Consider the following 110,027-nt stretch of genomic DNA (forward strand, 5'->3'; position numbering starts at 1 on the left):
AAAGAATATGACAACAGCCATTGAGTTATGACTAGCTATTCCATCAGCATCAACATAATTGGCGTCCAATGTCTGTTGTCATATTCTTTGCATTTATACAAATACGGATTTCAGAGGACTTTATTCAGATGTTTCATACTGCAAATAGGTCAATGGACTGCATTTATATAGAGGCTTTCTAGTCTTCCAACCACTTAAAGCGCTTTACACTGCATGCTGACATTCACCCATTCACACACACATTCATACACTGATGGTAGAGGCTGTCAGGCAAGATGCCAACATGCTCATCAAGAGGAGTTTATAGTGCTCATTCACATGCACACACTGATGGCACAGCCTTTGGGAGTTGTTTGGGGTTCAGTATCTTGCCCAAGGACACTTCGACATGTGGACTGGAGGAGCCTGGGATCGAACCGCCAACCGTCCAATTAGTGGACCTCTGAGCCACAGCCACCCCGTTTCAGGTGAATGTGCATCTTCTGTGTTTTGAAAATGTATTCATTACATGTATTATCAGTGCTTCCCAAAGCCCAAAGGGACATCCTCGAAAGTCTTTTGTCCCAACAAACAGTCAACAATCCAAAGATATTCGGTTTACTATATAGAAGAATAAATAAACCAGAAAACATTCACATTTGAGGGGCTGGAATCAGAGAATTTGAACTCTAAACAATTAATCAATTATCATTCAATTTATGCCAGGGTCATTGCTAACAGAAAAGTGTGCAGCTAAAAACAGGTGCTTCATGTTGTAAGAGAATTCAGAATCAGAATAAACCTTTAACTCTAAAGTCCAGTCAGAATAAAACATCTCACTGGAGGAAGAAGAAGATAAATTCATTCAGGTGGTTTGGGCCTAAATCAGACAGGCTTATTCACGAAGGGATTCAAATAGTTTAATTGTCTGTCAGAGTAAAATTTTGTGCTTAAATTCTGAACCTCAAACATGGAGAGTAGAAACTTTTCTATGATATTTGTTGAAATATATAAAATGTTATGATTTATTGTGATGGCAGTGATGATGACAGTGATTATGATTTCCAAGGAGATATCATCCCATGAGAAAGATACACATCTGGTACATTTATCTTGTGTGTGCGTGCAGGTTTGTGAGCTCCAGTTGCAATTATGAGTGCACTCATGTCTGCGTCTACTCTCATTCCTCAGCGGGGCAGCTCACGTGCCTCAAGGACCGGTTGAGCCACCTGGAAGGCTTTTCAGGGAGTTGTCATATCAATCCCTCCATCCATCTTCAACCAGTGCACTCTAGCTTTACAGAATTGGTAAACACTTGACAGGTCTTGCCTTCTGATAGCCCCCCAATAGCCCCTTCTTTCATCACTCCATCAACACTCTGACTGCTCCAGAAATTAGATATTGGCGTTTCACCAATGATGGTGACCCATAAAAAAGTCTCAACACTATGGATTCATGATTTTTTACAGTCGATCATTTCAGATAAGTAAAAAATGGGTTGATCCAGGTTAGAAAATACTTTTGACTGAGACAAAGGTTATATTTAGTGACAAACGGCTGAAAACGTGACAGCTTTATGATCTACAATCATCCTTTAGTTTGTTTAAGAGGTTTCTCCTGATGAGATCCTCTCCAGAGGGTTTTCCTCTAATGAGATACGTCAATGAGAGACTGAGATGCCTAAGGGAGTGATTGATGCAACAGATAAGGGTTGTATCTGTGTGCGTGTGCGTGTGTACAAAAATGATGAGTGACACATAGTCATCTGTGAGCATGTATCTCATTGTGTAAGAGCCCGCTTCCTTGTTAATGCATCCATTAATATATGAGCGTCAGCTTGTGTTTGTTTGTGTATGAGCGAGTTAGCATTCACTGTTTAAATGTGAGTGTTTATGACAGACAGTCTGGTGTGTGACTGTGCATATGTGAGTATTTGCGCCTCAGTGAGTGTGTAATGTGTGTGTATTTCTGGCAGAGAGGGTGTTTTAGCCCACCTACTGTACTGTGTGTTCAAGCCTCTAATGATATAAGAAGAAAAAGGGTAAGCTTCTGTGTATGTTTATGTTTACACAAGCATGTAGCATATTTTCTATATATGTGTGCATGCTGCTATGTTTGTCTCCTGAGGGGGCTTCCAGGCAGTAGGCGAGAGGCACATTGGAGAGGGAGTACAATCTCTCCTCCAAATCCTTGGAATCCCTGTATTTTAGAGGCAGGGGGTCACATCGCTCACTGCTCTGCCAGGAGAGACAGAAACAGAGAGAGACAGATGGAGGAGGAGGCGAGATGGATGTAGAAAGAGGGAGGATGAAGAGGAAGAGAAAGAGTAGAGAGGGAGGGCTGGAAACACTTCCTTGCCTTGGGCCTCTGGGACAAATTACGCCAGAGAGGGGATGTCAGTTATACTGTGTTGTTCTAAGACACACACTTTCTCTCTCTCTCTCTCTCTCTCTCTCCCTCACACACACACACACACACACACACACACACACACACACACACACACACACACACACACACACACACACACCACACACACAGAAAAGTCTTCAAGGTCCTCTATGTGAGCACACAGGCTGAAGTCTCCTCAAAGGTCACACACAACCGTGCACGAACAGATACACTTAACACATAGTCTTGTGATTAAAACAAAAACAAACACATGTCCAACACACACAGACACACAAATACACACCTACACTGACAGAGTGTGTTACTCAGTAACGCCCTTAAGGCTAAAACTCATATCAAAAGTCTGACAGAGAGCACTGAAATCAGATAATAGAATTTCCTGTGAACTTCCAAAAGCACATCTCCCTCGGACTGACTTTGTTGCTATGGAGATAGTCCAGGGTCTCGGCTGCTGTTTATGTGTGTGTATGTATGTGTGTGTGCGTGTGCGCGTGCTGTACAGCATTTCGCGGTTTGAATTAAGTCTTCTTTTCTTTGAGACATTGTTTTGGCATATCTGTTTTATTTGGCCTTAGTGCAGTGGTGAATGATGGGAAGGAGAGAAGAAGAGTGGAGGAAACAGAAAGAGAGAGAGAGAGAGATCGTGACAAAGGTTATAAACCAGACAGCAAGAGGAAAGGATGCTCCACTGAGTGTACCCAAGCTTGTAATTGAGATTATTGTAGAGTTTTTCCTGAATGTTTAAAGTTGTTAGGCAACATTTTATCTAAAAATATATAACACATCGTACAACCTTTATCAGTAGGTGAAGCTACAAAAGATTTATTTAGAGATTCGCTTAATCAGATGGCTCCAGTTTATGCTTTGTTTGGTTGATTGTATGGTCATTGTTGAGAAATCTTCTAAAGTGAAACTTTAAGCGAAGGTTTTTACAGTTTAAAAGTTTGCATCACATGATTTGTGGGCCTTGAAGTCCTCAAGACAAAAAACAAAAAACCTGCCTGTAGCTGTCATTTGTGAACTTGCCTTTTGTGGTTTCAACACATAAAAAGGCACAATTAGTGGAAAACAGTTTTAAATCAAAATATTTCTGCCCTTGAAATGACACTTCCTGCATAAACCAATGATGTCTGAACCAAAAAGAAATCTCATTAGAAAAAAAGAACACCCAAATCTGTTGAGCCTTGTCATATCAAGTATAAAAGATGACCATTTAAGGCAAGTTTTAGTGACAGCTTAACAGGGTTCGTTGGCCTTTGTGCAATGGTAGACTAGACAATAAAAGGAAGTCTTTCAGTGACAGCCTGAAACAATGCAGAGAGTGCTCGGTGAGAGTGTTGAATGAATGGTATGGTGTAACTGAGGTCTGATAAACATCTGGACACATGTTGGAGTAGTGTTTACAGTGCTGCTTTAGAGGGCAGCGTATATACATATACATATATATACATATACATACATACATGTATATGTGTGTGTGTGTTTTGTGTCTTTTTTGCATATAGTTGTTAAGAATCTGCTTTGGCTCTTCTATTTGTACCCATCTCATTACATTTTTTGCAGCTTTTTAAATAAATCTAGGGGGCTAGCAGCAATTAGACTTGTCTGGCTGCCCTAAAGCATTCAGACAGACTGGAAGCAAGCACTTAAACCATTGCATAAACATGAAAAATTCAAGTATTATATTGGTCTATATTTATTTTTTAATTATGTGCACAGAGTCAGGAACAGTTTCTGTTGTAGGCCTGTAAATCCCACTGAGACATTATATGTGAAATTAGGCTATACAAATAAACTTGATTTGATACAGACTAAATGATACATCTACCTATTAAGAGGTTTTTTTTAGGCCAGATTCTTATGAGTAATGAAATGTTTTTTGTTGGGACAGAACTTTTGCATGTGTTAAATGTGTAAAGATGTGTGTGAAGAACTTTGAGATGCTGAGAGAAATGTGAACCAGACATAGAGGCTCTCGGTGTATGTATGTATATGAATTCAGCATTGTGTACTATGGACGTGTATTCTTGTGTGAGTGTACATTTAAGCAGTTTGAGTACTCCAGGCTGCTCAAATGGTTTGTATTCAGAGCATTTAATCTGAATATGTGAATCTGTGTGCATGTGCATTCTCCTGTCTGCCAGTGTGCAGAGCACGTCTGTCTTCCACTGAGGGCTGCCGGTGGGAATAAACACTGATATTTAGACTCAATAGATTTAATCAAACTCCATATATCAGCACAAACATAAAAAGTACTGCAATGATGAACCAACCAGTTTAGAGCTTACTCTGTTTAATTCAAGGATCAAAAATATGACAATATACAGTACAAGATTTTACTTTAATCAATATTTCTTGCATACAAGTTAAAAATACAGTATTTCAGGTAATTTTGTCTTTCTGGCTGTGGGAATCACCTCTGGATATCATAAGACATTCTCAGGGAGTCTTTTTATGATTGGCCTGGTTCTGCACACATAAAACAGTTAGCTGCTCTTTCATTCTGTGAAACATACAAATAAATAAAGACACAAGTTTAAGCCCGTCTACTTGTTTAAATGAAAGCTTGATTTAAACAACATTTCTGTATCTGAAACTAAATTCTGTCTCTAAAGTCAACCTTGTTAACCTTTTTTGAAAGCTTAACAAGGCTAGGTCAAAACGTAGTATATGGCTGGACCGTGTATGAAAGGCTAGAGGGCTTTTAATTTGAAACAGATACAGGAAGTAGTGGCATTCGGCCAACCAATGGTGTAACTTCATCACTCAGTCAGTCAGTCAGTCACTTATGCATTTATAGGCCTGGCCCTGCCGTTGCAGTCCAGCCAAAAATGATCACTAAACTATATCTGAGCCATGATGTGTGGGGCCTTTTACATCTACTAGTGCATTTTGGATTTAAACCTCAATAGCTCCAAAAACTACCGTCAAGGATTCAAATACAGTTGTTTTATGACAGTCTTGAAAGTTGAAATTTCATTGTAATGATTAATGATGTTACGATGACAAAGATTTGCTTCGTTTATCCCACTAAAACAAATGATGTGTAATGGCAGTGCTCCAAATGCTCCTCAGTGCTCCTCGCAAGCACTGACCTCCTGCGTTTTACAGCTGTAAAGAGAACTTCTTGAGGACACGTCGCTTTTCGGCTGCTACTTAAGAAAGCAAGTCACACAGAGCCACTTACTGCTGCAAAGACACAATGTAGAGGAGAATATAGTACCTGCATCAATTATCTAGGTTATATGTCGATACATTTATTGGCTCAAAGTTGTTCATATATGCACAAGACCTAAAGTGATAATGGTTTCATGTGAAATTATCTTGTTTGTATTATCGTACCCACACTTACAACAACCTGGCAGCATGTTGCACATTGTATATGAAATCATTCTGAATGAGGTCTGAAGTAGCCTAATTTTATTATCACTTTTGCACAGTTCACATGGTGCTGCACTACTACTGTGTTTGATGTGGACATACAAATGTCCTGACTGTGTTAGGATGAAAATTTAATGTTTCATTATCTTAATGACTTTTAAACAAGTGCATAAATCCTACATTGTCTCCTGCTATTCTCTCAATTGCTCTTACTTCCGATCACAAGTTGTGCACTGTGGATGGAAATGCATTAATTAGATTGCCTGGTGTATAAAGGGGTGTACAGTATCTTGACAGGCATCACTATGCTTGTCATCACAAAGAAAACACACACATGGAAAGCCAGTCTCTCTGGTGTGAATAACAGTGGCAGTTTCTTTCAGATATCTTTCTCTCTTGTCCCACCTCTCCCTCCAGCACTCTCTGCATCATCTTTTCTCTGGGTTTCCCTTTCCTCCACGTTGGTGATATCTCTTGGCAGCGGATGTGGGGGCCCTCACGGCGCTGCGCTGCCTCAGTCTTCTGCCCTGTGGGTGCCTCTTCATATCCCCCGGTGCTTGTGTTCTCCTCCTCCTATGTATCCCTCTATCTCACACCTAGCCTACAAGCCTCTGACTTCCTCTCCTCTCTCACTTCCTTAAGATGTTTAATTAGAATTCAACTGTCAACACAAACCGCCCCGACCGAGTTGACTTCACCTCTGACCCTCTGACCTCATGCTCACTTGCAGCCACAACTATTGTCTTTCACATTCCTTCCTAATTAGTCATTACGTATACAAAACACTGCTTTTTGCCTTAAGTTAGCAAATTTCAATTCCAGTTTGTTTCTCTCATGCCTTTCTCCCACTTTCTTCCTTGTCTATTGCATAAACATCCTGCTTCCCCTGTCCCTTTTCTCTCCCTCTTCCATTATCAACATCTTAAAAATACCTACCCTGCCCCTGGTTTTTGCCCCCACCTCCTCCTTATTTCACCTACTTTCGCACTCCCATCTTCCTCCCCCCTTCCCAATCCTCCCCTTTTGCAAGTCCTGTCAATGTCTCATGGTGTTCTTGCCAAACTTGTCGCTAAGTTGCTGGATGAGCAGAGCCAGCTCCCCGGCGGCCTGGGACTTCTCCTCCAGCAGCTCATAACGGAGGCTGGAAATGTCTTGCTTGATCTCCTTCAGCTCGCCTACGAGACAGTCACGCACAAACACAAAAGAGCAAGTGACTGAATACACAACAATCAGAACATGTGAGCATAAGCGAATACAGACATGTGTGCAGGTAAGCACAGATCCACAAGGTCAAGAAACTGTGCTGTTCTGAACATGTGTGAGTGTATTAAGGCTTACAGCACATTTAATCTTCACAATGATATCCAGTATTTACCTATGCAGTATGACCTAATTTTAGGGACTTTATCTCACAGTTATAGAAATATGCCCTAAGAAAATAATGACACAATGAAAGTGGACATGAACAGGAAATTTTACCTTCATTGACTTCGTCGTTCTCTCTGTCCACTTGGGCCTTTAGCACATACCGCTTAATCAGGCGCTTCATTATTTTCTGCGAGGACAGGAGGATTAAATAGAGAGGAGGTGACAAGTTGATATCTCAGTGTTCTTAGCCAGTAAACAAACTTCTCTAATTACATTTCTGCAAACCGCATACATATCGGCACACACACACACACACACACAAAGTCATGCAGACAGTGGTAGAGAAGAGCACTGTGTCTCTGAGGTGTGTCTCAAACGTAAAGACTATTGATCCTGCAGCTGCTTCCAAGGCTCAAGCAGTCAATCCCTGTATGAAGGCACTCTGGATATGGGTCGATAACTGTCACCACACATTCGGCACACATACAAATGTCTAATCAAGTGATATCTCAATGCTTGGTGTGTACAAGCTCATGTGTGTTTGTGTGCAAACCAGTGAAGGAACTCAGATTTCCCTTATGGCGAATTTGAAGGGCAGAGTACGAGTGCGTCTTTTCCATCCTCAGTGCTCATTTAACAAGCGCCTGTTTTCAATCTCCCTCAAACTGCTCATTAGAGGCATATTCATCCTTATTCTGTTGCTCTTTCTGTTTTTGCAACTCCACCTTTCCCTTTTTTTTACTCACACTTTTTCAATCAATTCAATGCCCTTTCATCAAAACCCCCTTACAATTCTTCCTTCTTACCTCCATCACTCTTCTTTACCTCTATCTCTCATATTTTTCTTTATCCCTGTCCTTTTCTCTCTCAATCTCTCTTCCTGCCATCCTTTATCACCCTCCAGCCACTCCCATTCTCTTCTTCTGTTCCTCTGCACTTTTGTTTTATATTCCTCAGACTATCTCTCATTTCATTTTTCCTTTTGCCTCCATCCACTCGCTCTCTGACTCCTCTGCTTTCTTCTCATCTTTGCTCTTGCCATCCTTCGCTCTCTGCTTCTGATCCTGCCTCTGTCTTACCTGGTATCTGGTCGGATGTTTTCTAGATTTTCTGGGCATGAACTCTTCTCCCGGTCGTGGATAAGACCTGAAGCGTTCATCCTGTTGCAACAGTAAGATACAGACAACAGTCTGATGTTAAAGTCACATTTCAGGGTTGAGTGATCTTTCATGGTGGAAGAATTTGAAAAGGGTGTTAGAGGCAACATGCTGCCAAAACAAAACAACAATGAATTGCAAGGCTTAGTGTTTGTATCTAGTGCTCAGACATTTAAAGCTGTGTTCCTATCTTCAAAGAGGAGGCCAAGAGTATTGACAGCATCCCTTGACTAGAGTGAATCTCTATTAACTGACTTCTAGATGCCTTCTACGTCCATGACCTTACTTTGTAGCTTGTGTGTCATTCCAACACTGTAGTGTCAAAAGAAGTTTTAACTTAAGTGTGGACACATGCAATGAGCTGCTACCCTATACTGTATGGACTAAAGCTGAGAAGCCCTGGATGGAGCTATACATAATAACCAAATGATATAAAGGTTAAGCAATAAAAAAGATTAATAGTAAACGACACGCTTTTTCTGAAGGGCAACTTATGAAGCTTTAAAGTTTAAACCAAAACGCTTTAAGCTTTGACCCCTGACAAAACTAAATCAAATTGGTTTTAAATATTAAAGAGCTGATTTTTCTCTAAGAGCAGTTGAATTTTTCAAAATCATTAATATACTATATCTACATGTACATGTTGCTCTCATAGATTTTATGATCAAATTCTTGAATGATGGTTTTTAATTTTGCAAGAAAACCATCTCATGTCCTCCTCTTTTTAAGACTTTGTAGAACAGAGAACACCCACTGAAAAGACTGTTTTTTTTAATCTATTCACTGCTTTATTAAACCGCACAACCAGATGGCAACTACTGTTTCAGCTTCGTGTGAGTGTGAGGACATCTTTTATGCAGAGGTTTGTTTTTCCAAAGCACAGTTGACAAAGCCTCTTTGTTTTGTACTCTGTGATCTAGTTAATGACCTGCTTTGTTGGCCTCTGCTGGCTCCATTCAAATGATATTCAGTTTATTTGCTTTTTGCCAAAGGGAGAGAATCACCAACTTAGAAATCATTTGTCCTACATATGGAAAGCTTCTGTGACTATATGAAAGACATTGATCAAAGGGCACGAGAATGAACTGTTGCGTGCAAGCAGACATACACATACAGAACAAATAATTACTGAAAGAACTACTTACTAGAAGAATTATATCAAATCCATATGTGTATATTCACTAACAACATTAATAGAGGCTCCAGAGGATCAGTCATTCTCTCTAAAACATATGTGATCCAGTCATTATTATATATCAAACCCATATATGTATATTCACTATGAAATAAATACTACTAGAGGCTCCAGAGGATCAGTCATTTCCTCTACAACATATGAGATCCAGTCATTATTATATATTATATATAATTATTATACCACCAACTACTAACTTGGTTATTTTTCTGAACATATGCAGCTTTGAAACTAATTAACTTTAGTGTTTCACTTTTCTCAAATGGTGGATATCCCACATGAGAGATATAGACCAAAAGTGTAAGAGGAAAAAATGACTAACTCAGAAAGATCACGCCGTCTTCTCTAAATCTCGATTGACATTTCCGAGGCTGCACCGTGGTCGAGTGTGAGCTTATGTATCGATCGCTTGCTGCACCTGCTCGGCTCTCCAGTTGTTCAAACTGTCAGGGCTGCATAGAACTTTAGGATCTCATGGAAGCAGCAGGGTGTAACCCATCTTGTCCCCATCCAAAACCTGCCCAGGCATTTGAGCAGACGCAGGCAGATCCAATGGCCCGACTAATAGCTTAGCCGAGGCACCGAGGTGAGACATTTGAGCAAAGGATTCAGACGGAGCACAGCGGACAAGGCCAGCGCTAAGATTGATTCTGTGTTAAATGGCCTATGCTATTTTTTTTCACGCAACACTTTCTTTTCATTACACTGATTTTATTTAGATGGACAATCCTTGAGAGGGCGAAAGGGTGAAAATGAACGAAACTGAAGTTGCATCCCAGGGTTGCAGTGGAAATATCATGTACTGCCTGGGTCTTAACCACAAGGTCACCTGAGCACACTGCGTACTATATATGCTGAAGATGCAGTAACTGACAGTCATGATGGAAACAGTTAAGCCAGACTTACGCATACAAGCAGCAAGTCCACCACAGATTGTTTTCGGTGGAATAATAAGCATGTCCTTTGCCCCTTTTCCAATTTCAACAATTAGTCGTTAACTAAAGCCACATGGGAACATAAATTAACTTGGATAGAGCCTGCAAAACAAGAATATCTAGATGGAAATTGCACCACTGGCAGAAAAAAAAAGTAATTAGTATTTTGGCCATTGCAGCAAACTTTTCTTTTAAAAAGAAAAAGGGACAGCTTCGCAGAGGCAAATAGAGTGCTAAATCAAGTTTTGCTGAGCAAAGTTATTCATGCATGACTGTCACTTCATAATATTGTTTTCCTGTTGTCTGAGAATAATGGGCTGAAGGGGAGTCAAGAAAAACAAGAAGCATGTTGTCAGTAATTAGCGTGTAATTGCTGGCTCCCACCACAGTTTCTACAAAATGTGAGAATAGTTGAATCAAAGCACTTAGAAAAGATAAGAAAACTGAGATAAAGGGAAACACAGCCTTTAATTTAGTGGCTACAACCTTTGCAAATAACTTTTTAACCAGCCTCCATGATGTCACAAATAATGTAAGCCTGTTAATTGTTACTATGGGATCATGCATGCATAATGCTTTTCTTTCCTTCAAGTAATAAAATATTTTTTTGTTGAGTTTGTGACTATAATTTGTTATGACATAGGCATTAGGCATGAAGAAGTTCCTGAGACTTACCTTGGCTTGTGAGTTGAGCATGCCCAACTCCAGCTCGTTGTTATGCCGACGGCCATTGGCCTTGCAGAGACGTATCAGGCAGGACTTGATGCGGAGGACCAGGTAGTAGAAAGACTTTGGGCTGGGAACCAGGTTGAAGGGGGCAGGCAAGGTACGGCCCTCGTCAAAGTAGGAGAGCCACAACTTGGCTCGAGCAAACTTCCACTCCACGTCAGCATCCTCCTACAGAGGCAAACAGACAAAGGGTGTATTTGACATATGAGAGGCTGGTGCTAAATGCTTGCTAGCATGCTAACATTAGCTAATTACAGTAGCAACAAGAAGAGTGCACTCAGTAGAGTGCAGATCTCCGCTAGGTGTGTCTGGGGGTATGTATAGTCTCAGTTTTCTTTAAGATGCATAGAATAGTGTAATGGTATTTTAACCGGGCACCTAACTGTATAAACTTAATAAGGAAACAATAACGGGACGATTAAACATCGCTATTTATTTAGAACATTTTGTTGTAACACAGCACACAAAATAAAACCCCTCCCTACATCCCTCTCCCCTCCCACACAAAAGAGTTGAATCTCACTCAATTGTCCCTCTCGGCTCCCTTATAGTCAAGATGGCGGCGAAGCTAACAAACCCAAGGATTTATTTATCCTCTATCGTGCCATACTTTGTTGGATCATAACATATCAGGTATGGAATTAATCTGCAGATGCACCAAAGTCATTAGTATACTGTACATAAGCTCAGAACCATGAAGAAATTTGGAGCCAAACAATCAAAGTCTATGCAATAAAAGTTACTTTAGGACAAATTAACCAAACGTTAACTACTTGTAAAGGTAAATATTTGATGTTCTTTAATTACCATAATTACAAAATTAGGCATGATTGTAATGAGATCATGTCATGACATTGAGTCCAGTTAAGAATCACCTTCTGAACACTAAAGAACAGTAATGTTATAACAAAGAGAAGTGAAGATGTTAAATACAGTTTGTTTTTATTTTTCCACTTATCTATCTGTCTAACTAACTATCATCTATTCTCAGCAGTGGTCTTTTTGTCTTAGCGGGATGTAAAAAGAGCGAGGAAAATCAAATCTCATCAAATCATGTCTCAAATTCACAGCATAAAAAGAGGAACTCTCAGGTGTCTTAATATGTTTGAAGAAATCAATATGATGAAAATGCTACTTTTATTGGTTTTATTTCAGTTTTTTGAGAACTTCCCAGTGCGACTCCTGCTCTTATTTTGGATTCTGTGTTTTTGTTTTGCTGCCGCTGCATTGATCTTTGACAGCTCTTGATACTTTTCAACTCGCTCTCTGATTCTCCTACAGGCACAGTGGTGATCAAACACTGATCCTTATTGACAATATTTGTATTGACTGACGCTCTTATTTATGTACCTCTATCTCTTGGTACGAGCTGTTGATCATGGCAATGAGCATGTTGAGAAGGACGACCACCATGGTGACGTTATAGACCCCGTATAGCACGTAGCCAATGTTCTCTATGAACTTATGGTCGTACTTCAACACCACTGAGATCACTTCAGACAGCCCAAATATCGACCAGAAAAGTGTCTTAAAACTCTCCTCCACCCTGCAAAGAGAAAGAAAACACGGCAGTAAGAAAAGCGTACATGACAGTAAGCAGTTAAATGCTCTTTCTCTCACACACATGCACACACACAAAATACATTTTAATGGCACGGGGGTTTATGAGGTGGCACTGATGAAATACCTGATGAGTCATGTTCAAATCGAACACATTGTCTCATGTCCCACAGACACACACACCTACATACGCAAATACACACATACTGCACTGAACATACTGTAGACGTGTGTAAAAACATGCTTGACTTCTGCAAAACTGAAAAAGTAGGAAATGAATCAACTCCAGCATTTGAGAGATCGTTTGGTTTATGGCACTCAGTTCATTAAGGTTGTAGCCTGGTACTGTGTCGACCTTTACACAGAATGGATACTGGAACGTCACTGCAGTCAATCAGAAAACAATAAAAGTCCACTCCACTTTCCACTCCATAACTTAAAATGAATTTCTATGTTGTCTTTTTTGGGTGCCATGGCTGCTACAAAAAAGTTAAATGAAGAAAAACTTCAACCAAGGTTTCATGAAATCTCATTAAAAACACACTGGACATTTTTTAAAAATAATTGTGGTCAAATGTTTTCTCTTTTCTTCACTTTAATTTGAACATTTTAACTTCTTGAGTGAGCTCAACTTGCCTTTTCTCACCCTGGCATTTAGATATGATTAAATTAAGCACTGCTAATGTTATTTCAGTTAAAAATGTTCTGTACTTCTCGCTGAAGTCCAGAGTTAAACCTCTGTTCAGCCTGAGGGATCAGATTCTCTGACTCTGACCCAGTCTGTGTTAGTGTGTGTGCTACAGGAGTGAGAAAGAGAAAGAACAGATGAGTTAAAACAGCACAAAGCTGCAAGACTAGCGAACATTGACATTCAGGTACGTGTCTGTCATTAAATATTCCATGGGCATGGGCTTGAGATGACTGAGGGGGGGCTCAGTAGGGAGGACGAAGCCGCCTGGTTGGATAGCTGGAGGGGGGCTGGAGGTGGGAGGAGGCTTGGGGAGAGAAGATCTGTAGACTCCTGGTCTGGAGCTGTGGGCATCTTCCAAATTGACTTCTTTCAAAGAGACACAGTTTCATGGGCACAAAGAGAGCTAGGTGAAGGCACAGAGAAACACACTCTCATATGCATAAAGAGAATGGCGCAAAAACACACGTACTGTAGATCCCTCTCCTTTCTCTTGCACACATGAAAACAGAGACTCATCTGAATACTTTAGCTTTAACCTTTCAGGAGGAGATCAAACCACACTCTTTCCTTTTCTTAGAAAATACGTGGCCTTCTATGCAAATATTTACAAACCACTGCAAGGGGTCAGCACAGTATTAACATCTTGCTAGCGAAGTGGAATGAAACTAAGTAACGACAGTTAAGGCATCAGAGTGCTGTGTTGGGTAGGGAGGCAATCTTTTATCCAGGGGACACAAGGTCCAGCCTTGGCACGTCTTCTCAAAGCTGAACTCTCTTTGTGGTAATCCCTACTGACCTCAGACCCCTGACCTCTGACCTCTCTGAAGAGCTCAAGACACAAAGCAATTACCCAAAGGCAAGCAATTATCCCATAAATAATGTATGAATCAATTGTTGTCGAAAAAAAGAAAACTGCAGAAAAAATCACTGTGTGAAACAAAGCAGTGATTTATTCAGCTACTTCAACACAAGTGTTTTATATTACTAATGAGACTAATCAAAGCATTTGCGATAGTAAAATTAATCTGCTTCTGACCAGAAACTAATGCACAACTTGCAACCCTAGAGACATTTCTTTCCTGAATCAGTGATATTTGGTTGACACTGCTTCATCAAATCAGTTGGAAGCCTTTTTGTCACTATGAAGCATGGGCTATCAGCACATAAGCACCAACACATTACAGTGACATCAGGCACTGGAGGCAAATGTAAACAGAAACACTCTCACAAACATTAATAGTGATTCTCAGATGGTTTTCTTTGTGTTGCTGTGATAGATGGCCTCGACATCAGGCGGGCTATTGCTGTGAGACTACGGCGACTGAGGGGTGTTATCAACAATAACATCTTCTCACTCACTATTCACATCACACACATCCAGCAGCCTATCGTGCAAGAGAGCTGAGGAAGGCGATTTAGGTGGACTTGCCTTAAGAGCCTGATATTTTGAGCTTTCTTTCTTTAAATAATGTCTCATCACTTATCTCAAATGTATTTTACAAGATAAAAAATTTTAAAAAATAGGACAATTAAGTCTCAATTATGTTATATCCCAATGATCTTTTTTAATCAAATTATTCTGTCTTCCAGCTCTCCATCCCACCCGTGTGAAATGCTTGCTCAATTTAAATTTCATGTTCCCGCTGTACGGAAACAAAAGTGTGGATAATGATGACGGGCTTTGTTCCAGGCAACATTAATGTGCCATTAAACCCAATGCTCTCAGGAACAAATATACACAATTATAAAACTACACTCCCCACATAGCAGCCTATTATACACTGTTCATCTGTTCACCTCAGCAGATTGTGTTGTTTTTTTTTTATAAAGCTTGTAGAGGAAGTGAACCCCCTTCTTCTCACAGAACCATTCAAGTCGAACATGTTTAAATATAAATGGAAACATATATTACACCTCCTCACTTCTATTCATAATACAGTAATATTGATAGAAGTACACATGAGAATAACGGGTCTTCTTCCATAATAGTGATGCATGGCCGTTCGGTGCTGCTGTGCATCATCGTTTGTTTTGATCGCCTTGTTTGCTGCTTATTTAATGCGCTGAAATGTGTGTAAGACGCCTCTCAAGCAGAAACTAGTTATACAAAATCGAAAATGTATCCTTAGAGACCAAACAACATTGAAAAATTTGAATTTGTCTTTTGCTAATGTCAGCTAAGGCATGTACGCATCACGCGACGGCCTGTTACTGAGATGGACGAGATGCTTCGGATAATGGAAGGGTTTTTTAACAACCTTAGTATGAGATTATTTCCTTTCATCAACTTGGGTGTGTTCGTGCGTGCGTGTGTTTTATAATATCATTGTACGATGGGCAGTGAATCAGCAGGGATAGTGGGCATCTGGAGACAGAGATGGACAGTGTGTTATTATCTCTTATTAAGAGTGGCAGCTCCCAATAGGCTGCACCCAGCATGATGGCTTCTCACACACACATACACATCCTTCTTACCTCTGCAGGACACTTGCAGTAAATAACTGACTCTGTTGCTCACCCTCTCTTTCTACCACACACACACACACACACACACACACTCATGCCACATATAGCATGGTGTGTGTCTGTGCGGGAGAATGGTGAGTCACCTCAGCTCTGTGGGAGCAGTCTAAACCCAATCACCAACAGGCCCAAATCAGCCCCCCCAGCCCCCCCCCCCAGAGACATGCTCTCAGTCTCACTTGCTCTTCGCTTAATGTTTGTCTCCGTCGTTGTCTTAGCTCTTAGCTCCTCTCTCGCTCTCTCGATATCATCTCTGCCTCTCTTTCGTTTTCTCTATCTCAGTTACTCATTTTCTCATTATATTCTCATTGCCATTGCTCTTATATCTTTCTCCCAATCACCCTCCCTCCACCTCTCACACGCTCTCCATCATTCTTACCAACAGCTTTTTTAGCCATCTCTGTCCCTCAATCTATTATTTTGATTTATAGTTGTTTTTTCATTATTTTTTCCCTCTTATATATTCTCGTATTTGTTTAATCTGCTGCAATATTCTCACACCGACCGAAGGTATACAAATATCTTGGGTTCTGGATTGATGATAGTTTGTGCTTAAAAAAGCACATTAATGAACTAACAAAATCAATAAAAGCAAAACTAGCATTCTTTTACAGAAATAAGACTTGTTTTTACTCAGAACTGCAGAAAACAAATTGTTCAATCAACCTTTTTTATCTGTTTTGGACTATGGCGATACAATTTATATGCACACTTCTGCCGCTACTCTTAAATCTCTTGATTCAGTACATCATTCAGCTCTTAGATTCATAACTGGAGATGGCTTTCAAACACATAATTGTATATTATCAGAAAGTTGGGTGGCAATCATTGGCTGTGAGAAGTGCACAAAACTGTATTCTATTTATTTGCGAAGCATTACTGGGCAAACTTCCTACATATATCTCTTGTCATCTTAATTACAGATCACTTTCTCACTACACTAGATCCCATGACTATTTGCTTCTTGAAGAACATCGTGTGAATGAAATTGGAAAACTGGCTTTTAAATACTTCGCTCCACACAAGTGGGACAACTGGCAAAAGCGTGCAAAAATGGAAGAGCTGATCCCTTATACTCATTTCAAACATCTATTGGCAGATTTGGTGCAGTGTGAATGTGAGTGCTTTCTATGAATGATGCTGATGTCTCTGATCGAATGTCTTTGAATGTTGTCTCTGTTCATATACTTGCTGTAAATCTTGTTGTTTGTTACTTCTAATATGTACATTGTAAACTTTGTTTTTATTTTTCTGTATGTTCTGTAGTCAGGGAGACCTGAGCATGCTCTCAGTGGCCCCTCCCTGCAGAAATAAAGGTTGATAAATGTAAATGTAGACTTTGTGAAAGGCTGGTCCAGCTTTCTCTTCTCTCTCACTGTTTCTGCCCTTCAGTCATTAGCAAGATATTAAATTTCTCCTCCTCTCCTCTCCTCTCCTCTCCTCTCCTCTCATCTCCTGTCTCCTGCACACAGACAAGTAGTCAGACAGACAGGCAAATATAGATGAAACATCTTTAAATATTAAATGGAGTTTAACTTTCTATCTGTTGCGCCAAAGGAGCAGTCACCATGGCGACAGCAGGGGTGGGGCCTTAACCACTTCTGCTTTAAATTAATTAATGAATGCCGCTCTCGAAAGATGCTTGCTTGCCTTCCTGTCTCTGCATGTGTGTATGTATGTGTGTGTGTGTGTGTGTGTGTGTTTCATAGTGAGACAAAAAGAGGGAGAGAAAAAGTAGAACTGAACAAAAACGGATGTGTGTGTCTTGTGACTGTGTGTGTATTTGTGTGACAGTGGGATTGAAGAAGAGTCAGAAAGAGAGCGATGCAAAATGAGGCTGTTTTGGTGTGTGTCTTCAGGCAAGCTGTGAGAGAATCTTATTAAGCGGGGAATACAACACCACAAGAAAAAACAATTAAGAGTGTTTTGATAGTGAATCAAGCACAACATCGACTATTTTTCAGTTATCTGCCTGCTTCCTCGCTGTTCGTCTGTTATTCTGTCTCTCTGTTAGTCTGTGTTGTCTTTATCTTTCCATGATACAAGGAACAGACTAATGTGTTGGACTGATTTTGGCTACTATTATGTGTGATATCAGCCAGCCACATTGAAGGTTCTTCCAGAAAAACAGCAGGGAAATTACTTTTTCCTCAGTGCTTGTCATTTACCAATTGAACTGTTGATGTTATTAATGTCTCTGCTGTTAATTAATTTTTCAAGTGGTGGACCTATATACAGCATAGCATTATTTCTCCAGCCATATGAGGGGTTATCTCCCTATCCTTCAGCTTCTTAACTCAACTATAGGAATAAATTTCAATACAAAGATTTAGTGTCAAATGATGGTCATGCTGCTATTTCAGACTACATCTTATCAAGAGTGAAATTGAATGCTTGACATCATTTGGCATGATAATAGAAACATTTATTGAAAAATACCTTGACATTTAAAAGCCCGTATTGGTCAAACAACCTGTGTGCATTCTTTTTCTCATATTTCTGTCTGCCTTCTTTCCATCTCTCTCGCCTTAATTGTAATTGTGTCTCCTGTCCTCGTTCTGACGTTCAGATGTGCTTGACTGGTAATGGCTGAACACGACACCTCTGCCTCGCTTTCAGAGCTAATAATTTCTCTCTTTTGCTCGCCCCGATTCTGCCTCAACCATCTCTTTCAGTTTCAGCTCTCTCAGCCACCTCTTATCCTCCTTTCAGACCCTACCTCTATCTCTCGCCAAGATCCCTGTCTCTCCACCACCTTCATACTCTATCTGTCACTCTAGACTCTTTCACGCTTCCTTTGCTTTTTTCTTCTTCATCCCTACACTTCCTCTCAGTCTTCACGACAGCTTCAACTTCATATTCCAGCCCGCATCTTCATCTCTGCATTTCATGCCGTCTTTTTATCCACTGCATTCTGCTATCTCTGGTTACATTTTCCCCTCTCTCTCTCCTTTTCTCCCTCCCTTCACATCGCATTATATGCCTTTGTCCTTGGCTTTAATCTGATATACCTTGTGTCTTTCCCGTACTGTCTCAGCACTCATTGTATGTTTCAGTTTCATTCAAATACATGCAGGTTTCACTGGTATAAAAAGAAGGCCCATGTTGCCAAAGCAACTTCATGACGACGACATGACATAACATAGCACATTATGGTACACAAACAGCAGTTAAGTGAACAAATGATAATCATAACCTGCTGGAAGAAAGAACAGCTGACAAAATCTGTGGACTGTGCATACTACACAAGCTATTTTTCTGATTTCTTCCCACTGTTTCAAATGGTTAGCGGTACGATGTCTGCAATCTAAATCTGTGTGTCAATGCTTCTGTCTGTTGGTCAGTCTGCTTGACCTTCTCTCTTCCTCTCTCATTCACTATCCCTTTTTTTCCCTCCTTTGTCTTTCCATCCTGGCTGGTCTCCCACATTTACCTGAACAAACAGCTGAGCCAAAAACACTCTCCTCAGCATTTGCATCTCTCCCTGTGGTTCACTTTTCATCCTTCATTCCCTCCATCTCCCTCTGTCCTTGTCCTCTTCCCAATGGACTTTATCTCCTTACTTTTGTTGCACCACTGCTGTTCACTGTCCCTGAGATTGCACTTCATTTATTCACTTTTATTCTGACTGTTTCACTTCAGTGTCAGTATATATATATTCTGATTTTTTTGAAGGTTCCCTGATACCCTGCTGTCACTTTCTCTTACTCTTCCACAAAATATGCTCAGCTTCAACCTCTGACTATTCTAAAATGATTTCCTTTCATCCGTCTCTCCTTTTTTCTGCCTTTACGGCTGCTGTCCTCTCCCTCTCTGTCTCTCTCTCTCTCTGTGCAGTATTGTCATGCATGGCTGACTAGAACATCGAGACAGGTCCACTGTCCACCAGCTCTGTCCAAATCAGAATCCTGATAAGCGAGTGTGTGTGTGTGTGTGTGTGACTTAAACTGTACATACATATTTGTTTGAACACCTAAGCACCTGTTATATTATGCAAAAATAAACTGTGTGAGAGAGGATGTGTGTGTCTCTGCTTAAGTGTATTTGCACATGTGAGAACATAATTGCGTGGGCACTCAACGACGAGCATGTGGTATGTGTGTTTTTTTAAGCGTGTGACTCAGATAGCCGTCTGAGTCTTCACGCCTCTGGGGATCGGGTATGTGTGGCTATTACTGCTCAGTCTTCATTAAGCCCTATCCAGCTGTGCATTTATGTGTATATGTGTGTGTGAATTTCAGCCTATGTGAGTGTGAGTATACGAGAGAGTGATATAATCCGCCACACTCCTCCACCATCTCCCAGCCCTCCTTCCCCTCACACCCCTCCCTCCATTCCCCAGCTCAAGTGGCCCCTCCTGGGGTATCATTACTATGTCCACCTGACTTCTTCCTCATCTTCCTGTATCAGAGCTATCAGACCAGCCTTTTCTTCTGCCAGCCATCAAACATGTTTTGTCGGATGCTTTTGTCAGATAGCTAAAGTCACACAGCCCACACACACACACACAAGTGAGCATGAGTACACACACTCACACCCGTACAGGCATACGTTCATTGCTGGGTGACAGAGAGAAAAGAAACAGACGAGGGATTGTTCTTTTGAGAATTCATAATGTGCGCACAGCATAGGCCAGACTATTATTATAAGTCATAGCAAACATATCGCAGTCGCTAGTTATTGAATTAAATGTGACAGAAGAGTAAACATGCAAAGACACACAAGAGACACACAAAAATGTATCACAGTGCATAGACTGCAAATTCTATGAGAAATTTATGGAAGAAATACTGAACAAAAGCACTGATTAGATTTACACCACAAAAAATTAGACACAGTACAAAAATAAATGCCTGACTGTCTTTCTGTATAGTTCAGTCCAGGCGTTTGCTCTGATAAATGCTACTGTGACAGCATGAGACTTGAAGCCAGACTGACCCCTGGTGGCGAGAGTGACAACAGCAACTGCATTCAAGAGGTTCTGTCATATTAAAATCATCTCTATGCAGCTCCCACTGCCAGAGCAATTGAAAGACTGTCAGAGGAACATCAGTGCGGCTCATTCAGAAGCATCAATTCAGGGACATTTCCATGCAGGAAAAAAAAAGACAGGAAATGTCAGAGGTTGTAAAGACGAGCATAAGTGGTTTCTATTTTTAACATGGCTGTGCTAATGCTGATTTCTGAAATCAGCCTTGATGCTGATCTCTAAAGGAGAGAGGAGAATGATAAGAGGACAATGTACAGAGCTGGATCCTACACTCATGATGGAAATGACTGTGTAATGGTGATGAGAAGGCACTTCCATGTATAGGGCCTGGGGTCTTTCTTGTACTTGTCATTCGCTAGTTGAGTCTTAATTTCATCTGACTGTTGGGGTGTGACCACACTCTTTCTGACGATCCGTTTCAACTCTATTAGACTCTGTTTCTACCTGTCTATCCGCCTTTCTGTCAGGTCTGTCTGCTGATCTCATTGCCTGGATCTGTAGTTCTATGTGGGTAGCCAAGCAGAACTCGCAGCCTCCTGCGCTGCGGCTCAGCAGAGGAGCCACTCTATATGCACAGCACAGAGGTACAGGGTAAGTCAGCATGGAAAAGTCGAGCCCTCACACTTTAAGTCAAATCACACACTTTTTATCATCATTGATTCTCTCTGGGGTGTATGTTCATCAGGTCAGAAAGTTTGAAATTGCTCCCACTCCACGCATACCTCACAGCTAATTGGGATGTGTGAGGATAATGGCTGTCAAACCCCCTTGTGCATTTAAACAAACAAGTGAGGCTGCACAAATGTGACATGGAGCCAATACAATAAAAATGAAGACACATAATAGTTTTTGTGCCTGGTATTTGACCAGGCACAGCTTATCAGTTGTATGTATGTGACAGTTACTATCTGTTTGGCAGCACCTGGAAGTTGCTTGACATCCTCCTGGTCATATTCTTCATATATGCTATAAGTCTATCTAGAATTGTGTCATTCTGATGTTCCATTTTTTCCAGTCAAAGGGGTTTTTGGGGAACTTTTCCTTTTACTAAATGAGGGTACAAGGATAGGGAGTTGTACAGTTTGTAAAACCCCTGGAGGCAATTTTGTGATTTGTCATATTGGGCTATAGAAATAAAATTGACTTCACTTGACACCTATACTATCTATGAAACTATACAACCTGAAAGGGGTGGCCACAATTTTATAAGTTTCTGACCAAACAAACGTGTGTAAATGGACATAATTTGTAGGCTAAGCTAAGTCACACACATACTAAAGAGAAATGCTCCGGTATCAAGTGTACATATAGGCCCAAGCCCAGGCAGGGGCACAGACAGGTGTATAACCAGATAAGAACCAGCAGGCAGACAGATGGATAGGCAAGTACTTTGGCACACTGGACTGCCAGGAAAACTGAATCACAATTACTGCACAGCTTGCCAAAACAAGTAGAAACAACAAAGTGGTGGCAACATGCCAAGGTCATTCTAACATTATCATGTTTAATCATACAGTTTGATTCTATTGTGGAGTTGAAACTTCGGTGCAAGGCAATATCTGCACCAAATAATCTGAAAATGCAGGTCTTAGTCCTCATGCAAGCAAACTGTGGTGCATCACTGTGGTTTATTGCGAGTATTCAGAGCAACAGCAAACAAACCCACAGCAGCAAGTTTAATGCTTTTGAGGAGACAGATGCTGACATTTCCTTGCAATGGTCTTAGAAAAATCATAGCAGAACAGATCATTTCTTTCATGAAAGGTAATGGCCTATTTGAGAAATTTCAGTTGGGTTTTGGGGCAGGTAATAGCACAGAAAGTACAGTCCTAATGGTCTTAAATGATCTTCTCTTAACATACCGTATTACCCCATTTTGGATCTGTCTGCAGCTATAGACGCTGTTGATCGTAGTATTTTCATTGAGTGTCTTAAAAAATAGGGTGGGCGGCTCAGGTTTGGTTTTAGATTAGTTCTGTTATTATCTTTCATACCATTTCATTTCATTTCAGTATTGTTATTGTCATTCTGTGTTGCAATTTGGAATTATCAGCTTCAGTACTGCTGAAATATGTAGTTTGACAGGGATCTGTTCTTGGGCCCTTACTATTTTCCATTTACATGGTACCCCTTGGTCATATTATTAAAAAAAACAATATCAGTTACCATTTCTGTGCTGATGAAACACAATTATATCTCCCCTTTGACACTAATGACACCAATCAATTAAACAAACCTCCACATGTGCACTGCAGATATCAATAACTGGATGGTGTCATATTTTCTACAGTTAAACTCACAAAAATCAGTTAATTTTAAATTTTAATCATCACTTTTAAGGCTCATAGAGGGTCAGCTCCAGGATATAAAGCTGACCTTCTGACCTCCAACAAGCCTGAATGCAACCTGAGATCCTCTGGTAGGTCATTCCTGGCCATTCTGCGGTCAAACCTTAAAACTAAAGGTGACCGGGCCTTGTCTGTTAGGGCCCCTCAGTTGTAGAATGACCTGCTGGAGGAGATCAGGGAAGTTAACACATAGTCTTCTTTTAAGTCACTTTTAAAAACTCACTATTTTAGACTATTATTGATTTTACTATATAAATAAAGGTATTATTATTATTATAGAAAATCAACTGTCAGTAATTCAAGTCACACTCTGGATTGATGTTCATGTGTTTTTATCTGATATGAAAACCTGGAAGTTAAATGATGCAAAAGATCATAGACAAGACCATCATGCTTACTGTAGCTAAATGTACAGATTGGTTTTTAATTTATCTAACCAGGTAGGATGACCAGTTACCAAAACTCTGCAAACAGATGAGCTACTTGTGATTCCTTTATGAGTCCAGGTTCTTTTGAAATTAAGCAGTGAAGACCTAAACAAACCAGACAAAATACTGCAACATATTGACTTTTCCATTCTCCGATGGTTAGTCTAGACAAATACAGCATGTAACAATGTAATTAAAAAACAACTTGTAAAGTATGTTTTGCTCCTGTGGGTTGAGCAGAAATAGTGTATTTTTATCTGTTTAAATCCAAGGATGTCTTCCTTTGACAAAATAAAGGATGATATGTGACAGAGAGAGACCTCAGAGAGAGTTTTCATTTTGAGATGGATGATAATAAACAGACTTGATGAAAGATTCTGTCAGCAGCCCAAGATGGATAACTTTCCTACGAATAGCAGACAATGACAGTGAAGGACTCACCGTCACTCAGGCTGAAGCAGATGTGAAATGATGGGCAGGAAGAGATATGGTCGAGGTAAATTGAGGGAGGGAGACAGCAGCGTTGTGGTTCAGATTGATGTGTTGTAGGACTGGTTGATTGCGCTTAAAGTAGGTAGCTATATGACACAACATTCTGTCTGTATACATAGATACTACATTGAAAGTGACAAACTAAACTTTGCATCACTTGTTGCTGATGTGGACAATGTTTGAAAACCAAGTGAAAGAAATATTGAAGGAATACCGTGGTTGCTTTTATGCACTACAGCCCTTTAGTGAAAACTGACTCTTCAGTTTGAAGTGTGCACTTGATCATTTGAGATAGATGACCCTGATAATTGAGTTGAACACAGTCTTCTAGCAGGTAAAGAGCATTTAAAATGCTGAGAGTTGTTATCACCCATTTTGTAATTTCAGTTGGATGATTTTCAATTATCAATTACAACAGTAGTTTGTCCTGCTTGATTTGGCAAACTCAGACTAGTGTAACCAGAACAAGGACTCTGGATTTTGCTTCCCGTCTTTCCCAATAGTCATGCTAGGAGGAGATTGCTTCATGGCTAATATGGAGAGGATATGTACTCAATCAATAAAATCACCCTGGTCTTTTATTAAGTGACGAGCAAGGTCTTGTACCTCCAGAAATCTTAACCAAATAGTTATGGAATGGCATCATGAAATAAACACAAATCATATTGATTTAAAATTAAATTGATGAAAAAACAACATGCTGATATGTTTTGGCTCATTATTCACCATGTCATGTCAAGGTTTTATTGGCATTTTGAATTAACAAACATTACAATGCATGCATGTGACAGCTATCTTGTGATAGGGCAACCAGCAGTATTAATGTTGGTGCTTGTACATGAAAAGTAAAAAAAAAAAAAAAAGACAGTGCTTAAAACAGATAAACAACCGATAAATTACACAAATAAATAAAGACACACAGGATATTACCAGACAATAATATACTTCCACACTCAGCGATGTTAATTGCAGCGATAATGATAATGAGATGTAGTGCAGGCCAATCCCCTGCCACAGAAATAAAAGTGAGGGGGAGCACAGGAAATGTATCTAAGACTTGAATCCTCAAACCCCTCCCAGTCCTACACCCTGATCTGGCCCTCTAATGTCTCCCATTTCAAATGGAAATACATACAGCCTTTGGGAAAAAGGCACATTGTGTCCTATGATTTGTGTAACATTTTTGTGAATCTCTGACCAGAAGTCTTGTATTTTGGGGCAGCTCCACAACATATGAGTCAACGTACCTTCCCCATTCTGGCATCTCCAGCATTCTGGGGTTTGTATTAGCTTGACTCTATGTAGGTCCAGTAGACTCTATTCAGGGTCTTGAATTGGATGAGCCTGGTTTTATGTTCCTTGGACAACTTTTTAAGTTTTGTAAAATCCTGTTCCATTCCCTCCCCATGAATGACACATTGAGATCCACCTCCCAAGTCAGTCTGAGGTTTGATGCACCTTTGTCTGAGGATTTTAGAAACACTGAATAATAGAGCGATGCCTTGTACCCTTTACCAAATACCCCCATTATTTGTGGAAGGAGATCCCAAGTTATGGATTGATAGGCGTATGAGTTGTAAATATTTACAGAACTGATGCTGGGGTAGTTGAAATTGTGCCTTCAGATCATTAAAGGACTTAAGCATGCTCCTCTCATAGATCCCCCAGAGCCAAGATTCCCCTGTCAGCCCATGGCCTCCAGAGAAATGGTGATTTTCCAATGTAAAATTCACAGTTGAGCCATCTGGAGGCTGCATTGTGGACGTGGGGGTTGAAATTGAACATGAGAGCCATCCTCTTCCACACCCATCGTATGTGTGAGAGGATATAATGGGTTTGTGCCCCAGGTGAAAGCTTAGCGGTGATGTAATGCATAGGGGGGAGTGGGCTGCACAGAGGGGGGGGGGGGCTCTCTCAGGTGGTAGTGCCCAGTTCACCATATGTCTAAGGCTGAATGCATAGTGACAGAATAACAAGTTTGGGACCCTCTGTCCACCTTGATCTCCTGGCTTCTGCAGCTTTCTCAAGTTTAATCTAGGGCATTTATCATTCACACATTAGAAATTTGTTGCATCTATCAAACTGCTTGAAAAATTTGAGGGGAATCTTCATCGGGAGAGCCTGTAATGGGGGGGCACAATTCATTTTATTACATTGACCTTTCCCCAGAGGGAGAGGAATAGGGATGACCACCAGTCTACATCAGTCTTAATTTATCTCGGAGGGGTTCAAAATAAACATGGATTAGGTCAGACAACAATGGGGGAAATGTGATGCCCAGGTATCTAATACCTGACCTATGGTCAGGTTAAATATCTGAGGATCACATTTACAAGTGAAGTCACCAGGTTGAAATAAGGTCTTGGGACTATAGGGTGTCAGAGGAAGTGCCTCTGATTTGGCTCATTCACTTTTTATCCAGATAATTTAGAAAACAGATTAATGGTTTTAAACAGGGAGGGGAGAGAGTGCCCTGGTTCTGTTACAAAAATTAAAGCATTGTCTGCATAGAGAATCAGCCTGTGACTACCACTGCCTGTTTTGACACCTGGGAAATCAGGGTCTCTGCCACTAGCCGCTGCCAGAGGCTCCAGGAGAAACACAATGTCACATCTCCTAGATTTAATCAATGTCATATTTTTTTTCTTTTTGATTGGGTGGTTGAGACCCTGGACATTCCATGTCAGTGGGTGTAAGGCCCTTCCCTGATCAGTCTGCATCATGGGATTTGTATGGCTCAAATGACTGGTGTGTATTGACAGTGTGGTGCTGAGCAACCAACAGTAAGCAAGCAGGTAATGAAAGAAAAAAAAGCAAACCTCAAAATAAACACAATCTGGGTGACTGTGAACCACCGTCACCCACAGGCACTCTGAAAGTACCAAACCCAACACATGAAGATCTTGGTCCGTGACTTTGAACAATATAACAGCCCATAAAGAGGGCAGTCATGCAGCTACAGCTATGCAGCATAAAAGTAGTGAGATAGAGCTATAATATATATAGTGTATAATAAAAACAGTACAAAGGTCATTGATGGTGAACAGTTTATAAGATAATAATCACTGAAACACAGTAGATTAGTGTGCCCCTCCCCTCATTCAGAAAAACCTGCATTAAGTGGTTACATTGAAATGCCCATTATACATGACAATATTAGGCCCTCATTAAAATACAAACAAAATACCCCTCCATTCAGAGAGAGATGGAAAAATACTGTAAGTCATAATTTAGACTGAAAAAATAAATAAAGAGGGAAGGTTGCATTACAATTTTCTTGGCCACATTACAATTACAGTGACTATAATACTAACATTATTAGGCCATTACCAATTTTGGATGAATATGCAACCTTTTAGATGATAAGTATCTATTGAGAATAATACTGCCTCCCTCCAGAGAATGAAATGAAACAAGAATATTATCTCGGTTTAAAATGCCAGTCATTTTAAAATGTATTTAATGGTGGTAAGGCTGAATCTCTTTATCCCAGTAGAATAGGCAGTGTATGCTCTACAAGTCCTTGGACAAGAGTAGTAAAATAGATTAGTTTATAAAAGTGCAAAATATGAGGCTTACTTCCATTAATGGAGCTTTTGAATGTTTCTAGTCTTGCACTTGAGGGGCTTCCCAATGACTCCATTCCTTTGTGTAATACATGTACAGGTAACCTGGACAGATCTCCTCCGGTAGAGAGCATATTTAGTCCAGTGCTTTCTTAGGGTCAGTGAACTCACATCTGCCCTCCGCCATTTTCATAGTGAGCACAGCTGGATACTGTCATGGAGACTTTGACTCGTCGCTCATGCAGCAGGTGTTTGCATTGGTTAAACACTGCCTGCTTCTTCGTGATAGGTTTGGAATAATCTGGGAAGACCATGATGCCTGTCCCAGATCACCTTTCCCGTCTTCTGTGCCACTTCAGAAATGTGTTCCCTGTCCTGGAGTCTCAGAAACTGGGCAAGGATTGCTCTAGGCGGCTGGCCATCAGGTCTGCGTCTGGCTAGGGACCGGTGCACATTTTGAGATCCCTCGGGAAGTTGATATTCAGGAGCTGGAGCTGGAAGGCTGGTGCGTCCCAACCCTCGCAACCCTCGGAATCCAACAAAGCTTAAGTTATTCCACCGGCTCCTGTTGTCCAAGTCATCCACTTTTTGCTGATTGAATGAACTTGCTCTCTTGAGTCTCAGATGTTTCCTTTCATAGCACATAGATGCTTGATATGTCCTTGGCCATCTGGTCAGTGGGGGTTTTGCTGGAGCTGGGCTCCTGGGGTAAGGGCTCGTAATCATTGTCCACTGTGTTGCTAACGTTGGCTTCAGCTGTGCTTTCTTTGTTAGCCTTGCCATGTTTGCTAGCAGTGTATTGGCGTTGTGTCGCAGGCTTTTTCTGTTGGCTGGGCATCTGGACTGTACACCTGTAGCCTATAAATCCTCCACTATAAATCATGTCACTTGAACATGTAGGAGGACAACAGCTTGTTCTTTAATTCTGTTAACTAATCTTTGATTCTTAAGGAAAATAAGAGACAGACTCCCTGGATTCCTAAGTTTGTAAGAGCAGACCCCCGGCCTGCAGAACTGACCTTTGTAACCCTCCAAGTGGGGGTTCGATCAGTGATGCTCAACAGACTCAGAAAAACCTCCTAGAAACCATTTCGATAAGGTGAATTACGACACGAACTAAAAGCATGAAATGACCCTAAAGGCCACTTGGACCGGAGGAAAACAACTCCCACCTTATAGATGGAAGACAGGCTGTTATCACCAAAGCCATAAACTAATCCACATTCGTGTATGACTATCTACTAAAGAGATATAAGACTTAGATTGTATTATCCTTTTATACTAACAGGTAACAATACTGCTCCTCTATTGACAAGAGTTAAATTCCCTTATGTGAAGAGTTAATGAATGTTTAATAACTACGTATTTGTATTTTAAGTGTTTAACTTGTGATCCATTAACTTCATAAACAATCATATTTTAGTAGTTAAATTAGACAAGTAGTTTGGTTGAAAGAATGAAGTTTCTAAAATAATAGGAATGTAAAGATAATATTTGAAGGATTTTAGTTTAAAGTTTCTTTTATTGATAAACAATAGTCACATTGAATGCTTTTATATTATGAAGAAAGTTATGTCAACTTATATTTAAATATGTTTGTGAAAGTAATCTAATCACATAAGTGTTGCCTTACTTTATTTCTTTCAGTATAGTATTAAACTTTATTTCAGAAAATGGTTTAAGATGTGTAAATAGTTTGAGAAAGTTGAACTAATGAAGGTTGTATGCTTAGACATCATGAAGTGTTAATATGAAGGTTAATGTTTGTTATTAGATGAACTGACTTATCATGAATCATGTAAATTGCTTAACTGTTTTTGAATGGTTTTACAAATATGATGCAATCTGACAGGACTGTTATTAATCAGAAATATCATGAATGCTTGGACACTATGAAATTCATTTCACCTAATTCCTTTACTTCAGGAGACGCAGGCTGCAAAGCACCAGCCACACCTAAAGCCCCTAGAACAAAGAAATTGAATATTCATCAATAATTTGGCGCAAAACCCTTTAGAACACACCCAAACTCCTCCCTCGTTTATTCTAACTTATAAAAACAGCCTCAAAGAGATTCGTCTTTGAGCTGGCCTCCAAGAACTCAAGAAAACTCTTAAGACGTCTCTTTTATTTGTTTTTCACCCAAATATATCCATATTTAACCTTTTATTGCAACAAGTTAATTTGTTTTGTTTCATTAGTAACATTAAGTCTCGTATTTCCACGTACAGTAATTTAATTCGAAGTAAACATGTACAGTATTTTATTTTGAAGTAGACGCCGCTGAAGACTTGAGCGTAGTCAGACTAAACTTTGTTCGACACTAAACTTAAATTACTACAAGCCAACCAAAAGCCTGAATCTGCAACTTAAACCCTTGAAGAAGAAAAAAGAAGAAGAAGAAGAAAAAGAAGAACGCTTGAAACTGCTCTCTGAGAGCAAGACTGCAACCCAGAAGTGAAGCCGGCCTAAAAACTCTGCCAGAGCAGCCTGAAACGGCTTGATTCTTTACCGGCATTCAACGCCTCTGCATCCACTGAGATGCGCCACAGCCCACAGCTGATAAGGAATAAGCTGCATTGAGTGTGGAGCCTCTTGACTAAGCTGCCATCTCCACTGCCTGCATCACGTGACTCAATGTCAAGGTTATTTCTTATCAAACACTTGGCATCAGAATTATTCCAATATTGTCACACTTTTCTCGCAACTTAGATGTCAACTCTGTATGTTGACCGAGAGTCTCACCACCACTGACACACCTCACTGACACTTGGCACCTAACTTCCACTTCAATTTTAATTTCAGTCAGAGTGGTCATTGTGTGAGACATACAGAGGAGACAGAGTAAAGCTCACACAGAAAGTGCTGGGAAAAAGGCCAAGTTCCCTTACCCACAATTTTGTTAACGTTGTGAAATAAAATGGTAGTTTATCTGACCACAATTTACCACTCTCTGTTTTAGATTTCAGTGAGTGAACCATCCCATTCGCCATTCTCCTTATTAAATTTTACCAAATAGCCTGATTGCCAGTATTAGGCCTGATGGAAGATTAAAATTTGATCTCTGCCACTGATAAAGCACCATGGATTTTATGAACCCAGCTAACAGTCTCATGAAGGAGGACATGTGACTATTTAAACTGTCCTGGGGATTTCCTTGTTTTATAGCCTTGTCTAGCAATAATACTGCCACGGGACACAAAAAGGATACTTTCAACATGAATGCATTTTTTCTTTTTTGCAATCAATTCTAATATAAAATGACCAGTTTAGGGCATATAGCATATTGCTACACTGTTGTGAGAAAGATGCAGACACATACTGTAGATATAAACACACACATAATGTATGTTCAGACATAACTACTGATCATATACAGTCACACACATTCACACTGTACATAACAAAACATTCTTGCAGTCAGGGATAACTCACGTGGTGAAGGCTGGATTGTACTTGGCTCCCAGGTAGTAAGAGTACAGATTGAACATGCCAATCATGAAGGCCACAAACACCATGATGAAGATGACCATGAACTTGAAGATGTCTTTGACCGTGCGTCCCAGCGAGATCTGCAGTGGGCCGAAGCTCTCGTTGGCTGGAAGGATGTAGGCGATGCGTGAGAAACTCAGCACCACAGCAATGGCATACAGGCCCTCTGAGATGATCTGGGGGTCTGACGGGCGCCACTTGTTTCTGGCTGGAGGAGGAGGAGAAAGAAAAAAGAAAGGTGGCTGAGTAAGTTGTTAATGTATTGTCAGAATAAACAACTGCAGAGTCACACCAGAGATTGTTGCGTTTGATTTCGAAGGAAACTGGTTCACATTTGACCCTGCTAGCATTTTCACACTGAATAAAATCAGATGCATCAGGTATGCACATATACAGTAGCTCTAAAATGAATATTGAAATGGCATTTATAGTCTTTCATAGCTGCCTCTGTTGAAATTAAATGGCTTCCTGATCAAAGTGAAACAATTGGCCCAAAGCTGGTTAAATATTTCTTTCTACTGTGCACAAAATTTCCTTTTATGGAAATTCGTTCATATAGCTTGAAGCTTAACACCGTTGTCAGCTTTACATTACTCTCATTCAAATTCCTGCTGAGTATTTATAGAGCAAACTTTTGGTTAGTGTTGGCAAGAAATGTTCCTCAAGAGTATAATCTTGGCTTTTAGAAACATGTGCTTTGATGGAGGAGAAGGTGCAGCAAGAAGATGGATTAAGTGAGGATGGTAAGAGGAAAGTTGGAGAGAAGAGGGAGAAGGAGGAGGGAAAGCAGCAAGTATGAGACTGGCGGACAGCAAAGAGAAGGGATAAAAGGATAGTGTGTCCAAGAAGAAGTAAGGGCAGAAACAGAGGACAAGGAGGAGGGGCAGGAAAAGAGAAGTAGAAGCAAAGGATAATTGAGTGAGATTGAAAAATGGGATACAAGAGGAATCAATAAAGCAAGACCAAAAACAGAAAAAAAAGAAAGCAAATGAAAGACAGACTCCATTTCACTGATTTGCTGTTAAACTAGAATAGCACATATCATGCACAGTATGTGCACATTTTAATGTAGATATGGAGATATATGGAGAGAAGCTTATAGGTATAATGACTGACAATGCAGTACTCTACTGTACATCTTCATCTGTTTAGTGATGTGTCATGACAGAGTCAGACCACCAGATGACAGCACTGATGAAGGTTCTCTTAGTAGGCCACTAAGAAGTGTACAGACCAATAGCCTGCAGCCTGAAGCAAGTTTATATGTTGTGTGATCTTCATGTTTTTCTGAAATGTATTATATTCTGACTGCATATTTCCTAGAAAGGTTGAGTAGAGGAGGTAGGTTTTAGTAAATGTCTGAGTTGGGTTTTGAATCTACAGTATACCCCCCTCCTGTTATTCTAAGATGAAATATATTGTACATTTTTTAATTTACAAACAATTGTTGGCTATGTTCGCTGTGTCTGTGGAATGTATGCATGCTTGCATATACTGTGTATCTGTGCTTGCTTACTTATGAGTATACAGCATTCATTTAAACTGGTGAATACGTATATGTATGCATGTATTTGTGTTTATGCACAGTATGTAAAGCATAAACAATAAACAATATAACAATAAACAACAGTATCAAACAGGAGGATGTGTGCACAACTATGTACAGTACCAGTCAATAGTTTGGACAGGTTCTCTCATTCAAGTGAATGGGAAGGTGTGTCCAAACTTTTGACTGGTACTGTATGTGTATCTTATGTCCATGCACAAATAACATTTTTATCTAGATGACAAATACTTTCCCATCTTCTAATGATGTTATTTGTTATTCATGTTCTTAAGATGAATTTTTTTCGACATTTTGGCCTTTATTTATTCATGACATTTTTACACACATACACATCTGATTTGCTACTCCTTATCAGTGAACAGCAGAACAACAATGACTCAAGTACCTCATGGAAGCATTTTACATTTTATCATGTGCTATCAAACTGGCCTCTTCTGGGAAAATTTGTCCAATAGAAAAGACGTGAGGCAGTTTAACATTTTGTGCAGCAGAAACAAACAATATTTTCAGATTAAACATCAGAAGAATGGAATAGTTATCATGAACAGCGATATCCACAATGGCTATACGAGCAAAAAAAAGAGTTTAACGTGCAGGAACTCAGACTGCCCAAGTAATTTGTGGAAAAGAAAACACTAAAGTACTGTAATGAGTAAACAAAACAAACATGGAACTCTTAGATATCTTCAAAACTTTTTATTAAAGGTAATAACAATAATTATAGATTCATATTTTTGGAGTAACTGCTTACCGAATGTAAAGTAGGCCACTTCATCAGGCAGTGAGGCGTTGCTGAGGTCTTCATCTGGTACGTGCATGTCAACATACTGCTGTGCTTTGGATGCCTTGAGGAATGCCATGAAGCGTGCTGTGAAGGATGCCACAAAGATGGACAGCATGCCGAAGTCCAGAACATTCCAGAGGTGCATGATGTACTCTCTGGGCCCGTCAGTCCAGATCTCCTTACATTCTGACCAAATCATACCTAAAGAAGGACACACACACACACACACACACACACACACACACATAAACACATAGTATATGATATATTATTGAAATGTGGGAAATAAGATGAATATAAATATACATAAATAAAGAGGCTCTCACAGGAACTTACAGATGCAAGCATAAACCTAAACATGCACGTTAAACAGATAATAGATAAGCTTATAATTTATTCTGAACCACTCACAAATTCCCATTTATGGCTCAGGTGTATACAAACACACAAACACGTACACACTCAGTGAAAATCCTAATCCCTCCAACGCAACCATTCTGTCATTCTCTATTTGGAGCCAAAACAAGAAGAAAATTGCTTACTGAAAAGATGCACTGATCAGTATCATCTCTATAACAATTACTGGGCCTTCAAAGCATGCTGCTGGAATTACAATGACCCTACCTAAACCACCAGTCACTGCACACATACGCGGACACACACTCACATGAGCACCTGCTGCCAAAAATTACCACTCATGGGAAAAGAATGGTGCCATTACAAGCAAACAAATAAAAATAGAGCCATATGTGCACAAACACACACAAACTACACACACGATGTTTTTATGTGTGTTTGTCTAGAATCTAGATGAAAGAAAGAACATCAGCAGATGGGCCGCAGCTGAGGTCTGACAGAAATTGCTTTTGCCTCTGTTGAGTTTGTCTTTCTGTCACTTTCTTCTATCTCCCTGTTTCTTCACGCCTGCCTTCTTGCATGCCAAACACTCCACCCTTTGTTTTACTTTCATCCATCCCTGCCCACCGTTACCATCTTTCCTGTATTGCTTTCTCACTATCCCCCCCTCTAATGTTTCCTCAGCGCCACTGCTCAGGTCAACCTCCAAATTTCCCTCCAGCTTATCGTTAGGACTCAGCATGGCCACCGCTCATGCTGCATCCAACCAAGAAACTTCTATTTGATCTTTGGAAGATAAAAGAGAATGACTTGTTTTGCCATAACATTGGCTTTAATCCACTTGGTTGGTACGGAGCTGCATTAGTCTTTAATTCTACCTCATATCAAAGTTTGTTCACTAAGTCTTCCAGGAACTTCACTTGTTTAAACCTTAGTACTAAAAAACCTTAATACTACTGGATTAGCATCAAAAACTTATAAAACCTTGGTAAAAACATTGCCCGCTCTTCCTGCTTGCATGTTGATAAAGTGCATTCATATTGATTCAAATAAAAAATGAAAAGAAAATCCACTAGAAAAGATTAGACTAGACTTAAAGTCAATGAAAATGCATCAAAGTAGTGTGTTAAATGATGTAGAATCTGCCTTGACAGCGACTATTAAACATTTATTCGTATATTAACTGGCTGTAACTGAGCAGATTTCCAAACACTTCCACAGTGTGTGTGCGCCATGTGTGAGACAGGTCGACTCACCCAACACCCACTTCATGATCAACATCTCTGTCCAAGAGAACTGGGTGGTCTTGACCCTGAACACCTGTCGCGGGTGGTCTGTGATGGTCTCATTGGGCAGGTTCTTGACGCCTTCGAAGCGGTCAGAGGCATTGACAACCAGCAGACCCAGGAAGATGGTGAAGGAGACAGCGTGAGCAACAAACTTCATGAAAGGGCTTCGCAGGATCTGACCGAGCTGGAAGTAGAAGGATTGAAGAAATAATAGGAATGTTGGATTATGTATCTATGGTTTACAAATGCGACACTACATAGGGAACAATTGATGAGTGAAAGTTAAAAAAAAGGCTCCAATCTAACAAATAAAAAGTTAGACATTTTCACTAGTCATTTATGGATATTTGATACTATGTAGAAAGTGACAAAAAGCAACTGTGAAACTGCAGGGAAATAAAGCATCTGTTTTTGTTTTCTGAGATAACTCTTGATAACTCGAGTTTCTGAGATTTTGGTCCTTGGAGATGAAAATATGAAAAGCACCACTACCCAACCGTCTTTGCAGACAAACAGCAGCTGTTGCATTTCATGGGTAAGCTTAACCACTGATCACTTTCACAGCAACATAATGCCAGCGTAACTAGATGCCAGACAATCAACAGAGTTTGTAGAAATACACCATATGGGGAGAACCCTGTGCAAGGTGATGCTGCCCAAGGAGCTTAAAAAATGCCATCACACAGAGGGACGTTCTTATAATTGCACAAAAATATGCCAAGACACACAAATGCACACACACATAAACACACATGCACACTTCCAACCCCATACAGATATTTGAGATCCCAACATTTGCCACTCTCTAAACCTGCTGTGTTCAATATTAACTACCCACAGGATATCTCTACTCACTGCATGCACAGTAACACATTAGATCCAATAGCTCTTCCCATGCCACACACACTACTAAACCATGTGGGAAGAGGTTGTCTGGTGAATCTTAACCCTGCAAAACCTCCTCTAAACCTCCCCCTGCCACTGGGACAGCTCTGCCTGCATTCATTTCTCTGCACTGATAAGGCTGATCCATTTCACCCCTCAGCTTAAATGAGATGGTCATCCTAGATCAAGCGTACTACTGTGTGAGGACTGCAAACCCCATGGGTTTCTATTTTATCAGTGTGATGGTGACAAGAGTTGATCTTCTCTCTTCCAACAAAATGGTGGCTGGTGGCTGCTTGCAGCTGGCGCATGCAGACAAAATAAAATGGGTTTTGGTGTGAAATGGAAATCACTGAAGGCCAGAATGGAGCTGCTGTATGCTCTATTATTCTCTAATATTTTTCATCTGGGAGAATCAAGCCTGAAGTACAATGTGTGAGGGCAGGCATCGACTGAAAATGATCATATATCTACAGAAAGTATGAGCAAATACTTTTTGTGCTCATTAAACTGTACTCTATGTACACCATTTAAATGATTGGATTTTGGAGGGACTCTTACAAATGTGTACATTTTAGAGTTTCTGTACACACTGTTCCTTCTCTACACTTCTTCCTCTCTAGCTCACACACAGATACACAATCCCATTTAAAGATATAGATTATTTAATTAATAAGCCTCCTATGTGACTACAATTGCAGCAACAACTCTACCCCCACCAAGACTTTGCTTTTAAGTCTAATATTTTGTAGTTGATACCATTTTTGCATCCTTTGTGAGAGAGGTTACGATACCATGGGACAATTAAATGATGCCCAGTCATTCCATCGATGATTAATGGATTGTGACCCTGTCCTGTGTGTATCGATTGGGCTTTTTTTTCATGCGGTGACCTGAGTTTGAATCCCCCAAGAGACTACGGAGTAAAGATGAAGAAAAGGGATGCAGGAGGAGGAGAACCTTGAGATGTAAATAAGATAATCAAAAACCCAAACACTGGGGTCAGAGCTTGCATGCAAAGTGATATTAGAGCAAATTAAATGGATGACAGACTGCAGGAAAGTAATTAAAGAAAAAATGATTAGCTAATATGGGAGTGTGGGAGCAACATATGGCATTTATAAATGTCGGCATATCATTGTCAAATTGATTGTGATAGCTAGTGTAATTACCATAAATAAAAATCCTCTATTTTGTGCCAGTAGGATTGCTGGTGTGTCTCAAAAGCACTATATTTACCATCATTTCTGTATGATGTACTTGGTATGTATAGTTGTCTTCCCTCAAACATATCTGCAATTTCACTGTGCATTTGAACAGGGGAATAAACAGCAAGTATTATATTAAACAAATATGGATGCATATTTACTCTCTATCAATGTGCTAACATACAAAGGAAGTTGAGTAGTAATTTCTAGAGGTTGCATTGGCCTGATTTTGAAGGAAATTGTGTTAGTTAACTATTAAAAATGTTGAATCACTAATTAATGCAGCAATAGTTCATCAACAATAAACTGCTACAAGCAGAGCCTACTGGGGGAAGCTGTATGCTGTTATGTATATCTTTAATCAAACATAGGGAGTCTTGTTCCTTGACTAAGGCATGAAGTTTGCCCCAGCAGGACAATAACCTGATGGCAATTCCTTTTCTATCGCTTTTTTCTTTTATGCCACGTTTCATCTCTTTCCTGTCACTCAGGGAAGGCTGAAACTATTCCTGTGTGCACCAACAAATACATGCTCCATCACTAAAGTTCAAGTTTTCCTCCCATTTTTCACCCTCTTCAACCAATAAGAAAGATTCTATATCTAAATAAACATCTGTTTTTCATCACTTCCAAAGAATATCTCATATTTTTATCTTGAAGGAAATTTCTTAAGTAATTATATCCATGTTTACTGTCTGACTTACATAAGATTTATTTTTGAGCAACAAAAATAACAATATCTTCTTCATCTATTCTGGCTGATATGAAATGTAATATGGTTTGGGGTTCTGATATCCGTGTTTTTTTGTGGTGTCGTAAATGAAGAGTATTATGAGCTGTGAGAGATGAGCAGTTGATGAGATGAGGCGAATAAAATTGAGTGATTAGCTCCAGGTGTAGGTGGGTACTGGGTACACTACACACAATCAACCAAAACACATCAAAGCTTTCTCACTGCAACTGTATTTCTTTGATTCCTTCTGTCTTTATTTCACTATCAAATCCATTTAATATAACTTTATGTCTCTATTGAGCTGCCATCACATTGTTATTAAGCATGCCTAAACATCCATTTTATCCCTCAGTTATTAGTTTACTTATTTTTAATATCCCACCCTCTGTAGTTTTGCCTTTTCAACATCTTAAATGTCTATTTTTAGTATTTAACTGATCTTTAAAACTCACTTGTTACATAATAATAATACATTACAAGGTGCCTTGTGTCCTATAATAATTTATTATTTTTACTCGCTGCTACCTCTGTACTGCTCTCTCAGCTGTGTCAGAAAATGACAGACTGTGACACGCAGGCTCATTGGTTGGTTGATTCGTAATTAAATATAATCATAAACGCATGCACGTGCATACATGTGCATGCAAAAACACACACTCGCACACACATTAACATGCACAGGTGTTTTCGTGACACAGTGAGATTAGAAGCAGCTAGTGTCTCATGATTGAATCCATGTCTCTCTCGCTGAGATGCTGCTCTGCTCTCCATCCTCTCACACACACTTGACATCAGCCGTTCTCTCTTTCTACAAAATGACTAATTCATCAGTCACACCTAAAATCAACCACTCAAAGGTCCTCAACATGGTATCTGAAGCTTAGCACACACACACCAACACACACACACACACACACACACACACACGCACGCACACACCACTTGATGATGAGGTAGAGGATTATCCATGTTGATGAGCAGATTTACATAACTGCTAGCTCAGCTCCTGTGTGTGTGTGTGTGTGTGTGTGTGTGTGTGTGTGTGTGTGTGTGTAGGGGGGGGTCTGTCATATTGTGTCACTTTACAGATTATAATTTGGTTGATGGAGTATTAACAAAATGTTATAGAGTGCCTCAAGACCCTATAAGCAAATAGTGATTATTCAGAGCTCTTTAGATCTAAAATCTGTAATGTTTTTAGCCACACTAGTCATTTGGTCTGTCCAACACTTTGTCCTTGACATCTTGCATGCACTTTGACTATGATGAAGATACAGTAATGTAGTAGTGTTGAAACGGTTTTTTTTGCACAACTAAACACTGTGAATTAATTGGTGTGCTCCAGTCCCTATTGTTCTCTGGAAGTTTGCTGTCCTTGAACTGAGAAGCACCTGATTTAGCTGCATTTTGCTGGAAGATGTGCAGACAACTCTGTTTCAACAAGATATCTAGACATCTATTGGGTGGGCTACCATTAAATTTGGCACAGACATTCATGGTCATCAGAGAATGAATCCTAATGACTTTGGTGATGCTTGACTTTTCCCAACCAACAGGTCAATATTTCCATTTGTCCAGCAATGCACAACAGAAGTCAAGAGCAGGAGCTCCAGCACTTGTAAAGTATAGCTTTAACATCAATAAGCATGTTAGTATGCTGATGTACCTGAATGGGAAGGACAAAGTAAAGCTTATACTCTAAGCCTAAGATATCCTCTTCTCATGGCAGGGATCCACTCTCCATTTCTCATCAATCCAACAGTTTTTTTCCTACTATGTAATGAGCATTAGAGTCTTAAGATAGGCTGCTCGTGTGGCTTTAGACATTTGATATTGTTGCAACAGCAACATTCAGAGTGTTATGAAAACAATACATTGAACAAGATTAATGAAAAAAATGAGAACAGTCCTTTTAGAAGTCATATTATATAGTAATTTCTTTGACTTTGTGTATGTGTGTTTTTGTGTTGAGGGCTACTCAGGTTTTGGTCAAAGGTGATGGAGGAGCAGAGAGGTGGAGGTCAGGGAACAAAGTGGAGTTTGAAGAGAATAATTGTGTGTTGTGTGTGTTCTTGTGTGTTCATACCTTGCTACATGGCATGATCCAGTAGGCGATAGCCAAGAAGGGCAGGCCGACGGTGACCCCCAGCACTGTCCAGCACTTTACCCCGACAGACTGCTGCCTCAGACCAGGAAGGTTCTCGTACCAGATAGTTAGCAGTTGCTGCTGACAGTTAGGATGGGCAACAAACTGCAGAGAGAAGGGAACAAGAGAATCAGACAAATGGAGAATAAAGGGAGAGGAGATGGGGACAGAGAGCAACAAAGATGAGTGAGGAGAAAGAAAGAGAAGGGAAGACGAGAGTGAGAGGGCAGCAATTAGCGGCAGCCATCAATAAAGGCACTTTCAGAGAAGCAATAATGATTTGCTTTACTCAGCCTAAGACATTCAGAAATATTTCTGACACCATAGAGTGGTCTCAGCAGCAGAACATTTAGCAAACAATGTGCCACTATATCTCTGGCAGCTACACTGAAATAGCCCAGTGTTCACAAAAAAGGAAGAGGGTGGCTTATTTAACAAGCTTTCAAGGTTCAATACTGACCAGTACTGACCAGACCAATACTGTGCATAAAAATCTGACCTAACAAACTGTCTTGGAGTCTTTTTACTGAATGCTCTAAATACAACATTTAAATACATTTGTAGTATTTCAACTTTTATTAGAGCAATAAAGAGCAAACTGACATTTATTTCTTCTATTTTTGTTGCTCTTTTGGTCCAAAAAATCTTCAGGTTTCTTATAGTAATATCTTTATTATAATAGTATGCACGGAACATATTGTACTTTTATGAATTATTGCAAGAGTGTAAAATTAATCTATAGTCCAAGAACATGCTGTGTTCATGTCGAGGGCTCCTGATTCTTCACTTTATGCAAATATTCAAGGTACTGTATCCCCAGCTGAGTGTGCAGGCTACTATTCTATTGAGAGCAGGTCTTTTGTGTGCTCATTACAATCAAAATATATTATTCACAACACGTTTGCAGTCATGGCTGCCACTTGGCTTAATTTGGAAATAAAAAATGCCAACAGCCAGGTTGGGAAATCAATTTAATATACAATATGCAAAAGAGAGCAGGCTGCAAATATGAGTGTGAGTGAATGTTAACATTCATTACTGAAGCATGTTTGCTTTATGAGACAAGGCTTGCCTGGTATTTCAGCATCTGTTGATGACTTTACTCTAAGAGAGGAAGTGATAAATGAAAACCACTACTGGTCTGGTGAGGCTACACAGGAGACAAGGGATGAGGATGGAGATGATGGATGTTTTTGTTCCAGCTGGAGGAAGGATGTGGACAACAGAGGAATCGATGCTCAGTAGGCAATCAACTAGTGTAAGAATCGAACTCTGTGTTTGTGTGTTGCTTTTCTCTTTAAATCCATGATTTGAGCAACAGGTCACCTCTGCTCCAATCTGCCCTCTCTTCCTTGATTTTCAGTTACATCAATCATTTCCACCCCTTAACCAATCAGCCTCACTCATCACATTTAGAGAGCATTTATCTGAGCTGACAATTGATATCTTCCCATCTATCGATTGAAACAGACATACACAATGTGCATATGTTCACTATCATTTTTACATTGGGAGGGAAACCAAGCACAACCATACACACCCCTCCCACACACATAACTGTAGTTAACATAGTTTCCTACTGGTGTCCAGTGACCAGTTTATCAAATCACTGACCCATGACATGACCCCTCCCTGCAACCAGCAACGTGCACTACGTGCAGTCATGCTCCACCTGGTTTCCATGGCAATCTATCTCTCCCTCTCTCCTGGCCTCCTGTGTAATTAGCTCCCCAAGTATTGGTCACGCTCTCTTGTACAGGATGCTGGCTCGAACAGGCTGTTCACTGCCCAGCACACACATAAACACACACACACACACGCACATTACACTTACACACCAGCATTTACACACCCACAAACATACATTTGGGATTTACCTGATTAGAGAAAACAGGCAGCATATGAAGGAGAGATAGAGAGAGAGAGAGAGTATGTGGTAGAAGTGGTGGGGGGAAAAGGGATTTGGTTTGACATTTAGTAAGAACACCTCTGCTCAGCAGGGATTAACTCTCTGACATTTGTTGTTTACATATGGCCCTCTGAGGCCACATGCACGAAAATACACAAACATGCACATGTTCACACATATATACATATATATAAATTAATTACAAACACGCAAGTTAAATGTAAAAAAAAAAACTGCTGTAAAACTGTTACTGTTAATCCTCTTCAAGATATATTATCAAATTAAGGCACATATTGTATGTGTATTGCTTTCACATTCTGTGTGGTAAGATTTCAATCCAACATTTAAAAATTTGTTCAGGTTGTAGATTATCATTATGAACATCTGCGGATTATAATAAATCCAAATAATAAGACAATTGTAAACTAAACAGGCTGAGGATGGTGACGTCATACTTTATTGATCTACTTATGAGGACAGGTTGAACTTAGTTCTTTGGACAAGTACTTGTTCCAAATCAACATGATTAAAGGAATAGTTTGACATATTGGGGAAGTTAGCTTATTCGCGTTCTTCCCACAAGTTAGATCAGAAGATCAATACCAATCTCATGTCTGTCCATTAAGTATAAAACTATTGCCAGGAGGCAATCGGTGTTGGTAGGTGGATTTTTAAGATTGGACTGCTTGCAGTTGCAATGCTAAGATAAGTTAATTACCTACTGGCTCTATGTTCATTGTCACTCTCTGCAACAAAGCAAATAGCAATTCCTTTAAGATATGGTTACATTTAGGAAAGATTGCCGTGTGGGCTGCAGGAGTGTAACATTGACTGCAGGTAGGAGACAGGAATAACATGAATCCTTTTTTCAGGTGTCAAAGTTGAACACTGCTGCAGTTGCACCCATCCACTAACCTGCCTTCCTCACCTGTATTATATGCTTCACTATAAAATGTCATACCACTTCCTGCTTTGGCACTGTAACTTAGGTTGCTTTAAGCAGTTTGAACAGACAACTACCACTGTTGTTTTTCAAAGTCGTCCATACCATCCTCCTGTTTTGTGTTATTGTTATTTACAGTATATTATTGCATGAAGATGAACAAAATTTCATCCCATGGAAAAGACATATATATATAGGTGAGTGGACATTCAAAATTTACTGACATGTGAATAAAATGCAACTATTCCTTTTTGGTTCATCTCACCTTCTTGACTTCATACTTGATGGCCAGTATGACACGGCTGAGGCAGGGTCGGTTGTAGGGGCTTGGAGGACACTGATCCACATCGCCATTCAGTATGGCCTCCACTTCTTCTGTGTCCCGACAAAGGTCCAACACACCCACCACAAAGTCCTTACACTGCATGGACAACTTACGGTAGTCATTCTGCAACGAGGGGAGAAGCATAGAAAAGAAAAGAGAAGCTTGAGTTAAAAGGGAATCTAAACTTTGAGTCAACCATGTCATCAACCTGTTGCGGACAATGTGCCATTCGTCAGATGCATGAATCTGCCTTGTGTCTTTTTCTAGGTTCATAGCCTTATTTTTGTGTTTCCCATTTTACAGGTCTTACTGGTCCTTCATATGTTCTCACTAAGTACAGTATAGTCAGTCATCTCCACAGTCTTTTGTGTCTTTTTAAAAATCTTTTGACATTGACGATAAAGGCTTGAAAATCCTTCCATGTCTTTTGTACCTGTGTGGCATGTGGGTCCTCACCTGTATTCTTGAGCTCAGACATCACACTTTTTTTTAATGATTTGAGAAATGTCAACCTGTCAGATACATTTATTCCCATTTGCAATTATAATATGGCTTGAGTGTAAAAAGAATTGAAAGGGTGATACAGTGATTTGGTTCATGACCTTTCCGTCTTGAAACATCAGTTTGTCTTTGCAAAATAATAGCTGAACAGCTGAAAGAAGGGATCTACTTGGCTTTTGTTACACTCATTTCAAATACTTATTTACTGCATTCCCCTCCCCCAGATTTTATGCAGAGTTTGACTTTCCACTTAAAAATTTGATTGGAAATGCCTGAAATTTGAAAAAAGGTCAATTTTTTGAAAGATATTCCCTCCACCAGAAAGACAAAAAGCATGAAAAATAAAAAGGGTGTCTAACAAAAACACCACACCTTCTCCTGAGAAGAAGGAGAAAGAGGAGAGTGTGAACACAGGAGATCAATACATTCATTCAATAACCATTAATTGTCTTCTTAGCTGGTAAGTAACAAAGGAATGCAGAGTAAAAGTTACTGGTGCAGTCTTGTAATGCCATCTTAAGAACATTCACAGAACAATAGTTGATGGAAACACTGAATTGCAATTTATTTTGACAACATATTGAAAATTTGCTTCCAAGTTGTGTATCAATTAGGTCAAATATAGACATTGCTATTGATAACTTGAGCCTTTCTTTTGGCAGTCTTGGTGGATCAAAGTTATTATTGAAACTACAATCCATAAGATATGAAGAAGATGTGTTTGTTCTTCAACATAATTCCATTGATGCCACCCTAATTCATGATAATTTTACTCATCCAAGTGTTTGAAATGCCCTTTAAGACAGTCGTCTATCTAATGCAAACAGTTGAGCTTCTACTTCTGGAACCCTGCAGGTTATAACTGTTCCCACTTCACTACTCCATTACTGTCAGGCCTTTCTCTTTCTCCAATAATTGTTCAAGTTTCCCCTCTCTATCATGGCCCCTGCAGTTCACTTATCACCCTTCTTTCATATACCTTTCCCCCTCAACCTCCTGCCTTGTTGTGTCAACAGTTGGCCAAACACAGAAGCAGTCAGCTGATTGGTTCTTCTGGTAAGTTCAAGAAACAAGCTTCAAAGATTTCTTGGTCACATACTCATATTATCTACATGTGCAGTGAAATGCAGGGATTGCAGATATGCTAAAAGATTAATGTGCAGTAAAAGTAAAAAAATAAAAATGAGAAAAGAGAACCTGTAATGCATACGCAAGAAAAATGTAAAATGTGCATATTTGTAGGTGGACTAAAATTTGTCACGCTCAGAGACAGATGCTCTACATCATCCTGATGGTCTGAAGGAAGATGTTTTTTCTCTGTGTTGGACTTGTAGCTACAGAGGCAATTCCCTGAGTGTAGAAGCTGGTCATGAGGATCCTTCATAATCCTACTAGCTCTGGTTCTGCACCCTCTGGTGTATAAATCCTGCGGTGTGGGGAGCGAAGATCCAATGGTATACTATAGTGCACAACTCTAGACTGTGGGGCATTCCAGTCCTGAGCTGAGCAATTCCCATATCAGTTGGTGATGCTCCTCTTTAGGGCAGCACCAGAGTAGAGGGTCTGTACATGCGGACCATGTCAGATTAGTTCAACACTTGTCTCAGCCTGTTTTTGTTTATTTATTTGGATTACCATAAGCTGTAACCATCCATCATCCCTCTGTAGGACTTGTATTCCTTCATATCTCTGGTTGTAAGCAACAGAATTGTATTCAATAGATCCATCAAGCCTTTGTTTCTGGTTTGGATATGACTGTACAGTCGCTGTAGGGATAATATAATTGATTGGAATATATTCCAGTCGACATCATTCTGCATGTCCTAGGCAGTCCAACACCTGACCTCTCTCGTCACCACGGCTTCCCATACCATTCCTTTTTTGTATTCTGGTATGAGCAAGATGAATTGAAATAATGTTATTAGTTTTCTGGAGTCACAGTGAGTTTGTATTTTTAAAAACCAAAAAGCTAAAGGCATTCAATTTTAGAATTTGGCCCCTCAGGCATGGATTTATGATATAAGAAAAAAAAAAAGTCCCACTAGATCATAAAGTTGATCAAAGGGCTCATCACCATCGGCAAAAAAAAAAAAAAGTAAATTCTGGGCATCAAGCAATGACAGCATCTACTGGCTCTTTGGGGACATGAAGGAATAGACGCTGTTTGGTGCATTTTTCCTTTAGGCTGGTAAGTTAAAGAAATCAATAACAATTTCACATTTTTGTTTTTTTACATTGATGTAAAGGCAAGGCTTCAGGGTAGTTCATACACAAGAACACTTTCTTAATCAGTGATATTTACATTGTAAGACACACATCAGGAATACACAAGCACAGCTATATACACATATATGTGAAATTGCAATCAGAATTCAAGGCATGGGGTTTGTGCCTCAGAGGCTGAGATAAAGGACAAGGAACGATGTTGTGAGATTGAAAATGGAGACAGAGTAGTGTGAAGCAGAGTGAGAATGGTTACAGATGAGTGAACTGAGGGGGACAAGAGCCAAGCCTCGAACACGAAGGGAGGGAGGCGGGGATATGTAAGATGGAGGGATGAGGAAAAAAAGAGGGATAGAGTTTCTACTACTGCACTTCAGCGGACATTCACCACTCAGTCCACCTCTTTTTCACTTAATCTCGTGTTGTCTGTCTCATATTGTATCTGTCTCAATTCAAACTAAATTAAACGAAAACTGGCACAATACAGAACAAAGTAAAATTTAATTAAAGAAATTTAAAAACACCCTCCTCTGCCTTACTTCTCTCTCTCTTTCTCTCTCTCTCACTCTCGCTCTCTCTCTCTCTCTGTCTCTCCCAAGGATATTTGGAGGGTGTCTGTATATGTCTGTGTGTGTCCAGAGGCTCTTATGAGAAATTGATAGGCTGTCTTGGAAAGTAAGATGTTTATGAGATAAATATTCTGCTGTTTGGGAGGTCCTGACATGCCTTTAGCAGCCCCCTCATAAACATCCAGCATACACCACTAACAGCACTCTCATCTCAGCACTGTGACAGGTTGTGTGTCAGTGTGTGTAAGTTGTCGGCACATGACTGTGTGTGCGTATGTATAAATATTTTATTTTCTGTAAGCACAAATGGATACATAAGCTGTGTCCCACACTACATTCTAATTCTATGCATACAATTAGTAAGTTAACATGGTAACATTAAGCATGTAACCTTTATCGTGTTAGCATGTTAATATGTACAGTATATATAGTATACAGCTGAGGCAGATTTAATTAATTGAAGTGCTGAACAAATGGAAATTATGTCCCTTTGGTGGTTAGGGGCTAAACAAAATCATTAGGGTTTATCTTCCGAGGGACAGTCAATGTCTGTACTAAATTTAATGGCAATCTGTCCAAGGTAGTTGCCAAGACAATTCACTCTGAACCAAACTGAGTTAAATTTGCGACTATGTCTTGAAGTCAAACCAAGCAGCACACGTCATCTTACATAACCACAGAGAAGCGTCTTAGTGGTCTTAAGCTGGAATTATGCTTTTCCGAAGACACACGAAGACGACTCTGCGAGCATACTGTATGCAGTGAAGGGTGTAATGGGTAACTGTGGGTCTCAGCAACCAACACACACACCCTCTAAATCTTAACAATGTGTCATGCGGAACTGTGCCTCAATCAAGTTGATTCAATTCCTGTCGGGAGGCGGGTCTGAAGTGAAGACGAAAACAAACACAAACGTATTACATACAAGAATAAAAGAAACAGCCACGGTTTTAAAGTGCTTTAGATAAAGGTGTCATCAGTGACATAAAGTACTGTTTTATTCTTTTACATGTCACATTTATTCTCAGTGACATGATGCTTTAATCTAAGCCTTAACTTGTATTCCCCATGCTTGATTTCCCCATATACCACATGACTGTCTAAACATTATTTGATATTTTAATGTAATTGAGAATATGACGTAGAGGAGGGCCAGGGAGACAAATACAGAGAGAAGACAGAGGGGTGATAATGAGTTGGTAATGAGACAGATGAGCTCCAACACAACTCGAGTCCCTCAGGTGAGCCCTTCTCATTAAGTTGTCTGGAGACGGGGAATTGAATGACAAGCAGAAAGGCTGAATGATAAACACAAAGGTGGGCAGAAAGACAGAGGAAGGGATGAATAAGGAGAAACAGAAATTAACAGCCACACAGGGATGGCCAAAGCAGAGAGACGGATATTGTAATGTTATCAGACCATTGTTATCTGATTGGAAATTATCATCTTGCTTTCTACATTAATGACATCAAATACAAATATAATTCAGTATGAACCAATTGGAGGTCAGCAGTATTTGCCACTTGGCTTGAGGAAGAAAAAGTGGGCCAATAATACTAGAATTTTCTGCTGGCATTAGACATATGAGATGATTCACAGAAAAGGGCACTTTTCTCACACCATGCAGTGTAAAACTGTCAAAGATGACCATGCAACAGAGCCACAGAAGTGGCTTTTCAAAGGTCTGCTTGGCACACAGACAAAGGGAGACTATTGCTGACACATTTTAGACCATTATTACCACTCCAAAAACATAAAATAAAGTAGAGTGAACAGCTGTGAACAGTGCAAACTCATCCAGTAAGTCTCAGTATTTTGGTATGTTATCTTTCACATTGGATTTTCTTGTCACTTGCCCTGGTACCAACTGTTGAACAACTCCATCTACTATATTGTTTGTTTTGTATTGTTGTTCAAATTAGTGATTTTAAGCAAGCTGTAACTTAAAACTAGTTATTACAATTTTTGTTTTAAACTTATAAAGAACCTGTATGGCATTGTTGCCTTTATTTGATAGTATTACAGTGTAGAGAGACAGGAAAGACGGGGAGAGAGAGGGAGAGAGTGATGACAAGGTGTGAATCTTAATTACCAGGATGCCCCAGTTTAATTTTTCAATGCGCTTTTACAAACCATTTTGAGATGCACATTGATAACAGAAAATATAGTCATAAAGGTTTCAATTGTAACAGCTAGCCCTACTGGTCAGTTAGCAACACTACACTTTGTACATTCACAATATAGTTCTCCCTCTTTCTCCGTGTGACTCATTTGTCAGTGAGTGTAGTGGCCTTAATATCCCAAGCCAAATGATTTGGGGCAGGTGTACCAGCTGGCACAGTGGGAGGGAATCAAGTCCCTCTCCACCTCCAACTGGCCCTTAAAGCTTGCCCAAACCTGCTGCACACCATATGCATGTTTTACCCTGGCCTCAAGCCAATCAACCTGCCTCAGGACAGATGCCTGCAAACAAAGCTGGCACGGTGGGTTTGATTCCTGGTTTCTGTGGGTATATGTGGGTGTGTGTGGGGCTGCTATGAATCAAAGATGTAAAGACCTAAAATCCAGGAAACTCAAACAACATCATTCTATTACACACGAGCAACTTAATTTTCTCCAACACACACACACACACACACACATACACACACACACACATACACACATACACAGATTACAGTATATATAGCATGCAATCCTTTTTCACAGTAAGAGCATCATCTCTTATATTTTCCATCAAACAATAAAATGTTCCACTTTACAATTCTTATTTCACCACAACCTGAGGAAAGATTGCATTGGTAATAGGTAGTTCAGAAGCTGGGAGCGCACTGGGAAATCCATTCAAGATGAGAGTCTAGTGATTTAGCTGTATCATTGGCAGGAATGGCTTGAAACATTGGCAGAGATAGATCTTCAAATTTTCATTCAGCACTTTAACTTGTACCTATCCTGCCTACACTGAAAAAAATGAATGAGAATGTGAGGACCATAATAATATCTAAAGTGATTAAATACACTCATTTACATTACCATTACTGCTGTTCTATCATTCCAAAATAATTTAAAAAATGTATTGTGTGTGTCTCCAGAACAGGATAATCCCTCTTTTTTTTTTTACCTCATATCCCCTTGCCAGCCAGAAAAATGTTCTGTCACCCCTTTGCCAACTCATAAAAAATAGTTTGTTGGAGTGAACTGTGGCATTAAGAAAGTGAGGGAGCAGAAAAAAATACTGATAAACAGACAAAAATGCAAATATGCAAAGATGTCAAGAGAGACACAGACCAACTCACCTTAAACTCTGTCTCAATGTTGGCCAGTCTTGCCAGTTCGTTGCTGAGCTCCAGCGCGGTCAGCACAGGATCCTCACTGCTGAGTGACAGGTACGCTGCACTGGCCAGGCCCTTATATGCATTCATCCTGGAGCGTGAGTGACTGAACGAGTCCTTCTTCTGTTTATCCAGGCATTCTGAACACTTACAGAAGTAGTCATGCGGCCTTTCGATGCGGGCCCCCTTGGACAATAGGATGTGGACAATTTCATACTCCATGCAGTGTGCAGCCAGGATGATGGGTGTGACGTCATGTGAGAAACGTGTTCCATCCTCATCATAAGCGTAGAAGACGTCATCTCGCATCTCCTGCTCTAGAGGGCTCAAAGCCAGCCGAAGACCCCCGCCAAAAGCAGGATGGGCGAGTATGGCTTCTACGATGCGAACATAACCCTTAGAAATAGCCAAAAGCAAGCCATCTCCAATCCTAGCCAACCCATCCTTCTTTAGCAGCAGCTCAGTCACTTCTAGGTGCTCATTGCCCACTGCCAGCTGCAATGCATTCTGGCCCATGTAGTCCACGCAGTTGAAGTTGAGGGTTTTAGACTCTTCCAGCATTTTACGGACTACAGGAATGTTTCCATATTCAGCAGCATCTAGAAAACGCTCCTCCTCTGCAGTGAGGGGTGAGCCACGCTCATTGAACATGTAGGCTGGACCTCGCACTGCCTGGCGACGCCCCTTCTCCCTCAATGTGGTGTGGCGGCGATGCATGGCCTCCACCCTGTACACAGCAGAGAGAGGAGGAAACAGTGAGGCAAAGCAAAATAACAAGGATTAAGATGATGGAGGTGTAGGTAGGAGAAAAAAATTCTTTCACATTCAGAGAGAGGAGTGATGACGTGATAGAAGGAAAAGTGGAGAGAAAAAGAGCAAATGATGGAGGCAAGAGGACAAGACAGTATCATTAGATACATCAAACTGACTATGGTGTAACAAGGCAAACAAAGTCATTACTGTCTCTCAATGTGGATGTCCTTCGTGGACAGGCACTGGTCAAACACAATCAGCAGTGCTTAACACAGACCTCTCCTCTGACCTGAGAGAAAGCTTCACCAAGACATCTGTGATATATCTGTCATCAGCCAGATCAATGAACCCCTACCAGGGTCAGGGCTCATTGCAGGGTCATCTCAGGTCAACAGCTCTGATTGGCAAAAGAGAGATGAAGCTGTCACTTTAATTGGCTCTGGCATGACAAATTCACACAACGAGTCAGTGGTCATCCACAGTGACTCTTTGGGCCACTTGTGAATCTGTCTTTCTCAACATATGCACACACACACAGACATGAACATGTACCTCCTGCTATCCACAATATGTCTTTAATTGTCTTTCTTCCGTAATTATTTCTAGTGGCACAGTGTCACATCTCAGTGGGTAAAAATCTCCTTCACCAATAGTTATTTGTCAACCATAACTAGCAGTAGCTTGCACAGAACCCCTGGTAATCACCCCTTTTACTGCAAAACACATTTCATTGGGACTATTGCACTCCTATTATATTTTAGAAACACAAAGATCTGTCATAATGCCTACATTTGCTGTGTGGCCTGACACTCTGACCCATACAGTGGAAAAAAAACCTTGATGTTTTCCAAAGCTGCATAGGAAAAAATGAGAGGGAGAAAATGAGTTGCAGAGCAGTGCAAGAGATATTGTTACGGTACCAGAAGATTCCCTAGTGTTTCTTTGTGTTTCCCCTTCCCTATGTTCCCAGTGTTCCCCTGTCTCTCTCTGTATTTATGTTTAATTTGTGTGTGTGTTGGCATGGACATGGTTCCCCTTCCTCGTTCTTCTGGCTTGTGGCTCTGCTCATCCTGCACACCTGTCTGCAATCGTCTCATCACTTCTCCCAGTCTGCTCACCTGCCTCTCATCAATTGATCGGCTCCAGACATGCTCCTGGAAAACAAACTCTTTATGAAAGCAGAAAAATGTGAGTTCCTTGTCAGTTCAGTTTCCCTCTTGGGGTACATCATTGAAAGCGGGCAAAGGAGGACAGACCCGGAAAAGATCCAGGCGGTGGCAAATTGGGCCAAACTCACACCCGTTAAGCAGCTCCAGCAGTTGGCTTTGCCAACTTTTACCACTGCTTTATCAGGGACTACAGTTGAGTGGCAGCACTCCTAACCCAACTCACCTCCACTGCAACCCCCTTCTCTTGGACCCCTGAGACAGACACAACCTTCCCTGAATTGAAAAGACGCTTCACATCCGCACCTGTGCTCATCCATCCTGATCCCTCACATCAGTTTATTGTGGAAGTTGATGCATCCAACTCTGGAGTAGGGGAGGTTCTCTTCCAGCACTCTGCCAATGACCAGAAGCTCCATCCTTGTGCTTTCTTCCCCCACCAGTTGTCACCAGTCGAAAAGAATTATGATGTTGGGAACCAGGAACTGCTTGCCATCAAGCTCGCCTTGGAGGAGCGTAGGCACTGGCTGGAGGGGGTTGAACACTCGTTCATTGTATGGACAGACCACAAGAACCTAGCTTACATCCAGACAGCTAAACGCCTTAACTCCTGTCAAGCTCACTGGGTGTTGTTCTGCGGTTGTTTGTCCTTCACACTCACCTATCCTCCAGGCTCCCAGAATCTCAAGCCAAATGCTCTCTCCCACCAGTTCGCCTCAGAGGGGCGTCCTCCAACCCAGACACAATCCTCACTGCTTTCTCTGTGGTGGCCACCGTGATATGGGAGATTGAGTCTGTAGTCAGGGATGCCCAACAGTGTCAGCAGGACCCAGGTAATGGCCCTCCTAACCGTCTCTTTGTGCCTGACTCTGTCTGCTCCCAGGTCCTCCAGTGAGTGCACACTTCTCGGTTCACCTGCCACCCTGGAATTAGCCACACCCTGTCCCTCCTTAAGCAGCATTTCTGGTGGCCCTCCATGGATGCTGACACCTATGCCTTTGTGTCCGCCTGTACCGTGTATGCCTGCGCCAAAGCCTCCCAACAATCACCTGCTGCTTTGCTCTGCCCCTTGCCGGTCCCTGGTTACCCATAGTCTCACATAGCTCTCAATTTCACTACTGGACTTCCACCTTCACAAGGTAACAACACTATACTCACCATTGTGGACAGATTTTCAAAAGCTGTACACTTTGTGGCTCTCCTTAAGGTCCCCACAGCTTTGGAAACTCCCAACCTTCTGGTGTACCATGTTTTTCGCCTCCATGGAATCCCCATTGACATTGTGTCCAACCATGACCCTCAGTGGCCCCTTTAGGAACCCCTCCTCCAGGAACACTCAACTGTTGTGGATTGAGTACACACACAACTCCCTGTCAAGTGCCACCACAGGTATGTCACTATTCGAATGGGCCATGGGTTTCCAACCACCTCTGTTTCCAGCTCTGGAGGGTGAAGTCTCAAGCCCACCTTTGCCATTACAGTAAGGTCTGGAAGGATGTCAGAGCTGCCTTGCTCCACTGACCACAACCGACACACTGCTGACCATCACCAGACACCAGCCCCCAACTACCAACCAGGCCAGAAAGTTGCAAACTACTTTGTTACTGCATTATGAGATTAATCCAATCATTAACCCCACTGTCATCAGGCTCAAACTTCCTCCTCACAGGAAGGTTCAACTCATGTTTCATGTCTCACTATTGAAACCGGTCTCCACTAGCCCACTGTCTCCTCCAGCTGCAGCCCTCCACCCCTCACATTATCCACGATCATCCAGCCTACACTGTCCCGTGGTTGCTGGAAAGGTCAGGTTACTAGTACCTGGTGGACTGGGAGGACTATGGACCTGAGGAGCGCAGTTGGATTCCCCGTTGGAACATCCTGGATGCACCCCTGGTTTGGGACTTCCACAGTGAACACCCAGACAAGCCTTGTGGGTCACCTGGAGGTGCCCATTGGTGGGGGGTACTGTTAATGTACCAGAAGATTTCCTAGTGTTTCCTTGTGTTTCCCCTTCCGTGTTCCCAGTGCTCCCCTGCCTGTCTCTGTCTGTCTTTATATTTTGTTTGTGTGTGTGTTGACATGGTTTCCCTTCCTCGTTCCTTCCTGGCTCCCAGCTCTGCTCATCCTGTACACCTGTCTGCAATCGTCTCATCACCTCTCCCAGTCTGCTCACCTGCCTCTCATCAATTGATCAGCTTGTAGTATGTCTACCCATGCTCTTCACCCACTCTTTGCCAGACTGCCGTTTCAACCACAGTGGTAGCTACAGTGGTAGTGACTCAAGGCCAACTTATTTTATATTCCTAGTGATTCAGTTTCCTCTTGTCTTGCATGCTAACTTGTTTTTCTTGTGTCCCAGGATCATTACTCGCCTGCCTGTCCTCCTGCTTGTTCGTCTGCCTGTCAACAACTTCCAAGCCTCCAAGATATCCCTGCCTCCATTGTTGCCCTTTATTCCCTCCCGCTCACACCAGCCACATTCCTCCATTTCCTTCATTCAACCCTGCTGTTGCCAGATTCCTATCCCCTACCATCAGCGTCTCATCCAGATCCTCCCCTTGACATTGAAAGAATAGGTGAAAATGGAAACCTGGTTACAGTAGAAATATTCCCTGGGGGCGTGAAAGGATGTGGAACTGAGAAGATGAAGAGAGCTCACCAAGGCAAATCATTGTGGGAGAGTGTGTGTGCTTGTGTGTGTATGAGAGAAAGAAACAGACACAGTGTGTGTTTGTCAGTGTGTGATTAAAGGGTATAAAAGGTCTGTAGCTCTTGATTTTCGATTTACACAATCAGCTGTGTATGCCTTAGGCTGCCAATCAATGGTAGAAGGCAGAATATAATCTATCTCTCACACACAAACATGCACACATTCACACAAGTGCACACAAATGAACAAACACAAACAAATGTGGACACACAAGGTGCACCACTGGACAAACGTGTGTGTGTGTGTGTGTGTGTGACAAGATCAGCACCATCACTATGCATACAGAATGTGCACACACATACCTCATATGTAAAATGTGATGCAAACCAATACAATGCAGTGAATACTACCTTTATGGTGCTTTTAAGGTCATAATTTCTGTTGTTGATTTACCACAACGCATTATGCTGTAAGGTGTAATTTCATCCAACCCCCCACCTATACATTCACAGACATTTGTAAGCATTGTGAGGATTCCTTATAAATGAAGGGACAGTCTGTGTAACTAGATAACCATAACTAGATAACCTTAGTTAACTCGAGTCAGGTAATGAATAGCCATTTTCCATCCTTCTCTATCTTCCTCTCCATCCATCTTTCACTATTTGTGATTCTGATCTCAAATAGAATTTACCTGCATCATTTCTGTGTGGAATTACAGTCACACAGAGAGGAGGAGGCAGGCACAATGGAGATAGATAGATAGATAGATAGATAGATAGATAGAGAGAGAGAAAGTCTGTGTGTGTGTGTGTGGAGAGAGAGAGGAGGGAGACAAATGGATGAATGGGAAGAAAATGGGTGAGTGAAGGAGGGTTTGTTTATGTAAGTCTGCTTACAGTGTGTGTCATTGTATCCCCACATCAATCATAGTGTTTTTCTTAAAGATGTAAAGTCCTAAAGTACTCAACACATTACCATTGTTGCAACCAAGATCACTTTGTTTCCTATATAAGTGGAGGAGAACATGATGTCAAGCTACAAGAACAGCTCCCACAGCCTTTTAAAACAAAATACAGAATGTCATATTTCATCCCATTCCACTAGAATCATCTTTCTGTCTATCTGTTGAATTTAAGTGCAATATTCACCCACCTTTAATCCCCGCTTTGGTTAACAAATCCCTGACAAAAAATATTGAGTTTTTAGCTTGCTAGATGTTTGAATGTCCATGCTAACCACTTGTTTACCTCTGCTTATATTACACACTATGCATATAGTCAGCTAGTGTAAAGGGGAGGTGGTTTCAACTTTACTAACTAGAGAACAACTTCTAAATAACAAACTTTTATTGAAAAAAAAGCTGCAAAAAGCTGAAGAATTGAGTCTTGATTCTTCATGTTTCATTTGATTTACTGAGTCTACACAGCTCTCGTCCTGATGCTACATCCAAGTCGAAGGCTGCTGTGGATCACTCAGAGCTCCTTTCCAAGCAAGCAGCTCCATCTCTTATTAACAACAAAACTGTCAGGAAAGGGAGAAACTATCTCACATCACTGCTACTGGTGATGTCAACTCCAAAACACCATTGCAGCTTGTTCTAAAATCTTCATGTATCTTTAGCAAAGGCTCTCAAGCCATAGTTCTTTGATGTAAAATATAGTGAATTTGGATTATATTACACTGGCTTTAAATACATTTTGAAAGAGAAAAAAAATTGTTCTACTTTAGTTTACTGTGATATACAAGTTCATTCTGAGTCACAGTTTTGGTGTGTTTTCATTGGAGTGCTACAATTTCTGAAACTTTACAATTGGCTTCATCTAAGTGTTATTATCATGTATTTAGGATGTCAAGCCCAGAAGACAATGTACTCATTGGATGATTGGCTAATCATTATAAAAATAAATGTAATGCTTGGGATGACAGTCAGCAGTAATGTAAAAGTGACTTTTAGTGGAGTGAAACATGCAAAACTACTGATATGGTCCTTCAAAAGGTCATTTTTCATTACAGTCAATGGATACAATTAAGTAGAATGTGCTCATATACTTGCTGGAAAATCAGCAAATTTTGTCAATGAAAGTGTTTAAAATGTAATGGAAATATCAACTAAATAATAGCAGTAGCTTATGCATATACTGAAAATGCTGAAAAGCTGTAACTTCCTGTAAGCTTTGCAATCATAAACTCATCTGTTTTAAATTGATCAAAATATCTTCTTTTTCAATTGAGCTTCCGGATGTTGGTCCACCAGTTTATCTATATTTAGTTAAAGCAACCAACCAGGTTAGGTCATTCACTTGTGAACTAAAGAAAAAGAAAGTATGGGAAGAAGATGAATCAGATTTGAAATCACATTTTGGGGATAATGGGAGAAAAAATGAAATTTCAACTCAGCAGGAATATTTACAGAACTGACAAATGAGTTAGTATTTTATCAGTCCACAAACATGAGCAGAATATTTGAGAAGACTTACACTCTCAGCTCTCCCCCCCTCTTGCTCTCTCTTTATCAAATACACACACACTAGACGCTCTTTCAAGCAGTAAATTGCCAATTTTTAAGATCAAAGGTGAGTTGCTATTTCACTGGTAATGAGAAACAGGCATGTTCACCCTCTCTTACCCTCTCTTTCACAGACACATGCACACACACAGACACAGGCTTCCAATATTTATCCTGGTCAGTAACCAGTGAGAGCATACACACTTCTTTTTCATGAAAGGCCTTTTAAGCTGAACACTGGTGTATCAAAGAGGCAGACCAAAAAAGATCAAAGACCCAACACTGGGGCCTGCCATTCTCAATATCGGATAGTCACAGCTAAGCTTGCAGTGTTGCATGAATATCCATTAAGTGTCACCATTTATGTCCCATTTGTGTCTGTGGATGCTTCCTACATGAATGCACTTGACTGAATCCACCAAATGGTCCTGTGAGCATTTATCTCAAAGTAAAATAGTTAAACATATAGGAAAGTTGAGAGAAATTATACAGGAGAATACATTTGCAAGATGGCAGAGAGGTTTCCAATCAGGGCTTTATGAGTGTGTTTTTACGTGTGATGAGTGTGACATTGTGAGGATGTACTGTGCAAGCCGATTTCTGTACTCTGCTCCAGCTCAGTGTCACATGGTTTTACCCCGATGTCTTTCTCTTACTCAAGCTAACACTCAACACAAACGTGCACACACACACACACACACACACACACACACAATCCCTGTTGACTGCTGCTTAAGTATTCATGCACCAGAACCAATCAAGATGCTCCCTTTCTGTCTGTCAACACAAGGACAACATAGAGGCTGTAGTGGAACCCCCCCCCCCCCCCCCAACCCACCCAAAGATACATTCATTCATAACCACACATCCCTCACTTCCTTACATATACATTCTGTACATACATGCATTCACAAGGGACACGCTACACTACACACTCTACCACAACACAACAGCCACACATAGTCATCTTAATAGAATACAGAAAGCTAATAGAAAGCTTCAGACATTAGAGTCATATGGGAACTAAACACAATATTTATGAGAAAAACACTACATTTCAGCACAAGTTAAAATAAATATGACGCAGTTGACACAAACTTAATGCATTTACCACAAAGGTTCCATGGAAGAAGAAGCAGGAAGCAATTTAAGATCAAATTTAAGCAGTGCAGGACATAAAAAATATATATGATTTTCCATTAACATAATCTACTGTACAGTATACACAGTCGAGTCCCGTTGATGTAATCCATAAAGGACCTGTAAAGCACGGCTGAGTTTAATTCATTATAGCTGCCAGTAAGGTGAATCCCTACTGCTTTACATTACTCTCTCCAAAACTAACCTTTACTTGTTGACATTTGCAGGTGGATTAGTTGCTCTTGATTAAACCACAAAATAGCTTCTCCATCTCTAAACTATCGCTCTGTGTCTTCTTTGCGTTACTCCAAAACACCACAGTTTGTAAATAAGCACATGTAACTCCAAGGCCGCGAAACTGGCCACTTTACTGATTTATCACGCTTCTGGATCGATGAGTAAAAGTTGTGATTGAAAATAAAGGACTCACGTTTGCCGGGATTCCGAGTTGAACTCGGCGTCTGTGTGCTCAACAGAGTAGTGGTTCCCGGAGTCAGAGAGCTCCGGAGCCCGGGAGAGTCTCTGTCCGCGGTGCTGAAAACGCTCAGCGCTCCCCGCGCCTCGTCCTCTCCACTTGGAAAACGGGTGATCGTAGCGGTCATACACAGCATCTAGGCGCACATCCTGGCACGAACGAAACGGAGAGCCGGTGTCTCCGGTGCGCTGGCGGAACTTTGGTGGTGTGAAATGCGGCGAGTTCTCTGGTTCTCTGTTCTCAGGAGACGGGTGAAAAGACTCCGGAGAGGCGAGGTAAGGTGGGTCTGTATCCCCCAGCAGCGGAGAGGCGGAAGAGAAGAGGTCTTGGGGCCGCGGAGAGGAAGGAGATCCTCTGGGATGACAGACAGACTGAGGCGTGGAGGGAGACTCCGAGAGATGGACTCTCTCGCCGCTGTCGCTTTCTTCTCCCTCGTCAGACATTGGTAGAGTTCGTCAGCAGCATATACTTTAAACGATGTTACCTATGTGACAGACATTAAGCGACGTTTGCCAAAGTTTCGACCACACAAGTTTCTTCAGAGCCGCGCAGCAGCGATGAGCCAAGCTCCACCTTTACACAAGAGTGCGCGCTCTAATTAGAGAGTGAGCGCGCGCGCAGGGAGCCAGCCCTTTACAAAATGGAAGAAAATGAAAAAGTGGCAACATCACAAAAATAGCTTAACTTACACATTGCATTTACCCACAAAATAACATTTCTTCTGTTACTATCGAGAAAAAAAAAGTACAAATAGCTTACAATTTTTCAGTTTGATGTTATAAAATTAGTACTTTTGAAACAGTTTTCATTGAGTTGTTTTAATAAGCAAAAACACACAAGGAGACTAGTCTCACATAATCGACGTTTTTAGAAGCCGATCCCATTTTAAGAGAAAGTCTACAGTGTGAGTAGAGTCGTTTTGAAGTCATGTTTTGAAAAGCAGACGGTGAGGGAGAGAGGAAGAAAGAGAGAAACAAGTTGAAAGAGTTGGAGGCGGCTTGGAGAGTGAAGGGGTTAACATGTCCACCGGTTGTTGGCCAATTACTGGTACGGACATAATCTTGTTATTGCTCCAGAGAACAAACAATTAATACTTGAAGTAGCCTATATGTTATCTCAGGTGTATGTTTATATATGTCTTATCTTTGGTGGGTTTAGACCCACGTGGACACAAACCTTTATAGATCCCTGACCTTAAATATGAAGAGGAAGAAGATGCAATGTTTGAATGTTTACTCTGTTAGTGTGTACGTTTGTGTGTGTGTGTGTGTGTGTATGTGTGGTCCTGTAATTAGAGGCAGAGACCCATTAGTCACGATGGAGACTCCCTGCACCCACACACAGACAATAACCAGTCCTAACCCGGCTCTTTGATCTATCCTTGTATTTATGCACCTAGTACATGCACACATGTCACAAAAGATCAAATTAACACACATGACAAAGTGGTGTTTACCTTTGGTAGAAAACAGCTCCCAAAACTATCTATTGTGGATCTGTAGATTATACTATTTGTTAAATGAAACTTCTTAATTACTTACTTATTCTTCTATTTTTAATATATGACAGAGGTCCATTTGTTAAACCATGTAAACTAGTGTCTGTATCAGTATCAACAGTGTCAAAACAATATATGTTTTTTTATCCACCATAGAGCACTGACAAGTTAATTTTTCAACTGTAAAATGTCCCACCAAGTACATGTCTTGGTCACAAATCGTTAATAACCTAATTTAAGGCATCCTTATGAAAAAAAGGTTGGTTAATGATAATTCCCTTAAAAATCTTTTAAATCTCTAATGTAAAAAATATTTTCCTCATGTTTGAATCACTTAAATGTAATTCACAAAAACAGAGTAAGACAAATGTTTTAGATTTACATCAGCTGACCAGTTTGCCACTATACTCTAGGCAACATGCCCCACAACAGTAGCTCAAAATTAGTTTGGTGCCAAGTAATTCCCAGAAAATGTTTTGAAATGAGATTGACATATAATATCTTTCCTGGGAAATTATGAAACTAGGGGACCCATTTAATATTTTCATGTTAGAATATTAAGACTGAAGCTGAAAAACCAGTGAAGCAGCCCTGCAGGATTAATTACACATGTTTTAATTACAGTATGACTGATGCAAGCCACTCATTAAGACTGTGGGTTCACTTTTGGCAAGCTCCCATTAAAACACTAGCTTGTGCTTGTGTATATGCTCACATTTGAACATGGTGACCTTGAGTGGAGGAAACATCTAATAAGTAATGCATTATTGTTGCTGAAGGTCATACTTAATCCATTTTAAATCTGACCCCACAGGTATTACAGAAAAGATTAGGGAAAATTGGGGGAAACTGTGCACCTGACTGTACGTGTAATCCTGAGTGAAAGTCAAGGGCCACTGAATGGCAGAAAGTGTGTGTGTACCATTGTACCTCTCTGGACTTGAAATAGAAAAGGGTTGTTGTAAGCGTATGTGTATGATTTCAAAGCTACAATACACTTCTTAGGAAAAAACCTTTCTCCAGACTATTTTTTGTTTTGACAGCCAGCCAAGCTTATAATAACTGTGCCATTGTAAGAGGCACAATGTTCAAAAAGGCAGCCTGTGTCTTAGTGAGTAAGTGAAGAGTTCATTTGCAAAAACAGATGAAAGCCATTTTAAAATGAATAAACACCTGTTTGACACCTGAACTGCACACAAAAAAACAGGATTTAAGAATGTTTTTTGTGTGTGCACTCCAGGAAGTATCAATCAAACAGGTGTTTGCATTTATTATCCTAAATAATGTTTTGTGTGTGTGTGCACTCCATGGAGTATCAATCAAACAGGTGTTTGTTTATTCATTTTGGCTTTTATCTGTTTTTGTAAATAGACTCTTCAAGTGTAACAATTACATAGTACTCTAGTTGTTTAAATCTCACTATTAATCTTTCTGTTTAAGCCACTGCAGATTTGCAGAACCCTAAAAAACAGGTCAGACTCCTTTAGGAATATTAATATATTAAAAACAGCTGAATTACTATTTTACTTACTCTAAATGGCAAGTCTCTGCTGAATAATGTAGAGTCTCCCTGTGGTTCGAAATTCTCTGCCATCACCCCAATCACTAGTTTCACAGCAGGTGTTTTCTGTAGTCCGTCACAGACAGAACTCCTGCTGGGAAATCACTGTTTGAGGTGGGTTTTGAAAAGTGACATTCTTGAAAATTTCAACCAGCAGTGAAAGGTGCAACAGCACTTTTCTGTCCTTTGTGATTCAGCGTGAAATGTCCATTTCAGAACAAAGACAGCAAGCTCTTGATATGGAGATGTTTGTAACATACTGTATCTTACATCATGTATAGGCCTTTTTCCACAGCAGCCTTTTTGATTTATAATACAAGGTGTTACTAATAACTTTAATGATAAGCCTGTATGCACAATACCAGGACCCTGAAAGTGAGGCTGCTGAATGGACTTTAGCCAGCGTTCATTTGATTATTTACACATGTGCTTTCCCTACTGTGAAAATGGCCTGTTTAACTACCTATCCGCTCAAAATGTTTGAGATTTTCCTAGTTGGTTAAAGACAGATGCAAGGACAGAGATCAAGATATTTGACTGAATTAATATCAACAAAATCCCTCTAGCAGTTCAAATGGTCAAACACTTCTTTTACTGTGCACATTAAAATGTGTAGCCCCAATAAATTCTCAAGGAGACAGTATACCTAAGAGAAGAATACATCCATAAATTAGACCCTGGAACCTGCAGAGACCATCTCTGATTCCCTTTACCTTTTCCCTATGGAGCTTAAAGGTCTTTCTTCCTCTTTATAGACTCTGCTTTCAGTGGAGGGAACTCAGTGTCCTCCCCAATCTGTGGCATCGCCAGTTAGCTACCTACAGCATCTGGCAGAAAACCCCGTACCTGAATGATACACCCCTCGGGCAGCTAAGTCAGTCCTGTCTGTTGGCCAAGCTGTTGGAAGGATCCCATCCTCTTGTGACAGGAGACAGCAGATGTGCCTCTTGGGTGATGCCAACTATCACATACTCTAGAGGGAAACAAAATAAAGGTAAAATAAAAATTCCCGTCAAACCCACAGTCCTGGCTCCACATCCTCAACAGGTGTTTGCCTCAACGAACCTATGGCATCCAGACAAAAAGTGCATCAAAAAGGCTATCAACTCTTGCAGCCCTAAGCTGATTATGGTGTTGCCTGAAGAGAGAAAGCCGCAAACCTGCTGTCCCAACAGGTTCACCAAGCCCTCATTTCCTTCCTCCTTTTCAGGAATGTAGAGGACAGCAGACCTCCACCATTGATATTCTGACCACAGTAAGTCTCCTATATTATAATGGATCTCCCCTGGTCTCTTCATTCTGAGAGAATAATCTCTATAATTTGATTTAACCACTGCTTTAAAATTGAGTGTCCTGAGTTACATTTTCCAGTAGGAGATCAATGCTGAGTTTAAAGTAGATTGTAGTGGACATAGAAAAATGGGAAATGACAAATTTAAGTAAAGTCGTACTGGTTACATATCCATTTTTTGATGTTTAACTTGCTTTAAGACACACACAAGCGCACACAGTCCACAGTTAGGGTTAGAAACGTTACTTGTATATGGAATAGTGCTTGAGATAAGACCCATGTGCCATTGTATAACAGAAAGGCAAACAGTATATAATTTTATGCACTCAAGCTCATATGTTCACACTCACAGCATGTACACAGACTGGGAAGTACATCCATGAATGCTGCCTATATAAACAAATAGGCTACTTAAACAAGTAATGTGATGAAAATAAGTTGACAGTTACATACTGTACAGTACGAGTCATTGTAGAAATTATTCCAATTTTCAAATTCAAAGAACAAACGACAGGACTTGGACTCTGGAGAGAGTTCCCACAAGACAGGCTTATAAAAAACCCTGGTTAAGGTTTAGAAGAAATTGTAGTTGTGGTCAGAAGTAGTTGAGGTTTGAGTTGTGTAAACATCACTGGCCAGTTAACAGTTGCAGATACTCTATGTTCAATATAGACATCACCATGTTATGTTGATTCAAAACATGACCTGTGCTCCATTATGTCTCCTGTGAAATGTATTATGCAAATTAGTTGAACGTGAACATCATTTTTAGAAGACAGAGTTGCACACAGTTCAAATGATAGCGAGAGACAGCAGAGAGGGAAAGGATGGCAAAAATCAATCATCCAATGTCCCAGTGTCTTTTGTCAATTACTTTCAACCCGGCTTCTGTTCCCCCTCTTTTTCACACCCTGTCCTCTTTTCATTCCCTGCTGTCAAACATTGTCTCACTCAAAGCTCATTTTGTCTACTAAAAAATGGTATGGAGGCACAAGTTTTCTAGGAGTTGGTCACATGCTGCACAAAACATAAAACACTTTATATGATCATTAAAGGTTTCATTTCATATTTGTATTTACTATCTTTTCATAGCCTGTATGGATTAGAAAAAACTGTATATTTCACAGAAACTGGTTTTATTAATATGAAGGTGCTTTGGGGATTTTTGGAAAGCCAGGATTATCCAGTCCCAGTATATTTGAAACATCACCTATCAAGCTAAAGTAATAGAAAACATTTTCAAATCATGTAAGAGCCACAAAAACATACCCTTTTAGGTCGCTGGTCCATCATTTCTGGCTTCAACATCTTAGTCTTAACCAAAATCTGCAGTGGTGGACACATTTCTTGCTGAGAGATGGTGTCTGTGGGGTAAAAGGTGGGAAAAAACAGTGATAAGAATTTGTTGACCCAAATCAGACCTCACTGTTCAAGGCGTCTGAGTTGTTGGATGTGGCTAAAAGTGGCACAATGGCGCCGTCTGTCAACCTGGGTCCTGTGCTATTGACTTCAACAGACCAATGTTCATTGTTGTCCCTGTCACTGTTAATATGTCAGAGGAGGAAGGGCACAAAAGCCAATCACTCACACCCTCCATCGACCTCATGATAATTTTACTAGTCACTTGATCAATGACACGTCTTCAGTGGGGGCAGCACTCCTCTGAGGACAGCAGATGATAGTGATGTTTCCTCATAGATTTGAGATTTGGTTTACTCTGTATGCTTACTTCATCCCTTTCTCTCTCTCTCTACTACTACTACCCCAACCAGTGAGATCTTGCACAGCTGAGGTTGTGGTAGCAGGCAGATATTGGAGTCAATACATACTCTATGCATATTTCATTGGTACAGCGCAATGGGAAAGGCACTGAAGTGTTTAAAACTTTTATTATGTGTGCTTGCTAGGGTTTGATGAATGACTTACAACAGAAGATTTAATGAGGTATTCTGCCGACTAGCCTTTATTACAGATATCAGACACTGTGTCTGAACTGCAGCCCACACATATGCCATTAGTGTATGTGCACACACATGCACACAAAACCATGCAAATACATGCAAATAAAGGCTCTGAGAAGTTCTTCTCTCTTTCTTTTTATCAGTTTCTTCTGTTATTGCACAAACACATTCACAGACACTTCTGCTGTGTTGAAAAACAATGGCATGATTTGTTTCAATCCACAAGAGTGTGCAGTCATTGCCATTTATAATTTACACATAAACACGCTCTCATATTCACCAGTGCCCATACAGCATACGCACTCACTGCAGGAATGTAATATCAGAATGCAGCCCATCTAGCAGAAATGTACATTTATTTGCGACCTAATGAGCGTTACTATTATACTTTTATGTATTTAAAAAAAAGAAATCCATAAACTTTCTCCTTGGTTTGGTGCATTCAATGCATTCTCACCTTGACACATGACTAAAAAGTCATTATGGAAAGTGTTTTTGATTCAGCTGAAATGTGTTTTTGCACTGTGTGTACCTGGCCTTGAAAGAGGCAAATTCTGCGGGTGAAAGAATTCAGGAGGAACAATGATTGAATGAACTGATTAATTTAATGTACAGGTTAAGGACAAAGGGAGAAATGGTTACTAAGCTTCCCCAAGGCCAAACCAGCTGTTGTTGCTTGTTGTGAATTTGAATTTCCTCTGTACTGCCCAGTTAATGCTGCCCCCAGAGGGCCACGAGATAAAATGACAACTGATATTATTCCACTGATTAGATGAAGTACGAGATGAAGTACGTCAAAATATGCTCAGGTGTGGTCTGTACGATACTCACTATCGTCTCCATTCAGTTGAGAGAAAGCTGTCAGCTCCTCTTGTGTGTCTCCATTGTTTAAACCGCATTATGCATTCCTGACAAACAAAATGTGTTGAATGGAGAAATTAAATGGAACAGTAAGGATGCATTTCCTTGTCGAGAATTGTTCTGTAATTTGAGACTTTATATAGCAGGTATTCAAATAGTCAATCAAAATAATGCTGAAGTGATGAATCCAAAAGAGTTCATTTGCATAGTGTATCACTTGCTGACAATTAGAGAATTTTCTCACAATGTGGCTGATGCAGATTTTTGCACTCTTTGGCTGAGAGTGCTGACAACCTCCAGCTAGTAGCCTGTGTGATGCGGGAAGTGCTGTGCAGCTGTGGTTTCATTCCCTCATGCAGAGCGAATCACTGGAGTAATACCTGCCATCAATTATTCTCACCAGTGGCTTATGCTGGGAGGACCAACACTGCAGGGAAGCTGCTCCCTCAGCCAAACAGCTGGAGTACTGGATGCCCCAGTATGTATGAGAAAAACATTAAAAATCACAGTCATCGAGTGAGAGTCCTCCTACTAAGTAATCATACCACCTGAGTCAAACTTAAATGCTTGTGTACTGATGTCTCTGAGTGAAAATCTAATTTACAAATCAATATTGATTGCACAGCAAGAGAGACTGAAAGTGCAAAACTTGACTAGTCGATAAGAAGACACAACTGCTCTTTGATGCTAAATGATTATATCAATACAAATAAAACTATAACTTAAACTGACACAAAATAAAAATCAAACTCGTCAATTAAACTATAAATGTCATGTGTATACTACTAGCAAATGTCTGACAGACATCAATGGCATTAAAAATCTATAGTAGTGTGACAAAACGTGTAGACATGTACGCTGATGGCAGGACATGAAAACTAAGACTGTTTGACTGTTCCTCAAACACAACATTAGATATTTTATTCTTAACAAAAAATGAAAGAATTAATGTTTACTAATTATTAGTAATGCTATAGTTTATGTTATTTTATCATTATTTTGTGTAATATAAAATAATTAGTTTATAAATTATATATTGTATCATACCTGATGAAACTATTTAACAGTTTATTGTTACACACATTATAACATTTTATATACTATATTAAGTATTTGTTAATGATTACCAAATGATTTGTAAACCTTAAAGAAATTGTTTGTAAAACATCTATAAACATTATATAGACAGATGGATCACATATTTGTAACACTTTTTTAATGGTTAATAATTGGTTTGTAAACCGTCTATTAATATTATTTGAATGCTATTATTAAGTTGCAACTGATGATTATAATACCTTGTTAAATGGTTAGTAAAGCATCTATAAACATTATCTGGGTGGTTATTGTGAAGTTGCAACTGATGTTTATAATACTTTGTAAATGGTTAATAAATACGAGCTAGTGCATCTATAAACATTATTTGGATGGCCATTATGAAGTTGCAATTGACTTTTACAATAAGTAATCATTGGTTATTAAGTGCTTTGTAAAGCATTAATACACTTTTTTGCATTAAATGTTTAATAGTTGACCTATAGAAGAGTAATTATTTTTGCACCAGTAACAGAATTGCAGTTGATTTATATAATCAATTTCAAACACATTTATGAACAAACCTTTAAGTCAATGTTGACTTGCAGCACTGCACCACAAATAAACAGGGTGGGATATGAAAGAGATGAGATTAAAAAAAAAAAAAAAAGTCAACACAACAGATTAGTGATAAAACCTTTCTACAAAACGACAATAACATAATTTAAAAAAACATTATTTTACACAGAGGTGCACGAAGTAAAAGTACCAGCATTAGATATCCACTCAGTACCAGGCAACAGTTAGGGCTGTCCTGATCACCAATTTTTGGGCTTTGAAGCTACAGCAGACCAACACGGTGCTCTGGCTGTTCAGACTGAAGCTGCTCTCCTCAGTCAACCAAATCTCATGTACTATTTAGAGTGTACTAGCTCTAACTTTAATTTTCTTACCTAACTTAACAATAATACCACACATTAATACACAGTATTGTGGGGTGCTAAGTTACCACATTGAGAGCTATGCTACTGTTGCTACCATGCTAATGCGCTAAACGCGATTAGCATAACATTTGTTACAAATTACATTAAACTGGTATTGTATTAGATATGCACATACACATGCATTTATCTACTATAGACTGTAACAAGTCTTCATTCAGGTGATATAACTGCATTAAACGACATTACCTTACAGACATATCTGTTTACCGACATGCTAACGCGGGCTATCTTGCTAATACGCAAATCACGATTAGCACCAAACTTTCTACAAACTGCATCAAATTGGTGCAGTGTTAAAAATATACACACGTTCATTTACCTTCTGCAAATTGCACTAAATCTTATCCTATATTAGGTGCATAACTCTCCATTAACCAAAGTTATTCTGTTCATTCAGGTGAACCCACCTCTACACAAAAGGCTAAAACTTGGATTTAAACACTGAATTAGAGGAGCTTACTTACATGTCTTTAATGGAAAATAATTCATGGCACACTCCACAAACAAAGAATCAACACTGCAAACACAATAAGTTCAACCTGGTTCTGTTGAAACAGAGCGGCTCATCAGGAACTTTTGATATAAGTGAGAGTTGAGTTATTGGACTCAACTTACTGCAAAGTTTTCTAAACCTCAATTTTGAAACACCTGTCACAAAAATTAATTATTTCATATTACACAAACTAATGATAAAATAACATACATTTTAGCATTACTAATAATTAGTAAACATTATTTATTATAATTTAATTGTTTGTTAACATTAAAATAATGTCAAATTATAGCCTAATTAATTAAAGTTTGATTAACTATCAATTTCATATTTATTAATGATGGTTATTATAAAGTGTTACCGAAACACTTTCATCACTGATTACTCACTCATATAAGGACCTCATAAAAATTTCTTTGGTTTATTCTGTAAAGAACTCATATGTTCATGTTAACAACACAAGCTCCTTCTTTTCACTCTGGTATGTAAATGAGCACATTCAGCTTCAATGATTTTACGGCTGTGTCCCACTTACAGTAAAGACTTTTTTCCATAGCTGGAGCACATAAGTCTGTATTTTCTTTTAAACATATGCCATTTACCCCTCATGTTCAATCATGTGCTTGCAATGGCGTGTTTGATGAATTGTTTCAGTAATGCCGTAGTTTATGAGAAGCACTGTGCGTTACAGATCCAAATGGAACCCGCTCCTGCCTCCTGTACGTATACTGTCATATGCAATTAGTTTGTGGAAGTGATTTACATTAATTGACAATATTTAATTCCAGCGTAGGAAGTGGTGTGACATTCTCTTAATGCAGAAAAATAAAAAAAGAGGGAGAGTCGGGAAGGCAGATGGGTGTACGAAGCACTTAACTTCACTTTACTTGGCCAGCACTGACTTTCTCAGTATTTAATCAAGACCATGATCTTTCCTTGTCTTCAACTAAGTGGTTTTGTTGCCTAATCATACATGATGCTGTAATCAACATGACTCCAATGTTTCTCCATCAAATTTACACATCAAAGTCTGTTTGCAGGTCTTGGGAAGTACAAACGTTACTGCATATTTAATATGTGAAAAAAAAGAAGTGTAAAGCCTTTTATGGTTCCAGAGGGAGTCTGATAAAGCGCCTCAAGTGATATGAGTCAGCGTCGGCTGGGGCTGGAGACTACAAGTTGGAAAATGAAATAAATCTAGGGATGTGGAGTTAGAAAGAAGTGAGGTTAACAGCCCACTCGTCATCTCTCCTTTAGGGTAGCAGCTTGAGGTCACCTCAGCCACCACTACTGTGGCTCAACACACCTGAATCTCTGACAGAACTGCCAGTACTAGCAGTCGTGCTGCATTGTGGATAATGTAGGTGACAGGTTTTGACAAGAAAGAAGAATGCATGGAATAAAAAAGACGATATCTCTGGTTCTGCTGCATCAATTTTAATACTTTAAAAAAAAAACTGTCCATTGTGAGTCCAACAATGTTATAGGAATGCTAAATCAGTGAACGGTGTATCACAGTACTCCCTTAACTCTTTTAGATAATTGCTACCTAAACACATAAATCTCTTAATCATGTTTTTAGATGCTATTGGCTACTATATGGAAAACAAATGAAAAACATTGACAGCGAACATTTTACAGATACTGTTTGTCTAAAATGAACATTTTTCCAATATGTTGTTTAAAAAACAAACATACTAGGATGCAATGCATTTTCCTCAGAAGTATTTGTAAAATATGAATGTAATTCTTCGGGGAAATGGTTGTGGGGTCTGCCTACTCCCCTGACTGCCAATGCAGAGTACAGGAATAAATGGCTCAGGTAATGGCATTCAAATCCCACAGGGGGCCCAGACATATGCTGGCATACACACATATTCACACACACACACACACACACACACACACACACACACACACACACACACACACACACATATGCAGTCCTTATGTGTAAAGTTCTTTAAAACCTCCTCTTCTTTCCACCACTATATTCTTGAATTGACTCCACCCGCATCCTAATGGACTTAACACAACCAGCCTCTCCTTCAGTCATGTCTTTTCTGTTTGTGCATTCCTCACAGCTTTGAGCGTGCCACCGTGAAAACTCAAGTTTTTTTTATAACCAACAGGATCACAGTTGCTGTTCAGTGAAGGTCAAACTAACTTTCAGGCCCAACAGTTGAGTAATTGATGTTAAACAAATAGATTTGGGGTATCACTTTATCAGTTAAAGGGCCCACAAGGTTTTCTGTGTCCCGGTAACATAAACAGCTACAGTGACGTGGGGCTTTTCTCTGAACTGTAAATGACTTCACACTATATCCGCCTCTTGCCTCATGGTGAACCCACACAAGCCTTATCACTGGCTTGTTACACCTCAAGTTTCTTTGCCAAAACCCTTCATCTCAGTCTCACCCAGCTTTGACAGCCATGGGAAATCCATGGTTTAAATTGAAAAAGGCCCAGAGGGAATGAAGTGGTTGGCTAGATTTCCTTTTCCACATTAAAGAAGTGAAAGTGACACAAGGTTGTGCTGTCAGGAGTGAGTGCTTTTCCATGACAGCTAGTGGCTGGACTAGTAGCTAGACAACAGGCTACCGAATTTGTTCAATTGAAAATAAGGAATATGAAAACCAAAAAATATAAAACAAATAAATGATAGAACTCAAACCCTAATGTTTGATGTTTTCTATTCATTTTTCTACAGTGACAATATTTGTTGGTACCACTCGTCCCCCTATTTAGCATTTATAAGCTGTATGTAAACATTTAACACATTTTTTTTAAGACACTATAATCCTGTGAAGACATAGTTATATTATAACTGTGTTTTATTAAATTGTGATTCATTATCTGTTTATACGCCAGCCTCCACTTATGGGTGCCAACTGGAGGAGTTATAGTTGTTGACAAATAGAGTATCAGTCAAAAGTTTGGACACACTTTCTGGAATGAGAAAGTGTGTCCAAACTTTGACTTACTCTGAATTAATTGACACTAATATCTGCTTACAACTACCTTATAGTGTGTGATAAACCATGTGTAATATATTGCTTATAAATGCTAAACATCTCTTAAAGTAAAGTGTTACGGATTTGTTTTTTTCAAATCCATTGTTGGTTCATGTCTCTACATAGGATTAGTTGAAAATATATAGACACAGAAATATCAGCATTATCCTCAAACCAAAAAGCATGCAGTCTTAATCTAATAAAGATCTGAGACATATGAATTTGTAAAAGTGGGATTATCTCTGTGTGAAAGATGATTTCTTTCACACAGAGATATGAGTATTTTCAGAAAATTACATTAAATTTGCATGAAGATTGCACTGACCAGAGGCTTGTACTGTGTATTATGTTGAATATGTTTTTAGCAACCAATAAAAATATAGCTTGTGGTGATTTGCAGGTGAAAAATAGATAGAAAGAAAACACAGAGAGGAGAGGTGGTGACTCCTGGCTACAGTCTCACTGGAAACATTGTGGTTACATGGTATGCCCCAACTAAGATGCTCCAAATTGGGCTACATTTAGTCAAGAAGTTTTTCAGATTTTTCACAATAAATGAAAGGTCATACTCAGCTGGTCGCTGCAGAAACAGTCAATCTCAAGTCTATAACTGCCCTCTGCTCGCTGATATTTACTGTATTCTTGACGACCACTGCGAGCACTCCAACATTTACTGTAGACTGCAAACAAACTGCACACACCTGTCAGGGAACTGCATGGAGCATCATTTATAATAATTTCCGGCTCTCTTGCTAGTTTAGTGGTATAATATCTTCAGCAAAATCCCAGTTTATGAAAATCTATCATCTAACAAAATTAAATAATGAAAGCGGTTGATCTTATGACTATCTCTCCATTTCATTAGTGAATGAAAATGGTTTTATTGCCACAGGTAATAGCTTTCATCCACAACTGTATAGACTGTATGCTTAGCTGTATGTGACTATGTTTAGGCTGAAGTTCACCTTAGTGTTAATTTTAGCATGCTTTGTCTGTGGTGATGTGAAATTTAAAGCTGTCCAATTAGCATATAAATCAGGCCATCCTATTACTATAGTTCTCAATCATGCATGTCAATAATTCGCTCAAGGCATAAGTTGAAAATTCATACACGGATACACAGTCAAATCGAACCGTAATCATTTAATTGTGAGAAGAGGCTCACAGTTGAAATCAATCAACCACATAACACATTCAATGCAATTTTTCCTCACAGCCAAAACAAATTTAAATACACCAATACAATAACAAAAGTCTGCAGAGCCAATATTCTCAGGAGGAGACCCCATAGTAATGCCAAACTCCAATGATGGCTTCATACACATATAAACAGAACTAGAGGCCCGGCTGCATCAGCCAACGCTCCACTGCCTACCTGGCAGAGTGAGAAACTAACTTGCAGTGACTGCTCAAACTCAAATGAGATGTCTAGTTTTCCCCAGGCACTTAAATTAGATGAAATACTGGTTGTCAGTGTCAGCTAATGATCACGCCAGTAGCCCGACACATTTAAATAAAAGAGAATGAAGGCCTGTGCTTCATCATGAAATGGTACATGCAAACACTGAGACCATAGAGCATATTGGCTGATTATATGAGAAAGACCTTTTATCTTTATGCTACAGGATAGTTTCACGCCTTGCTAACATCAAGAATGAATTCCTAAAGATTAAATCTTATGAAAAGAGAAAGATCACAAAGGAGCAACATACTCATCCACCAAGCCAAAAAACTATCACTGATTTGCCTTTGAGCAAGTCACTTATCACCCCTAACATGCCTGATGATGTAACCAACATAACACTGATGTTTTGCAAGCATTAACTGATTGGTTATCAGTTGCATTTGATTATTATGTTGATTATGTAGGCTACTATATCAGCATCAGCTATTAGCTGGCTAGAAACAACCAATGACATTAATACCTTTGTACAAGACAGCTTTACATATCTTTTAAAGTTGACTGTACCTATCATAGCAGAATCTTTTGGGGTGCATTTTGGATTTTTGAGGTAAATTCGGTAAGATTAGACTTTTCTGCTAAATATATCTTAATATCTGCACATAAGTGCACAAATATAACTTTACATCCATGTAAAATAATGTTTTGATGCTTGAATTTCTGATTAAAAGAAAACATTTGTAGCTATTAATATAGTATTTAATAGTTGAGTAAGAATGTATGTCGACGAATTGAGTATATAGCATTTGGTGGAAAAGGCTGCTGCTGTTTGAGGGAGCACTCAAAGAACGTGATGAATCAACACAAATTTATGAATCACTGATGGGGAAGCATGAATGAAGCAGCTGATACCAATCAGCTGAGGCAAGCATGACTTAATTGCTCGGCTTCAGTGCAATACTCCTTATATAGAGCAGTGTAGCTATAGCTATTTGTTGACATTACCTATCTCTGTTAACTAGTGAAAACCCTGTTTGAAACTTACATTGAAGAACTATGATCTTCTGTGAGTGAAAATACTTAAAGTATCCATCAAATCCCCATTGGACAAACACATGTTGTTACATACATTTTTCACTTAACATTATTATCTCTGTCTGTCAAGCAGCATAATTTAAAGCATATCTAGATGGAAGATAAAAAGAATGTGATGCAGAGAACATAAAGGCTGCAGAAGGAGTTGTGTTTTGTATTCTTTCTCTGACTATATAAAGTTTAGGGTTTAGGGCTCAGGATGGCTGAGCTGTACTATTGCAGAGCATTTGAAATATATGATTGACAGAAGAAAACTGGGAGGGAGACGGGGAATTCAGTCCATACACCTGAAGAGGTGTGTGCTGGCTTGTACTGGGTGCACTTGTCTTATTTTATGAGCACAGTGTGAGATTTAATGATGAAAACTCCGCTGTCTGAGGCAAGGATAACACAATATCCACACAATGTTCAGTTCAAGTAAATATCTCCCTCAGAAAACGCAAGCATCGTTTATCCTGCCAACTTGCTGCTCAGTCAGGGTTTCTGCTCGTTAAACAGGACAGGACTGTGTGTGTGTGTATGTACTTAGGTCTACCAGTGGAGCAAAAGACAGGAAGCTGACACCAATTAGCAAATTGCTGCTGTCAGATGACAATCCTGTATCTCAGAAAAGGACAGGTTTAAAAAAAAAACAACTAAAAAAAGGCCTTTAAAAGTCAGATGAGATTTTTGAGACCAATTGATATTTGAAAGTTGTATGAGCCTAAAAGGAAAATGATTTTTCTCAACGATGTAACTTCTTAAAAACTTGGAGACATGTGGCTTTTACCAGACTGTGAGAAAAAAAATGCAAATTAGCTGCTCAACAGAGTAAAATGAATATAATTTCATGGTTATTCCTGGCCACTTTCTACCTGTTTGCAGAAAGAGAGAAAGAAAGAGGTGTGAGCGTCTTTCCCCTCACAGGCAAACAGGAAATGGTGGCTTGTGTAAGTAATTGGCCTTAGGTAATCATCCATATACTGGGGTAGGACTTTCCTCCCCATGCTTATGTATACACACAAAGCAGAATATACACACTCTCTATTTTGCTTCCAATCCTTTCAACTCTCTTGCCTTTGCCCCTTCTTCAATCATTTCCTCCTCTTTCTCTAGCTTCCTTTGTGAGGCATACAGTCTGTCCTTTCTCCTCTTCCTCCTCATTCTCCTCAATGTTCCTCCCAGACTGAAAAGAGAGAGTTTGGAGGGTTAAAAAGACAGCAGTGGACAAAGGCAGGCTGTCATGTAAAATATGGATGAGAGGGCACTGTGAGCCTTGAGACTATTTTCTTTAAACAACATAGGTATTGATTTTCAACAAGACAATATTGAAAAACATAATTGACAAAACATAACTGTGGCAAAATAGCTAAATAAAATGTACAAATCAGGCATATCCATATTTTCCATAGAGAGAATTAATGGTTCCCATATGGAATCAAAGGTCTCCTTATTACCCTTCGAATTACAAACGATTTTCTCCATTGACAGGCAGGAAGACATCTCCCCGAGCCACTGACCTAAATGCGGCCTATTTACATTTTTCCATGATAAAGCTATGAGGCGTTTAGCATAGAGCAAGCATATGTTAATAAGTGTTTTGTTTCAGAAAATTGGGTCAATTGGGTATATGCCTAGTATGAACAATTTAGGGTGCAGAGTTACAGTACTTTGTACTCTCTTTGACTCCCACATACATTTAAATAATGTTCCTTTTTCTAGTTCACACTTAATGCATGTGTCTGGGATAGTTTCATTAAATTTGTGTAGTTTGACTGGAGTTATATATGTGCACACTAGCCAATTAAATTGTAATAGCCGTAACCTTGTATTCACTGTTTGAGTATGAGCCTCTAAGCTTACATTACCCCACGCTTCCAAGGAGACCTCCTCCTGCTCATCCTCTCTTCAGGCATTCAGCCGGACTACGGAGGACTCAGTAGAGCTAGAAACCTGTACAAAAAAGAAATTTACCCTTTATTATATAAATAATTGGAAATAGCTTCTTCCAGAGTAGACAGGCAGGATACAATTAACTTTTGACTTTTGGCTGCAGCAATAAAACTTCTCACTTGCAAATATTTAAAAAAAAGTTTGTTAGCAACATCAAATTTTGCTTAACCTTACCGTTGTACATATCCCCAACCTTACCTAACCCATTGCTAGCCCACAAATGAAATGATCAAATTCTGATAGTGAAATGAGTTATTTCATTGGGGTTGTGTGATGCTCAAAACAATTTATTCACCCTTTTACAGCCACAACAGTAGTGACGGAGTAGACTACTGTGGAGCCTATGACGTATGCATGTGTCGACAGTGTTTTTCTAATTACGCTCACTGCCAGAAGGGGGGAGGCAAAAGTCCCGCATTCAACAATTATGACCAGATACTCGAAGAGCTCAACAATTTCTATTACTTCTCCTTTAACCGGGATGTCAGGTTGATATGTGTCATTTCTCTTGATAGAAAAATACATTCCCACAGTTTTGCTCAAGTTAAGAGTAAGACAACAGTGAGTTAACCAGTCTGATACGTTGTTCAATACTACAGTGAGTTTGGAAGCAGCTTGTTCTCTTGTTTTAGCATGGGTGTAAATAACTGTGTCGTCTGCATACATCTGGATGTGGACCTCTGGGCAAAAAGAAAACATACATACAGACATATCACAACATGGAACAACTGAACTAGATAACCCCAAAATCCCTTTAAGGAACCCCCCTGAACCCTTATTGAAATGCTACTTCTACAGATTCACACAAATGCGAGGAGCCATATGTTCCTCTCTCCCTCCCCACTGCAGTATAATATGGACACATGGAATCGTGGAGCATACTGTATAAACAATTCCCTCTACCCAAATATTGCCACCAAGTCGAGAACCATTAAGCACCTTATTCCAACTGCAATTGTGGCACAGGGAATTTGTCTTAATCATTTTAATAAATACAAAATCACCCTCCAAATTGGCTGGGCTGCACATGACCCACATTTATCAGTTACAAAAATAATCAGGCTACCGTAATGTTAAATAAAGTAATAGAGGCATGTTATTAACAGATACAGCAACAAAACATATGTATTTTTTTTTACATTGTCTGCAATGCAGAGTTTAGTCTTCTGCCCCTTGTTGAATCCCCTTGTCTGACATTTCAACAAAGCACTCAGCCTCCAATGGATTTTCAAACATGTAGGTACGTACTCTGTGTGTAACCCTCAAGTGAGCTGGAAAGACAATTCTGTAGCAAACACTCTTGGCTCGGAGTTTCTGCTTGACCCCGTCGTTTGTAAACCTAAGCTGACAAGTCGAGAAAAACATCACTGGGTGGTTTTTGTAGAGGACTTTTCCCTTTCTCCTGGCGGTGTCCTGGATCATCTATTTGTCTTTGAAGTTGAGAAACTTCATTATGACTGTCTTTGATATAATGTTGCCATTTCAGTTTGAGACAAACTTCTTCAGGGAGCCAACTCTCCATGAAAGCGTATGCATCTTTTCCCTCTGCACCCTCTGGAATGTTTCAGCCTGAGGTTTTCCTGGTTGTCGATTTGGGAGGTGAGCATCTTCACTTCTGTTTCAAGTTTTTTCACCGTGGCTTGAAGGGCTGAAAGATCGTCTTTAGTGTTAGAGGTGCAGTCTTTGGCATATGTTATTCTGTTAGAATAACTTCTCATGTCAGTTCTGAATTGCCAATAGCACACAATGAAATTTTTTAGAGAATTCCATCTTGAACCTGTTAATTGCTTTCAGGATATCACCTGAGCTAACTTTGTTAGCTACATCAGTGCCAGCTTCCTCCTCGATGCCTTCATGGCATAACATGGTGTTGTTAGCTTCTTCACTACTTTCATTCGTAGTTTTCAGCACTTTTGAACACATTTTCTTTGGTTTCTTTGGCATTGCGGAATTTTTAGGTGTGGTTAACTAAATTTGTTAAGTTTTGGGTAGAATTATGGTGCTTTGATAAGGATGTGTCTACATATACAGTGGAGTTAGGAGAAGTGTGACCCCTCAGCACCCTGCCATTGCTGGAAGTCACTTTTAGACTATTTGAGCTCTGTCACAAGACCAGGGAGGGCTGGGAGGGAGAGAAAGAGGGAGAAAATAACAACCTAAGAATGTGAGACTTACTTCTTGTAGACAACACATCCTGTGATCTACAGGAGTCTTTTGGCTAAGTCAGTCAGGCAAGTGAAAGCAGGAACATAGAAAAGAGGACAGGAAAAAGAAAAACGGAGAAATAAGGAAAGAAGAAAAGGAGGTAGAGGTGCACAGTCTAAACTAACAAGCACAACCCCCCTTTCCTCTGTGAAAGACAAGGGAATAGGAATGCAAACCATATTGATTATATTGATAACCACTAATCTCATGAAAGATAGTATCTAAACATTTTATTCAAAGGTAATGGTAGCAGGGAGTTGTTTTCCCAAATGAAATCACGTCCAATTTATTTTTCTCAGTTCATCTGCTCCCTCCCCTCTATCTGATTTTCCTCTACGGCAACTGGGGAGGAGCAAACTGTGCCAACTTACTAATGGAAGAAGATTACTTTGCAATGAATTACGAAAACTCATCTCTTCTCATTTCTTTTGTCTCCTTTGCTGTTACCCCCCCACCACCACCACCTCCACCTCCTTCCCACAATCACATTACGTCTCCCCAAGGTTCTCGACAATGAGATCGCCACACACATTGTTAGTGATTCGGTTTAACGCATTTATGGTGAATTCAATACAAGAAGTAAAGCTGGTTGGAAATAGCATAAAGGCACACAGAATTAAATCCAGATACCTCTCCAGTATGTTGAAAGAAGCGGTAATGAAGTCTAAATCGGAGGCCGGAAAAAAAAGATGGAGAAGGAGAGAGGATGGGTGGGATGTTCCTGAAAGGTTATTCAGTCTTCATAATCAAGCATAAGAGGAGATATGAGGAGCTGCCTGAGAATTGCCTGGCTTATCTATCAAGGCACAGAGCAGGCACTTGTCTGTGTCACATTGTCTCGCTCTCTCTGTTTTTCCCTCTGTCTCTTAGTGTCTCTCTCCCTTTTTTCCACTTTATGCATCCTACTGTCTCTTATCACAGTCTTTCAGTGACACTTCACCTCATTTGCAAACAGAACAACTGGAGAAAGAAGAAGGGCAGGTGTGTGTGTGTGTCCCTGCATATGTGTCTGTGAGATTTGGTTTGAGTGTCTCTAAACAGTTATTGCTAAAACCAATTATTTTCACTCTGTTACTCAACATCACCAGGGAGTCCACACATTTTTAGAAAACATGGCTGCCATTCAATCACAAGTTATCATAGAGGCATATACACAAACAAGCTAAACCACAAATCTAAAATACCATCAAGGCCACTGCAAGAGCTGAAAACAAATCAGTTAAAAGATTGCAAAGATTTTCTCATACAGATGGAAAACTAATTGCACCAAAACAAAGCCTCCATACTCTAAATTGGTAGGAATATGTTACGTAATTCATATGGACAGGTGACAAATCACACATTTTGACCTCAAACTGACCTTCTGATTACATTTCTCACCTCTGTTGAGGCAGTCAGCACAAGTGACATTCTGTCAGAGAGAGAAGTGATGGTTCAAGGAGGAGAGATGGAGAGCAAAGTACATAGTTGTGAGTTGTGGGTTATAAAACATATCAATTTCATGACTACCACACACACACACACACACACACACACACACACACACACACACACACACACACACACACACACACAAAATGTGATATTTTCAAAGGTTGTATTGATTGACAGAGAAGCAATAGCGACTCTAGAGGTTGACACTGTGGGACGTCAAACTTCTGACATTTTAAAATAGAAAAGCTTAGTTCTCAGATCCACAGTGTGAACAAAAACACACATTCAGGCTTTCTTCGTCTAGAGAACAGAGATAATTTAATCCACTGTACTACATGGCAGTACTGTAACAGGAACAAACTGTTCCTGCCTCTGAAAAACACCAACGTGAACCAGAAAACATTATATACAAATTCAAACCTTTATAGTCTCTGAAAATATATACACATGTACTGTAAAACTTCAATATATCAATATTATAAATCAATATATCAATGCAACAGGAAAAGTTTTTGCCTCGTAAATTATATGCTCAATTATTAAGAGGACATTTTTTAAGCATTTGAGGTTGTGGTTAAAGGCCAAAAAGCTATTTCAAATAAATATTTATGAATAATTGAGACCATTTATTTTTCAAGTACTGACATTGTACTAATTCAAATTACCTGTCATTATCTGTGATTTTGGGGACAAAGGTAACTTTGCATACAATGCTTCAAACAATGTGAGTGGGTTTACCTATTTTGTGAAGCTCCACAGAGCCAATGTGGATTGATACCATGTACAGTAAATGTGAGGCTGTGACAAACAAATTGTTTGGCACATAACCCTGTGTAAAATGTTGAATTGTACAGATTAAACAAACAAGATACAACATGTTCATTAATGAGCTTTAGAGGTGCTGGTAGGTGGATTTTGTTCCATTTGGACAGAGCCAGGCTCACCATTTCCCCGTTTCCAGTCTTTGTTCTAAGCTAAGTTAGCCGGCTGCTGCTGGTAGCTTTTTATTTATTGCACTCTACACAAACATTAAAATGGTATCAATCTTTGCATCTAACCTTCAACAAGAAAGTGAATGAGCACATTTCCCAAAATGTCAAACTTTTTGATTTAAATCTGCTGGCTTTGCTTTGTTAATTGTAGGCAATGAACAAGAAAACAAATGAGTCTCTGGATGATAAAATGAAAGAGGATTTTTCCTTCCCTCTCCTCCTCCTCCTCACTCTCTATAATGACCTTAATAAATTATTGAAACTGTGTTAAACAAGACCCAAAGTTCAATTAACTCTGGCAGCCCCTGTTGAGCTGGGAAATTGAACTTTTTTACTACTTCCTCTTTTGTCTTCTCTCAGTAAAGCTCATATACTCCATAGTGTCTCAGTTTTGTCCCACATGGGGACGATGAAGGGAATGACTGCTACAGCTAATCCTCTGCATCATGCTTCTCTCCAAATAGATACAGAAATTTATTGACCAGAGTCTAATGTTATATAAACATCCCTGGGGCATATAAATGTACTGTATTTTGCAAGACTATCAACAGATGTCCATTATCTTTATGATTTCAGAGCAAGGCTAGAAGGAAGCATGAGTGAAAATTACACTTCACTTATTGGCTGTATCGTGAATGGATACAGGACGTAACTGTGTGTACCAAGTAATCTCATCTTAATTATGAGTTGTCTGCTATTTCTGTTTACTTGTACACTGGGAATTACCCAACTTGCCAATTCAGCTTTAAATACACAGGACAGCAAGGCAGCAACATGCGTCATCTAGCGTCTAAGTCTTTGTGCGAGGTTTGTAGGATTTATGAGTGTTTATGACGATGTACAGGACACTGGAAGTGTTTAAACAATGGGGCAAAAGCTTAACGTGTTGATTTAAACTAATATTGTTGAGAGGATATTATGTGTTATATAATGTTTTTAATGATTCTTTGTTATCTCAGAGAGGAAAACAAGCTCCCTTTGCAAACGAAAGCTCCAGTCATTAGCTTTCCCTGGAGATTTCAGCCATGACATTCCCTACTTAGGTTACGTGATGACAACTGAGCGTTCACAGACAAAGACCATGAGATGTTGAAAGCTCTGTGAAAGGATAGTGGACCCTGTCTTAAAAGATTTTTTTCTTATCAGTCTACTAAAATTGTGAAGACAGATGTGCCCTGGTAGCCTACTGGTTATGACATAAGCAACATAACCGTAACATCTGTGGTTCAATTCTGGCAGTTGACCTTTGTTGCATGCATTTCCTGTCTCTCTCCCCTCATTTCCTGTTGACACTCAACACTGACACTATGCAATAAATGTATAAAATGCCTGAAAAAAATATAAAAATAAATTTATTAACACAAGCCATTCATTCTTTCCCACAATCACTCACTTACCGCTCCATCATGCTTGCTGACTGTCATGTAGCCTTCAACCACTGGTCCAGATGCATTCCTGAAGATTTATCTTCTCTTTCTCTTTCTTTCTGTTGGGACACACACGCAATAGGTGAAGCTTTCCAACATCCAAACAAAGCAACACTAGTTTTGTAATCCTACAAGATCCCCCTGTTACCGTTAAAGAAATACGCAAAATTTTATGATACTGGTTACTGAACAATTTATAGAGAACACTGACAACAAAATCAATTATGTGCAGATTATTTGTCCCAATGCTTCTTGCCTTGAGTTGACGGATGAATGGTGACAAGAATAGTAAGAAAATAAGAATGAATTTGTGAATAAGCTTAAGCAAAAATTATATGAATTACATTTAATTAATTCTTAAGGACCCAAGAGCCCCAAATAAGACAAGTAAAGACGACAAATACCATGTCTGCTCAATATTCATAAGTTACGTAACTTACTACAGTCCTGCTACTCACCACCTCACTCCTCCATTCTTGCTCCCATATTGAATCATATCGCACAGTACTTTTTCATTCTGAATTATCACTATTCTCTTATGCAACTCTGTAGATGTTTCATTGAGAAACACAGAGGAGATTTTAAACAATGTCAAAGGAGGAAGTGGAGTGTGACTCAGAGAGAAAAAAAATGAGGTATTTATACTGAGTACTGAAAGGGTCTTTCCTCACAGCTAATTAAATTTGTCAAGCTTGGTCTCCAGCCTTGATAAATATAATAACACATTCTAGGGTATTAGGAAACCCTCATTTCTTGCTTGCCTCTACTTTCTCCATTATCTGGTTCTGGCCTTCAAACAGTTAGAGAGAGGGGAAGACAGAAATGGAAGGACTTCATGATAATGGAAGGAAGGAAGCGAGAGGAGGACGACGTAGGAATGACAAAAGTGGGAGAGGATAAGAAAGGCGCTGGCAGTGTCTCGTCTCCCATCCAATCTTATTTTCAGGCGGAATTATTTTTCATTAGCGCGCCATCACAGACTTATGATTCACTGCTGCTCACAACTGGTCCTTTCCTCTTTTCCACTCAAATTCACTCTTTTGTTTCATCATCCCCCGTCCACCACCCCAACCCGTCCTTTTCTCTCCTCTCTCTTATTTCCAACTTTCTGCAGCCAAATTTAATTAACAAGTAAAAAAATATGAACTTTCCCATGGGAGAATAAACACAAATAGCCCCTTAGAAAGAGACGTGTCCATTTATATTTGAGTGGGAGTCCTCACACTCAAGAACATATTAGGTGAGAATGGAAAAGAGACAAATGGCTTCACTTTATATATAGCAACATCACTGAGGGGAAGTAGTTGGAAAACCGTCTTAGCAAGTGAGACAGCCAACATATGGGAGCAAAAGAATCTAATCACAACCTTCCACAGTAACAAATTGGACTGTTTACAAGTGCAATAATGAAGTTCTGCAATAGCTATCTGTCACTGATGAGCTCAATCCCTTGTATGTTTTCATTAAAAACAATCCCATGTTTCTATTTTCAACACTTTTTGAATTAAACTGTCAATCTCCTGCTGCAAGACAATGGCAAATATGATGCAATGCAACAAATATTGACATGTTTATTGGCAAATAAACACACTATTTTTATACAAAAAACAAACAAAACAGATCAACAGGGCAAAAAGATTGAAAAGTTTGAATTTCTGACTCTGACTCATTGACAGCATAATGCAAACTGAGCGGCATTGTGTAACATGAAAAGTGTGCAAAGATCAGCGAGAGGTACCTATAATGGCCAGTGAATTATCCCAGAAAACTCAGTTTCATCGCATTTCACAGACCAGATAACTGCATGTTTACATCCATCCCATCCATTTCTGTATACATTTTTCCATTGTAAGTGAAATGGATTGTTAGTAAATGGATGATGAAGCTCAATTTAACAGAGCACACTCTCAATGTGTCTGTAGAGGATGACGCAAACGCAGGTAAACATGCATTGGAGCTGGCCACTCACATTGAAAAACACTGTGGCTCCTGGATCTGTATAGATTTGGAGCTATAGATATCTAAGCTTATGCTAACAAAATTAAATGTGAATCACTGCATAAGGATAACCAATGGGTCCAATCATTTTCTTTTTAACTCAGTATAGGAGAGAAATACACCATATTAAGAGAGTGTGTATATTCACTCTTATCAATATATCTAACTTAGCTGGCACTCTGATTGGGCTAACCAGTATTTGTAAATGCTTGACAAAATTTTAAATCCCTGAGTAAAACGTAATGTAATTTACCGTATTTCAGAACATGGGTTCATATTAAAAAGCATGACATTTTCAAATCAAACATTAAAACACAGCACACAATTGCAGTACACATCACACTACAAATATACACACATATGAATACTTAATATGTAGCTAACAGCTAACTGGTCTCAGAGTGCAAACAGACTCCTGCACCTCTTGCAGACAAGTAGACTTGGTTAGATTCACCAGTGCATCAATTAATGTTGTTCTCTGTGATGTCCAATTGGCAAACACATTTAACATTTACATAAGGTTCCTACTCCCACCACTTGACATGTGTGTGCATATCAGCCAACAAATGACCCACACACATAATAACGTCTTCATGGCATCATTGTGAGCGACAGTAATTTCTTTTCATACTGCTCTTTTTATTATAGGTGACAGGTGAGTACACAGGGACACACAGTGTAGTAGGCCCTGATCAAACAGACTTTGACATCAGTTGAACCCATAGAATTTATATCCAAGCTTGTTACCACAAGCATTTAATTTTAGGCAAAGATGAAATGATGAAGCAAAGCCATAAGCAAAAAGAGCAAACATGATGCTGCAGCTACAGCTGTGCTGCAGAAACTGAGCCAAAACTAGCTGGCAGCTACAATTACCTTTATCATTTCAGCATGAAGAGTCATCAAATATGGATGGGAAATTGGGCAGGGTTGTACAAACAAAGCAAGACCAGCTCATATTAAAAAACTTGTTTACAGATGGCAAGGCAGCCTGGTGAGAGGGAGAGATTAACAAGGAGAGAAATCACTATATACAGTAAAACTGGTGGCTATAGTTTCTCTGTGTGTCTCTATGTATGTGGGATTCTTCGTAGCTCTACGCCTGATGAGTGTGCTTGCCAGACCATTAAAAGACACATCTGCATCAAATTAAATCAGTTGTCCAAATCTCCATGCGTACCCTGTGAGCCTAACATGCATTTCCTTTGCCTCCAAAGAGACAGATGAGCATCATGCAACCATGATTAAAACTACACTGCCAGATACTATTTCCTTATCTATCCCTTATTTATTTAGAAAAAAAATGCTAAGACAAAACATTTAATCCGACTTCCAAAAGGAGACACAACAGAAACCGCAACTATGGACTGGAACAGTAGGAAATAAGGTGTTCTCATGACTTTCACAAAATACAATATGTCACTGAAGGCTCTGCTTGTAGAAATTTGCAGTACAATTCATCATAAGAGATTAAATAAAAGGTTTGGTCTCAAATCCACAAGTCCTAGTTAAGTCAGCCAGCTCACCTGGAGCAGATTATATGAATATAGAATATGTGCAGCATTAATGTTTGTCATCTAGGCTCTGACCTAGTTGCCCCCCACAAGGAAACATTGAGCTCAGCACAGCAGGGAGTGGGGAGCGACCATGCTAACTTCCCTCCTAAGCAGATTCAGAGTCCACAGGTTGATATATGCTACACTACATGAACGGCAGCAAGTAACAGCGTAGCTTGTGTGAGCGGTGTGGCAGGAGGCATGCAGCAAAAGTGTGAGCAGAGCTCTGATGGCTTAAGTATGCCACTATGATTGTAAGGGTGTGTTGTATATACTGTACTGTATGTTGCAGTGAGGGGAGTATGCCATGTGAGTGGAGCAGTGACTTGAGCTGCCTGAACTATCTCACAGGCTTTGCTTCATTTCTGTCTGCTGCTTTATAAATCTGTAAAGTCATTTTTAAAAGCATCATAATGTGTCTTCCGCATGATTGAGTTTTGTTAGATACAAGATATGAACTTTCTCCTTCAGTTTTTATGCCTGCCATCTTCAGCAATTTAAGTCAAGTCAATTTTTGAAGATGGCTAACAAGCACAAAAACTTGCTAAGAGGCAGGAGCACTTTGACGGTTATGCAGCTCTGACTTTATTCCTTATGTCAGTTTTTATCTCCCTAATATCACAAATCACAAGGAGGCCTCAAGGAGCTTTACAATCTGTACAGCATACAACATCCTCTATCCTTAGACCCTCAATGGAATAAGGAACACCCCGCTAAAAAAGCAGCGATGTGTAGAATACTCTTAAACTTGACCAGTATACCGACTATTTGACACGTCAGATAAAGGTGGTACTTTGGAGAAGGCCCTTACTGTACAATTGATAGAGCCTGCAAGTAGACAGCTCTGCTCATTAGCCCACAGTAATGAGCCCAAAATTGTACTGATGCACTGTAGATGTCTCCCAATCCCCCTGGTTACCACCCTGCCACAAACATTCACTGCTGTAATAGGTGACAGAGTACATACAAATTTCCAACTTAGAGATTTCAGTTTCAGCCGTTGGCAATACATCAAAACTGGCATAAAACAAAATGGTTCTCCTGATAATGAATAAGCCAACAGAAATCTCCCAGTAAAACTCAGAGCCGCGGTCTGTCTGGTCTCATGTCAGCTGGGTTTAATGTGATTTTAGTATTACTTAGACATGAGACACAAGGAACAGATATAGTTTAGCAGAGAAGATGAAAGGGGTTTAACTCCTGATTTGAAAGAGACAGAGTGGAAGACATCAGAGAGCAGCATCAGTATTACCAATGACACCCCTAGGCCTCATTTCCTAATCCCAGCTCTAATGAAGATGAATGTGTAGTCTACTGTATGTGTCTGTGCTCATGTGTTTTTGCATACAGGCAGGCACTTTATGTTTAATCAGTGTCAGAGTCTTCAGAAGAAATTGTTCTTCTATCTATGGTATGTAAAGACAAACTGTGTCTGCATTTGTATGTTAGTTTAATTTTGTGCATATTTACCTGCACCCTCAGTCAAATATGTGTGTAACTATATAAATATTTCATCATCTCCTTTGTGCGTACGGATGCAACTGCTCTGCATAACAAAGCAGTGCTCATTGTGAACTACAAGCGGCACTTCCCGTGGTACGCCACCGTAATGACTTATTATCCCTGAGGGAGAAATATGAAAGCAAAGTATTGGTAAGCTATCAACTGATTAGACAACACAAACAACAAAATGTCAGCTCAGCTCTGTAGTTAGGGGGCTGCCCTGTAGCTGCTGCTAGGTTGCCTCCTCATTAGTTTTCTGCAGACATATAAAGCTTGTCTCTGCGTTATGACTCACAGTGTGTGAATGTATGTGAAAATCATAAACGCAAAATCAGAATACATAATCCAACCACTGTGTGCTTTTGTAACCACGTCACTTGCTTCTTCTTTCTCTGTTTAGCTTTTGTCGTCAAAGCGCTTTTCCAATTCTTTCCACTTCCTAATCCTTTTTCCTTTTCTCTTTTGTTCTCTCTTTGTGTTTATACTTTCCACTGGTCGCTCTCACTATATCATATTGTTGAAGTAGTTTGGAGCTTGGGCATGACAGCGGGTTGATCTCCACAATATACTGTGATGCTTTGTGAGTCTTTCCATTTACGGTGGGACCAAACTGAGAGAGAGTAAGAGGGATACCCAAACACACACACCCAATGAAATGCAAAACAAACATGTGCCCTCTCATAGGAGCACATGAAACCTACAGGCAACTGCAGGCAAGGCTGAGGCATGGGTACAAATAGACACATGGCTATACATTAGTATACTGTATACAACCATATGTTAGTGTATGCAGGGTCCACACATAGTCAACAGGAAGAGAGGGAGAGAAAGAGAGAGACCACCAGTGCAATGAACACAGTAAACTAGATCAGTGGTTTTCAACATTTTTCATTCACTGAGTAAACAGACGACCCCTGATGAAGTGGTGTATTTTTATGGTTATTTTCATAAATATTTAATGCATAATAATAACAGCACAGAACAACCGATAATCGCACAATTAACCCAAATAGTGAACGCAATAAGTTTGTGTAAAATGAGCAGTTTTGATGAATATTCAGCAGATTATGTGCATATTGCATCAGAGATGAGTTTCCTGGTATTTTCGTTATGCAGTTCTCTGCATAATACTTATTATAATTATTTCAGACAAATTCAGTGTTTTCTTCTCCCTGGTGCTCAGCTCTTGTTCTATTAGCTATTTGGTTCTTTTAACTACTTTTCTAATGCAGGATGAGGCTGTTTAGCAGAGAGTGAATATAGCTTGTGCTCATGTCTTCACAACGCCCTGATCCTCATTTATATATATATGTAACTTATATATATATAAGTTTTCTGACATCCCTTAAATCCAAGAAGACCTTGCAACCCCATGTGAAGCTTTGGTGACCCCCAGTAGGGGTCAGTACCCCCCCCCAGGTTGGGAACCAATGAACTAGATATTGCAGAATATCTAATTTCCAATATTGAATCTCTCTGACAGACTGATGTGTTATAGTATATTTACTTGCTCCAGATGGCTGGTCATAAATAAATAAATCACCAGCAGCCTTCCTGTGATTGGGCTGATTACCTCATCATTCACTTGCAGGAAAAAGCAGCCAAATGAAAGGAAATACAACAAGGAACTAATTAACAGGGCGAGCATTAAGAAACTGAGACATCACACAGTATACCACAATACCACAGCATGCAGGATATAAAGGTTACCGGTAATGTGCACTTACTCAGACATATTTTTCTTTCATCACCACACATTGTAGAAAAGAACAGTATGTGGCTACATACAAACACAAACACACACACACACACACACAACTGTAATAATAATTTGCAAGTGCACATAAACCCCCTAGGGAGGAATGTAACAGCTGATTAACCAGCTATCAGGTCTTATGAAGACCCACTGGTAATTTATGACAGCCATTATCACCGTCAGGTAGCTAATACACACTCACACACATACTTTCTCACTTGCTCTTCCTCAAGCAAATATCAGTTTAACAAAGTAAACAAGATATAAAGGCCTACAGTTTATTAGTATCAGGGTGTTATCAGATAGAAAGTGAAGTCTGCAAATAAACTTCTCAAACTAAGATTTATGAGGCAAATCCTTATGTTCACATGATTTCTGCGCTGTTGACATTTCAGCAATGCATTCAAGCAGCGTAATGCAGACAGACTTAAAACTTAACTATAAGATAGTAAAATTTAATCTAAAAATTAATAAACAGTGGCTCTGGTGGGTTAGTTTTGTTGGAATGCCAGAACTATATGTTTTCCAATAACTTGTTTACACAAATGTAAATGTTTTTCTATAAAACATCCTTCTCATTTCTAACAAGCCAAGCAAATTTTAAAGAAATGGCTCAACACTTGGGAAATACAGTATGCTTATTTCCTTTTTTGCAGAAATTTAGATAAGATCAATCTTACTCTCAGAGAATGATATCAATCTTCTCATCTGACTTGGGGCAAAAAAGCAAATAAGCGCATTTCCCAAAACTTCGAACAATTCCTTTTAATAATGTCTAAACACAGGCAGCTGCACTACTAATTTTGCCTGGTGTAAAATTAGCAAGATAACGCTTTAAATTGGAAATTATCAGATCAAAGAACAAGTACTCCTCCCACTGTCACACTAGTTCTGATCTACTAGTGGATATGAACATCAGTTCTATTGATGTACAGTACAGCATGGCTGATATCTGATCTACAGAGGATGCAGAATCACGTCTACAGATGTTGATGTTATCCCCTCTCTTATCCTGAGCAGAACAAAAGTGATGAATCTGAACAGACATTCAATGCTAACTTTCAGAAGTTGACATGTTTCTAACAAACATTTGAGCTGGAACCAAAAAAGTATTAAGGTTCCAAACCCTTGCAGCCATAATTAAAGCATCATTTGGCTGCTCTTGCTACAGTGATGATGCACTACATGAGGAAGGACGTGTTTAGGTTTATCTAAATATTCTTGTACGGTGGTCATACATCCCTGAAACTACAAGTAATCCTACAAAAAGCTCTTTCAAAATGTGAACCCCACCAAAATGTCCTCTCTTCTTCATCATTTTCATGTCCTTCCTGACCTTCACATGGATACAAAAACAAACACCGCCCTCAGGAAACACTGAATCGCATCCTTTGGATGGTCGTTTTTGTGGGGATAAATGAGATATTGTAAAGTGGGTGTTGTCTTGTGTTGAATTGATGAGACCTCCATTGTCACAATCCTCCCACTCTGTTAACAACCTGACAGTGAGAAAAATGAACGTACCACTCTGTTGTGTACCTCTTGGCTCATGGCTGACAAGCCTTTTACATCAGCAGGAATAAAGCAATTCAAGGCACAAAGATGCCTTGTACACATGTTCAATACACACATAAGCACTTCAAATTCAATTTGGCATCTTCTGTGTAGTTCCACTGTTGTTATTATTCCTTCACTTTGGAAAACACAGAGGATGACTTTAATTTGTGTCAACAACAGGGATATTGTCCTTCTGTTCACAACCAAGCACACAAATTTAAAGGCAGGGACACTCATAAGCTTCTACATTTTAGCTCATTTGAAACAAACTGTTTTCAGAACTCATATACGCCTCTGCCTTGCAGTTGCATTTCACTTAGGATGGGAATTCAATTTTCATTTATTTCTCAAACCATAGAGAACAATTCTCTGCTGGACTGAGTCAGCAGCAAAACCACAAAGTGCTGCATATATTTCACTGCAACTTCCAAATAAACTCAATGTGATGGTTGTGTATTTCTACTGAACTACAATCTATATTAAATATACAGTATATGAACCTCTTAATAGAAAGTCTATTGCCAAGCAGTCTGAATCTTTACAATTATTTCCTTTCTAGAATGTAATATCAGATGGGAAAAACACAACTAGCAATTCTGTAGATATGTGACTCGGCCAAAGATACTGTATGTCTTACACTGGCATCCCCCCAGTCCCTCCCTTTGGCTACACTCACATCACTGACCCTGGGAAAAGTGGCTACTTGTGGGAGGAATTTTAGTTGTTTTAAATGTCTGCAAGTCACATAAACAAAGTGAGATTCAGTGAGAAGCATTTAAGAACTTACTCCAACTATTAACCTATTCTTAAAGACATGGAGATTGAATTGAAACTTGATATTTTCAATTATAATCCCAAAAATGTTTTTTTGGAGCATTTTTTGCCTTTATTTGAAAATAGAGAAGTAACAGGAAACTGAACCAGTGATGCTGTGATCACAGTACTTTATATGGTATGAATCTTAACCACTAGGCCACCAGAAGTCCCTATTTTTTAATTTTTGCTTGCCAGTATGGACGCAAAGTGTTTTGGAATTAAATTGCAAATACATGATGGGGCTAAAGTTGGGAATTATAAATAAATATCGTTTTAAAGTGACAGTGTCTGTGTAGTTTGTTCATGTTTTTTCTAAGCTAAACTCAAGCATCATTGTTCAAAAGGACTTCAATAAATATCTATAAACACTGATGTTCTGCACTGATTCTGATGGATCTCAGTTTAGTCTGTTGCTGGCTGCTGTTGCAGTTCAGTGGAAAATTGGGTCTATAAAGCCACTGTTTATAAGATTATTAGCTCAGCAGCCAACTATCTGCCAGCAACAGAGTTATCACATCATGGCTTTTCTTGGCTTTCGTTGTCTTTTAGTAAAGCTTTTAAGCAGAAAATAGCTTCCTGTATATTACAGCTGAGATTACTGTGGTGCATTCAGTCACTAGTGAGCAGGGCTCCACTGCTAGGACTTTCCTACAAGTCTTAGATAGAAAGAGCAGGTCTGAAAGAGAGAAAAGGGTCATGGCAAGGGCACAAATGGGGTCATGACACAAAATATTTCACCTCCAAGCTACTAATACAGTAGTAATGCTGATGGGACTTATGTTCCCCTTTTGTATGGTTGATTTATTTGACAAAACTGCTACTGTTGGTGCTGACAAACTGACAGTCAATACAAAGAGAATAATACCCAGCACCTGATTTTCATTGTAGCACTCATTTACTCTCTCCTCTCCCACTATGAGCACTTAATTCCTGATTCATGACATTGGCTGTAAACTTTTATTTAGCTAGCTCTCATAGTGATATTGTTTTGCATCTCCAGTCATTTGTCTCTCTCCTTGCCACTCTCTCAGGCTTCTAATAACATCATTCCACTGGGAGTAGATAAGTGTGGCTGTTGTGATAAGGAGCTGAGAGAGCGAATGATGCAATCTGTCTCCATCTCCTCCCACTGTCACACTAGTTCTGATCCACTAGTGGATATGAATGTCAGCTCTATTGATGTGCAGTACAGCATGGCCGGTATCTGTGATCTACAGAGGGAGAATGCAGTATCTCATCCACAGATGTTGATGCTATTCCCTAGCTTATTCTGAGTTCTAATAATAAGATGACAGGGTTGGTTAGGATGGTAATGGTGGTACATGAATCTCTTTCAAGAGTTTAAGTGGTAAAATAACAGGTTAAATGTTCCATGTTTGTATAATCTATTTTTATTGCAATTAAAGGTATAAATTGATTCACTTTTAGCTCAAATCCATTTTATAGTTTTCCTTTTACTTATTATTCCTATAGGCATGTTCAAGATACACTATTTGCATCCAGTGGCAGGGATGTGCATTTCCAGACCTAATTAGTTATTGATCTTATTATGCTGATAGATTCAGCCACTTTTCAAGTATTGATCCTGTCTATCTCAAAGAAACACATTGTTTTGTGTGAAACTGCTTACATCTCCCATTTTGCATGCAAATAAACAACAGCAAGATCCTCAATGCAACTGCAGTCATTTGTATTATTATCATTACATCAAGTTACACAACCAATGCATATGCTTGACCTAAATCTGCTTTATTCTGCCATTACAATACTTTAAGTGAATTTTGAAAAAGCAAAGACATTTTAATGAATTATTCGACAAGATACTAAAAAATTTGCCACATTAAAAGGTGACATAAAAATGAAATGCAGGTATTATATTCAGATCCTTTCCACCTACTATTTGTGGTCAAAAAATAGTTTCAGGAGGAGAGAAAAAATAACTATACTGTATGTATTATTGAAGTCCTACTCATCATCCTAACTTTCTAACAACATGGCAGACAGATAACATAACATATCTGACATTTTGCTAAGGGGAACGCTACATACAGGACATACAATGATGTGTGTGTAGGAGAATAAACCCAGGAGCACAAGAAGAAATTGAATTGTTTCAGGAACATTATGGTGTAGTCTAACAATCTATCTGTGTGTATATAAGAGTACACAGACATGCGGTGACCTCTGGCTTCAGAGCATGAAGGATGTCAGGAAAAACACTGAACAGAACCAAAAAACCCCACAAAAAAGACAGCCTTTCCCACAGCTACGAAAGGAAAATTTATATACAAAAATACAAACAGACTGCACCAATGTGGGGTTCCCCTCACCCCTTAGATGAGCTGATGGGCCATCATCCATCCTCTGCTAGCTCACACTCTCTGTAGAGTCAAAAATTTGTGGAGGGGCCCCACATTCCTTTCTAGGAGTCTCTCTCTCACTTATTCTCCTTCCTACTCACAGTGACTGTCTTAAATGGTCAGAAATGCTACTGAAATGTAAATAATAATAATAAATAATATATGTATCTGGACTTGTCTAACCAGTGTTAACGTTTATTATGTTTCAGAATCGTTAGTTATTTTGAAATTCAATTAGTTAATTTATGTTACCACTTTGCCACCTAGTGACTGTTTCGATAACAAATTTCTATAGTATTGCATTGTTTTTTTTAATATTAACTAGTGTAAGTGTATTATTTAGCTATGGTTTGATTGCTAGGATCATGTAAGACCTTAGATGTGTTCCACTGCCACCTAGTTCTTAACTTCAGATTAGGAAATTAATGTTTATTGATTTCATTCTGTATTTATTTGGTTAATTAATAGTGTTGTGATTTCTTCCCACAGAAATGAGTGAGTATCCAACTGCAAGCGCGTACTCCTCAAATATTCTATAGGAATAAAATTGTTCCCTTTTAGTTGAAGGCTAAAAAGTTTTTACAACTCTTTGTCTTGTGCAAACTGGTCACTGCTACTTTTTTCTTCTTAATATTTGTGCAAAATATTAATTTCCAACGGTGATTTCATTTTGGTTTATTAGACTTTTTGTCAACCAGAACTGAATGTGCTTGATTGACAGCTCACTCACTCTCCTGTTAGTTTTGTTTCCCACTTGTTTGGGTGGGTGCTAGCCTAAGAGCTTTTCACCCCCCCTTTTCAACAAGACAGAGACTGCTCATTATGAAGAAGTGCAGATGAAGGCCTTAAAGTTTCTGACCTCTAGTAGCGCTATGGAGGAGGGTTTTTTTTAATGAGTGAACACGGGTGACACGATAAACACTCCCGCCAATGGTTTCACACTATTCCACTGATCTACAGATGGCTATAAATGTGGCAAAGAATACAGCATTGTGCCAGCAAAGGCAGAGGAGGAAAACTGCAATCTAGTGAACATGGATATACATAATGGAGGATATAAAATACTAAAAAGAAAATCAGCGTTGCAAATTTTTTATGAAGAAGGAAATACATTCAGTATGTTTATTAGACCTCAAGGATACACACAATTCAGTTTGGTGACTAACACTCCATGTAAACATAACTTTTGTTTGAAGAACAAAACCCTTCAGGGCCCCTTTAAGTGCAACATACACCAGCCTTGTCACAAAGTGTTGCATCATTTAAAATGCGTTTAAAATTGGAAGTGTCATACAGAAGTGGTTCAGGTTCAATAGCTGGGATGAACAAACCCAGGGAGAAACTTTGATAAAAAATCATTTTTCCTGAAGCGTTTACACGTGTCAAGGCCACAAAGTAGGACACATTATGCTGTCAGTGTGTGCTGCCCTTTACTATGTGAGTAAATAATCTGTACGTGATCTACAATCCAAGAGAACATCAGCTGCTGTTGAATATAAATGTTGAATCCTTGAATATAAAACAACCAAACTTTTTCAATCTTCTTTTCAATAAATCTTCTCTCACCAGTCTCATATTCAAACTTGGACAGGTTATAACTTTTCATCAACTACTCTAAATGTTGACCGTTTATTCTCTGTGGGGTTTTTCCATCTTTCATTTTGTCTTGACTGCTGGCCAGAAAACTTTCTAGCCCGCCAGCTTTCCTTTTGGATGACCAGAGGATACTCTACCATCTGCTCTCATTGCTTCTGACACTGGCCTTATTTCTTTATTTGTGGTGGTGGTATTATTTTATTTATTGGGGCCTGAAATTGAAGTGCATTGTCAGATGACAGATTTGATCCCTTGTCCCTGAAATGTGCTGGCAAGGGCCAACAAATCTTGTCGCCAATCTGACGAAACCTGCTCCAGGGATAATTGCTTTCAAAGAGGCTGATGTCTCGCTCACTTTTCCTCCCCTCCACACCACACAGACATTTTATAACTGCCTCCCTCTTTCTTGCTGCCTGGTTCAATGTCACTCAACCACTTCAGCCAAGACACACACATTTTTTCCCCAAAATTTTCAGCATTTTGTTCAGTTTCTCTCTCTCACAGACTCCTCACCTGTCCTTTACATCTTTTGTTAGAATCCACATCAATCACTGATCCCATTCTGCCCACCTCATCTCTCTCAGGCACTAATTCTAAAACTGATGACTTACTTTGGCACATGCTTGAGATTTTCTTTTTATTTATCCCCTTCCTCCAATCCCTGTTCCCACCGTCCAGGGAAGACCTTATTTAGTGTGTTCAAGTGACAAAATAAAGTACACACAAAACAGTCAGTATGCATATGCAGTATGCATTTTTGAGTGTTGTGTTGATGCACACTCCCCAAGTCCACTGACTTCTTGTTAAATGGCAAAAAATATACTATAAAGATTAGTATATAGCATACACTGAAGACAGTATGTAATATGGCATTGGGACAGAGCTATTGACTTGTCATAGCAGAAAAATCACAGGTGTGAGTAATACCAATAATGAGGGCTCAGTTCCATTAAGTGCAACAGTAAGCCAGCAACAGCTTAAGATACACGTGGCTACAGTGAGAGTTCGACTTTCCTCAGTCCTCAATCCAGTGCTAATTAGAGCAGTGACAGAGAACCAAAACAGTAAAGTTGCGCTCCATAAAACCAAAATAATAAGCTGGAAGATGCTCTGTAGAGCTGATAGGGAACTTCAGAGTTGGATGATACTGTGATACTCAGTGGATTTATTACTGCAAGCAACCCTTTCACATAATATGTAGTCATTTGGTTTTTGTTAACATAAAATTATTAATGAGTGCTGCTTTAACTCATAGTGTATGTATCACTCACAACCGCAGACAATGACAGTTTTTATTTTTGTGTTGAATAATCCTTATTGTGCATCTGATTCCTTTCCTTTGCATTAGTGTAAAAACAGCCCTCTGCTTTGATAGCACCACCTCCACTCAGCAGGGCTTTTCAGATGCTCCACAGCAGCGAAACAAAACTGCACCTCGGGCAAGAGACTGGAGGAAAACAGTCAGTCTCATGGGAGGTTCCCCGCTGATCCTGACATGAAACAGTCCTTTCGAGGTTTTGTGTTTTACCGTATAAGCTCCCCCTGGGTCTTGTTTTCATTCCTCTTTACTCCTGCTCTAACCAACCATCTGCTTCATTCTTAAAGCATTAATATCAATTTTCACAGGATGGTTTCTCTTCAGTAATGCATTTGTTCTCAGAGGGAGATTTGTTCAAAGATTTTATTATTTTGACAGTGTGAGCATAATTACATGTTTTTTTTCATCCCACAGATGTCAGGGGAGTTTTATTTCCTTATGATAGCTATCATTAACTTTTATGTATCACAAATATCTTTATATGATGATGTATAATTAAAGTATATAAATCCAGGCCCAAATACCTAAATAGCTTAACATACAATATAATGCTTTCAGTTGGAGGGCAAAACAAACAGTACTTAATTTTTCTAGGCTGTCAAGTTATCTTTTCACTTCTTCTCTACCCTCCAGAGCCTTGCTTTGAGACTTTACCAAATGAAGTGGTAGAATATCCTCTAAAACATGAACAAGACCATTGTTTTGCTCCCCTGTTCACTCATCTTGCCTTAAGACACATTGTGAGTGTGGACAAGATATGTGAGATTTATAGAGTGCCTTCTGCTCCTACTACTGTTTCCAAAAGGCCAGCGGCTGTACTGTAAGGTCAATCCTGGACATCTGTCTAGTGAACTCCCAAATGAACTGCCTGCTCCACATTCTGACTGTGAAACAACTTCTAGGATTTGTCTAATGCAGCCATTGGATCACGTATATCTGACAGAAAACATCCAGCAACATCCAAAATTTCCACATCCAGCTCTCCTTGCACAACGGAAAATAACCTAACTGTGTTTCACTTTCCAGGGGAAAATGTTTCTGTATTCTAGTCTGTGGAGATGGTGCTACACCTGCTCAGAGAAAAGGGATTGAGAATTGTAACCCACATACTGATCAGCAGAATCCCACATAAACTTGGCAATTGAACACAGCACATCTTGACTTCATTATCAGCCTCTTACAACCTCTCCATCAGCCTTCAAGCCAACATACACAGTACCAGCTCTGACTGCAGCTGAGCTCATGCATCGTTAAGGCATGCTTACCCCGATGACTTAACAATCATTTGGCGACATTGCTCGTCTGCTGGAGCAAGTGGAGCCAGCAGAGATAGTGAGTGTCCAGTTCTGCGTCGACCTTCTCCCTCCTGAGTTTTCTGCAGACCTTGAGGCTTACCTCAGCTCGTCACATCGATAAATATTAGCTATAGCAATGACAAGGTTTCAGTGATATTACTTCATACTCACGTGCCTCACATTACAAACAATTAGTGAGATGGTAACCCACAATGAGGAATCCACTGATATCACAGGATAGATTCACAATGTTTCATGTCTGCCTTAAAACAATAGTCAAGTGTCACAGTGAACATTGAAAGAGGTTTTTGCACACTGTAATCGACCATTCCTGTGCTTTCAATGGAAGTGATGGGGGACAAAATCCACAGTCCTTGTTTTGTAAAAAACAATAAAAAAGGTTTTGTCATAAAAAGTTTATCTGATGTTAATATGAGGATTAAGGAGTCTGAGTTAATCCATTTGATTTGACTAATTTGGACAGCTTAAGCCTCATAATAGCCTCAGATAAACTCTTAAATATCTTTAAATATAATATATTTTGCAGAAAACAAGGACTGTGGATATTGTTCCCCATCGCTGACATTGGAAGTAGATTAGGAATATATTCTGCTACGTCACTGCATCGTCTGAACGTGGTGCCAGGCACAATGACACAGATTTATCACCTTTAACTTAATATTCTGAAGTTTCATGAAGCTAAACAGGCTTAAACCTAAGTAATTTATGTCAACCTTAGTAGCAGTTTTACTTGTTTCTAGCAAATTTCACTAAATTCTGAGCATTTTGCTTATTTCCAGAGGGGCACTTTTTGCTGTGTATTTCTTGGCAGTAGGTAAAACCATGACTCAGTCTTAAGGATTTTCCACTCATTGCTACCAATTGAACAGTCTTTGTTCTTTTTGTTCTTCATCTTCTTCCTTTTATCTCTCTGCTTGTCAGATCTCAGTCTGGGAGATGAGAGATGGCGGTGCACTTCTGTCTCGATCCAAGAGAACAGGGAATGGTGACTGCACCTTTGTGATACACACTTCACATCAAAGTGGCATATAGACACACACACACACAGGAAAATGCAAAAAAGAACCATCTGGCGAGAGTAAAAAAAAAAAAAAATATGTACAATAGCTCAGTCAGCAGCCTTTCATTAATAATGCAAACAAAGCGTCAGTGCTATACAGTTGCAGTCAGCCCTCAACAGCATATGTGCTTGTATATTCGTACATTGGATGACATTGAGACGGAGCATGCTGATCTGTAAACTCCAGAGTAATTAATGAGCCCACTGTGCATCACAGGGACGTGAGAGGGAGGAGAGGAAGAAAGAGGGATGAGAAGAAGGAGGGGCACCAAGTTGTGTTTAATTAGACTCATACAGAGGACTGGCTGTCCTGCGGGACCTGCCAGTCCTTCATAAACTCTTACACCAATTACCTCTCTGCTGAGAGAAGAACACGCAAATGGAGAGAGAGAACATGAGGACAATGAAGGATGTGAAAGGCAAACTGATCGGCGGGCCTTTGGTGTCCCAGTGGCTGATGTGGCAGAGCACCTACATTGCATTCATGCCGTTCCAGACTTTTCCTGTGTTTTCTGTCCTCATGACATTTGCAGATCCATTATGAATTTTCAGCTGTGGTTGTAACTTCTATTTCCTCCCAGGCATATTTTATTGAAAGCATTACAAATATCATTTCAACATAGCAATAAGCTAAACAAACAACAGTGTAGAGTGAGGACAAAATGTAAAACAGAGCACCGACCAGCGTGGCCCCAGAGAGGAGGAATATACTCTGCACAGTTCAAGGTGGTTAACTCTGAGTTAGGGTCTGTAATGCTCCGATATGAGCTGGGAAGAGCTCAGTCTCCATCTGGCAGCCAAGCACACACAGATGGAAGGGTGTCTCTGAGGTTCTGGGACAGTCACTCCTGGATCTGGATGTCCTGGAGCCTTTTGAAAAGGTGTAACTCTGGACTCAATCTGTGATACAGACTCTCTCTCTCTCTCTCTCTCTCTCTCTCTCTCTCTCTCTCTCTCTCTCAAGGTTGAAATCGTTCTCAGCAGTATGTCTAACTCTCTCAAAAGCAATCTCCCTCTCTCATTTGTATTTTTTGCAGTCTCTATCTCACACTACTATTATGGTAAGTGTGATAATTCCTTAAAAATAGCCTAAAACCACATTTCCTATAAGCCACCCAGAGATGTTGCTCCTTGGACACACCCATCTTCGTCCTCTCTGCCACTGCATAAACAATCTTTATATTATCTCTTGTTTCTTCCCCAGTTAGTTTTTGGCTTGTGTCACAGCCTAAATCAGGCTATCTTGTCTCCTTTTCATCCTAAATTTCTCAATTTTTTCCCTTTACGTCTTAGTCTGACAGAAAGACGGAAAGAGATAAAGTGGTAAAGGAATGAAAGAAGCATAATAAGTTATAGGAAATGTAAAGAAAACTAAAAAGGAAGTACACAAGAAGGGAAGGGAGATATAAGAGGGATGTAAGGAAAGATGGGAGGTAAAGATGGGACATGAAAACAAGGTGGACTTCATTCACTGAAGCAGTGAAGGAAAGAATAATGTAAAGAGGTAAAGCAGGAAGATAAAAATGAGGGAGGGAAAAAATAAGGGCCCAAAACATGAAGAATGAAAAGGTTAATGGTAACGATAAAATGAGAGCATCAGAGAAGCAAAAGAGCAGAAAGAAACATGAAGAAGGAAAGTGAGCAGGGTGACTGGAGGGAAAAAAGGAAGGAGGAGGAAAAGGAAAATGGATGGAAAATGGAAGAAGGAAAAGAAGGGAAGCTAAGGAGAGGGAAGAGTTAAGAAAGAACAACTCTTTCTCTTGGTCTTTCCAGCTCAGTACTGACAGACATGTTGTGAGCTGCTGCAACAGATTGGCATCACAGTCCATCACCAGGGGAGACAGTGGCCACTCTGCGTGACTGATAACACAAACATGCTGTTACTAACACATACACACATACACACACACACGCTTACAGACATGTGGCCTACATGGAGACACACACACACACACACATATATGCACAAGAAGTTTGCGAGCACTTGCCCTTTGAAAAGAAAAAGACAAGGAGAGTGTAGGAGAGCAAGAGTGCAGCAGAGGGTGGAGAGCAGCAGGAAGCGAAGGAGAACGAGGGGTGACAGAGGGCGGTTACCTTGGCAACCAGGCCTCTGGTGACAACTGCCTAATCAGTAGGCGGACAGTCAGATACCAAGGGTGATTCCCCAGAGACATATGCTTATTTCCCCCATGTATCCCTGTAACTATTTTACATCGACGTCCAAAATGTGATTTTTCACACATTTCCTTAAAAAGAAGTCGGCTACTGTACACACACTTTGTTTCACAGTAGCTCATCCGACACAGTGCTAGGTGGTGATTTACATACAGTAAATGGTGTAAACTGGACTTTTCATTTAACATTAGATACATGCAATTACAATTCAATTTATTCATACAGTAGACCAAAGAGGCTTCACTCTAATGAATCAAGTATTTCCAAGTTGGTCCGAGATGTAAATTAGACCTTGGAAATGTCATGCATTTGTTTTCTGACTCTCTAAGGCCCTCGAGGGATTCTCATTGAGTAAGTCATAACTGCATCAGCTGGGTTTGGAGGACATGTATGGGCAGGGCTTGCAGCTGTGGTGACCATTTCCCCTGACAGAGGGTAGGGTCAGAGGTCACGGCCTGGAGTGACGGCAATTTGCAGTATAAACGTCATGCAGATCCCCCCTGCTGGGGTCAACACCGACAAGGTTCATCATACAACATCCATCAAAGCAAAACAAATGCAATTGTGCATGTTATTTATAACACACATATAACACAAGTTATTTTAAATGAGTTTGTGAAGGGGGAAACAAAACGTTCAAGGTTTTGATCCAAATGGCATCTATGAAGATGAAGTGTAAATTTGTTTTCTTTGTATTGTTTTTATCAAAATGTAATCTCAGTCCAACATTCTCCACACAAAGCAACCCACTGGCTATTTCTTTCTTCTCCCCACAGATAATATCCTCTCCTTTCAGTCTCCCTCCATCCTCTTTTCTCTCCATTTCCTCCTCTCTGCAGCCATTGTGTCTCTAGCACAGAGACTGCTATTAGGCCAAGGAGATATCTGATAGCAAGTTTAGTGCCCCACACACACACACACACACACACACACACACACACACACACACTCGTGTGGTACTTCACATTGCATCAGCTGAGCTTACATACAGTAAATGGCCATCACCAATTATGTGGTGAATTTAAGATGTCAGATTCACTCATCATTCTCTGCTACTGCTCACCCTGCTGTTACCTGTTAATGTCATGCTTGTTAGTCTCACTTTTATAAAGCGTGCTGCAGGATGACATGGATCCCTCCTACCAAATTTTAATTCCAGCCCCCAGTGATCCATCCAGTCAAACTGAGGAGGTGCGCTGGCCTTACAGCTCCTGTCTCATAGAAATTAAATGTCTGATTTTTATTTATTTCAAAATTTAATGAGAAGATAAACCCCTTGAGATACACCATCTCGTTTTCAAGGGGATCCTGAGGCACAAAACATAAAAGTTACAACACTTAAACAAAACAAAATACATTAGTAATAATAATGACAATAAATTAAACAATACAATGACACAAAACACTCAATATACTAATATCAACATGGACATACACATAAGGGCTCTCCCAACCCCACAACTTACATCTGTTAGATGAGTCCTTTGTTCAAAGAATGAACGAAAAATAAAATAAATGAAAATATCAAATAACATTATGTCAAAGTACTGAGTCTACTTATAAACTAAAATGAAGTAAAAAAAAAAACAAGAACAAGTCAATTTAAAGTGAACAAGCACAGAAGTCTTGAAGTCATGGAAAGAAGTAATTGATCGGAGTGAGTTAGGCAAATTATTCCAATCTCATGGTGCTTTAAACTTAAAAGCATGTCTCCCAATTTCTTTAAAGATTCTAGGCACAAAAAAAGGATGTTGAGTGTCTGAATGAATATGATGAACTGAACAGAACCAAAACATGTTTTAAGTGTAATGGATCGTTAAAGTAAATGCATTTGATAACAAAGAGCAACCAATGAAAATGTCTCCTAGCGTGAATTGGTAGCCAGTTTAGTGTGTTGTAAACAATGAAGTGTGCAGTAATGACACCTCAGGACAGATCTACAAATATTATTGTAAACTACATTTAAAGGCTGAAGATGGGACCCAGAGATGTTCTGGTATATGTTATCACCATAATCAATAATGGTAAATAAAAGCTGTTGGACAGTTTGTGTTCTTACATGGAGAGTAAAACAATTAATTGATCAATATAATATTCTGAGATTAGCATTTATCTTATTTCTAATAAAATCAATATGAGGTCTAAAAGAAAATTCAGAATCAATCCAAAGTCCCGAGTATATAAATTTAACAACTTTAATAAGTGGAGACCCATCAGATTAAGATTATAATTAGGAACCAAACAACATGCTACAAGACTTCTGCTTGTTTAATATGAGATTGTTATTTAAAAAACTTTTTTGAACAAAAGAAAATTCTGATTGCAGAAAGCTTTGAATTTCAGTTATGTCGGAGTCAGATGTGTATATAACTGTGGCATCTGCATATAACTGGACAGAACAATTAGAACACAATTTAGGAAGATCATTAATAAAAATAGAGAAAAGTAAAGGTCCTAAAATAGATCCTTGTGGCACACCCTTTTCAACTGTTAAGTAAGCCGATTGACTGTTATGAAAAGAAACACACTGACGACGGTTATGAAGGTAAGAATTAAATCAAAATAATGCCGGTGGAGAGACACCAATAGCATAAAGTTTATCAGGAAGATAAGGGTCAACTAAATCGAAAGCCTTGGTTAAGTCCATAAAAATTGCACTTGTGAATTGACCTTTGTCTAAAGATATGAATACATTATTGGTAAATTTTACAAGGGCAGTGGTGGTAGAAAAATTAGAAGGAAAGCCAGATTGAAATGGGGATAAAATATTGAGATCATCAATATACTCTGATAATTGATTCAAAATTAACTTCTCAAATATTTTAGCTGTAGTGCAAATAATAGAAATCAGTCTATAGTTATTAAGATCTAGTGGATCTCCTCCTTTGTGAAGTGGAGTGACTTTAACACATTTCCAAATAGATAGAAGTTTACAGGTAGAAAGGCATAGATTAAATAAGTTGGCAAGTGGGAAAATATGCACTTGAGAAGCTAATTTTATAAACTTAGCCTCTAAGCTGTCAGGTCAAGGAGCTCAGCTAAAGCACAGATTTTGTCTGCCTAGAGAATTACAGCTCTGTCAGGTTGAGCCAAGAGATCTGTCTCAATTTGTATGGTCTTAGTCATGAATATATTCCTTAATACAGCCCTGCACCACCTTATTTTTCTAACAAGAGATTCTGTGAATCACATCGTTATTTTTTAAGCAAGAGGGAAACTCTATTCTCTCATCTTCCACTCTGCAGTATTTCACATGAGGTTAGTATTAATGCTTAATGGATTCATTCTTGCTTTTGCGTTACAATTTGCATATTTACAGCTAAACTTAAAGATCCCCTCCCATGCTGAAAAATCCATAATCCTTGAATATGTAAATATTTTATTTCAAAAGTTTAACTGCCAGATGCAAGATTTGTCCTATTTCACTGTAAAGTCCATTCTCAGAGTATGTGCACTGAAGGATTCAAGTTTCCATATCACACTTGTGTAAGTTGCATACTAGATCATGATTTGCTCCAAAATTGTTGTGACATCACAAATCATGCTCATAAGTTCACACCTTAAACTCAGATTTAATTTGAGGAAAAATAAACTTTCCCCATTCGGCAGATGAATTTGAAAACACCCTTCTAGTGTCAAATTCTGCACATACATCATTCTGCACAGTGAAGCTCAAACATCCAACTGAAGGAGCAAGAAAATAAACACCTTTGACATGAGGGGGACTTTAATTTGTTGTAAATATGAACCAAATAATAGTTTGGCTGTGGTTCTACTTCATGTACTGTATGTTAAATTCACAGACAAAAAGGCTTATTTTTGAAGTGGCATGACATGCTGCTGGTTGTCACCTGGGGGAAAAGCTCACATCCGAAGTTTGCATCATGCAGGGTACATTTACTGGCAATGAATACTGAACACCCATCCTCTGATCCCCTCTAGTCTTTGCAGAAGCCTCTGGTTTTGAGAAATACACAGTACAGTCCATGTATGTACATACAGTGTGAAAGGACATTTTGGGAAATACGCTTATTTGCTTTCTTGCAGAGAGTTAGCCCTTAGCTTAGCTAATATAAAGACTTGAAACAGGGGTAAACATCTCGCCTGCTTCCATCCAAAGGTCAAAAACTCTGTGTACCAGCACATCCAAAGCTTACAAAGAAAGCATAAAAACATATTTCCTAAAATGTTGACATATCCCTTTAAGTTTTCATCTCTCAACCAGTACACAATATATTGTTTGCTACAAATCCAGACTGCTCACAGCTGACTGGGCTCTAGTGATGTATACACCGGACTAGAAGTGTTGAATCATACTGTCTTTCTGCATACACTGCCAGGTGGAGTGTGTGCTAAGTATACACACGAGGATTAAAGTACATAGGACAGACTCAGACTCTCTTTAATGAGAATTGTGGGTTTTTCACAAGTTAAAACATAAAGTTATATTGTACGAGTTGGCTTTTCTTCCTGGTCAACACATAAGAGGTTACAATCGCCAAGTCAGATCCAGACGTTGGTTTGTATGCATTTTGTCATGATGTCTCCACTCACAGAGAATGTGTGGGATATTTGCTGATGGTGGTAGTACACATATTACACTGTAGTCTGATTTTCAACTCTGTGTTTAATTCACTTTTGGGGTTTGCATTGATCTCCCTATGCTCTGGCTTGAAATAACTACTTTGCAGGGAGCGATATGAAACAGAGTTTTGCACCAAAGAAATCAATATTTCTATTTCTTCCTGAATAATGTTGCTAAACTAAGTGAAGTGAGAGACTGCCCTACATGAAGCTCACACTCAAAGTACACAAGTCTATCTGCCTCACAACAAAATACTTTTAAAAAACAGCAAATATATTAAGTTATGAATAGGGAAGCAGACACACATATGTCTACACTCATGTCAACTGTCATTACAGTAATATTGAAGTTAAACTATGCATTCAAATCTGTCATTACCTCTGCAAATACTGTTAATACATTTCATGTCTTTCTGGGTCCATTATCCAGCGACACACTCTAGCACCTTGTCATCTGCATTTTTAGCTGAACCATGTGCTGCAGGATATTATGCAGTATATGTGCTGTATTATGCATGTGCGTCGGCCATACTCACAAGCCTACAGGCACAGATTACATGTGCTACATTACACTCACATACATCTTGGTGAGAGATTCCAGAGAAGAGGGGATGTGAGCAGCACGGTCTGCTTTGATGAGCTGTCAGATTATGGATTACCAAGGAGCCCCATTAAAACTCACAGCAGCACTGTTCCACTTACTGCTCCCCCATCAGCTGTTTGCGAAACCTGTCAGAGAGATGGAGAGACTCTACCAAGAGTATCAGAGGGAGGGCAAAGTGTGCTGGAAGGAGTGAGGAGAGGGATGAAGTGTTGGCAAAGTCAAAACCAGACAATTAGAAGGAGGCTGAGGGAGGAAAGTGAACTGACAGCAGAAGAGTAGAGGGTGGCAGAGGAGAGGGATGGGTGATTACTTGCACGTTATCAGCTTTGATTTACAGAGTTGTAGGCTATTCAACAGCTTATGCTCTTAACACCTCAGCTTCCTCCATCAGCCACAGTGAATGAGCTCACTGCCAAGCACATTTCAACACTGTACTCTGTAGGTTGGAGAGGGAACTGTTGGTGCTTTGAAAACAACACAAATGAGAAAAATAACGAAAACTGACTGGGAATTGAAATCATAAACACAGGCTCACATTAAAGGCTCTTCAGAATGACTCATCTCACATTATTCAGACATTTTTTGATTCTTGGTAGACTGAATAGAATGGAGGTACAAGTGGATGTAATGAGAAGTAGCTTTTCAAGCCACAGCGCCATTGTACTGTTTCAATACCAATCACCAAAATTCAACACTGAAGCAAATGGGCAACAGTAGCTGGTGTGTTATAGTCAGCAGTTTGACAATAGATACCGGTCACTGCCCAGGTGTAAAACTTTGTGCAGAATTAAAACTAAATTCATATTCCAACACAATCTAAGTCAGTCTGTTTGAGATCAACTCACCAGGTAATTGGTTACAACCAGAGCGAAATCTAGGAAATATGACGAGAAAGATGAAATTACATATACTTTACTTTGGATACTGCTGTAATGCATTGTGCTGCACTGGATGTTTCTTGAGTTGGTTTTTTATCCACCGGACACCACATTCTGGGATGTGACAAATATTCATAGTGTCTCCTAAGCCAAATTATCCTTTACTTACACACAAAAACACACTAAAGACTAATAGAATACATTTTTAGGCCTTGGCTGAAGCAAGGGTGGCATATATCAAAACAGTGCTGACCACAGGCATATTGCTGCAGCTAGAAACCTGTCCTTGAACATAAAGTTTAATTTGGTAATAGGAAAGACAGTAATCTTAGTCCTCGTTTTAATTTAAAGACTAAAGAGCGAGGGACAGATAAACTATTTCCTCCATTTCAAAGCTCATAACACTGTTTGTCTCAAGCAGCACCTGTTATCTTTAGCTATATTACTTTTAACTTTATCACATAATTTCATGATGAAGCCTGTGAACATTATCCCCAACTGTTTCATAGTTAGAGTTACCTTCCATGACTCTGCTGGATGGCAGCCATTTTGGTGGGAAAAAAAAGATGTTAGTTGGGAATGAGAATGAGCAGAAGAGTCCCCGCAGCTGTGACATGATGTCGCAGCTGACACTTCCTTGTGGCTAAAGTCACTGGCAGAAGTGAGAACTTGAGATTCACTGAAGCCTTTATTCCCACAGGGGTGTCTGGCCTCTCTAATGTGAGAAAACACTGTCTGTGCAGGAAAAATCAGCAAAACTTCACCTCTCTTGCTCTAACAGCTGACCAGAGCGAGTTACATTTTATCCCTTTCTAAGTTCAACGGAGAGTTAGTGCAATGCTGTACACTAAAATAAAGGACTTTCTGTACAGAATCTCAACAGGCATGCCACTTTTCAGTTTTTGTCCTCTTTAAAGACTTTGATCAGTATTTTACTGCCCCCTAGTGGGTAGGGAGCATTGCTACAACACTCATCAAGATGATGAGGCTCAAAGAGGCTTGGCAGTTTCAGATCTACAGACTCATTGTGACACTATATTAGGTTTGCACTGCCACAATTTAAACAATCATGACAAACCTTGCAAAGAAATGTCTGTTGCTAATCTTTAATATGCTTGAAATTAGCAGTAAATGAGTTTACTGCCACTGTGGTAGATGTTACTATCGCTGTTTCATGTTACCACCTTTATTACTTTTCCATCAACTGCTCATAATGAAATTCGTTATGATTTCTGACAGAGTGGAGCTGCTCAGCCACGTCTGTCACTCTCCAGTCAGTGCAGATACAGAGCACAGCTGCACCAGCAGTGCAGATATCAGGCCACAGCAGGACTCTGAACAGCTGTGATCAGTTTCCAAGATATTGAGAAATCCACGGTGACTTCATCTATAATTTTTCTAACCCCTTTGCTCCATTCTTAATAAATTAAAGGCTTTTTTATGTTCAGCCCCTGAGAGTAATGTTTTAAACAACAACAAATGCATTAAGTGTTCTTTGATGATTTTAGTTGTCTGTGGAAGAGCTTAAAAACTATAGTTCTGTTTATATATTGATAAGCAGATTATGTAAAAGGTAGAACTAAACCTCTTTTCTGCCCTGAGCCTTAAGCCATTCAGATGTGTATTTGGTAGTTTGTTTGATTAATGCCTATTTGTATTAAGTTCCTCTGTGTCCTAGGAAACAGTGCCTGATCTGCTGCTATGTCATAAATATGTCTTTAGTAACGTATGGACTGAAGAATAACTTAATCACATTTGGTAGGAAACCCCATTGGTGCATAAATCCAGGCTTTAACTATGATCAAAAATGTCTTTTTATATGGATCAGTTGAAATATAGCAGTCAGGGACCAACGCATACAGCAGTTAGTTGTTTGAAGAAAACTCTTTTTTTCTTTCTGTTGAGAAAAGTTAACCTTTACCATTTATATAAAACTGCTGTAACCACAGGGGTTTTGTGAAAAGAAGACATTTTTCTTTCTTTTGTTTTATAGAAAACTTTGAAATCAGCAGATGTAGCTCTTGTGTCACTGAAGGATCATGAGGATGCGTATTATTCTTTTGGTCTCTCCATGTTTTCCAAATGATATCATACAGAAACAAAATGTGCTTATTAACTTCCAACAGTGACTCCTGATAAGCTTCATATAAAGGCATGCAAGAAGCTCTGAGGTTTCAGGATATTAAGACGTTTTTCAATTTTTAGTTATTAAACTGATATAATTGAAGGCACAAGTTGGATGTATTGTTTAAAGGACCAGTGTGTAGAATTTAGTGGCCTCTATCGGAACGGACTTGGCAGAAATGGAATATAATATCCAGGTATGTTTTAATTAGTGTATAATCCCATGAAAACAAGAATTGTTATGTTTTTGTTACCTTAAAATGAGCTCTTTATATCTACATAGGGAGTGGGTCCTCTTCCTCAACCAAATTCAGAAAATACACAGGCCTTTTGAATCTGTCAAACACAGACTAGGAAAGGCATCCAGTCAGTTGTTCTCTTGGAATCCTGTTTCGTGACGCCAGATTGTCAAGGAACTGCTGGAGTTGGTTAACCCAAAGTGAAGAACTTGTCAAGAGACCGGGATGTCTTATGCAGGAACATATATTGAAGCTCGATCGAGGAGAACAGAGTTGCAGTACAGGTGAAATGCAATGCCGCTCAATTCTGCCATCTACTTCTAGACAAAAGTATTTAAACCCTTGACTAAATCCTTACCCTTACTACCTCCAAATAAGGTTATTTTTAACACACCTTATTTGTTATTGAATGTATTCTATACACAGGTTACCTTGAGACAAGTCTGACTGTCTGCACAAAGCACAGCATATCTCCACCTGACCTTGGTTCCCCTAGGAGACAGCCAGCCTTATCTAGACAGCTGCGTATCACAAACTGATATAATGAAGACACAAGTTGTATGTATTGTTAAAGGACCAATGTGTAGAATTTAGTAGCATCTAGTGGAACGGACTTAGCAGAAATGGATTATTATATTCATAAGTATAAGTTTTAATTTGCATATTAG

The 110,027-nt window shown here is 39.6% G+C and overlaps 1 protein-coding gene across 18 annotated transcripts; it reads right to left on the reverse strand.

Moving 5' to 3' along the window:
* Nucleotides 1-4,713: 4,713 nt before the first annotated feature.
* On the reverse strand, nt 4,714-68,530 carry LOC121901266 (short transient receptor potential channel 7). Of its 18 annotated transcripts, none has more exons than XM_042417946.1 (18): nt 68,245-68,375; nt 67,506-67,531; nt 66,131-66,352; nt 65,857-65,933; nt 64,334-64,428; nt 62,620-62,746; nt 58,670-59,198; nt 49,983-50,745; nt 43,333-43,515; nt 40,156-40,320; nt 35,211-35,427; nt 33,565-33,798; nt 31,190-31,454; nt 12,507-12,702; nt 11,103-11,324; nt 8,220-8,300; nt 7,252-7,327; nt 4,714-6,947 (listed from the first exon to the last, which is right to left on the reverse strand). In XM_042417946.1, the coding sequence occupies exons 7-18, from the start codon at nt 59,155-59,157 to the stop codon at nt 6,808-6,810; spliced, it is 3,030 nt and encodes a 1,009-aa protein (XP_042273880.1). In that variant the 5' UTR covers nt 59,158-59,198; nt 62,620-62,746; nt 64,334-64,428; nt 65,857-65,933; nt 66,131-66,352; nt 67,506-67,531; nt 68,245-68,375; the 3' UTR covers nt 4,714-6,807. The 18 variants fall into 18 exon arrangements, with proteins under 18 accessions (XP_042273880.1, XP_042273894.1, XP_042273893.1 ...); XM_042417960.1 differs by lacking the exon at nt 58,670-59,198 and adding an exon at nt 51,127-51,168 and having other exon boundaries at nt 68,245-68,373; XM_042417959.1 differs by lacking the exon at nt 58,670-59,198 and adding an exon at nt 51,061-51,168 and having other exon boundaries at nt 68,245-68,373.
* Nucleotides 68,531-110,027: the final 41,497 nt, after the last annotated feature.

Source organism: Thunnus maccoyii, chromosome 8, assembly GCF_910596095.1.
Source record: "Thunnus maccoyii chromosome 8, fThuMac1.1, whole genome shotgun sequence".
NCBI classification, from domain to species: domain Eukaryota; kingdom Metazoa; phylum Chordata; class Actinopteri; order Scombriformes; family Scombridae; genus Thunnus; species Thunnus maccoyii.

Bases quoted from the DNA above. Each gene is read 5' to 3' on its own strand.
- LOC121901266 (XM_042417954.1), bottom strand. From the start codon at position 59,157: ATGTCTGACGAGGGAGAAGAAAGCGACAGCGGCGAGAGAGTCCATCTC. The intron at 31,455-33,564 runs GTAAGCAGTTAC...CTCCTCCTCCAG, and splicing joins AGTGGCCTACTTTACATTCG to CCAGAAACAAGTGGCGCCCG. The intron at 6,948-7,251 runs GTAAAATTTCCT...ACTGTCTCGTAG, and splicing joins GAACGACGAAGTCAATGAAG to GCGAGCTGAAGGAGATCAAG.